Source organism: Equus caballus, chromosome 14 (assembly GCF_041296265.1).
Source record: "Equus caballus isolate H_3958 breed thoroughbred chromosome 14, TB-T2T, whole genome shotgun sequence".
In the NCBI taxonomy this organism is placed as follows: Eukaryota; Metazoa; Chordata; class Mammalia; order Perissodactyla; family Equidae; genus Equus; species Equus caballus.
In genome coordinates, this window is record NC_091697.1 from 88463464 (window position 1) to 88607642 (window position 144179).

The 144179-nt window shown below is 39.8% G+C and overlaps 1 protein-coding gene and 1 long non-coding RNA gene across 2 annotated transcripts; both read left to right on the forward strand.

The window, feature by feature from the left end:
- The first annotated feature begins 35079 nt into the window (after positions 1-35079).
- Positions 35080-109289, forward strand: ELL2 (elongation factor for RNA polymerase II 2). The gene is made up of 12 exons (XM_023617951.2): positions 35080-35564; positions 51628-51675; positions 78356-78477; positions 83263-83426; positions 90329-90588; positions 93847-93971; positions 94380-94467; positions 96287-96857; positions 99411-99477; positions 102872-103043; positions 105259-105303; positions 105395-109289. Exons 1-12 carry the CDS (start codon positions 35418-35420, stop codon positions 105509-105511), a joined length of 1926 nt encoding a protein of 641 aa, XP_023473719.1. The 5' UTR covers positions 35080-35417; the 3' UTR covers positions 105512-109289.
- Positions 109290-113231: 3942 nt separating this feature from the next.
- LOC111767884 (uncharacterized) lies at positions 113232-124367 on the forward strand. Its single transcript, XR_002799790.2, has 3 exons — positions 113232-113321; positions 121867-121967; positions 124149-124367. It is a non-coding gene; the product is annotated as an uncharacterized lncRNA (long non-coding RNA).
- The last annotated feature ends 19812 nt before the right edge of the window (positions 124368-144179 follow it).

Here is a 144179-nt window from a genome sequence, read left to right on the forward strand (position 1 = left end):
CTAAGTTGTATTTTAAAAAGACAAGTGCATGAATCATTGCTCCACTTATATCCCTTGAAAAGATGGTCCTCTTCATTGTCATTTACTATTCCATTATATGGATATACCGCCACTTTCCAGAAGCTCTCTACTCTCCTTATCTTAAGATTCCTACCCTTCCCCACTGCATACCCCCTACAAAAACTCTCTCAAAAGCCCTTAGTACATTTTAGCATATTTGTCCCAGTTCCTCCAGGGACAGCACGGAAACATGGGCCCTTTGGCAGCGACTCATTCACATTTTTATGGAGTCCATGTCTAGCAGGTACCTTGCTCTCAGAATGCTAACAATCTGACAGAAGAGACACAGAGGTTTCACAGAATTAACTGAAATAGAGTTTCCGAGGATGGCAAAAGTTCCTACTGGATGTGAATGGGGGAAAATCGAGGAAGTCTTTCTGTAGGAGGGGTCATCTCAACAACACACTGCACAGCAGTCAGAATTCCCACAGCTGGAAATGAGCAGTATAAGACCTCCTCAACTGGGGCCAGTGGGTGAGTATATCTATTTTGAGTGCTTTGAGCTACACATCTTTGTTCCAGATCTATCTCTTCTCTTGCCAAACCATGTTCACCTGTTGTTAGCTCTGTTATCATACCTAACTACTCAAACTCAGGAAGATAAAGAGCAGAAGCTAGAGAAATAACTTGGCTTTCATCTGAGCCCTGTGATTGTTATCTCCACATCATCAATACATAATTATATCTCAGAAGGTACTATTTCACAAATGCTATTTTTCTCAAATTTTAAGCTCCTCACACCTAGACATAGTGTCAGAGAGGGGAAGGATAGAACAGTGGTAGGAAAGGAAGTCCTGACAGATCACAAGCACTAAAGCTCTGGAAAGACACCTTCTTTGGTGATAAACACATCAGACATATGGGTACAATTTCCCCTGATACATATGTGAATAAATATGTGATAAATCACTATGTGGTATCTTATGTTTGACCATGCATGGAAAATGAATCCTGGCTTTGGTTGAGAAATCCACTGAACCAGAAGTTTGACCCTGAAGTAGAGAACCTGTTGAATGACTGTACAGAAAAATATTACTCAATTTGCTTCTTTGGTTCCAAAGCATTCTCAGATTTTTGAGCACTTGTATATGTAAAATGTCATTGTTTTCAATATTTCTGTCCGTTACTGTTTATCATGTGATGAACAAATTCAGCCATTAAACAAATACTTATAGAGTACCTACCATGTACCAGGCACTGGACTAACATTGAGGAATGAGGATTAATAAGCATGAAAGATGTGTAAGGAGCTCAAGTATAGTCCAATGTTTAAAAAAGTATGGTCTATGGACCATCTGTATCTGAATCACCTGAAAAGTTATTAAAAATGAATCAGAATCTCTGTAGGTAGGGCCCAGGAACACACATCTTAAAAAGCTTCACAGGTGATTTTTTTATGTACACTAAAGTCTGAGAATCATTGCTGTGCTGAGGCCTCGAGAGGACTCACATCACAAACAATTGTAACACAGTAGAATAATTGATGTCTCCATTAGGTTCTGATAATTATGTGCCAGAGTGCCCTCAGATAATATTCTCGGTACTGAAAATTTTTATATATGAGCTTGTTTCTAGAATAAAGAGTATCCAAAGAAACCACTATAAAACTATCAATATCATGAAAATAATTATCAATGTTAAAGGAGGGCACAAAGGAGGACGGGATTGACTTACCAGAGGCAGGAAAATTATCATAGAAAAAACACTTGAGTTGAGTCTTAAAGTTAGAGCTTTAAGCTGGGTCAGCCAGCGTTGAGGCTTTCTGTCAGTAACACACTCAAGAAGTGGATGAATCAAGTTGCTGCCACCACTGATCCTAAATAGGGTTGGCTTCCGCCATCCATTCTAGAGCCAGCAATGTGATGCTTTGTGACCAGCCTGTTTCCTCCCATAGGTCACTTCTGAGTCAAGGTCTTTCTTGGTGCATCAAACTGGTCACATATCTGGACACTAGCTACAGGGGAGACTTGGAAACATAGATTTTTGTTTTTGTTTTTGTTTTTATGCTACTTTGGAAAGCTGAAATTCACAATGCAGGGAACCATCAAAACATGACGTGGATGGTCAAGAAATTTTGAGCTGCTATGATGTCATATGTCTACCACAAAGTCTATCTCCAGAACCTAGACTTTTAGCCACTCTGCTATACTGCTTCTTACAGTGGTCAGGGGTAAGCCGTACTCTCATTGCCCAGATCCGGGTCATGCACAGAATGTACGTGGTTGTCTTTGTCTTTCGGGCTGCTATAATAAAAATATCATAAACCAAGTAGCTTATAAATGGCAGAAATTTTATCTCTCACAGTTCTGGAAGTTTAGAAGTCCAAGGTCAGGCATTAGCAGATTTGGCGTCTAATGAGAGCCTGCTTCCTGGTTCACAGACTCTCTTTTCACTGTATCCTCACATGCTCACATGGCTGATGGATCTCTCTGTGGTCTCTTTTAAAAGGGCACTAATACCATTCATGAAGGCTCTCCCTCATGACCTAATCACGTCCCAAAGGCCCTGCCTCCTACTACCATCATTTTGGGGATTAGGATTTCAACATATGAACTTGGGGGAGACATATACATTCAGTCCACTGCAGAGGTATTTGGAATTGGAATGGGAAGGGATGAGCACTTCAGAGAGCATAGTCTAACCCCCAAAGGGATCTAATATAACTGTTTCCAAAGCCTCCTCCTCTTCAACCACAGCCATACTTAATTAAACAGCATGAACTGGATCCTGGCACAGCAGATGGGAATGCAAGAATCCTCCTCTCTGCTAAGGACCTGAGACCACAACATGTAACTGAATCTGTTGATCAGTTGCTTCAGAAATCAATAACAATCCAGTATCAAGTATCCTATGACCCAAATCTTCATTTTCCACATAACAAATCTCAGCAACACTCAGATAGAAAATAGTAAATAATTCAATAGGTAAACTAATGTAATTAGCCGAGGCTATGTCTTAAAGATAACTTGGTAGGTTTATCAGGCTACAGACCAACTCAAATCAAAACACTGTACACGATCCATATTAAAGTTTTATAGTAGAAGCAGGTAACTATTGAATGAAATAGCCTTATCAATGGAATTTGTCTTCTCTCCATGTAATATAAAAATTAGGGATTCAACAGAATGCTCGTCTAAATATTTAAACAGATAAAATCCCTTGCTGGGGGGATGAGTTCCACTTGGGGCAGGGTATTTGATTCTTATAAAAATATCAACATCTACAAGCTTCATTTTTAGATAACACCTCAGTCCTTCTCCAAAGACTTCAACCACACCTTTGTTCTTGAGCTCACATCAATTGTCTTGGTCAGGTTACTGACTGAAAAGCTGCTCCAAGCAGTAGAACAATGAGAAGCTATGTCCTTTACCCTTGCTCCTAGAAAAAAAATGGTTTATCCATGGTCAGTGTAAGAGTCAAGCATATGAAGAATACTTCCAACTTTTTTCAGTCCTTTAGAAAATATCGCCCAGTGTGGTATTTAATGTTCTTAAGAGAAAATTCTCATGGAAAATCACTCTTTCCTGCTTATAAAAATGTATCATCTTCAGACAGGCAAATATTCTTCCATTTATGGTACAATGAAAAGTATATACCAAATGCAGTTTTTATTTTTGTATTACCTACCAGGAACCTTGAAGCTAAATTTAGAGCTCAATTATAATAATTACCTTTAACTGTTTTTTAGGAATAGTTAACTCTTCTCCTTTATTATTTGGTTCATATTCATTTAATAGTGTGTTATTAATTTCAAAGTCTCAAATTCTTTTTTCAATTTATATTTATATTGGTTAAATTTAACATAAAAGTCACTCACTTTAAATGTAGAGTTTGATGAGTTTTCATAATTGTATATAATCCTGTAACTATCAGCACAATCAAGTTACAGAATATTTCTATCACCTTGAAAAATGTCCTCTTTGCAATTGATCCCCTCCCTTGATACCCAGCCTCAGGTAACCATTGATCTGCTTTCTGTCACCATAGTTTTACCTTTTCTAGAATTTTATATGAATATAATCATACAGAACATAATTTTGTGATTTCTTTCACTTAGTATAAGGTTTTTGAAATTCATCCATGTTGTTGAATATCAGTATTTTGTTCCTTCTTTATGGCCAAATAGAATTCCATAGTATGGTTATACCACAACTTGTTTATCCATTAATCAGTTGATGGATAATTGGATTGTTTCATTTGAGGCTATTATGAACAATGTGGTTGAAACATTCATATACAAGTGTCTGTATGGACATATGTTTTCATTTCTCTTGAGTAAATACCTGTGAAGTAGAAATGCTGGGTCCTATAGGTATATGCTAATCGTATAAGACAGTGCTAAGCCATTTTTCAAAGTAGCTGAACCATTTTGCAATCCCACCAGCAATATATGAGAGGTCCAGTTGCTCCACACCTTTGTCAACACTTGATGGTGCCAAGCTTTTTAAACTTAGCCATTCTACTCAGTGTGTAGTGGTATCTCATTATGATTTTAATTTTTATTTCCCTGAAGACTAGTGATGTTGAGCATCTTTTCATGTGCTTATTGGTCATATTTATAGGTTCTTTTTTGAAGTGTCTGTTCAAATTCTTTGCCAATATTTTTATTAGGCTTTTTGTTTTCTTATTATTGATTGTAAGAGTTCTTTATATATTCTGAATCTGAGCCTTTTGTCAGATATATGTTTTGTAAATACTTTCTCCAAGTCTTTGGTGCCTTTTTATTTTCTTAACTGTCTTTCAGAAACAGAAAAGTTTTAAATTTTCAGTAAGTTCATTTTGTTACTTGTTTTCTTTTACGACTCATGATTTTTGTGATCTATTTAAGAAGTCTTTGATTAACCCAGTCTTTCTTAACCTCTGTACTATTGACATTTTGGATTGGATAATTTTTTGTTGTAGGGAGCTGACCTATACATTGTAGGATGTTTATCAGTATGCTCGGCATCTATGCATTAGATTTCAACAGGATGCTCCCCACCCCAGTGTAACAATTAAAAAATGTCTCCAGACAGTGCCAATGTCCCTTGAAGGACAAAACTGCTCCCAGTTGAGAAGCACTAGCCTAACCCAAAGCCACAAAGATTTTCTCTCTATTTTTTTTTTTAGAAGTTTTATAGCTTTAGCTCTTACATTTAAGTCTACAATCCATGTTGAGTTCATTTCTGTGTAAGGTTCAGGTAAGGATCAAAGTTCATTTTTTCCATACAGATATTCAGTTGTTCTAGCACCATTTGTTGAAAAGACTATCCTTTCCTCCATTAGATTACCTTGGTACTTTATCAGAAAATCAATTGATCATATAAATGGTGATCTGTTACTGAGCCCTCTATTCTGTTCTATTTCCATATGTCTATCCTTATGCCAATACCAACAGTCTTGATTATTGTAGCTTTATAATAAGTCACGAAATTAGGTAGTCTAAATAGCTCATTCTTCTTTTTCAAAATTGTTTTGGCTATTTTAGGTCGTTTGCCTTTCCGTATATTTTAGAATAACCTTGTTGATTTCTTTAATAAACTTTTTATTTTGGAATAATTTTAGATTTGAAGAAAAGTTGCAAAGATAGTATCAAGAGTTTACAGAAATGGTGCAAAGACAGTATGAAGAGTTGACATATACCCCTCATCCAATTTCTGTTTCCCTTAATGTTACCATCTTACGTTACCATGGTACATCTGTCAAAACTAAGAAACCAGCATTGGTACATTGCTATTAACTAAATTGAAGACTTCATTTGGATTTCACTAGTTTTTCCATGAATCCTCTTTCTGTTCCAGGATCCAATCTAGAATACCACATTGCATTTAGTCATCTTATCTCCCCTCTCTCTTCTGATCTGTGACAGTTCTCAGACTTGCCTTGTTTTTCATGCATGACCTTAATGGTCCTGAGGAATACTGGTCAAGTATTTTGTAAAACGTCCCCTAACTTGGTTTATTTGATGTTTTTCTCATGATTAGACTGGGATCATGGGTTTTCTGAAAGAATGCCATAGAGGTTAAGTGCACTTCTCATCATATAATATCAGCTATCCACATGGCATCACTAATGATGTTAACCTTGAAGTCAAATTCCTTTGTAAAAGCCCACTAGGGGGGCTGGCCCCATGGCCAAGTGGTTATGTTCACGCGCTTTGTTTTGGTGGCCCAGGGTTTCGCCAGTTCAAATCCTGGGCACGGACATGGCACAGGTCATCAGGCCATGCTGAGGCAGGAGAAAAAGGAAAAATAAAATCTTAAAAAAAAAAAAAAAGCCTGCTAGGATTGTAATTGGGGTTGCAATAACTCCATGTGTCAATTTTAGGAGGATTGCCATCTTAATAACACGGAGTTTTCTCACCTATAAACAAGGTTTATCTCTCTACCTATTTAAGTCTTCAATTTCCCTTACCTCCTCGAAACATGAATTTCTCACCAGGATCTGTCTGCTTCTGTCTACTCTCCTGTACTTTCAAGGAGCTGCTGTTAATTGTTATAAAAATATATACATGTTCTAGAGGCTACAGTTGTTATCTGGAGAAGGTCAGTTTAGTAAGATCTCACTCAGCCATTGCTGAAAGCAGAACCTAACATTGCCTCAAATACTTTTTAAAGGTAGACAGGAAAAAATAGATAGACAAATTTATGTTATTATCCTTAAAATATCCTTAGAGTAGAGTCATAATCACAATCTGTGCTAAGCCAACCTTCAATCTTAAAGTTCACCAACAATTAGTAGACATACAGTCTGTGATCATGAAATAGAGCCTTGCTGTGTGTCAAATGAATTTGACTATATGAAATTAATGGCTTCCTGCTTGCTTAAAATTTCAAATCCTAAAAGATCAAACATGGGAAAATATTAAAATCTTAGTAAAATCATTCAATGCCATCCACGTTGTGGTAAAATGGGCATATTTCTGTAATGTATTTTTAATGGTAATACAGTTAGGTTAACTCCTTTGGAAAGCAAATACACAAAAACCTTAAAATTATTCATATCTTTGACTTAAAAATTCCACTTCTGAGACTCTATCCTACGGAAATAATGCTAAATAGTGTCAGAGGGAAGAGTGACCGTTACGGACAAATATTTTCATTAAAGCATTAGTCATAATATAAAACAATTGATAATACTTAAATGTCCAATAGGAAAATAAGTTATTATATTTACCTAGTCATTTAAAAATGATGTTCATAAAAAGCTTTTAATAACACTATAATATTAAACATATGCGTATGCTGTATGAGCTCAACTCTAATTTTTTTTAAGTGTAGAACAAAAGACAAGAAGTTAATACACTATACTCTTACTGGAGGCTAGATGTTTTCTTTTTCTTCCTACATGCTATTTTTCAACAGTGAGCCAAGAAAACAATAAGATTTTTTTAATCTTATAAAAATTTACCTTACTATTGAATTTCTTTTTTTTTTTTTTTAAGATTGGCACCTGAGCTAACGACTGTTGCCAATCTTTTTTGTTGTTACTGTTTTTCTTTTCTGCTTTTTCTCCCCAAATCCCCCCAGTATTATTGAATTTCTGAGCTGGAAAAAAATTTTTAAAACTAGTTTACACTCTGTACTTGATTGATACGGAAACTTCCTTATCAAATGGAGGCACAGAGAGTTGAAAATATTTGTCTAAGTCCACAAAATGAGTTGGTAGTACTCTAAAACTGCTATCTCCTGACTCTTTGGACATGACACCACATTCTGGTCATTTTTGTTCTGTTCCAATCTCCATTTCTAGGGTTAAGGGAATGGGCATGGTTCACATGAGCAATATTTAATTAAAAATAATTTTTAAATTATTAAATAAAACACTTCAAACAATTTTAATATGAACGCTCTACTGGAAAATGGAAGAAATTTTAGAGTTGTGCTTCCAATGAATATTTCAAATGCTGAATAAAAGTGGAGTTTTATTCTAGAAAGCTTTCCAGTTTTGAGATTTAAGATAGCTAATAAAGAACTTATATTACATTTTATTTATTAAAAGCTCATTGTTCCCTTATTAGAGTTATTACTGTTTGCTTGCAGTTGCACAAACAGAAATGACAGGGTACAGTGTGATCTTATAAATCAGGACTTTCTGTTATGAACTGGTCTACCTTTACTGTTCAAGTCTCATGAGCTAACGATACAGTAAGTACTCTATCAGCATGGCTGATAATTACTAATCATACACTAGACATAATGACCTTTAACTGGGTTTCAAATATCCCAAACAATTTTTCCTGAAGTCTTTTTGAATAGAAAAAAACATTTTTAGTTTAACATTTCATACCACTGGATGACAATTCAAAGGGAATGCTTAAGGTTAGTAGAGTGTTTATCTTATCAAAAGTGGTCTGGTCTGTTTGGGTTACTGCTTAGATTCCAGGTTATCAGGCCTATTTACTAGTTTAAGAACTTTCAGCAATTAACAGTGTTCAAACAGCACCAATCTGCTATGTTATTTCAGCTGGGACAACAGCTATATGAACCAATACAGCTTCCTTACTAAACATAAATGATAGCACTTTCCACTCACTGGGGAGTTAGTTTTTAGGTATGTCACACTGTCACACTGCATAGCAAAACAAAAGAGTGTGAAATGTCTAAAGAATAAAAAACCCAAAAGACATAGCATGTTTTTGCATTTAAAAAAATAATAAAGTAACCTTGCCAACAAAAACATCATTGCAGGAAGACAAAACAAATATAAAGTAAATTTAAGCAGTAGGTTGTGGTCCCTTTTCCATCAAGAACAACTATTTTCCTTGTTTTTGAGACTGCTCAGTTATATTAGCAATTTTCAGCACACAGTAGCTCAAATCAACAATACATTTGCTCTTCAGACTTTGACACTTCCCCAGCTGCTAGGCCTGTGCTTAACTAAACAAGTACAGTAGTGCAAGTGGAACATTTATGTAACACAGAAACTATAAATGTTCTCTGAGAAACAGAGGTCTACTCATTCTAGACGATGTGAGAAAAGGACAAGAGCGTTCTATTTTAAATCTCCTGTGAGGAATATATATATCCTATACATGTTGTAGTTAAAAGTATAGCCTCATTTGTTTACTGACAATGAAATATCATTTTTTTCTCTAAATAATTTTTAAAAATTCATTGAGTATCTATCTGGCATTAGACACTATACTAAGGACTTTACAAGTATCTTTTCACTAATCCTTTCAACAATCCTATGAGATGTAGATATTAACATTTATCTTCATTTTGCAGATGGAGAAACTGAGACTTAGAAAGGTTAAGCAACCTGCCCAAGGTCACTCAGTAAATACTGGAGCATGGTTTGAACGCAGGAGGTCTGACTTCAGAGCCTTCGCGCTTCCCCACTACGGGCAAATCAAAATGACACTGAAGAATTTTTAGAATAGAAGAGATATCAAACTACCTGAAATAAACATTATTGATAATAAAATAATAAAACACATACTATCTATGGTCTTTCTTTTCCCACTGACAGATATTTAGTGACTTCCCTTACCAATGCTAGCTCTTTCTTCCCCCTTTTGCCCCTTCCTCTTCCACTTTCCAGCAAACACACACACACACCCCAGAAGCTTCACTCACAGTGCCTGTGGTGCTAAAAAAATAGGGCAGGAAGGGGCCAGCCCTGTGGCCTAGGGGTTAAGTACAGTGCACCCTGCTTTGGCAGCCCAGGTTCAGTTCCCACACACAAACCTACACCACTCATTGGCATCCATGCTGTAGTGATGACCCACATACAAAATAGAGGAAGACTGGCACAGATGTTAGCTCAGGGTGAATCTTCCTCAGCAAAAAAAAAGAAAAGAAAAAAATAGAGCAGGAAAAAGTTAATGTTCTACTTCAAAAAATGAACTAAATAGTAAGTGTGGCCTCAGAACTTGTAGGGTGGGGAGGAGGGGAAGAGAGATCAGTATCTGAACAATCGATTGGCCGTTCCCAGTTGTTTGTTTACTTCTAGGTAAACTCATTTACAGGTATATAGGAACAAGGAAAAAAAGGCTCCACGGAAGAGGTGGTTCCTGGATTTCCTTCACTTCTCTTCCCAAGCCAAAAAGTCTGTTGTTTACCTGACAGAAACAAACGTAGTGGGTTTTCCAGAACAGAGTTAAAAGTGAATTTTCTCTGAATAAAATTAGCCCTTACTGAAGCAGATTCTTATATACTAGCGTTTTCCAGCCAATAGAACTTTCTGTAATGAAGGAAATGTTTAATGTCTCTGCTGTTCAATGTGTAGCCACTAGACACACATGGCTGCTGAGCACTTGAAATGTGGCTAGTGGGACTTGGGAACAAAAGTTTTAATTTTATTTCATTTTACACAGTCACATATGACTAAGGGTTATCATTTGGACAAAACAGCTGTAGAATAATAAGTACTATTCACTAAGTATCTACTATGTGCTACATAGCTACCTTTGAGGAAGGTATAATTTTGTCCTCATTTTACAGAAAAGGAAACTGAGGCTCAGAGAGATTAAGTGACTTGCTCATGGATTTACAACTAATAAGTGGTAAATTCTGGATTTTACACCCACATCTAACCCTCTCAAGGCCTGATACTTTCACTACCAGTGGTTCTCAACACTGGCTGCATATTAGCTAGTGTGCTTTTCCTATCTACTCTTCCCACGGTCCCACTCCCCAGACATTTTTATTTAATTGGTCTGGGGAAGAGCCTAGGCACATGCATATCCCTGAAACTTTGACTGTGCAACACCACCAGTGTGACCAAGGCCCCCTGGTAGTGGACAACCATTTCCAAAAGGGAACTGGGATAATGTTCTACCTCTACCTCTTGTCTTAAGCATGGCTAACAGTTTAATGCTAAAAAGAGTCCCACTCCTTCCTTCTGCAGATCAGAGTAAATGACCAACAGCAGCTACTCCTAGCTAGGGTGAGGTCACATAGCTGGTATTTTGATAGAGCTGAGACCAGGGCCCAGGTGAAAGTTATATGTAAATGCTCCAGCTTCTGGAACTGTGGGGACAGCAAACAAGCTAAGGTCAGGAAAGCTCAGCTCAGAATTTAAAACCCTATGCAGCAACTCAGAAACCCAAGGGCAGACAAAGGCTGGCATGTATAGTATCTGACTATTTCCAGAGGTGGGAATGCTCAGCTCTCCCAGGCTTGTCAACTTCAACTTTTCCATCCCCTCTTTCTGCCACTCCAAAGGTCCTTAGGTGGGGTCCAAGGGCCTCTGTGCAGCGTTTTTCACTCTGCCAAGATTACTTCTTTTTTTTTAAATTGAGATATAATTAACATATAACATTATAGTTTCAGGGTAAAACATAATGACTCAGTATTTGTATATACTGCAAAATGATCACCACAGTAAGTGTAGTTAACATCCCTCACCACACTTAGTTACAAATTTATTTTTTTCTTGTGATGAGCTGCCAAGATTACTTCTAATGGATGTAACCCTACCCTGGCACTTAGTCGGTGCTTAAAATTAGGATTGTGAAATGAATGAAAGCAGATTTTGGACTTCAAGAAACTGAAATTACAGCTTCTACACAGGTTCAGATTCTGAGTATGTACTTGGCAAATAACTTTTAAAAAATCAAATCCAAAAGTCCCTTCAGAACCTTTGCACTTGCCTCACAAAAGTGGTTAGAGAAGAAGACATCAGCCTCCAGGACAGGACTATATTTTGTTTCAGGGGCTGAAAAGACTTGAAAGTGGTGAAATAAGAAGAGAAAATGAGAATACTGACAAAAAGTTAAACATAGGAATTTATACCGTACATATAGGTATTCCAACTGTCCTGTTAAACACAGGCAACATTGTCTTGGCTTAGGAGACCACTAAATGGTTCTGGGGTGAGAAAGAAAGTCAACAATGCAAGAGCTTGAAGGAAACTGCCACAAAAATAGAAAATGCTGCCGTAAACATTACCCCTCAGACTGGCCAAGTATGTCTTTCTCTCCTACAATAAACGAGTAAAAATAAAAATAATTTGTGTTTTAGATTATCCTTAGGAATGGTGTGTGGCTATAAAATGCCCTGTGGAAATCATCTCTCCATTCAGGAACTCAGCACAGCTGCTCCAGTAAGGAGGCTGTGTATGTTCTGAAGCTAAATGAACTTGTGTTCTAAGAAGCTTCCTTTAGAAGTAACAGCTCTAAAAGCCATGAGCAAAGTATCTGGAGGATGACTGTAGCAAATGGCTTCAAATAGAAGCATCTAGTCTGCTGGCAAGCGCCCTTCAGAAAGCAGGACTTAAATTCTCTTGAAACGAAATCACCAATCATTCTTACGGCCTGCTGCTTACAAAAGCAGGGGAAACATGAGTTTTTCGAGTTACTACAGCTGCACCAAAAATTAGTTTGCACCAGTAGATTTTGCTTTAGCAATGTAAAAAGTAAAACACCCCAAACAAAGTAGAAAGAGTTAGCTAAGGGTGTTTAGAGATGTGAAAGAAGATAATGGAAGAAGAAGCCACTTACATATTTCCAAGACTCAAATTTCTAGCCATGGTTTCTTTTGAATCTTATCTGTCTGCTGCACGCCCCCCACCCCCACCTCAGGCCTTTTTTTCTCTTACTTAATAGTAATACATGCCCAAGGTTTAAAAATAACACTGAGGTATGTAAAACAGAAACTTAAAGTCTTCTAACCCCTATCTACTCTCAATCCTATTCCAAATGCCTAGAATTTTTTTTTTAATCATTGTCTAGTTCTTAAAAGTTTAAAGAAATACTGTCTCCGATTTGTAAGTGTCCTAATGAAGTCTGTTTTTCTGGCCTCGAATCTTCCATAAGGGGGCAGGTGTGTAAGCTAGAAAACAGAAGACAGAATCAAAAGATGGAAGCTCTACTCCTCACTTCTTCCCAACCATGTTTGTGCCTTTGAGCAAAGCACTGACTCCCATGGAATTCTTTTTCCTGTCTGGAAAGCAAGGGAGGTGAAAATGCAGATTCTTGGTTCATTTCTAATTCAAACCTTCTATACCGGCACTGTCTAACAGAAACGTAAGTGAGCTACAAATGTGAGCCACATTGATAATTTTAAATTTTTTAATTAAAAAAAATAAAAAGAAACAAGTGAAGTTAATTTTCGCAATACTTTTTTCATCTCAATATATTCGAAATATTATCATTTCAATATGTAATCATAATAAAATACTATGAATATTTTAATAATATTGTTTTCCTTCCATCTGTCAAACTAAGTCTTCAAAATCTACTGTGCATTTGACACAAGACATCTCAATTCAGACTAGCAACATTTCAAGTGCTCAGTAGCCACATGTGGATAATTCCTACTGTTCTAAGCAACACAGTTTCATACCAGTGCTAGACATTATCCCAGAAACGCTCTGTTTCGGCAAGTAGCTCACTTCTGTATTTATATACCTGATTGCCTCTGCTGCCAACAAAACATTATTATTGATTATCATTTGTTGGCAAATATCTAATTATCAGCAACGAAGTATTGAATCTACTTAGATTACTCATAGAGTTTCAGTATCAGAGCTTTGATTAAGACTAGTGCTGTTTCCCTATAATATATTTAGTCTTCAAGTGAATTTTTCTTGTCTGGCTGAGTCATTCCTGTTGAATTTTAGATCATTTACCCTGAGCTTCACAGCACAATTAGGATATAGTATCACTGTTAATTAACAATTTGAAAAGTATCCTATGCTCTTAAAAAGAAGACTAAATCACCCACTTGCATCCTATCAATCATGTTCTGTACCTCTCAACACTCTCACTAAAAAAGTACCTAACATATTACAAAACATAAAGCATCAACAAGCAGTGAAATTTTAATAGGTGAACTATCACTTTAAACACTGTACTGTTTTCCAATAAATTCAACACATAACTCTTGAGGGGGCCAGCCCTGTGGCTGAGTGGTTAAGTTCGCGCACTCCACTTCGGCAGCCCAGGGTTTCGTGGGTTCCAATCCTGGGTGCGGACCTAGCACTGCCCATCAGGCCATGCTGGGGCGGCGTCCCACACTACACAACCAGAAGGACCTACAACTAGAATATACAACTATGTAGTGGGGGGATTTGGGGAAGAAGAAGAAGAAAAGTAAAAAAAATAAAATAAAAAATAGGTCTTAAATAACTTCCATAGGCGAGGACCTGTGCTTGGTTTTGAACATTCCTGCCTTGGTTTAATTTCAAAGATTCCATCAGAATAGCCCATTATCAGAAGCTTTGACATGTGTGTTTTGGGGCAGGGGTATAGGTTTGTATTCTAGGGTATCTTTTCCAGTAGATCAGCCTTCTCCCCAAATCGGACACATTTTCAAGTAGACCTTTTTCTATCCCTCCAAGTATATTCTGCCTATCAAACAAAATACGCTGAAATACTGTACACTATATCCCACCTTAGGCATGTGCTATAAATTTAAAGGTAGTACATGTTTAATGTAAAAGAAAATATTCAAATGTATCAGAAGTATATTAAGTAAAAAGTGAAAGTTCTCCTCTCACTTACTGCATTATCCTCAGGTGCACCCCTAAGAAGTTACCACTGTTAAGAGTTTTACAAGTATCATCCCAGAATTCTGCAAGCATATGTAAATATCTATACACAATATACACATACATATACACATATGTATACATATGCAAATTTTGAGAAAGTATTTTTAAAGTAACACGTGATTATGAAGAAAATTCAAATACAGAGGCATGTAAAAATGGAATAATCTATATTCACATCAACATTTGAGGGGATATTTTAAAACAAAGCAACACATGATTATGGAGAAAACACAAATTATGGTAAAAGGCAAAAAGAAATTTTCCCTACTCGGCATTCCCACTATCCAAAGGTAATAACAAATGCCTATAGTTCTTTCTTTTTGTGTGTATGTATCCTTTGTGAAACTGTTTATGAACACACAGGAATATACAAATACACACACATAAATATATATACATTTATATGCCTAATATATATATGAATATATACATGCTTAATGCAGTTATGAAATATGGTTTTTATTGTGAAATCTAATCTGTATACACATAGATAAGTGTCCAAAACAACAAAGTGAACCCCCTTCAATCACCACCCAGAGTGAAAAGTAAAGCATTGCCAGCACCCTGGAAGCCCTCCTCCTGACTCCTCCTAATCACTCCCACCCCCACCCTCCCTCTTTAAAGGTTCCACTATCCTGACTTTTAGAGTCATCAATTCCTTGTTCTTCTTTTGAATTTTACTGCCTAAGCACACATCATTAAGCACTATAACTTTTCCTATTTTGGTTTTAAGTAGAGTATTATCATATGTATTCTTTTGTGTACGGCTTCTATTATTTGAATATTTATTTGTTTATTTTTAGGTTCAAACATCTTGGGCATCTTAGACAATATATATGGATTCACCTCATCTTTTTAATTCCATGGTTGAGAACTGAATCAATGGCCTGATAACCAAATTATTTTCACTCTTTTGGGGCATTATGAATAACATTGTAAAGAACATCTTGGGCATTCATTTTCGTAAATCAATTTTTTTAACTTAAAAGGTAACCCTACTGCTAATGTAAAATGAGGTGGCATGTTAATTATTTTAGAATTCTTGAAGAAATGTCAGTTCCAATACAATGAAAGTTTAACAAGGGATGTTCCCATCTTCTAAATTCTAGACCCCCTTCCAAAACTTCTATTTTGCTTAGAGGCAGGGAGCCATCTTTAGAGCACACTGGTGCTGTATTTTCAAAGTATAGTCCCTAGACTGCTGGCATCACAGTTGCTGGAGGATCTTATTAAAATGTGTATGTCCCAGCATTTAACACCTTTGCAGATGGGTCTGATCAATTAGTTAGGACACAATCTAAACTGCTATAACCAAGAGACTCCAAATTATAGTGGCACCAACAAGATAAAAGTTTACTTCCTTCTTATTCAACAGTCCACTACCATGCAGGTAGGCCAATGTGGAAAAGGTAGCTCTGCCCCATAAAGTTGTCCAGGGAATCAAATTAAAGCTGTCTTGTTGCTCTGCCAATCCTCAGGGTATGGCCTTGCTTACAGAGTAGAAGCTGGTCCCCCACAACGTCAATGGGCTATCACATTCTCAGTAAAGAGAAAGGGAAAGCAAGGAAGTAGAAGACAAGCAAATTGTCAGGAAGTGCAGAAGTTGTACACATTCCATTGGCAGAAAACATGGCCACAGCTATTTACAAGGCAGCCTGGAAACGTGATTTCTGGCTCTATTGGCCATGCGCCCTCCTAAAAACTGGCAAGAGGCAGGGTTCAATTACTAAAAGGAAGAAGATAGGGATGGGGGATAATTAGTAGTCTCTGCAGCACATGGGAATCTTGTTAGGCGCTCCAACTCCTTTATCCTCAAGGTGTGACCAGCCACTGGGCTGGAGAGAAGCTCTTTTATATTTGGTTTAATGTCACTTCTCCCAAGTACCCCTGGAACTCTGTGGGCTAGCTACACTTACGGGGAAAACCAGGAATCAATAAAAAAAAAATAACAGTTAACATCAATAAAGTGTTAATTATATGCCAAGCACCTTACATGATTTCATTGACTCCTCACAACAAGTTTATGAGGTCAGTACTGTTACTAACCCCTTGATTATAGATAAGGAAACTACTACTTAGGGAAGTTCCCTATCCAAGCTGTATATTTAGTCTGGGACTTGAACCCAGAGCCTGTGAGCTTAACCTTAGTCTGTACAGTGAAGGATTACAGTTAAAAGAATCTCTATCCTTAAAAATCTATACATGCTTAATATAAAAGTTGTTGAGATCAATAGTTTGGACATAAAGAAGCAAAATATGGAGCAATTGTTAGTAGAAGGCACCAAGGAGGGCCCAGTCCTAATATTAATGATACTATTAATTGCCACTGAGCATCTACAATCTGCAAGGCACTGTTCTATGTGCTTTACATGTGCAACAACCCTACGAGTTACGTCCTATAATCATCTTCCGTTTACAGATAAGGAAACGGGGATAGAGATGTTAAGTCACTTGGCCAAAGTCACACAGCTGATAAGAGTAATGTGCTTAACCACTAGGTGATACCACCAAAATACAAAGATAGGCAGGCATAGTCCCAAGAGAGGTTGATAATTATGAGTCATATTTACCAAAGTTCTGATACACATTGCCTTTTTACAGGGCATTTCTTAGATAACAAGTCTTATGTGTGAAGTTTGGAGGCCGTCTGATGCACAGATAAAGCAATTAGCAAGCCCTCTGAACATTATGATGACAAACATCTTACTTCATCATTATCAATTAATATTTATCAATTTCCCTACTGAGTCCTGGAGATCTACTAGGTGTATCTGGTTCTTATTTTCATCATGGCTCTGTTAAGTAAAATGATTCCCCCAAATTTCCATTTGACTTTGGCGCACCCCAGGATGAGCAGATGGCACTTGGACAAGGGCTACTATATTTCCCTCCAGGAATCAGGGTTATTTTTGCCCCCAAGCTTATTCTCACCTCATTGCTTTAGTGCACTTCAAACTGCCAAGCTCATGGTTTGCTGCATTCTAGAGACAATTCTCACTGTGAGGAAAGAGTAGGTATTGTTATTATATGAATTATTCAGAATTCCCAATGCATCGTGTACATCCTTAGGGGACATGAATTAAAGGGGTAGCATGAGGAAGTTCCTCTGTAGTGAGAGAATAGTTCCATATCTTGATTGTGGTGGTAGTTACACAAATCTATACACGGGATGAAATTACATACAACTATACACACACACACATATATGCAAGTAAAAAATGCTGAAAATGGAATCGGGTCTGTAGTCTAGGTAACAGTGTTGTATCAATATCAATTTCCTGGTTTTGATATTATATTACAGTCATATTAGTTAGTGAATTGTATTACATATAAAATGTCACCATTGCAAGTTGGGTGAAGGGTACATGAAAGTCTATGTACTATTTTTGCAATTTTTTGTGCTCTATAATTACTTCGAAATAAAATGTTTTTAAGGGGTGTGGGGGTAGGGGAGGTGTGGAAGGGTGGTTCCCACACCAGCTTTGGCATCAGCTGGGAACTTGTTAGAAATACAGAATCTCAGGCCCCACTCCAGACCTACTAAATTAGAATTCTGCATTTTAACAAGAATCTTAGATGATTCATATGCACATTAAAGTTTAGAAGTATTGCTGTACAAGAAATAAAAATGATATTCAAGTATTTATTGTCCTTTCAAAAAAGTTCCTTCATTTCAGTGTCAGAAAGGTTATTCCAGAGGCCCAGGGCCTGCTTCATTGGTATGCAGCTGGTTCAGTCACACAGGGTACTGGCTAGAAAGACTTTCCTCCTCCATGAGGTTTAATACTCTGTCTTCAAATTCTTAATAATTTTATCTATGCCTTTGTGTTTTATAAGTGAAGTCCTATGAGATCACAGAGCATGCACCAGGAGCTGGAGCTTCAGTTTACCCACCTGCCCACTTTCCTGCCTCGCTGGTAGGGGTTCTCAGCTGCCCTGGAACTTTGGGACCCCTCACCGTCCTCCTCCTGGTCCTCACTCAGCTACTGCTGCTGACCTCCAGCCCCAACAGCGCTATGGACACAGACAGAAGGGTTGTGTTGCTCCTTGAGACATCCCAGGACAAGGCATAGTGGCAGCCATTCCTGTCCCAGAATGGCAGCGCCATGCGGTGTTCACAGGCAACTGATGGGTGGAAAAGAGCCTCCTACCCACCTCCAATCCAGGTACCAAGCATGTTCCAGCACGGAGGTTGCACTACCCTCGGAGGTACCCCATCCACTGTGGGTTCCCACAGGCAGTAGGCCCAGGGAAAGGGGAGAGGCCTGGCATGACTTCTCTGCCTCCTGCCAAGACACGAGTCTATCCAGTGGCTGGTAGAAGTAGGAACCCAGCAGCCGGTGGGTGGTATGTGTGCTTAGTCACAGGATGCAGTGATGTGAGAATCTGCATTTGCTGGGCAAGCATCCCCATGCCTGAAGATGGGAAACATTAAAGAGCAAATAAAAATGCCATTTCAGATTGAGAGCATGGACATTAATAAAAGAAACCTTAACTAAAGCAGAGTTGGGAAAAGCTGTAGGGGGAGCTCTCGTGCCCTATCATACCTTATCAATTACACCAAACAGGAAGAGCTGGTAGGCTTGCATCTTCCACAGGAAGTAAAACTACTTTACTACTGAAGGAAGATTTCTCTCCCCACCCAATGAGAAATACCTCGGGTCAGTCAATGAGAAGCTGTTGCTGCCCTGAACTGTTGTTCCCCGCAATGGACTTTCCTTTAGAAAAGCCTCTCCCTACTCCCCTTTTTGCTCTATAAAAGCAAGCTCCCCTTCTTTGTTTTCTGGATTTGTCTATGGTTCACCATAGCTGGCACATCCCAAATTACAATTCTTTGGGCAATAAACTCATTCTGAGGACAAAATAACAGGCAAATTTTATTTTTAAGTTGACAAGAGAAAGACTGTAGAAGAAAGGAAAACAGTTTTATATTTTAACTTCTTTGCTTTTTGAACAAGGCTCTCCACATTTTCATTTTATACTTGGCCTGGCAAATTACATAGTCAGTGCTGCAGAGGCCTTTGGGAATCAAAAGATAGACTTCCAGGACCTGTATGGCAAGTTCATGGGCCTAATGGTGAACTCCAACGGGTACCAAAGGCAGCCTTCATTACAAGATGGCTACAGGAATCCTTCAGCAACATAAGGTTTGCTTGTCCCTCTCAAGGGAGACTTTCCACCATGGAAAATATAAGCCAGCACCAAGAATTGTAAGCACAGATCTCCCAATTCTTTGTGTCTATACCTACTGGTACCCAGGTGTGCTTCCATATTTTCTACATTTTTTAAAAAAGAAGATATAATCAGCAGTAACTCTTCTCTCACTTTTAAAAATTAAAATTCCTAAGTGGCAGAATATAGTGGAAAAAACTGGGATTTTGGAATAAGTCTGGGAAGAGAGAAAAGATTTAAGGTTTTAGGGACTATATTTATATTCCAATATGTTTAGTTCTTCCTTAATTCATTCATAAAATAAGTACTCATTGAGCCACTCCCTAAAAGATCACTAGTGAACTTCAACCAATTCTCTCTGAAGCATTTTTGAGATCCTGTACTTTTTCCATAAATAATTTTAAATCTCTGCATTTTTCAACTCTTCCTCATAAATAGTCATGTGCTGCATAACGACATTTCAGTCAGCGATGGACTGCATATACGACAGCGGTCCCATAAAATTAGTACCAAATAGCCTAGGTGTATAGTAGGCTATACCCTCTAGGTTTCTGTAAGTATATTCTGTGATGTTCGCACAACGAAATTGCCCAGTGACTCATTTCTCAGAACATATCCCCATCGATAAGCGACATGTGACTGTAATTTATTGATGAATAAAAAAGTGATATTCAGAAATAACACACATTATTTATTCTTCATTGTCTTGGCTGCCCTGGGTATTGTCAATCTTTCTTTTATTTACATCCTTTATCTTGAATTTATAATATTATTATTTAGCATCTCTCATGTATAACTGAGAAGAAAACAAAAGCTTAAAAGTTATTTTGTCTTGCAACGTGCTCTCAGTGACTTCAATAAGATAAATGCAAAATTTTTTCTGTAGTATGACCCCAATGTTAATCTCATTAATGTATGTAATTGTGGCTGGGAGGAGCTGGTATATAAAGTTTTTAGTAATCATTGTTTTAGAGTATGGAATTACAGGTGATTTTTAGTTTTCTTCTTTCTATTTCTCTGTATTTCCCCAGTTTGCCTGCAGTGAATATTACAGGAGACATTCGAAGCATTACCAGATAGGGCCCTAATGCCTCTTGATACTCATTATTCTTTAATGAGAACTACTTGGATTTTTTTCAGAAATGTACTTTGATCTTTTGGATACTGCCACCAGTTCACTGACAGGAATGATGAAACTAAGTGTGAATTTCCCACATTTTAAGGGGTGTTAATTCATTCAATAGCCCAATTAAGTCACCACCTGATAATCCAATTCGTTACAACATACCAGACACCAAACACCCAATTAATTTAACTTCTGTTCTACATGAGCATACATATACTGACTTTTTTAACTGAATCATGAAGGCTTTTTTTAAACCAGTGATTTCCAGACAGTGAGTTGAAGCAGCCTAAAACTCCTTATTATTTTTAATTGAAAAATTGCTTGACTTAGAATCATGGGGAAGCTATCATAATAAAGTATATCCAGTAAGTACATACTAAATAATTGTAACTGTTAATCTGTCCTTCTTTCAACAGCTTTCAAATAACTTCTGTCTTCCCATAGTACTTTCTGGACAGAACTTAAACTATAAAATGAAAGGACAGGAAGCATAGGCACGAAAGCCCATACCACTGCTAATTAGGGTAGACTTTGAGAATCATCTAGTTCAGTGGTTCTCAATCCTCACTCCACATTAGAGTCACCTAGGGAGCTTCTTACATACACAGATGCATGAGCCCCACCCTAGATTAATTTAATCAGAATCTTGGGGTGGGGCTTGGGCATGGTATCTATTTTATGTACTAGTCATCATTCTGAGTGCTTTTACATGTGTTAAATCATTTAATAAGACACCTTCTGACATAGGTACTATCATCATCTCTATTTTACTTGTAAGGAATTGAGGCTTATCGAGGTAAATTGAACTAAGTGGCAGGTCCAGGATCACACCAGGCTGTAACATAGCCCGTATTTTGCTAAACAATCTCACAATCCTTCAAACCATCTTCTTAGAGCCTTGAGTGCTGCCATACAATTCTTGATACTGCAGAATTCTATTGGACAAGATATAACCAGAAATGAGTAAATGCAGAAAATGCAGACTGATTTTAGGAAGAACTAAAGGCAGCAGTGCAAATAGGGGAGATGACAGGAATCTTGCACAAGACATCCTGAAACAGTTAAAATTAAGACAACACAGTCTGGCTGGTGGTGCTCAGGATCATGCTATCATTTACAGAAAAGAAAACTGAGGCACAGAAAGGTTAAGTAACTTGTCCAGAGTCACAAAACTAGTGGGTGACAGGGCAAGGATCTGAATTGAGGAGATGTGGCAGCCAAACCCATGCAACTGGAAAATAGGGAATGACAAAAGACATCTGCCAACTTAATGATCAAATTCACAAATATTTAGGCCAACCACACAAAATGAAGCCTTCTTGCTCAAGAAGGTGCATTTGATTATTAATGTAATCTCATGGTGATTAAAAATGTATATGAGTAAGATAGAAACCTCTCCCGTAAGAAGCTGTCAATTAAGTGGGAGAGTTAAAGTAGAAGCAAAATGAGATTCAAAAATTAGGTAAGAGATGGGATTCGATGTTCCAACTCTGGAAATTTCTATGAATCTCTTGGCCTTGTCAAAGTTTTCCCTTGAAAAGTTTCATCAGGTACATAGAAGAACAAAAGCATAGGTCTTCCAAGGGGAAGAAATAACCTCTGGCTTGGGTATTCTAATTCTGCAAGCTGCAGAACTTTGAACACCAGGTCAGCAAATTTCCTTCCCTTTGTTATGTACAGGGAGAACCAATTTATATCATATCGTATTCATTTGTGCAGTTGCTTTGAGTCCAGAAACTAGAAATGTTCCATCTTACCTAAGTATCAACAAAGAGAGGGAAAAACCCTGTCCAAAATATATTTAAGCTGTTGATGTGGGAAGATAGAAACAATTCAGCGCTAAGACTACAGAATACCTGATGGAGAACCTAGATTTTGATTGCTTGTGTTTGATAGGCTTTTCAAATTACTTTTAAAAGTAGGTCATAAGTGCCTGCCTGAATTAGAGGAGAACTCTCTAGGGACTCTTGCTGTGTTTTAAGAAATCTACTTTGGAGCACATGTGCCTTGTCCCCAGAAAGGAAAGTGTCCTTGAAGATCACAGGCAACAATTTCTATCTTGTCTCCAACAGGACCAGAATGGGGTGGAGCCACAGGATTTGACACCCCCTGGCTTTTGAGAAGGGACCAATTACTATATTCACAGCTAACCTAATGGGATCCTGAGAAACATCATTAACAGCACAGCAGGCAATAAATGATTATAAAGAACCTCATGAAATTCCCTAGGTATTTATGCCTGGTCTACCTCGCTTATCTAATACCATCTGTGGATGCGCAGATGACCTGGAAATGGAAATTGTGTAACTAATAACTTCTAATTGAAAGAAATCTAACTTAAGTCTCCGCATACTGCTCACTGCATGTTATATCTTAGTTCACACCTGGGGGATCTTAACTAGTTACTGCTAACCTCTTTGGAACTCCGAAGCTCAATCATCGTTAGGTTTCATAACACCCACTTGTACTAAGTGAAATAGTATTTTAAAAATTCAGTTGAGGGACAATAGTTTTTGTTAGGAGGATTTTGCAACTTCTTGAGAGATGACTCAGAGTGCTAAACGGAGTGAGGTTGTTGTTAAAATGCAGATTCTTAGCCACTCCTCAGATCTGCTAAATCCAAACCTTTGAGGGCTGGAGCCCAGGGACCTAAATTTTAACAAGTTCCCCAGGGGATTCTTATGTACTTTAAAGTCTGAGAACTTCTGCCCTAAGGTATCACCAATCCAAAGCTAAAAATCACTTGTTACTACCAAATGTTATAAAATGTTGAACTTCTAACACAGCTTTAGTTGGCTATAGGAAACCAGCACTTCTTAATATTAGAAAAATTCCAGCCACAGTTTGACTTTCTCATATTTAGAGGCATGATTCAGCATGTAGCAAAGACTATACAGCATCTCTATAGAAATCTGGCCCATCCTGTACAAGGCTGCTGGCAACAGGCTCCTCTCTCCCCCATGCACACGGCTGGTTCCAGGATCGGTATGTCCTGAACTTAATCACTATCTTTCTCCTTCATCGTCATGCTCTCTCATCTTCTCTAAAGTAAGGACGATGTTAATTTGGGGTAACTAATAAAAATCAGTATGCTTTTCTCTTACCAGCGTTTTATAATTTATTTTTCTTATATTGTTCTTTTCAAGGTATTTACTGACTGGCACAAAAACTTGTCCATATGATTGCAAACTTCTTCAACCTCCTAACAAATATTCTGCTTTAAATAATATTTGTAAGTCTATCTGAGCTAACAAAATGACCGAAAAAAAAATGGCGATGAAATTGGCTTCAGCAGTCCCAGAGAAAGGCCATGTCCTCAAGGGATGTGACACTATCTCCACAGGCACTGGAAACTTCTTTCACCAAATCCAAAACATACAGGTCATATCTTGAGCAGAGAATTTTTTGCCTTTTGGCGAATATCAGAAGCCTGAAAGCTTGTAAAACTATTAAAGAATTGGTAACACAACAACCTTTTTTACAGAAATTTCCATGCTTGTTTGTTTTTTTCAGGAAGAAATAACAGCCAATACAAACACTTGATGAAAACAACATTTATCTATCTAACTGAGCTCACACAGAAACTGGAAATCAGAATGTACCTGTTAAAGAATAAAAAGTTCTATTGCTGAGGCACTAGAAATCAAACGTCTTTCAGAAATAAAATTCTCCCAATCAGACACCATTCAGCCTGGCTCTATTAGCGTCACTTCTCAAAAGGCAGAAATCTTAAATGGGATGAATTATAACAGCTGCTTTTCACCAACCACCACTCCACCAGACAGGAAGCTGGTTGTCAATGGGTGGTAGGGTGTCACCACAACCCAAGCAGCTCGGGCTGGGTGGTGGGGGGGCCTGTAAGACGAGGGGAAGACCATCAAGGAAACTTCAGCAGATAGTGGCTTAGTATTCTTTTGCAAATTTTTGCATTTTGACTGTGATGCAGAGAAAGCTCTACTTAAATGCTACAGTCCACAGGGGTCTTTTTCTATCCAGGGAAGACACATAAGAAGAATGGCTATAGCCCATGTTTATAATCAATATATAAACTGAATGAAGACAGAAGACATTAAAATTGTTGAGAAATAATTCATTTTGCTTGGATAAGAAGATTGAAAAGGAAATTGACTAGAGTCCTACAGAAAACTTGTTTCTTTCTAGCAGAGATGTTTAAATTTAATTTTACTATAAAGCTACAATAATCATGTCAATGCGTGGTATTGGCAAAAGGATAGACACATGGGTCAATAAAGAATAGAGAGTCCAGAAATAGATCCACATAAATATTATGGTCAATTGATTTTTGACGTAGGTGCAAAGGCAAGTCAATGGAGAAAAGACTGTCTTTTTAACAAATGGTGCAAATCTATAAGCAAAAAAATGAACCTAGTCACATACCTCACACTTTATATGGAGATTAACTCAAAATAAACAACAGACTTAAATGTAAATATAAAACTATAAAAGATTTAGGGAAAACATACGGGAAAAGTTTTGTGACTTTGAGCTAAGCAGAGAGTCCTTAGATATAACACCAAAAGCACTGTCCACAAAAAATGGATAAATTGGACTTCATCAAAATTAAAAACTTTTTTTGCTCTATAAAATGACACAGTTTGCTCTGCAAAAGACACATTAAGAGAATTACAAAACAAGCTGCAGACTGGGGGAAAATATTTACAAATCACATATCTGACAAAAAATTTGTATCCAGATTATATAAAGAATTTTCAAACCTCAACAATATCAAAACAAACAACCCAATTTTAAAAATGAACAAAAGATCTGAAAAGACACTTAAAAAACGAAGATACAAGGATGGCAAACAAGCACATGAAAAGATACTCTATATCACTGGTCATTAGGGAAATTCAAATTAAAAGCACAATGAGAAAATGAACTCTCAAATGAAAAATGGTACAGCCACTTTGTAAAGAGTTTGGCAGTTAATTATAAAGTTAAATATACACTTACTATATGCAGTTAATCCTACTCTTAGGTATTTGCCCAATAGAGATGAAGACTTATGTTCACATAAAAACCATGTGTGAATGTTTATAGCAGCTTTATTCAGAGTCACCAAAAATTGGATATAATGCAAATGTCCTTCAACTGGTGACTAAAGAAACTGTGGAGCATCCACACAATGAAATACTATTCAACAATAAAAAGGAACAAACTACAGATACATGCAACAACATGGATGAATCTCAAATGCATCATGCTAAGTGGAAGAAACCAGCCTGAAAAGGTTACATGCTGTATAATTCCATTTATATGGCATTCTGGAAAAGCAGAACTATAGGGATGGAGAACAGATCAGTGGTTGCTAGGGGTTAAGAGTCGGAGGCAGACAGTCTGACTACAAAGGAACAGCACAAGGGAGTTTCTGGGGGTCGATAAAACTGTTCTGTGTGTCAAATGTATAAAACAAAAAGAGTAAATTTTACTGTATGCAAACTAAAAATAAATTTTAAATAGTTTATTCTGAGCTAATACTTAATTTTACAGTACACTTTCTGGAATAATTGTCATTGCAAACCAAAAAATGCTTTTGAATTCTCTATATAAAGTAAATTTCCAACGCCATAGTTCCGTTTTGGAAAATATTCAAAAATAACATTCAATCAATCTATTCAAACCTATATGCTTAGGACGAGTATGTAAAAAACAGGTTAGTTTTAAAACCACAAGATAGAAACATTTTTCCGTAAAGATTCAGGAAACTAAAATTGAAGCAAAGACACTGACCAAACCAAAATCTACATAGGACAGAGCTATTCCTCCATGCAAAATACAAGATTTGTCAACATTGGACAAAGCTAAATCATGCTGCTTGGCTTTCTATACTATTGAAGTTTAATACAATCTGCTGACTCCAGGACCATTTTTTCACCAGGGGTCAGAGTCACAATAGATCATTAACATTCTGAACTGTTGTTTTCAATGACTATAAATATCCCTGTTAGAGGATAATACTCTTTTCTTTTAATTGAGACATAATTGACATATAACATTGTGTAAGTTTAAGGTGTACAACATTTTGATTTGATACATTTATACAGCAATATGAGACTAATACTTTTTTGCAGGTAAATCAAATCATACTTTATACTTTTTATATTTTTTATGTTGGCTCAGTTGAAAAATATTGAAGAGAAATATCACAATTCAAATAACTAGAGTATTTAAATCGCCTCAAATCGTTTTACACGAAAGAGAAGTGATTTATTCAAGGCAAGGATTAGAGGGACCGAATCAGAAACAGACAAGCAGCTCTCCTTATTCTCAGTTAATGGCCCTGCTTCCAAAATCAAATTACAGATTACCAAACACATATCTGTTGATTAGTCATTGTTAAAATTAATTTGCTATAACAATTTGAAGGCAGCATTACTGCTCTGAGTAACAATAACAGCCCTTGGAGACAAATGTATTCTTTTCCTTTTCCAGTTGTTAATATTCCCTATCATTGAACTGAACTTTCGATGCATTTAGGATGGACAATATTCAATGTACACCCAGCAAACTTTACTCAGTAAGTATGTGACTACTACCAGTAGCAATGATCTCTTACTCTTAAATGCTTTTTGCACATAACCAGTTATTGAAGAACAGCTCCACACCGTTCATTATTTCCACTGATAGTACCCTCTTTCGAACTTCTAAATGATACAGAGCCTCCTCTGATCATTGGTCTCCCTGCTTACTCTCTTCTCAATAATCTCTTGTTCCTCGCACAATTCAGAATAAGGTGTCTTCAGGCACCCCATTACTGCCTACAATACCTACTTTCTGTCATAACACACCCAATGGATGAGGTATGCAAGTCAACACCTCTCCGTGGGTGTGCACTGAATAAGTGCAATGCCTAAGAAGCAGCGTTAATTCCACTCCCCTCTTCTCCCACTCCAAAACACACAACTGAATGCAAGTGACTGAGCATGATGTCACTTTTGGGAAAATCTTGGAAATATATACAGGGACACACAAACACAGATACCCCCTGTGAGTAGTGTGGCCCACCATAGCCGTGATTCTAAATGGGAAGGAGGTGTACAGCCTTTACGGAGGGCATGGATTGGGAACACCTCCCAGTTCTTTCTCTTCTCTTCCTCTTTCCTCATAACCTCCCTCAGAAAACCTGTCCAGTTCCATAACTACTATTATCTCAATGGGATGGACTCTGAGGCCCAAGACTCACATTTCCAAAAGACTGCCAAACATTTCCATTCATATATTCTACCGCTACCTCTAACCTAAACCAGCTCCTACTCCTGATTTCCTTATTTCTTTTCATATCAATACTATCTTCTAATAAACCAAACTTGAAGCTAGTAGTTATTTTCGGTTCCTCATGCTCACTCACCTCTCGTACCCAAATAAAGCTGCCAAAATTAGTCAAGTCTACCTTCACAGAGCCTTTCACATCCTCCTCCTCTTCTTCATTCCCATTATGAAGACCCTCGCACAGGCCTGATTACGTTTTGCCTCCTAATTCAGCTTCCTTTTTCCAGTATCCCTCCATGCCAATCCATTGCTCATACTGCTATCACCTGGACAGTCCTAACATATGGATGAGATTATGCTACTTTCTGGTCAGAAGACTCCAAAAGTTCCCCACTGTTCACAGATAAAACTCCATAGTCCTTAACCAATACTGAAAGCTCTCTTCACAATCTGTCTCCAACCCATCTTTCTGGCCCCATCTGTCATAACCACCTTCACGTGCCCCCTATGCCAGTTAAGCCAGATCATTATCTTTCCCTCAAAACACCTCACGATAACAAACCACTGCTTATAAGATTCCTACACTTAGAATGTTTCAAGACTCCGGAGCATTATCACAGCTACAAACTTTTGATATTCCAATGCTAACTCTTCTACGAAGTTTTCCCCAATGCTCTGAGCTGAATATGTTCTAGCAATCCAGAACTCCTAAATCAATGAATTAGCGCCTGTATGGCATTTCTCATCTAATATCTCTTATCCTCATATCTTACATCCCTTATTAGGCTATACTGCCATGTTTCTAATTGTGTAAATATTCTAACCTATAAGGGTCATGTTGGCTTTTAAATTTCCAAAATCCAAAGCAACAGCAAAAGCTCCCAAATAGTACACCATAACACATCAAAAGCTCAAAGAAGATAAATACGATGCTTGAATAAAAGGCTGATTGAAAACAAAATGGGATCAGGAAGACTGCAATTCTAATTCTCTGAGTAGAAACAGAAAAGTCTTCTGTGTTCACATGTGTGATGTATTTATTCTCTACTTTTTGCCATAATATGTTCTGGAAACCACATTATAAAGTAAGTGCTATTTTCCCATGGGAACAAGTGATACCACTGGAGATTGTGCTTTTGACCAATGATTCATTATCAAATAAATCATAGATATGAACAAGACACAATAATAGCAAAGATGTAAACTGTAAATCCTTATAATTTAAAATTATAACACGAACATTTTCAAATGGGCACCTATGCACTGTGCTTGTTATACCAAGAGTTCTAACATATCACAAATTATCTATGCCACACATAAAAAGAGAATTAGCTTTCATAAATCTCACTAAAGTCAATACGCTAGCTATAATAAACCAAAGCTGAATAGATCATTTTATTTGCCTTCTTACTATTTAATAGGATATTTGCTGTTTGCATAGAGGGAGTGATTCAAATGACTTAAGCCTTGCTTTCAATACCAACAACAAAACCAACTCCCAAGCTGCCCAAAAAGGTAGAATCAACCAGTTCCTCTTTATTAATTTTACTGAGACAACTTGACATATTCAGTATAATTCCTCAAACTTTAGAGTCATGTTCATAGACAGAAGTGTTAGATTTGGAAAAGGAAATCTTAGGTTCTGACCAGGCTCTGTCACTTACTGACTGGGTGAAACACAGCCTCTCTAAGCCTCAGTTACCTCAAAGGTAAAATGAATATAAAACAACGGCTACCTCACAGGGTAGAGAGAAAATTCAAAAAGACAATGTAACAATTGCTTTTAAACTGCAAAGCCCCATCAAGAATAAGCTATTATTATTATTTATTTATTTTTGCTGAGGAAGAGTCTCCCTGAGCTAACATCTGTTGCCACACCCAGGAACTGAACCCAGGCCACCCAAGTGGAGTGTGCTGAACTTAACCACTAGGCCACCGGGGCCCACCTAAGAATAAGCTATTATTAATTATCAATATTGCTCTTGATGTTGACGGTATTTGGCCCACTATTAGCATGTTTGAAACTGAAAAGTTGAACAGGCATTTTGCCCCCTCTAGTCTTCCTACCTTCTCAGTTTATTCAGAAATACACATGCTCCTTTTCAATACAAAACAGCACAGAAACAGTAAGAGTTGTGAGGTCACTCTTTACTACCTTCTCATTCTCAGTGCTTTTCTGACAGCTTTCAGGCACTTTGCACTATGCTGAAAAACCATAGAAACAATTATCATGTGAGAGAAAGAGACACTTTGGCCACTATATCATGCAATTCTGTGGACAGAACATTTTTCTCAATCAGTACAGAAGGGAGTTTTCTTGGTGTGCAGGAGAATTGAACCTGAGTCTTTTTGCTTACAAAGGACACACAACTTCCTAGAGATAAATTTTCAATTGGAGAAACACAAGGAACAGAGAAGGAAAGAAGGCCAGAAAAATGCTAGTGAAGATTGAGTATCTGAGTCTTAGGAAGCTAGAGTTGTGTTTTCCATATATCTGAATGAATGAGAGATAGCCCTGCTCACCTAGCCTTCTACTCAGCCCCACCAAAAATTAAGAAAGGATTGGAACTGGAGAAAAGGATATCAGGGAGGTGGGGAGCACTTTCCTTACTCCCAGATCACAATTTTTAAAAGAATCAGACTGTCCTAGGAGGAGGAAAGAACTTTGGAGACTAAGAAAACACAGAGGTGAAAGTCTAGAGCTGGGCTAACTTTCCACAAGATTGGGAAGGGGCAGAGGCTGCCAATCCCAGGACAGGCACAGCCCAAGTCCACTGTCCTTTCAGCTCCCCAGAAAAGTGCACATCTGCTGCCAGTCTCAGCAAAGTTCCCAGAGGAGCTCTACCTCTCAGGAAATGAGGTAGACCATCATCATAAATGTTTTGGTGCCAAGCAGTAGCTAGGAAGAGGTTCAGCCTCTCGTCTCATAATTCCCATCAGTGCCACTCCCAAACCCATTGCCAAATAAATATACAATCTAAATAAAATTAGTATGTTTGCTACATGAACCCAGTTTCAATTCAGATCCCCTAGGTTCCTTCCATCCAGACTGCACCCAATCCCAAACCCTTCCTAAAGGGAAATTCTTGAGCTTCTATTGAATACCAGCAGTGATGGAAACAGACCAGAGAGCCCTCCCTATACATTCTGGGACCTTTCCCAGACCTGTGGATTTATTGTACTACCGCACAGTGAGATGGGGAACTCAGAGCCTGATTTGTCAATAATGATGACAAAAAATAACGCAATGTGACATTTCTTACACTTAAATGGAATAAAAAATAATCACACATGATACAATAATTGTTCATCTTAAAATCTGTGTTTAGGCAACAAATACTTATGTCCTTCCTGTAAGTATTTCACTTTTATTCTCTAAAAATATTTAGTGACGTTCTCTCAAAATCACCAAGCTCCTACTTCAGTTGTCTCTGAGGAAAGGAGGAGATTTTTGCACAGGACTGGGCAAAGTCTTGAAAGGAGAGCTGTGTAATGATGCGGGGTCAAACACCATAGGGGCAGGAGGCTTTAAGGAGAGGGAATTCCAAGAGGAAAGAATTCCCCTTGGAAATTCTTCTTCCAGAGAGTTTCTCTGCTATAACTCTGTAAGGTTCTGTGTTCTCTTCATAACAGAAGACGTTGTCTTGTATTAAGACATTAGTAGGAACTTTTTCACAGGTGGCTTTAAGAAATAAATCACAAAACTAGTAAGACAGGTATAAGATAATGGCCTTCTGCACTGGAAATCACTAAAACAGAGGTTGAAAACTAGAAAGCTGTGGGTTAACTCAGGCCCAAAGACTTATTTAATGTCCACAAAATGTTTACTGAAAATCTTAGTTAAGTGCCAACCAATCAAAGTCAGAAAGCCTATGTAAAAATCTGCGATTTCCAGTTTTTCTTGAAAAATTAGAAGACTGGACAACACTGGGCCCCAGCATGTTCACCTGGCAACAGTCAGCTGGACCAGGAAATCACTGAGCCCTTTAAATACCCCAAGTTCACCACAGTCCAGCACCTTCAGTCCATGTGGCATTGTATTTGGCCTGCTTCACTCATTTTGAGTACCCAATGGTCCCTGAAGTCATCTGAATTGGTGAGCTCAGCTCCAAAGGAGAAGTGAGAAATGGTCATTAAATATATGGCAAGCAGGAATGAGGGGTGGCCCGGCATTTGAAGGCCAGTGAAGGCCTTGACGTTCACACGTCCTCTGCCTGCACTGTACACAAGGCATCAGAAATAGAGCGGGCTCTGCAACAGGTTACTTCCTTTTCGCCTTTTCCTTGCACTGAACTGTCATATAAAACAGATTTCTTCTCAGTTATTAAATCCAAACAATAGCTACTCAGTGTATATAGTGTCTAGATAGACACTTAAAAGAGCTGATTCAGACCCTATCTCTCCTGGTTGTAACAGGCTAGGCAGGTTGCTTTTAAATTAACGGTGTTTCAGTTTCCTCATTCATAAAATGAATGGGTTCAGCTAGAATGATCACTGAGATAATTTTTAGTTGGCCTCTCCCCATCTATGCCACCCCCACTTATCTAGAATCTACTCAGCCCTCAAGAGATATTCAAGTTCCACCACCTCCACAAAACCTCTCTAGACTTCTCCTTTCTCTGAATTTTTGAGCTTATCACTACCACCCCCCAAATTAGCATTTAATTCTCTAATTGCTCTGCTTTGAGTGTTGGTTCATTGGCCATATTTAAAGAGAAAATTCCTTTAAATAAGAGATTATACCGTTTAATTTTTAAATCCCCCACAACACTTTACACTTAATTCGCATTCAATAATTACTTGTTAATTATTTAAACCGAATAATGATACAGAAAATATCTATAAAATGGCAAACTTCCCAAAGAGCAGCTTTCATCAGCCTCTTCAAAATGAATTACACTTATCAGCATCACAACTTGCTCATCTGATTCAGGCAGGCATAATGTGTACCACGCAATGAAGAGACCCACTATTAGATTACCATATTATTTTGTACATGGTCACCGCTTCCTTCCATAGCCAAAAAGCTCAAAAGGGGAAAGACACAAACAATAACTCACTACAATAATATATTATCCACTGAAAGATTATTTTACCCACGAAAATAGGGCATGAGAAAAATTTTCCTACCACAATTAAAAAAAGAAAATCAATTACTAGTAAAGGGCCGCAGGTCAAACATTTGAAAACTACAGTAAAAACCACCCTTGCTACTCCCCCACCCCTTGGATGTCATCAGAAGTTCTGAGTAACAAGAGGCCAAATTAAGATGCCATGTGGGCGGGGATTTACCCACCTTCACCGGAAAAGCAGTGGGATACAGGTTTTACTTGTTTTGGTCAAACTTCCCCACACACACCTCCCGAATAATTAAGCCTTTAGATATGTGGTCAGTTCTTCCCCATCAAAGCAAAGCAAACACAAGAAAAGAATAATTCAAGCACAAAATTATTTTTTTAATATTTTTGTGATTGCCTTAGTTTCTCTATTCAAGATAACTAAGATAATTAACACTCGAAACTAAATTAACAAGTGTTAATCATGTTTTAACAGCTAGCCAATTCTAGTGGATTGAAATTAAGTCAATTTAAAAAACGCTCTCCTGCGATGGAACAACACTTAATACGGGTGTTTTCACTTAACCCATACTCTATGGAAGGAGAATTAGTTCTGTAACTCACATTACACCCATAAAAGGCTTGAGGGTCTGAATCAAGAGGTAGTGTACCTCTAGGCTGGGGAAGGGATTTATGCAAGCGCAGGGACGATGAATCATGAAAAACTCCCACCTGGACCTTTCTGGAAAATCATAACCCCATCCAATGAAAAAGGATGGGGAATACTGACTAAATGCCTATAATTTTTTCCGGGGAATCCCTGTAAAACACCACAAGGTTTTACAACCTGAGGGGAACAACAAGGGTCTCAAACTTCAAAAAACAGAAAAAAGTAATATTTTTAAACAGCCTTTCAGCAGCTCCAAGCCTTTCAATGGTTTGTTATTATCTGACGTTTCTGATCGCCCAGTTAATTCCTCCTCTCTGACGCGAAGCCCATCTGTCAATCTATGCACACACAGCCTGAAGAGGGCTTTTGATTAGGCGCCCTCCTCTAGCCACGCCTACACACGGAGCATCGCGAGGAACGGAAAGCATGCCCGGCCTCCGCACACCGGCATCTCCGCCGCTCAGTAGCTTAAACCCTTGCTAGGTTTTTCCCACATCCCTGTGAAATAAAATGGACAGACCTCAAACAGAGCCGGAGAACGAGAGTGGCGATGTCTCTTTTAATTTAGGTCAAGGCCAGTTCTACTCTTCTACGGTCCTTTGAAAGGAGATACCACGCCAACCAAGAGTGCCTCTCCACGTCCTATACAAAGGCACAACCCTGCCCCTCTGGCGAACCCCAGTGGAACGGAATATGTTCCTCTGGGATCACAAGCGGGCATGGCGTGGGCAAGACCTTGAAGTTCAATTCTCTATAATACTATGCCCACCAAAGGCGTTTCAGCCTTAGGCTTGGTGTGGAACTTAAGATGCTCCACACAATCCAGTACAACTCCGAAAGCCCAGGGTCGACTCTGTAATGTCAAGTTTAAGGCGAAAGGACGAAGAAAAAGGTCCTCCTCCATTCCATCTGCTCCACAACAGCGCTAAACTGAGTTTTGAGGAGAAGCTCTCCAGTGACTCCACCTACTGCGTCTTCCCTCACACGCACACACTCAGCTCCACAAGCTTCTGCAGCCGTCGGGGGATGAAGTCCTTACTTGGCCACACATGTGAGGCGGGGGTCCTCCTCTCTGAGGACCACCAGCGCAGCAAGAGACTCTCCCCTACTCTCCCGACTCTCCACTACTACCCCCCACAGCGCCGGGGCTCCGACTCCAGGTAGTCAGAACAGGCAACCTGGACACCCAATTAGCAGGGGATCCCCCAGGCAAGCCTGGCCAATCGCAGCCAGCGATCCAAGACGACCAGACGTGACGTCAGATGCGATTAAGTTGGCGCGTCACCTCGACGTCAGCCTCTCACCTCTCGGACGTCCCGTCCCGGGAGCAAAACTCCAGCGACTTTGGGCCCCGCCTCCGTGAGAGTGAAAGGCGGCCAATGAGGGCGGTGCTGGGAGGGAAAGGGGCCAATGAGAAGAGCCCGGGGCGGGGCGCGGGGCCGGAGGGTGGGGCGGGTGGCGGCGGTGGCAGCCCGAGGTCTGGCTGCGCGCAGTATATGACAGTACGTCAGCAGCGGGATGGCCGTAGCTGTGGCGGCGGCTGCAGAAGCCCGAGCAGCCGCGGCCGCAGTGGAGGCTAGAGCCGGAGCGGCGTCGGCGGCGGCACCCCGGGGAGTTTAAGATGGCGGCAGGGGGGGCGGCGGGCCTGCGGGAGGAGCAGCGCTATGGGCTGTCGTGCGGACGGCTGGGGCAGGACAACATCACCGTACTGCATGTGAAGCTCACCGAGACGGCTATCCGAGCGCTCGAGACCTACCAGAGCCACAAGGTGAGGGGGCCGACCAGCCGGGCTCGGGGAGGGAGAGGGTTCCCCTCGCCGCCCGGCCGCGCCTCCCTGGGTCCCGGGCACCCGGCGGGGGGCCGGTGGAGCCGTGGCTCGCTGCCGCTGCCGTCAGCGCCCGCGGCTCCGAGCTGGGCAGGGCCGGGCAGGGTCGCTGACGCCGCGGTCCCGAGCCGGCCGGGCGCCCGGACGTTGGGAGGCGGGCGGGCGGGCGGCCCCTGGTGGTGGGGCCGAGGCAGCCGCAGCCCTGGCTCGGCTGCGCTGCCGCTGCGGGGCTTTCCGACGGCGCCCGCGGGTTTCCTGGCTTTTTCTGTGCCAGTGAGGGAGAGGCACCAGGGCGACAAGTGAGATGACCACGCTCTCCACGGCGGGGGCGGGGGGCGCGCGCGGCGACAGGGTAACGCACCCGGGAGGACCTGCGGACACAAGCCTTCTGTGTTGAGGGGGGTAACATATAGTCACCGTGGACCCGCAAAGACAGGGACACCAGCGCTCCGCGTCTGGAAGTGGGGCACACCTTATACTCGCAGGGACTTGGGGACACAGGCACTCCGCATATGGGGCAGGCACACCGTGTACTCGCAAAAGCTGGGACACAGGCGCTCCGTGTACGAGGGGGGAAGAGGACACACCTTGCAATCCCAGGGACTCTGGGACACAGGCGCTTCGTGTTCCCAGAGACGCAGCAGCACCGCGTACCGAGGAGCCACACACACCCAGCGCTCACCGGCAACAAGACATTGGTTACGGAGGAGAGAGATTCACAGAGGCTCCTCGTACCCGAAAGACGCGCCGCGTCTCGGGCGAACTTACGGATAGGGAGACCTAGGGAGACGTGGAGTAAAGGGGAGAACACACTGCGTCCCGGGCAGAGACTCCCGTTGCTTACCCCGCACCGCCTTCCGGCGAGAGACCTAGGGGGACACAGCTCGAGTGCAGCGAAGGGTCGTACGGACGCACATGCACCACAATTGGAGTACAAACCCAGGAACGCATTTTCACGTTGAAAAAAGGAGAGAGAGGCACACAGAGGAGACGCCGCAACCCGGGTGCATGAGGAAGCCGTTTATGGACATGCAGTGCGGTGTGTGGATGAGGGAGACAGGAGTGGACACATTGCAGAAGGAGAGAGATATATACCATATGAGGACGGGTAACATTTACTCTGAAAGGAGAGAGGGTCGGAGGGAGATAGAACCCATGGGGCATCCTGACAAATCGCCCAGTCCATACCGAGGAAACATGCTCCAATTAACTGATCTCATAAAACAGACACAGAGGGCCAGAGGGATACCCAGATACAGACTCACATAGTTATTCAGATAAAAGTGAAGAAAAGAATTAACATCTGTTGAGCTCCCACTAGTGCCAGGCACTTTAAATGCATAAAAGGAAGAGACAGAGTTGGAGGCAGAGCCACAGGAGAGGTGTGAACCCTGGTTCACTAAGGGCGTGTGAACCTGGGGCAAGGGAGACATGCCCCAAGGAGACTCAGTTCAGAGAAACCCCCTGCATATGTGTGCACACAGGAGGAGGCACAGCTTGGGAAGTACATGAACTCACATGATAATGTACGTGTAAACAGCAGGCTCTCATGGAGGTGAGCATGCTCACAGGGGGCCACTCACAGAATTGAGTGGACACATGGATGTACACTCCAGGACACATATGTTACCCACCAGAGAAGCATATGGTAAGAAACACTCAGATTTGAGAGGAGAGGGAGGACTGCATACACAGGGAGAAAGACACTTTCCTGCATACCATGAAATCCCAGGGAAAAAGAGTCTCATGTATGCTGGGAGGTCAGTGTACACCCAGCAATAGGAATGGAAGGAGATCTAAGAAATAGAAAAGTGTGTGTATCAGTAAATACTCTCAGACAGGTGCACCTGCGGGGAAGAGAGCAGCGCCAGCATGGAGTGGGAGGCCCATATGGGAGAAGCCAGATAGGCAGGCAGAGGGCACTGGAGAGGAACTCAGCCCTGCAAGATGGAGAGATAAGCCTGCCTGTTCCAAGGGGAGGTTGTGGGAAGGAATGACAGTGGGAAGAAGGTAGGTCAGGGAATGTAAAGAGGAAAAAACACAGAGGCCAGAGAGGAAGAAGCCAGCAGAGGAGGCCAACTTTCAGTCGGAAACAGACCCAGGGAGCAGAGAAAGGCTGACACACAGAGGATGGGAAGAGGCATCTCTGGGGACAGTAGGTCAGCCAGCCACCTTGGGGGAACAAGAGGCAAACTGTAGTTGATTACAGCCAGATTGACAGACGCTGTACACTTGGCAGGGAAGAGGTGGGTGAGGAGGCCCACACAAGGAAGGGATAGTACCCAGGGAGAGTTAGGTGACAGAGAGGCTCCCTGGGCTCACTGATCTGCATGACGGCTGAGGCCCAGGAAGGGAGTACTGTTTGTTTTCCTACCTTCATTTCTACCACCTACACTTTAGTGTTTACATGTTTGGGATTAAGGTTGGAGTGCTTTGACTCCAAAAGCTCCCACATTTATATACCCGTGTCTTCCAGGAGACAGGAAATCAAAAATTCTTTCTCTCCTAACTCACCTCTTAGTTCTTGATTTTTTATTTTATTTTATTTTATTTCATAGTCGAAGGTACCGAACTCAATGCCTTTCTTTGCTCCTAACTACTTCTGTTACCTATTAATATCATTACTATCTTTTTCCATCTCTGTGCATGCCAATTAATGGGTCTGGTCAGTATGTACAGAGACAGAGAAGGGAAAGGAAAGATGACTTTTCCAAGTCCCTCCACCTTTCTGAGTGTGGAGCCAGGTAAACTGAGTTAATCCTAGGATTCCTTTTCTATTGAAAAGCTGGTAGTAGAAGCAGTGCCATACAGGGAGAGGAGGAAGAAATAAGCTGACTTGGCCTTTGCAATTGGACACTGCCTTGTTTCTGACTCAACCATCTCCTGCCCCCAGGCATCACTGTCACTTCAGCCACGGAAACACTTTTTAAAGGGGCTTGGAAAAGCAGGAATTGGGGTAAAACTGTTACTCCAAGATGGGTGAAAAGTGGGAAGAGACTGAAGAAAAAGAAATGAGGGATCCTTAGGGTGATCGTACACACTGTTGGTACTTACTACAGGATCCTCTCGCATGTTCGGTTAAGCCTCCCACGAATGAATGTGTCCTCAGTGCCCCTCCTCCTGGCTCAGGCCGGACCAGGGCTCCCCCATCAGCACAGTAACAGCTGCCAGCAGTAGGCATCTGGCTGAGCTTTTATCCTCTAGTAGAAGGATACTTGTTTGGTCTTTTACACCTTCCACTCTTATCAGAAGTAGAGCTTGTGGCTTTAAATTGTAGCTGCTCTTTGGAAATATGTTGGCATGTGTTGACTAATTGGGAAGAAGTTTCTGATGATCACGCCTATTCTCTCTGGAAAGAAAATGCCTTTAATTTCTCACATAAAACTGCCTTGCCATTTCTTTGCTTGGATAGGAAGGTGCTTGATGCTTAACAAGTGGCCTCCGAGTGGCTTTGGCCTGTGCAAGGTTATGACTGTTATTCCTCATCTCCTAATGACTTTCTAAGCCAGAAGTTTCAACAGGTTAATTCTCCAAATTAAGCATCAGAGAGCTATTATCCAGGTTATTTTGTCTGTTGTATTTACTCATCTAAATTAATCCACTTGACGTAAGGCTTTAGGGAGGTAAATTTAGGAATTTTAGGAAAGTTTGGTTTAGGCAGAATGCAGTTCTTTAGGTATAATTGAGCAAGTATACAAAATTATTAGGGTTCATGGAAACAGAATCTTTAATTGGAAACAGTTCCTCACTGTTTCAGATGACAGGCAATTCAAGTTTTCTATTTTTAGAGAAGAAATGAAGAATGCTAACTTGGGAACCTTTCTAAACAGGGACTGGGATGGGGAAGAGAGACATTGTGAGTCTAGGAATGGGAGCTGTGGTTGGAGTAAATATCTCCTAAAAGTTGTTTTCTGCTCAATTTCAAATGGATTAGTATAAAAAAGTGTTAACTGGGAAGTTATTTTCATAGTTTGCAGAATAAATTTAGACATACTAATTCAGATATCTAGGACATATTGCAAAGCTACTTTTTTTTTTACTGTAGATAAATTATTTTGAATGAAGGGACAAGTTACTAAATAAATAAAATCACAAATTACAACTTTATAGTCATTCTAAATTGATGTCTTTTATTAGGTGGTCTGTATAAACTGTACATATTTTAAAGGAGCATATGTTACTGTAATTATGTATTTCTCCCAAATGTATGCTAAAACTATATTTAAAATTAAAACCCAAAATTGTAAAATATATTTTACCTAATTTCTTCAGTAATGTAGCTGGCTTTATTTTGATATCTGAGTAACTCATTTGTAGTAGTCGGCCCTTGCTGTCAGTGACTCCGTGGATCAAAAGGCCTACGACGGTTGTGTCTGTACTGAACATGTACAGACCTTTTTTTCTTGTCATTATTCCCTAAACAATACTGTATAACAACGATTTACATATCATTTACATTGTATTAGATATTATAAGTAATCTAGAGATGATTTAAATATGCAAATATGCCATTTTATATAAGGGACTTGAGCATCCTAGGATTTTGGTATCCTGGGGGGTCCTGGAACCAATCCCCCATGGATACCAAGGGACACTTTAACAAAAATCGTATCAAAATATTGTTTTCAGATTCTGTCATTGCTGAGCCTGTCAATTTATTTTTTTTAAATGTTTACTCAAAGTTTCAAAGGTGGTGGCTCGAATAATATTATCAAGTTTATCCAACACTTATATAAAAAGTCTTGCATATATGCCTTTGAGGTCAGGGGTCATTTATTCTCTATGCCTGAAGACCGGAAAGCAGATTCCTTTAAGAAGGATTCTCATAACACATTCTCTAGTCAACTCTAATTATTGGCTTTAAGTAAATTTTCCTGCCTTGATTACTGTCTTCTAGGAAAATGATAGTGTTTTGAAAATTTGTAAAAATATGCTTACACTTAATTTTACATGAAGAATTCAGTCTCTCTCAGTATTATCAGAGACTGTTATTTCCAATCAAAGCATAAAGTCTTATTTAAACCTCCAAAGTTACTGTCCTTCATGATAGCTCCTTTTATAGTGTTCCTTGATCTTTTAAAATCACTGATCCCACAGGTCATGGGGTAGGTGATTTCCTCTCCTTTGCCTGTCTGTCTACCAGGTGAACTTTTCAACATTTGATTCTTTGTGGTTTAAAGCACAGAAAAGTCTCAAACTTTACTTTATTTCTTGTCTCTTCTTTCTCTGCCTGCCTTCAAAGAATTTTGAGTGTGTGTGTGTCCAGTAATCTGCCTTATAAATACAGACCCTTTTCTCCTTAAAGTACCACTCAAGTGTCCAGACCTGCCAGCACAGAGCTGCCACTGCTAGCAAACATGTTTAAGTAATACAATGAGGTTTGCATTAGCACATTCCTTTTGTTGTACTTTTTAAATGTAGCCAGGTTTAATATAAATAAGTTAATGTTACTAACTTTTAACTTAGACCAATCTTCAGGCTGAACTTGACCTTAAATGCTTTTTATCAAGTCAAGTTTGTGCCCCATGTTGCAGTAAGTGTTTGAAGTTTATTCAAATGATCAGATGCTCAGTGCAAAGAAGGGTGCTCCTCCTAGTGAAAAGAAGTAGCCAGATTGCCTAAAAAGATAGACAGGGAACCTTGGCACCAGAATTGGGAGGAGAAAGAAAGAACATATGTGAAGGATTGGAACATGTTCAAGAAAAGAATTTAAAAGGAAAGGGGCGTAGAATTCTTGGAATGATTTACAGGAAAGCTTACTGAGGACAATCACCAGATCCAGCTGCTCCATTTGCACTTGTAAAAAACGATGGAAGCTGTGCTCATACTGCTTATTATGTAATTTGTGATAAAGCCAGCAGAGGGAGGAAAATGAGAATTTCAGCTGAACCATTTCTGGGTCATTTGTAGCACTTTGCAGTGACCACAGAGAAGCTTAGGAGCCTGGCACCAGAGTCCAGCCCACTTATTTGCCAGTTTGGGCCAAATGTATTTGGTGTGTTTGAGAAGATGGCATCTAAATTGTGCTTTGGATATTTCTGTATTTAAGATGAGCTAAGTTTTGGAATAAAGACAACAGCATGTATATAGCCCCAGGTTTGCCTCTCCTGTATACCTCAGCTCCATACAGCGTTTCCCATGACTTACGTAAATATCTAGAAAAGCAAGTCTGGAGTAGAATACAGTAAATTAATGGCCGTGTCTCCATAGCCAAATTGAAGCCGAAAAACATGGCATAACTCACATGAGATTTCAGGAAGAGTTGCTCTTTCTTTTCTTTCCCTCCCTCCCTTTCTCTCTTCCAGTTTATTTATCTATCTATGATTTCTGTTGTGGCATTATGGCTCTTGAGAACCCTGTTAAACCTTTAGGAAAAACTGGTTTAAGGGCCTAATACTTTGCCAGCAAAGGCCAAACCTAGCATTTCCCAATTTAAGATAGGATATAAGAAGAGAGAATCTTATTAATTAGGCTATATATTCTCCTTAAAGATTCCTAAATCAACTTAGCACCTTGAATTGAACTCAACAGACAAGAACATTTGGCTACTAGTTTCCTAGTAACTAGATTGGTAGTAAAATGGCATAAGTTTCTTGTCTTATTGGGGATCGTATACATTATTGTTCTAAAAAACCTAAAGATCCTTCGGTCTTAAAGGATTTTGGCAAGATTTTAGTAGGCAGAGACTGGATGGGGGACCACATCTCTAACAGAAGGAATGGCACAAGCAAGGAAAAGACAGCAGTGGAAAAGCTAGGGCAGGCTCTGAGAGTTGAAAGGAAGACCTTGTTCCACTTAACCTGGAGTGCAGGAGAAAAGTATAGTTGGATTTAAGAGAAGGAAGGCAGATTGGAGCAGGTTGGATTTTATTCTGTCAACACTAAGGAGAAACTGAGTAGAAATCTAAGGTGATTTGAGCTATGCTTTAGGATTATTCTGGCCTTGGTGTACATGATGAACATAAGGTGAATCTGGAAGGAAGTAGACAAGTTGGGAAGAAGTATGTGGTCCAGGCCAGAGATGATTGAGGTCTAAATCAGGGTGCTTGTGGGAGACATTAGAGGTGAATAGAATCTATAAAATTTAGCAACAGGTTTTAAACGATTGAATCGAGATTTCTAGCCATCAGCACTAGGAGAGGTACCCTTAGTAGAAAAAGGGAAATCAGAAGTAGTTGGGAGAGTGGAGTGGGGAGATAATGTTGAGTACTATTTTAGTGAATATTCACTCAGTCTTTTGTATGGTGACCAAGAAACTTAGGTTTGATTAGATGTTTTATATTTGAGGAGTATATTTGGGGGTCTGAGGCTAGACTAGAACAATGCTATATTGTTTACATGTCCTATATGAACTCTTTTCTGTTTGGATGGAAATTTGGGGGATTGGTGATGTTTTGGGGGAAATCGAAATTATTAGGTGGAGGAATTTTGGTTTTGAGCATGGATTTTATTTTGTTTGTATTTTTGTGGACTTCCTTTATTCAATAACTTTCTATATAAATTGGACTTAAGACCATCATAGAGCTCAGATAATATGAAAATCAAATTTGATTTTAACAAGAAGATCAGACCTTCTGTGGTTTCTGTCTCTAATGATTATTGAAATGTTAAGCAATTCTGTAATGTGCCTGGATTAACATTTCAAGCATCATTTTTAAGTGGTTCCTAAAGGCCTCGAAAAGGTCAGTGTTTTCACTTCTTCCAGATTACCTCCATTTCTGTTTTGGTGTTTTGATTCTCCTCTTTTTGTTTGACAGTTTCGTTATGAAAAACAAAACAAAAAACAATCATGAGTACATAAAGCTTTTGTTCTATGTGTACATTGTCATGAAGTAGGTATGGGCACTTGGTTCATGGTCCATGGAGATAACCTTGGCTAGAAGACTTTTCCACTGAACAGTGAGCTTTCTTAAGAGTGGAGCCGGGCTTGAACTTTCTAATAAGATTCATTGAAATACTTTAGGATCTAAACATGTTTACCAGGAAACGTAAATGTCAGAATATTTTAAAATAACATTTACTTATAATCATTGCTTTTGGTTTCCATTATTGGAAACCATTGTGTCTCAGAACTAGAAAGCATATCCATGTAGTAAAATCTCAGGTGAGTGTCCTGAGATGTTTTTTCTTTTTTGTTTTTTTTTCTCCCCAAAGTCCCAGTACGTAGTTGTATATCCCAGTTGTAAATCATTCTAGTTATTCTGTGTGGGATGCTGCCACAGCATGGCTTGATGAATTGTGTGTAGGTCTGCACCCAGCATCCAAACTGATGAACCCCGGGCTGCCAAAGTGGAGCACTCGAAGTTAACCATTGGGCCACGGAGCCAGCCCCTGTTTTTTTCTTTAATAAAAGATTAAGAAATAGGAGTCAGAATTATAACTAACAAATATTCATTTAGCACACGTTTATTAATCTTCTGACATGTGCCAGGCATAGAACTATGCTTTGGAAATATAAAGCTGAATAAGTCGCGGATGGTCCTTGCCATCAAGAAAGTGCTTGTGCTTTAGTAGAAACAGGCAGATGTGTGAAAAAATAAACGCAATAAAGCCTGTGTTCAAGGGAGACTCCTAAAGAGAGAAGGATTATGTGTGAGGATGTATCTGAGAAACAGTGTCTGCTTTTTCAACTCCCATTCTCTGCTCAGCCCATTCCCATTGGGTTATCTTTACCACACCCCTGAGATTGCACCTGACTGGGTCCCTTGTTGTCAAGTCCAGTGGTCCTCTCTCTGTTCCTGTCTTACCTGACCTCAGCAGCATTCCATCCTGTTGACCACTCCTTCCTGTTAGAAACACACTTCTAATTTCCCTCCTGCCTCCTTGCCCATTCTTTTTCAGTCTCCTCTCCTGACTATCCTCTGCTTGACTGGCCTCTGAATGTTGGAAAGCCTCTCTCCTTTCTCTTTATCTATTCCCTCTCCCTAGGTGAGCTCATCTAGTCTTTTGGATTTGAGTGCCATCTGCATGTTAGTGACTTCCAAATATTTATCTCCAGCTCTGACGTTCCTCCAACTCCAGACACTTATTCCAACACCTTATCTCCTTATCAAGTTTAATAGGTATCTCAAACTTAACAGATTCGAACACAATTCTTAATTTCACTCCTCAAACCTGTATCTTCCTGAGTGTTCCCCATCTTAGTAACTGGCAGTACTCTTCACCAGTTGCCTAGTAATTGACTAGTCATCCATGATTTGTCTCCTCTTTTCTTGACTTATTTATTCCAGCATCAAGTCTTGTCAGTCTTCAAACATCTGAAATCTAATCCCATCTATCACTACTGCTCTAGTCTCAGCCACCATCATCTCTCTTGAGGACTACTGCCATGGACGTCCAGCTAGCCTCCAAGCTTCCACTCTTCCCCCCATAATGCATTCTCCACACAGCAGTCAGTGTGATCTTTTTAAAACTTTAAATATGATCATGTAATTTCTCAGTTTCAAGCCTTCTAATATCTTCCTTTGTCAAAGTATTTTAGATGCTTCATTTTATCAGTTTCTAGTATTTTAAAAATAATCTTATCTTCCAATGCAAGTTTATTTTACTGCTTGTTATACTTCTACTCTAGAGATCATGATCCCAAAGAACAAATCTTTGTTTGCATTTATAGTCAGATTTGACATGTAAGCTTGTTATACAGTTATAAAGTCCACATAAGCTCTATCTTGGAAAAAATGATGAGATATTATGCTTCAAGTGTTGTTGGTTTAAAGACTAGTTCATAGTAACCAACTTTTTGGCTGGTTGTTCAGTTTAGATTTTTGCTTTCTTTGTTCTTTTAAGAGCTTTCTTTGAAATGGTAAGATTAAAGAAAATAATTTTTTTAAAAATTTGACCTGCATCAGATAGCTACAGTTTTCCAGAAGCTATCTTTCAAAACAAAAATTGTGTTAAATAGATTAGGTTTTTAATCTTCTCACTACTGTTTTGGTAATCACTTTTATATTTCACTCTATTCTATGCTATAATGACTAGAAAGAAATTATTCTTTAGAATAAGAAATTATTCTTTATTCCTTATGTTCTTTAATCTGGTTCTTCTAAATCTGCAGAGGGGGAGTTTCCCCTACTTATAGGGTTGGATTGACTCACAAAGCAAAGTACTAGATTTTTTGAAGTGGTGGGTAAGAGCACAGTTCTTAAAGTGAGACAGGCCAAGGTTTGAGTCCCCCGTCACTTATTAGCTGTGTAACCTTAGGTAATTCATAGGACTTACCTGAGAAGTGGAAATCAGTCTCTACCCCATAAGGGTGTTCTGAGGATTCCCGGCGGTGATGGTAAAAATGATTATAGAGCCTGACACATTCTAAGCTCCCAATAAATGGTAACTAGGTAACCATAATTATTTCTTAAAACAATCACACTTAAAGCAATCACCTGACCCATCACCATTTATAGAAAGTTTTCTGGTTTTGGCAAAGTTCCAAAATTATATTTGACTGGAATTTTTTTTGTACTATCATTATCATGACTTATAATGCAGCTTAAGTACTCAGAGAAATACCAAGTATTTAATAAATGCCTTCTGGTTGATTTTAAAGAATTCTTGAATGAAATAATTCACGAGTTAACTTTGGGTTAAGTTGAAGTTCCATGATGAGTTCAGAAGGGAAGCTGAAGCTGTTTCACGTACATCTCTAACCTTAGGGAATAAAGTTAGAAAGATTTCTATAATGCACTTCTTAGAGAAATTACTCTTTTCTGGGCCCAGAATGCTATTTCTTATATTTGTGTATTGACCAAACCAATGGTGGTTGATAGAGTAAAAGTAACCATAGATTTAATTTGTCTACATGGATAAGCAATATGTAAATAATCAAGAAATGGTTATAACAACTTTTATAGGATAAGTAACTTTCTTTTATTAAACTCCAAAGAAACTTGAGCTTTATTCCTTCTCTCCCATCCTGAAAGAATCATGTCAGAAATTAATATTACTTGGTAAAATTAAGATTACTTAGTAAAATTAATTAGTAAATTACATATTACTTTTATAGTCCTGATATATTGTGAAGAATAATCCCTGGAAATAAGTGGACATAGATTTCTTTGGTCCTAGAGGAATTTTTGTTGTAATAGAATTGGTTTGTAAGGGCAGATGTCAAGAATATAAACAAACTTTTGAGCATTTTAGTGTTGCCTACCCTTTTATTCTTTGCTTAAGAATGCCCCACATTCCCAGAGATATAGAGGGTTAATTCAGGAGCTCTAAAAACAGTGGATTGACTGAAGTTTAACAGACCCATCATTTTTATCAGGTTGTTGAAGCATTTGTCAAAAGTAGTTTCCCTAGCCAGTCCCAGTCTGCACTGTGTTTCTTGGCTGGATGAAGATACAAGATCGCCATCTTACTTATAGCTCAACTACTATTCAGTTAAACCCTCGAGTTACCTGATTTTCAAAAGAGCTACTTGGTGTGCATATATTTAATTAGAGCTAAAAATCAAAAGTTGAAGCCCTGTTGAAACTCATTTTTAATTGAAATTCACTTAAGTTAAATATTATATTAATACATGCTATATCATATTTGGCCACCTGTAATTACATTATCCTTTTAAATTGAATTGCATTTGAAAAAATATACAAGTTGAGGTCATGTTTGTGCAATTAACTTAGGGTAAAAAACATTTAGACGACAAACTAAGATGCTTGAGACATTTGCTTATAATGGTATTGACTTTTAGAACTTATTCCTGTGGCTGTGCCCTGAACACAGTGGTCAGATGCATAATAAGTGGTATGGGGTTCTAGCTATCTCCTCCTGTTGCATTTTTTACAACATTCAAGAACTATAGCCTGGTAACATCTTCTTCTAAAATTGGGATTAAAATCAATAAAGCATTTGAGTTTCTCTCATGTATTTTTCTCTTCTGGGTGGTCAGATATCTTAAAGGAATTTTTCAGTAGTGGTGATCTTAGTTTGTCCTGTTTGGATAAGCACCCACAACTATCCCGTAGATCAGGGTTTTGTTACTTTTTAAATGAGAAATGATAACACAAATGTTTATATATGTTCCTTTCTTATATTTGGTCCTTATAGCAAAGAACTATTACTTTTTAGTTTGTATTTAATCAGAAACTGAACTTTGGAAATTGTTATGAAATTCATTTTCCTTGGGGAAAAAATGCCAGAAGAACTAAATGAACATTTAAGAGCTTTTAAATGTTCAGCACTAGGAGGTAACCTGTTACAGAGGCAAGAGAAGGAGAGGGGTCTGTTTTTGGAATTAAGAGGCCTGGATTTGAGGTCTAGCTCTGCTCTTCACAAGCTTGGTGATTTTGAGCAATGCACTTGCACTTTACCTGTTGGAGACTCATTTCTCTCTCTCTGAAACCGGGGATAATGATGCCTTCCTACCACCAAGGGCTGGTTTTAGGAAGCTCACTTGAGACGATAGATATAAAATGCTCTGTACATTACAACACTATGTAAGTGATCATTTTTCTTTGAGGTATCAAGCAATAAAGATAGAACCACAAGCATATCAGGAGGTTAGGTTCTAAATTCAGGTGATGAGGCAAAAAATTGGGTGAAGTCAAAATTACTCTGGAAAGTTCCTAAATTGATGTAAAGAATAGTTGTATTGTTGGGTCTATACAACCCTGACTAGTAATTGGTAAAGTGTATAATGTTTATAGTAGTGTACTGCCTATATAAAGAGAACATGGCCAAGGTGATTTTACGATATTTCTTTTTTTAAGCTGAGCATAATGTAGGTAAATACTTGTAAGTTAAATATGTATTAGACTCCTCTGTATCATAACAACTAGGAGTAGGACAACATATGAAAAAATACAGTGCCACTGTAGTGGAATCATAGACACAGGCTTCTGGAAAAACACCAGCTAACATGAGTTAACTCAAAGTGGGCATAGTTTAGAGTTAGCAAAATGGTGGCAGCAGTGTTTTATTTGGCTAGAAAAAGGTCTGTCGTTTTTAAATTTGAATCCTTTCTCAGTTGGACATTCATTCTCCAGGTACTCTCCACTCCTTTACAACTGGTCTCTTGCACATTTACCTGCCTTGGGTCCTTAAACACAGTGAGTCTTTTGATTCCTGATTTATCCAAGGGAAGGCCTTGCTGAGGAAATAATCTTGAACTTGAATGTTAAGTAAGTGATTGGTATGGATTAGCAAATTAGTGTTTTTCAGAAGGTATTCCAGGTTGAAGGAACAGGAAGAAGGTAGAAATAGAGAGGAAAATGTTTACAAAAGAAAAAAAAACAAAGGTTAACACAGCTGAGCCACAGTTGGGAGGAAGTGGAAGATGAAACTGGTTGGTCCTGTAGTTGGAGGGTCTGTTTTACATATGGAGGAGTTTGCTTTGCTTCCATAGAACTCAGTGGGAGGAGACCCACTGCCGGCTGTGTGACATGCCATGTGGTGTCTGAGAGAACTTCCACTGGCCGTTTGAATGATGAACAGCATTTGGAAGGAATTGAAGGAAGAGAGGAAGGCCTTTATCTGGGTGTTTGGTGATAGGGCCTGAAACAGCCCAGGGGCTTTCAAAGTAGAGACTAAGAGCTTATTTGATGGAGTCTAGGGCTTTATTTTTCTTTGGTACCTGATATTCAAGCTTTCAGCACATTTTATCACTCTTCCTTGAGAATGTCTGCTCATTCCATCATCTTATGTTTGCTCCAGATGAAGTCATACTAATTTAGGCCTTTATCAACAGACTATTTCTAAATAAAGCATCCCTTGGAGCTGATCTCTAATCCTTTTCTCTAGCCCCAGTCCATCTCTTTCCATCTTTCTCACACATGACTGAAAGAGCTGCCTTCCTGAAACACTTCTTTCAGCAACTCACTTTCATATTCCAAAAATTAGAAGAGCCTGCAATTGTTTATCATGTCAAAGGCAAGACTTAAAGGCCATCTTGAGGGGGTAATGGAGGGGATATGGGCAGGGTTATGTTACAAGGTGATAAACGTTTTGAAATCCTGAGGCCTGAAATTTAAATTAGTCTTGTTTATTCTGTAGTGGATAGAAGCTGAAACTGAAGACAAATTTTGAGGTCAAGGAAAGATTAGGCAGGGATAGCAAGGTCCAGTTCTCATCTTTTGTGTTGTATTTCAGCTGTGAAAGAACTCTGTACACACCCAGAGACCTGTCCTCTGCCCACACAGCACCCTTTTCTGCCTCCCTTCTTTTTTGCTCAGGGCACACCCTCTCCCTGGAGTTTGTCTTTTCAAAATTGCTGCTCAAGATCTATCTTTTCCATAAGTCCTTTGGCTTTTCTGGTATCTCTTCTAACCCATACTCTTCTCTCCTTTTTGAGAATTCTTGCTGCACCTCCCAGTAGTACCTGGCCTAGTAGTTAATCATTCTGAAATGTTCCCCAGCTAAGATGTGAACTCTCTGGCATGAAGAACTAGGCCCCCCACTCTTAAATCTCCCATAGTAGGTGTGTGTGGAGCACAAGGTGGTAGAAGAAAAGCAGCATGGCACAATAGGAGGATTGAGTCCTGGGTTCTGGCCCCAGCTTAGTTAGTAATGGGTCACAGGGCCTGTGGGGGGTGGGCATCAACTATATTATCTCTGGATTTGGAATTCTGTGATTCTGGCAGTGTGTAATTGCCAAATAGAATATGGTGTGCAGAGGGGGAGAAGAGACTATAAATTAAATTTAAGGTGTGAGCCTGGAGAACTGAAAAGAAATATCCTTGCCAGAAAAGTGGGAAAGAGGTGCCAGTTTGGTTGGGGGATGTGGGGGGTCAGGCAGAGGAGTTCGTTTAGTGTTAGCTAGTTTTGCTGTCGTTGACAGTTTCTAATGCAAAATGTCCTCAGCAGTGATAAGTAGCAGGTTGTAGAGAGATGCAAGTTGAGGAATAGAGATGTTCAGAGTCATCACCATAAAGGCAAGGTGAGCCTCCAGGAGGGAGTGAATCTAGAAAGAGGAAAGGGAAGGGCACTGACTTTGGAAATGGAGGCGTGATCAAAGAGCTAGGACGACCAGGTGTCTCTGAGTGTAAGGAAGTTGTGATATCCAGTGGAGAAGTGAGCAATTTGAAATGAGAAAAGTTAGCATTTTTTTGACTAAAAAGAATTGATAAACTTGATAGAGAATTTCAGAGTCAGGTGGTGAGCTGAAGACAGCCTCTGGGTTGCAAGGAGTCAGGGAGGAAAGTGTAACCAGCCTCAGAGGAGATATTCAGTGTTTGTGATTTGAAGGGAGAGTCGGGAGGCAGGGCTGGTTGAAATATTGCAAAAGCTGGAACCTGGATCTGTGTTACCTAAATTGTAGGGCCACCTTAACTTCCACTGTATGAGGGGCTCCTCAGGGCTTCTGTAGGCCCGCTGCCATTACTTCAGGAAGAGGTTTAGCTATGGAAGGTAGGTTTGGGTGGGGTTTTCTCCTTCTAAGGAAATTCACATTAGCATTAATCTATATTTTATATTTTCATGAAACACCATGAATTAGAATGAATCACTACTAAAAATTATTTTAGAGTTTCCAGCATTACCTTTTTATCCTTCCCTTTTTAAAAACCCACTTCTCCCACACCAAGGAATGAATTTGTCATCAGTAGTACTTTGATTCTGCTGATATGTCTAAAATTACATGGTCTTTTTATGGTGGTAGAACAATGATAATAGTATCTATTATAATATTTTTCCAAGAAGATGTTTATCCATTTTTTGAATAATAATAGAATATAGATTAATGCTAACTTGAATTTCCTTAGAAGGAGGAAACCCCACCAAAACCTGCCTTCCATTCTAAAGGTATCTTTTGGCAATGTAGCTAATCAGGTTTTTGAAGAAGACTGACATGATTTGGCAAAAAATGATTAGTCTACTAATACCTTGGTTGTGTAATTCAGAGAAGTGTCAACAGTGTGATATTGTTCCTTAAGGCGACTTAATATATAAAACATAAGTATATAATGAAAAGATTTTTTCACAGACTAAAGCACTAAATGCACAGATTTAAAGTTTATTTAGTTCCGTGTCACGGTAACCAAGGTTGATCTGTTTATTTCTTATGTTTCTTTTGATAGAATTTAATTCCTTTTCGGCCTTCGATTCAGTTCCAAGGGCTCCAAGGGGTGAGTACTCTTACTGATTTAGCAAGAAAATCTAATAGTCTTCTTACAAACTGTTATATTTTAACTCTTAAAATTTGTTTTCACTTGTGCCACTTACTATAATGTCACTCATATTTTGTGAACTTTGTGACTTTGTGAACTTTGTAAATTTCTGACAACTTTAAGACACTTGAATTATCTTCTTTTCTTGATTTATTTAAAAAATAATTCAGATGTACTTATTGAGAATAGTTTTTCCCCAAATCATGGATATTCCATTTTTTTAACCTTTTTATGGAAGTATATAACATACATCAAAGTATTATGAGAATGTGTTTTGTTTACCAAAATTAAGCAAATGTAAGGAATTATTAATTTCAGGCAAGTTGTGATTATGTGATTGTTGTTACTATTAACAAATTTTTGCTGTCTATAGGCTTAATTTCTTTGTACATAGTAGGAAATGAAATGTATAAATAGAAAATTGAATTTTTCCAGTATACAGAATAAACAAAGTGTGGTGTCTATTTTATTGCAGCATTTAAAAGCATAATAAGTGATAACTCATAAAATGTACCTATGAATTTTGTTTGTAATAGATGATAAACTTTACAGAAGTAGTGTCAGTATTATTTTTTAATTATTAATTTTTTTTTAAGATTTTATTTTTCCTTTTTCTCCCCAAAGCCCCCCGGTACCTAGTTGTTTATTTTTAGCTGTGGGTTCTTCTAGTTGTGGCATGTGGGATGCCGCCTCAGCATGGCTTGATGAGCAGTACCATGTTGGCGCCCAGGATCCAAACCAGCGAAACCCTGGGCCACCGCACCGGAGCATGCGAACTTAACCGCTCGGCCATGGGGCCGGGCACCTAATTATTACTATTAATATTTAATATTAATTAGACTCAGTCATTTCTTCACTTAAATTAATATGCATTTCTGAATTTGTCTCTATATACTGGCTATAGTATGGAGAATTAGAATATCTGTAAATGGATTTTAGAGCTATTTATAAAAGGCAAGCTGAAGGGGGACAGTCCTGTTCCTGCTTATTGTAAATCTGCATACTTGTGAATTTTTGTTTATTATGTCACAAAATGCAAAAATTCAATGTAAATAAATACAGTCTTTCTAAACTTTATAAATTGAAAACATATCAAGAGTCAAGAGACTAATTATATCATTCAGTACCAACTAAGAGTTCTTCTAAATCTTGTGTCATGCTAACTTGAAGGAGATGTTTATGTGTGGATGTCAGAGCTTTGCTTCTACATGATAGCTTTACAATGAAGACCTTTTTTTTCCTCCCTCAGTAACTGAGTGTTCTTGAATGAGATCCTAATATGAACAAGCATTCTTCTGAATTCTGTTTTAAAGCTTTTTAGGTAGTCTTTTAGCTCATGCTGATTCTATTTTTGAGGTATTGATTTGGGGCCATTTATTTAAATTTAGTAGCGAATTTTAGTAGCATCAATAATATCTGAAGGGATGTTCCAGAGGCAGGCCTGAGTCCCTGAACCCTGAAGGGCTCCATGGATTTTCAGTGAGGTGTATCAGGGAGGAGAGGGCAAGAGCTAGGAGAAGAGAGTAAGGTTTGAACTGCTTTTCCCTCTCTAGCAGCTGTGACCTTGTTTGGGATGTGCTTCTTTTAATTCTCTCATTCTCACAGTCGAGACATGGAGGCCAGGGAAATGCTGGTGAAGGACATTTTTCTTAGGAGGCATCAGGTTAGACTGAATAATGAGAATGAGGAACCAACATGTACTGGCTTTCAAAGTCTTGATTCAGACCTTTGCAGCTTTTAGTAGTCTTCGAAGGAATATGGTTTTCTTTGGCATACCCATTGCTTCTAGGCCCTAGGCACCCTTGCAAAGCAGACAGTTATATTTGAGACCTTGGACCTCCTTTTCTGAATTCTCCTACCTACCTCCCCCCACAAGCTTTCCTGTCTGTTGTGTCCAAGTATCCTCAGTTTATCTTTGCAAGCTTCATTCTCTCTTCCTACCCCATTACTTGCCTGAGTAGTACAGTTCACTGATAAAAGTAACTTAGATGTAAATGACTGATAGGTTTAAATCTTAATGGGTGTTTGAGTTTTAACAGATAAGCTTTTTAACCCAAATGAATGGTTATTGGATTTGGTAGAGTAGAAATCGGGGGTGGGGGGAGGAGGCTGCAGACAGATCTGTGGGATACTTGGCCCTACCTTACTTACTCTGGGTTCTGTCTCCGTGACCCCACCCCCACTGCAGTCCCCTTTTTATTATTCTAACTGGGAACAAAATATATGGACTCAGCATTGTTTCAGAGCCTGCAGCTGCATTCCATCCACCCTTCCCCCTTCTCTTTGCAGAGCTCTCACCAGCCCTTTGGGACTTAGTAAAAACAAAGAGTCATTACAGGGGAGAGAGTGGGTTGGCACAGCCCACAGGGAATACGCAGAACCACAAATGTGAGGGTCTTCTCTACAGTGCTCCTCTGTTTTTCTCGAGAGCCATGATAATTTAACATTGCCTGTGCTGATTGCTTTAAAAACTGAAGAGGTCAGCGTACAGAGTTTTCCTATGTGGAAAACATTTAGGACTTTGAGTTGGAAGGTTTAAATTTAGATTTCCCACAAAAGATACTTTTTTCTTAATGAGAAATTTTAGTCATGTTTTAATACAGTGTTTCAGAAACTTTGAAAGTTTTCCTAGAAAGAATTTGGCAAATCTAACAAATTTACAGTCTTTTTACTTCAAACCTGATTAAAAATACACAATAACTATCATGATAGTGTCATATATAGGCATATTTGAAGCATAACTGAAGTATTGTTAAAATATCATTTTAGAAGTGAACATTTAGTGTTAAGATTATATTTTGTTTCCCTGATGCTAAGCACTGCAGGGTTATGCTGTTTCTTGTTACTAATTATAGGATACTTTTTTCTCCTCAGTAATGTCTTTAGAAGGTCAGAATTTGGGTCTTGGCAGGTTAGGTCTTAAGCGTATTTACTTTTGTGCCTGAACATGTTCTCTTAAGTTGAAGTTTTCTTCTAAATAAATGCAAATTGGAACATTAAACAAAGTACAGCAGTATGCTGTTAAAGAGTGAAAATTTTGAGAATCATTGATTACCTGGATTTTTATCATCACAGTTGGGCAGCAGCTTTTATAACATAAAAAATGTAAATTGTGTCTTTTACAATTCATCTCACCCCTTTCCCTTAGTGGAAGAGGGTGCTCAGGAAATTGATGGCATTTTCTGGATTCAGAAAGACAAGGCAAAATGAGAACAGTTCATTTTGATTTTTAGAGCATGAATCTCAGGAGCTGAATAAATCAGCCAAAAAAGCCTTTTGATTCTAAGGAATATAGGTCAACCAATTATCCTCTAATTCATACCTAGGATACTCATAACTAAAGGTTTACTAGGATTATAAATTTGTTTAGACCATTCTATTTGAATGGAAAATGTAGCTGATAAAATTCACATGGGCTACAGTATTGAGGTGTTCAAGTTACAACATTCAAAGGGGTGTGTTGGTATATAATGCACCCAGTTTCCAAAATCTACATATTTATTGTCAGGTAAGCTTTATACAAATCAGGACAGTTCTGTCTCTTATATTTTAACTGGATACTGAAAATGTGGCAGGTAAAAATTTTCTGAAACTCTGTGTCCTGGTGAAGTTTTAAAAACTCAACTCTGTATTTTTATGTTTGAAAGTTTCTTGTCTAAAGACACACCGCTTATGGAGGCAGCGCTGTAACTAAAGTCTTGGTCTTCACACTGCCAGGGACAAGTTCTCCCCACTGGGCTGCACGGCTTTAAAAGGAGAGGTGCTGGAAGCAAGTTAACTCAGTATTTTCAAGTAATGGCAGTTGTTACTGATGTAGTTTTCTACTAACGTAATTATTCTTCACAGTAAACTATAAATAGGTGCCTAATCAGTGGGTGTACTAATAGATTTGTCGTTCTTTTTTTCTTTTTTTTTTGTCACACAAAGGTTCTTTCAGCCCTTGCGGGTGCCAAGTGCTTTGCTAAGTGCTTAGTGTGCAGAGATATGGGGATGGGTAAGACATGGGCTCTGCCCTCTGGGAACTCAGAGTCTGACAAACATGTACAGAGTAATATTCAGGAAAGAATAACGTAGGACTTATCCAGAACCTTCCACTCAGAACTTCTATAGAAATGGGGCTGTCAGGAACAAGGCTTATGTGTGTATTTTTGATTGGTATGAATCAGCGTTTTAAACAAAGCTTTCAGTAGATGCAAAATGTTATATCCTGGTGAGAGGTATGTAAAATTCCAGAAGGCCTGTTAAAATCTGTGTACACACACATACACAAAAAGGTAAATCTGTGGTATGTTTATAATTCAGATAAAATCTGAAATGGCAAAGTTTTCAACAGCAAATAATGGCCACATCTGATGGCGTGTGGTGGCCTTGCAGAGTGGATTTGCCTGTGGCCTAAAGGACTCAAGTCCTGGGAACACTTGCCCCAGGGCAATAAGAAATAATGTTCACTTTGTCATAGTAAAGGGGATTCCAGGCCCCAGTATTAACTCCATATTTGTTGTAAGAATGTTGTTGCAAAATTCTTTCCAATTTAATTGCTTATTTGAGACTTAGCAGTCCCAGAGACTTTAGAAAATAAGTTAGTTTTGCATATATAATTTAGAAATTATTTTTAAGAAAAAGACTGAAAATAGAAAATATTTTCTATAAGTACCATGCAGTGTCTCCTGTAAAATAGAGTCACACACTTTTCCAAGAATGCACGAGGAATAGCCAGCCAAACAAATTTTAAATGTATGCCTTTCAAAAAGGCACAGTGACCTTCTGAAGATTAAATCAGCATTTAACTGCAAACTTTAAAGACTTGATTAATGCTATAAAACTCTTACAGTAGCATCATTAAAGAACAGAGGCTTGGATTTTTCCTTTCTTTTTTTTTAACTTCCAAACTTAGCAAAGCATTCAGAAATATTTTGTTAATTATTTATTTTCCTTTGAGGGGCTTGGGAGAAGATTGGGTTTGAAAAACCAAATTATACAGTATTGAAATTAGTAGGCAATTTCAACCCACCTGCAGATGCTTCCTGCAGACTACCCTTCTCTAACCTACTTGATACCTGGGAAGCAAAGATAACTATCAGCTTGAAACAGCAGCAGAGATAAAAATAAATCCCCAACACTGCCATTCCTGCTTAGATGATATGCCTGCAGCCTGACTGCTTTCCCCTGCTGTTTTTGCTTTGGCTAGCCAACTGGTTTTGCCAACAGTTGTGTTTAGTCAGTCTGCTCAAAGGTTGCTGACTAACAGCTACCTTTATATACTCATCTCTGAACATAATTAATACCAGAAGGATGTTAAAATTATATCCTTTTGTAATGGCAGTTCTGTTTTAATTTTTTTAATATTAGCGTGGTTGACATGTGTAGATAACATTTCAGTATTCATATTGAAGTATAACTCTTTAACCGCATGTTAGTTTACTAAGGTAATACAATAGTAAATTACCTAATTTGAAAGAAATCTTTAACTTTGATATATATCAAAGATTGTATTATATATAGTATAATTTTATGTATAATGTAATTTTATGTGTAATATATAACATATATAATTATATATATGTAAAATCTTATATTTGGCCAGGGGTATGGGCTGACATTCTGGAAACTTATGTCATCTCAAACAATAACTAGAATCATAGTTTGAAGCTATTGTAAATTGACCAACTTCTCTATTTTATGTTGCCGCACACCTCTGCCTTCCTGTTCTTTCTGGATAAGAAATAGCTGTGGGGTTTCTAAATAAGGAGAGCAGTGAGCTAAATTCGCCATCCATGTCTTTACACCGAGGCCAGGTACCACTACAGGCACTAGAGATGTAAAGGGGACCCAGCCCACCCCCTACCCTGGAAGAATGCAGAATTGTGGAGGGTGGGAGGTTGACTTTGTGTGTTGGTGGTGCCTGTGGAAACTTTCACAAAGTCCTCACTGACCACTGCCTCACACAGGCTCCAGTGTGGGCTGCAGCAGGTTAAGCTTCCCAAAACGTGATCATGAACAAGAGTTGAAGGCAAAACCATCCTGCTGTGTCCTTCACCAAACTGCATCACTTTGGAAAGCAGAGATTGGCACTATAATTGAAATCTGAAGCTGCTGCAGATAACATCAGTTGCATTCTTAGCAGTGAGTCAAGCTTACTGTCTTCATTCAACAAACATTTCTGAATACTCACTGTGTACCAGGCACCACGGTAGACACTGTGTAGACAGAGGTAAACAGGACCTTGAATTGCCAGCTCTTGTTCTTAAGTGACATCATCTATTTGTCAAAAAAATCTGCCACTGATGGCTTGCCTTTTTGTTTCCCACCAAACTGAAACTTGTGAAATTGAATCCTCTGTATTACAGACATTGACACTTGAATAGCACTCAACTTGTTTAAGCTTGGAAAATAATAATCTTTTACCATTCTGTAACACCTTTTGGTTCTTATAGCAAAACTACCCCTAAATTTGAACCGTGAGCATTATTTAAATGTATTTTGACCTCTTATTATGTGCAAGGTCCTATCCTAGGCACACAAGATGAGCTTATTATACTTTTATTAAAAAGAAAAGTCAAAATTTAAAGCAGGAAAAACAACTTTGAATGTGTCAAAGCCCCAGATCTTATTTCAAACAATGTTAAACATAAAAAAATACTATGTGTCATTGATTTCAAAGTATGTTTTCTTTTTAAGATTTAGCATCTTTGTAATTGGAATGCATCTCATTATTAATGGCATCTTAGTGTTGTGTCATAGTTTGTCAGCATTTTATATTATGCAGTGAGATACACCATCATGAATAGTCTTACAATTGCTGGCATCTTAGGTTCAATGAACTACAGCAATGCAGTAGAAGTATTTAGAGAGTTCTGTGCTCTGCAATAAGATTTTATCTAAATAGAATCTTTTCAAAAGTTTTCTTTCCTGACCCCACCCTTGACTATCTTGCTTGTTTACTTGATATGTTAGATAATCTGGAGAATTTACAGGAAAGGTATATTTTTATAACCATTCTTGAATTGTGATTTAAACTGGAAGGAACAAGAGTATGAAATAAAAATGTTCTCAAATTTGTTTTTATGTTAAAAACTTTTACTTATAAAAGTGGCTTGTTTTGAAAACAAGTTTAGAAGAAAAGAGTTTTACTGACTTAAAGACTTAAAAAGGTCGGAGACATGCTTTGAGGCTAATGAATTTGCCCTTTTCAGGCTAAGAATTTTCACATCTCTCTAACTAGTCTTATAATTTATACTATATTTAGCATAAATGCACAATTATCTATTCTATTATTTTGTTTATAGGTTCTAATTATTTTTCAATAATTCCAGCTAAAATTTATTGAATATTTATTACATGTTAAGAACCCTATGCTAAGCACTTTACATATATTTTCATTTAATCCTCACAGGAATGCTGTGAAGCAGATACTCCCATTTTGCTGATGTGTAAACTATGGCTCTGAAGTTAAATTACTTTTTGAAGCTCACACAATTAGTGAGTGAGGGGGCCTGCACTCAAATCTACCCATCTGATTCCCAAGCCTGCTCTCATCACTACACTGATCAGCTGCCTAGAGTAAATGTCTGATGAGCATTTATTCATTCTCACACTGACATAAACATTTGTTGAGTACCTCCTCAACTAGGGAAGGGAAGAGGAACAGTCAGGAAGATCTCAGAGGAGAGGTGGTGTTTGAGCTGAGGTGTGAAGGATTACCGGGAGTTGACTGGTCAGAGGAGGACGGTGCCTTTCAGGCCCGTAGTTCTGCACAAACAAAGTGGTAAACAGTTGTGGCAAATGTTCCCACCTTCTTAAGGAGTTTGAATTTCTAGTGATCAGTGCCTCTTATCTATCAAATCTCCCTGGGGGGCTGTAATGAGGTCTGGAAATCTGGACTTTAAAATTTTTTCCCCTAGATTTTCTTATGATAGCCAGGTTCATTATGATTAAGAATGTGATAAGAATATGCATACGTGTGGGTATGTATGCATTCTCAGGAGAAGGTGCACGAATTTCATCATTTTCTGAGTGAGACCTCTGACCTCCCAATGGGAGAAAACTACTGCAGTCGATGTTTCAAACACATTTAGAAACAATTCCCAGTAAGAAAATCATTTTACCTTGTGACCCCTTACTCATATAGGTGTACACATTCACACAGCTAAAACAAAAGTTTCACAGCACAGTATTTATCCTTCATATTGTACTCTGATATTTTCTATTCTATTTCATTTTAAAAGAATCCTGATCACAATCCACTAAATTAATGTCATGACCTTCCAATGGGTCACAATCTGTGGTTTAAAAAACACTGCAGGTTATCATCTATTTAAAAACTTTTAGCCAGGGAGCCATGTGGTCAGATTTGCATATTAACATGCTTATCCAGTAGTTACCTTGACTTAGTTATTCCTTATGTATGGGAAGGAAGAAAAGGGAGGAGTCAAGGATAGCTCCATATTTATGATGGTGTGGCCCTTATTAAAGATCTGAAACACAGGAAAGAACAGATTGAGGTAGGAGACATGGGGTGTGTTTGGTTTGGGACGTGCTGTATATGAGGTGTTCAGGTAATACTCATCACCTCATTCTATGAAGATGGAGCTGCCCAGGAGGCATTGTCGTTTGTGGATTTGGAACAACATGATTTTAAAGAAGAAACTCCAAAGGACATTTTATAGGATTGAATTATACATGGAAGTCTAGTAGTGAGAAGAAAAAAAGGTGTATTTACTCATGGCCTTCTTGTATAAAGCTATATTTTAAGTTATTTTTTTCAACTGTTAAGATAACTGATTTACTTATGAATACTTATGAGTCTTGGTACTTTTAATTGCTAACATTTAAGGAATTTGAAGCTCGTTTTGCCAAATTTTGTTCACACTAATTAAGAACAGTGGCAGGCTAATAGAGAGAAACTGTGATGTATTGATTCAGTGGAAGAGTACACAACAGTGAAAGGCTGTGACTTAGATCTGTACAACATGGCAGTAAAGACTCTTAAGTGGGCAGAAGACTACATATGGTATGTCACTGATTTTATAAAGTTTAATTACAGGCAAAATCAAACAATATGTTGTGTAGGTATACACACATGATAAATTATGAAAAACAATAAAAAGAGGGGCCAACCCGTTGGCATAGTCGTTAATTTTACACACTCTACTTCAGTGTCCCAGGGTTCACAGGTTGGGATCCCAGGCTCAGACCTACACGCTGCTCATCGAGCCATGCTGTGATGGCATCCCACATACAAAACAGAGGAAGATTGGCAACAGATGTTGGCTCAGAGCCAATCTTCCTCACCAAAAAAACAATTAAAATTAAGAACAAAATGAATGATAATCACAAAAGTTAGAATAGTTGTTCTCTCTGGCAGCTAATAGGGAAAGGCAGGCAGAAGGGATAGGAGAGAAGCAGATGGGTAGATATATTATTGCTAATGTTCTATTTCTTAAGTTGGGCAGTGAGTTTACAGGTGTTCATTATATCATCAAGCTTCATAACTATCAAGCTGTATTTACTTTCTAGAAACAAATATTACATAAAGTTTGTTCTCATTATCACTAAGTTTAAATATAATCTGTCATTTTCATGGGTTAAATGAGAAAAATCAGAATGTATTTCAGTAGATGCCAAAAAGGCATTTGGTCCTTAACATGATGAAAAATATCTTTGTCAAACTTATAGCCAGTTACCATACTTAGTGATAAGACAATAGAAATATCCTTATTAATGTTAACAATAAAATACACATGCCTGCTATCATCTCTGTAGTTTAACATTGTTCTGAGAATGCTCAGTAATGTAATAGAAAAGAAAATGTAATAAAAACTATAGATAAGAGGGGGCAATTTCCCAGTATCTGCAGTTAATCCAAGTACAAGTAAAAAACTATAAGAAATTTTAGGATTTTCTTCAGTAAGGTAGTCAGTTCAGAAATAACTGTTTAAAAATCACTGGTCCAATAGTGGGAGGGTGGAGTGAAGAGAAGTTTCTTTTAAATTGGGAGAAATAGCAGAATGTTTATAAAGTGAATGATCCAGTAGAAAGCAAAAGTTGATGATGTAGGAGAGAGAAGTCGTCTTGCTGGAGTAGTGTCCTTGCTTGAATAGGTTAAAGAGATGGAGTCTAGCATTCGGAGGAGAGATTGACTTTAGATAGCAGCAAAGAAAGTTCGTGTTGGTAGCTAGTGGGAAGGCATGTATATGGGTGCAGATTTTGAAATGCCTCTTGTTTGTTAGACCATTTCTTTAGCCATATCTCCAATCTAAAGTCAAAAGACATAGGCCAAAGTCTTATAATGTTAGAACCTAGCAAAGTGTTTGGCACATAGCAAGTACCCAATAAATGATAAACATAATTTTAAAAAATCACTGACCTCCCTAAGCTCTAGCAATTAAGAATTTCAGTGTAAAAATTATCTCATTTATGGTAGCAACAAAAAATTATAAAGTACCAAAGATGAGGTATATTCCCGTTATTCTAGACCTATCTAAAGAGCTATTATACTTTACTGATGGGTATAAGAGAATACGTAAGTGGTAAATGGCAAGACTCTCCATGTATTTAGGTTGGAAACTTTTGAAGTTATTAATTTCTTCTAATTAATCAATAAGTAATAAGACATTATACATACCATTATACTAACTTTTTAAAAGTTAAATACGCAAACACAAACATAAACCTACAAAGAAAATGTTAAATGCCACAACTGAAATGTCATTGCTGGTGATTTACTAATGAGATATATTTTATATATATATGTGTGTGTGTATATAAACATATTTATATATGCTTATATATATATGTTTATATTTCCTAATCGTTCTATAAACATAAAGGTTTTGAGATGTCAAGTTTAAATATGTCAAGAATGGAGGAGAAAGGCTGAAAATTCAAGGTTTAAAAAACGGGTTGACAAGGAACATAGAAAAGGCAGATCTTGAGAAGTTATCTATAGCTAGACACCAGCTAAATATCTTGCTGGTCAACTACTTGATAGAGTTGCTTTGTCATCTATCAGTGAAGAAAGCAAGTTTTCTCCCCGTCTGTGATCTTTCTCCCCAGTGGAAGGAAGGTACCGGCAGAGCTGCTGGCGTTATCAAGGGTGTGGAAGGAGAGGCTGCTTTCCTTTCTGAGTTAACACTTGGCGCTTTGAAGCAGTGGCATTGTGAACTTTCCTAGGAATGGGTCCAGTCTAGAAAGGACAGGTTATGGGAATGAAAAGTAGTAGTTAGTTGAATTTAAAAAGATAAGATTCTTAGGGAGCTTCAGGTCATAAAACTCAGAATGCAGTAGAGAACTGATTAAGGATAACTGTGTTGGGCCCACAATAGTAGAGGGTTGGTACTTAAGCAGCCATGGGAAAAGTGCAGTCTTTTATAATACTTTAAGCTTAGAGTGTTGAATAACCACTCAATACGTTATGTTGAGGATATCTTATTTTAGAATGAGAATATAAGGCATAGCCATATTTATGAATGTAGTAATACTCTACTAATCAATACTAAGAAATTCATTCTTATGACTAATCTGGATGCTTTTTAGTGTTCTCTTTTTTTTTTTTTTTTTTTGAGGAAGATTAGCCCTGAGCTAACATCTGCTGCCAGTTCTCCTCTTTTTACTGAGGCAGACTGGCCCTGAGCTAACACCCATGCCCATCTTCCTCTGCTTTACATGTGGGATGCCTGCCACAGCATGGCTTGCCAAGCGTTGCCATGTCTGCACCCAGGATCCAAACCAGTGATCCCTGGGCCGCCTGAAGAGCAACGTGCGAACTTAACGCTGCGCCACCAGGCTGGCCCCTAGTGTTCTCTTAATCTAGTTGTGTTGGTAATTCATTAAAGTCGGTCTTTACAGACTAGGTAGGATGTTACTTAGGTGTTCCATTTCTTCTGAACAGTAAGATGTTGCTGATATATTTCCATAGCTGTTTAAAAAGTTTAAAAGCTTAAAAAGCTTTAAAAAGTTTAAAAAGTTTAAAAAGTTTAAAAGCTTAAAAAGTTTAAAAGCTGTTTAAAAAGTTTTTTGTGTGTTGTTTTTTTTTTAAGATTTTATTTTTCCTTTTTCTCCCAAAGTCCCCCAGTACATAGTGTGTGTTTTTAGTTGGGTCCTTCTAGTTGTGGCGTGTGGGATGCCGCCTCAGTGTGGCTTGATGAGTGGTGCTGTGTCTACGCCCAGGATTCAAACTGGCGAAACCCTGGGCTACAGAAGCAGAGCGCAAAAGCTTAACCACTCGGCATCGGGGCCGGCTCCTAAAAGTTTTTTATGTGGCTGTAAAGAAAAACTTTCTCCTATGGATGCTTGCAATTTTGTTTTGTTTTTTAAGGAAGATAATGTTCTCTTCCTTCCTTAGAGAACTTGAAGAATACAATAATTATGAGTCCAGGATTAATTTTGGATAAAGTCTTAAATCTCACAATTTCTGATTCTGTAAAAAAAAAAAAAAACAACTCTCATTTATTTGAGGTGATTCAGTCACGAAGGGCAAATGTCATAGTGATAACTTAAAATCTAATTATTATTTTTTAAAGAAGGCTTTATTGTTTTTCTGATTGAAAAACAAATGAATCCACATTTTAGAATTGTGTAAAGTACATACAAGGATAAAGATGAAAAAGTGTCCCCAACAGTGAAAACCAGTTTAGTGTTGTTGGATTTCTTCTTATCTTTTTTTCATATCCACACACACATTCTTAAAAGTTGTAGTCACAGTGTGTTTAGTGCTTTTTTATATCCTTTTTATTTATTTTTTTTTTTTGAGGAGGATTAGCCCTGAGCTAACTACTGCCAGTCCTCCTCTTTTTGCTGAGGAAGACTGGCCCTGAGCTAACATCCTTGCCCATCTTCCTCTACTTTATATGTGGGATGCCTACCACAGCATGGCATGCCAAGAGGTGCCGTCTCTGCACCTGGGATCCGAACCGGTGAACCCCCGGCCGTCGAGAAGCGGAACATGCGCACTTAACCGCTGTGCCACTGGGCCAGCCCCTATATCCTGCTTTTTACATTTAAAATGTATCGTGATCATTTTCCTATGTCATTAAATAGTAAACGTTAGTTTTAAGTATTTACCTAACGTTTCATTTTATAAATACACTAGCATTTCTTTAGCCATTCTCCTGTTAACTTATATAGTAATGGTATAATGAACATCCTTATGTGTTAATTCTTTATTGCCATTTCTAACTGTTTCTTCAGGCCAGTTTCCTAGGTGTGGAATGACTTTTAAAGTTTCTGATAACGGTCACCAAATTCCCCCACCCACAACACCAGCCACCGCCCCCCGAAAGCTGCTGCTGCTGTTGCCACAGCTGTTTGAAAGTGCCTGCCACAAGGTGTTTCCCCTGGCCGATGTTGAATACATGTTTTTTAAATTTCAAAATTAATCAATTTGATAAAGTTTAAAAACTGTTTCACAGTGTGATTTGCTTGATAATATCTGGCACAGGTAAAATATTATGCTATTTTAGGACATCATGAAGTAAACAAATGTTTTACTGTCTCCATCTGATATTGCTAGGAGTGGTTTTGAGTTTCTATTTCTTTATATTATTTGTTTCTCCCAATATAGTGGGGAGAAGTTTTTATTTTAGTAATTAGTGGACTTTCTTTGAAATAATTACTCTATTTCTCTAACTTTATAAAATAATTACTCTATTTCTCTACCTTTCCATATATTTTACTATGTTGCCATTTCTCTTTACCCTTATTTATGCTCCTAATAATTTAGTGCTTTTGAGTTTCTGCCCTGATCTTTAGATGCTTGTCTTCTTTAAAAGAACATCACAAACTTCTCATGAAGCCTAGTGATATGGGTACCATTTTTGTGGGGCAATGCAGTAAATTATTGGCAAGGGGATAAAATGTTTTGCTACCTCAGATAGTTTCATTGTTCTAGAGGGACCTGTGGTGTGTGGTTCTGCCTCCTAGCAGAATCAAATAACCACCTAGAAGATAATCAAGCAACAGTTTTGTGATATGAATTATCCAGATACAGTAATTACCTTAGTTGTCCATATGTAAATCTTTGCCATATCTCTTTCTCTCCTTTTTGGCATAGGTTTGATGGCTTTGCCAACAGCCCAAGCATACCATCCTTAAAAATGAATCTTTTCAGATGATTATGATTTCTTAAATCATAAATTAGTTCATCTAAGAGATTGACAGCCCCTCTTATTTACATCAAACTTACCAAGTCTCTTAGAAATCAGAACTGAGTTTCTAATTTAGCTCTTGAGGCACTGGGCATATCAATAACTTTATACATGTAAAATCAGAAACAATTTTATTACTTCCTTTATAGGCTTGAAGGAAATTAGCAAGTGAATTTGACTTAGGAAAACTGAATAGAAATAAATTTTATGAAATGGACCCTGCCTCAGGAATGTATTTTCAGGGAAGATGTTGGAAAAAGATCTATAAAACTTAAAATACTATAGACTATTCATTTTTAGAGCTACCTATATCTTTGACACAAAAAACCCACAAACTCTAAAATATTGCTTGCATTTATGAAGATTGAATGCTTTAAAGTCACAGAGTTGTGGTTCCCATGAGAACCCTTAATTCTATTTTCTTTGTTTCTTTGTTGTGCTGTAGCTGGTATCTGGGGCTCTCTTGGGCTCTGAAGGCGGCATATTTTTTATGGATAGGACACTTGGGAAGCAGCGTTTGTTCCCCTTCTACAGCAACAGCAGGCATCTGTAGTTTTTCAGCTTTCCATGTACACCTGTTGTGGCTGATTCGTTCTTGCACCTTATCTCTCTGTCCTTTGAGTTTGCAACAGTTAGAAATATTGCTAGTCCTTTTGGTTGTTTGTTTTCCCAGATAGCTTTTATTTAAGCTAACACTTAAGTGTTGTCCTTGAAGGTTCCTAGCCCCTTACTTTTGTAAAGACTGAGAATTCAGAGTAAGTATTGTGAACTTTTGATTATCCACAGGACACTTATTACCAATCCATTACTATTTGAAAATTACATTAAAAATCAAACATACCATTTTGCTAAGGCAGGCATGGGTTCGCTTGAATCAAACAGGTGAAATCAGAGTGGAAGTTCCACAATGTTGTCTTTACATCGTCAGAGCAAACGTTTTTGGGCACATACGAACGTTGTGCCAAGCACCTTAGATGGGTTATCTCTTTAAACGTAACAACAATCGTATGAGGTGAATGATATCATTATCCGCATTTTACTGATGTGGAAACTGAGGATTAATGAGGTTATGTTACTTGCCCAAGGTAACACAGATGGTAGATTCTGGAGCTAAAGTTGGAAACTGGGCAGTTTGCTCCAGGGCCTGTAATCCAGCACTAAATGTGGTCTGTGCGTGCTGCTCCCTTTTCATCTGTGTGTAAAAGAGAAGTTCTCACTTTTTTCTTCTCAAGCTATTGGGGGAGACCCAACTTAGAACTGGAAATGCAAAGAGATACGATAGTAAAGAAAGCATTTTAAAGAAGAAAGAGAACAAAGCAACAGGACACCATTTCCTTTCTTTGGTATCCTTCAATTAGTTGGCATTAATCCTCATCCAAAAATGGCACGTAAGAGTTCATATTCTATACACACTCTTTTGTAATTGTCATTTAAGATGTGATTAAAATGTAATTAATAAAATTGTATCTCCCAACTATTGTACGTCTTGTTGCTGTTACTCTTTCCTTAGTGTAGAGTCATGGCTTTGTGTCTTTGGTCCCCAGAGCCTGAGGATTCTGTGATGTTACCACAGTGGCTGCCTCAGCAATCCCAGTCCCTCATCATCCCTTTCCTCAACTAGAGCAGCTTTAACTCTATTTGTAATACATAGTGGGTTTCCCATAAGATTTATTGTGAAAAAAGTGTTCTATAGCTTAAAAAAAATAGTTTGAGTATTGTTGATATTGAAGAACAGAGAATTGAGTTGAATATACTTCCAAATCTATATGAAAATATTCTTAAGACTTAAGTATTGTTTATGTTATTGAACTTATAAGTTTTCATGGTAACATTGATTAGGTTGGGGTGAAACCATGTATTTCGCAAAATCTAGGGCCTAGGCCACTTTTAGCAACTTATGTTAATCTTGAAGAGTCACATCTATTAAGTACAAGTCTCCCCCCGTAGATTTACACAATTGTTGCTGACTGCCATGCATGAATTCTCTGCCCGCTCATGTTTACCAGCGTTTCCTCCTGGTATGACGCAGAAAGAGCAGTCCTCAAGACTCCAGGAGAGCAAGAAGGAGAGAAGATTGGCAATGGATTTGGAAATTGACATTCTTATTTAAGATTTTTTTTCCATGTAGAATTCTGGTTTGGGCTCTGTTTCTGAGAAACAAATAATTTTTTTAACACAAAATTCTGCTTCCAACATGACCAGGAGAATTACTAAATTTAGAATTATTTAGTGTGGTCTCCCTGAGTCCTTTAAAATGCAAAGTGGTTTTAAAGATACTAGATCTTTTTTTCAATTGGAATTTGGTGAGGCCAGAGTATTCTGTGAATATTTTAATAAAGATAAAGATACTTTTAAAAAAGAAAAATGTGTAATATAAATTTAAGTTCCACAAACCTAGGCATCCACTTGGCCTAGGTTTGGCGGCTAAACATAGCACAGGAGAGGTCAGAAAATTTCTCATCTGACGTTTGTACCACACAGCTGGTAGCTGTGTGGGATTTTTTTTTTCTTCCTTTCATTTGGTTATCTATTTTTGCCTGCTCTGGGGAGCCTTGGTTTTCCACAGACTCCTAAGTGATCTATTTCAGATACATCTCTAATTTTTTAGTATCCCTGGCATGAAGCTTCTCCTGAGTGAATTTAATCTAGTCCCAAGTTTCTTTAGATGAATCCAACAAATATTTATTAGGTATCTGCTGTGTTCCAGATAAATGAAGTGAGACCATGGTCCTTGCCCCCAGAGAACTCACAGTCTGGTGGAGGAGGAAGGCATATAAACAAGTACTTAGCATGTAGTACAGTGCAGGCAGCAGTAGAGTTGAGCCCAAGGGTCTGTGGGGACCCAGAAAAGAGGCTTCTAAACTTACTTCACTGGGAAAGGCAAGGTTCCCTCAGGGAAAGGCTGCTGAGCTGAATCTTACATAAAGGATAAGCTATCACAAGCCAAGACAAGAATTGGAGACATTAAATTCAACGTGGAGAGTTAAAGCCCAGGTCTATTGGGAAGGAACCACATATGTCCTATTAAGGAGCTTAGACTCTACAGTAGTTAAGTGGTAGGCAACCATAAAGAAATAAATGACTCTTGGAACTGACATGGTCAGATTGGCATTTTATGAAACTAGTTTTGGCAACTGAATGATTAGAGGATTGGATTGAGAACAGACAAAAGTAGAGGCTGAAAGACAAGTTGTCCAAGCAAAAGGTCATATTGAGCCAAAACAGAGGAGGGAGATGAGATACATTTGAGAGATAATTTAGGAAATAACAGTAGGACTTGGAGCCAGCCTGGTGGCATAGTAGTTAGGTTCACACATTCCCCTTTGGTGGCCCGGGGTTTGCCGGTTCAGATGCCAGGCATGGACCTGCATGCCAGTCATCCAGCCGTGCTGTGGCAGTGTCCCACATACAAAGTGGAGGAAGATTGGCACAGATGTTGGCTCTGGGGCAGTCTTCTTCTGGCAAAAAGAGGAAGACTAGCAACACATGATGTTAGTTCAGGGCCAACCTTCCTCAGAGAAAAAAACAAACAAACAGTAGGACTTGTGATTATCTGGATGTTGAGGGGGTGTGGGGTGCTGTGAGAGAGAGAGGAGTCAAGGTTGACTCCCCAGGATACCAATAACCTCAGTAACTAGGTGAATTGTGGTTTACTATAGATAGTGTGGGAGGATGGGCAGATTTAGGGATACGATGAGAATTTTTTTCTATATAAGCATTGATTCTATGGAATATATTTAAATTTCGGAGAGGACTGGTTAATAAAATGAAAATGAAAAGCAGTTTTATGATAAGAGTTATGGAATTGAATGGGAGGTTTTAGTTTTTGCCACCAAAGAAAGACTTGTGGATTTTTCTAGCCATGAAGTTTGAACAAACTTCTCAGATTCTCTTGGTGGCCCTGTCACTTTTCTTCTAAAAGCTACTTTGGCATTTAGCTCAATTTTGCAGTCATTTTTTTTTTTCTGCTTTATTTTCCCAACCTCCCCCCCCCCCCCCAGACACAGCTGTGTATCTTAGTTGCAGGTCCTTCTAGTTGAGGAATGTGGGACGCCGCCTCAACGTGGCCTGACGAGCGGTGCCATGTCCACGCCCAGAATCCGAACCCTGGGCCGCTGCAGCAGAGCACGCGAACTTAACCGCTCGGCCATGGAGCCGGCCCCTGCAGTCATTTTTAAATACAAATTTTCTATTTTGTCATGCCCCATAGTCTGAATACCTTTTTCCTGATACAGTATCTCTAGTATCTGCTATTTGCATCTTTCCCCTGCCGATAACTGTCATCCCCCCTTTTTTCCTGGAAATACCCAGCTACCAACCAGCTACACCCAGCCACCTGGTCTCTTTTAAATAATTTTTAGCTATGAAGCTACAAAATGAGTCATAACAAAAGTTACTTTGAAGCTCCTTTTTAGCTGGTGAAACCGGCATTGGTCAATTGTATTTTCGTATACTTAGCTTGTATGGATTCAGTTACAGTAAGGTACTCATCATCATATCCAAGATACTATATGTATGTATGTGTACATGTATATATATGTACACAGATGTGTGTATGTATATGTAAATGTGTGTATACATGTGTGTGTGTGTGTGTGTGTGTAGACACATACACTCAACTCCATTCTTCCTTTGGGGAAAACACCTTGGTGTCATTCTTGATTTCTCTCTTTCATTCCTCACATTAGTTTGTCTAGGAATTCTGTTGCATCTACCTGCAAAAATATATCCCAAATCCTCCGTTTCTCCCCATCTCCTGGTCCAAGCTACTATCATCTCACTCCTGGATTTCTATATATATAAATGTGCCACCAGGGCAGGGATCTTTGTCGATTTTCTTCATTCGTGTGTCACAGAAACCTAGAACAGTTCCTGACACAGTAGGTACTCAGTTAATATTTGTGGAATAAATGAATTAAATGAATGAATCAATCAGTGTCATCTTACTGGGCAACCGACATTGAGAAGGCGAGTTTCATATTAAGAGAAACCATATTAAGAGAGCCAAAAATTACTCAAAGCAGTTTTTTTCAGTTTCAGTTATATAGCAACTTGGGTATATCTGACTTTTAAAAATTAGCGCTTTACTTCTGGAGATGTTATTGCTTACTTGTAAACAATTAAAATTCGTTTTGAAATGTTACCATCAATGATGTGTTCCCCAAAATGGCCATAAACTTAAAAGGATACATTAGGGATGAAAATGCAATTCTCAGGAATGATTTTTCTAATAAGACTATATCCTGTGGAAGTAACAGAACCAAGAAAGCTCGGTATTGGCCTGCTCTTCTCTTTCATGGAGAACTTTTTAAGAAACTCTAATACTGGGTCTAAAGGATCTATATGGAGAATAATAGGGAAAGCTACTCTACTTTACTTTTTTCTTAATATACGTCTTGCTAAAGAGGAAGAATGCAGGGAAATAAATAAGCTTATTTTGTCCTGAATTATTCATATTAATTGCTACACGGCCTGAATTTTTTTGGATAACTGCCAATATATCTTTGTTCTAGATAAATTTAGCATTTTGTGCTACTCTTCTCAGTAAAGTATCTATCATGTGGAAATTTCAGATGTTTCTAATATATGTGGGATCTTTTCCACCTGCTGCCAGTCTTTATCAAAAGGAATATTTACCCCTTACTGGTTTCTCTAATACTTAACTTTTTCTATTGCCAGTGAAAGATGGCCTCCCCTCCCTCCACCCCCACACCCACCCGGCATTGCTTTGCACATCTGGGCTGATCTGAGAGGCTTTTTTTTTCTTACCTAAACTCATGATGTTAATCCTCAAGTCTGAAAAATAGGACTTGTGGCTTTCAGGTTGAGGTTTCTATTTTCTGTTCTGATTCTACATTATTTATTTTGCCCCTAAACTCTAGACCCTGAACAGTACCTGCAAATACATTTTTCTAACTAAACTGAATTTTCTAGATTATTAGGAAATCACAGAATCATTAAGAGTTAGGAAAGGATTTGAGAAAAAAAGAATTCTAATGCTTAAATATTTGTTGCAATTTTTCTATCTAAGCTAAGATATATTGTTTATATATAGCAAAATAATATATTAGTCAAATAATATTAAGAGACAGGTTGGCCTCCTGAGACACTGGAGGAATAGAGGAGGTGGGTTCTGAGGTCTTAGGAATTGGAAAACTACTATTCAGTATGAAAGGACCTACAGCAAAGAAATCCGTTTTGTTTCACCTGGCATTTCCCAAATTTATTTGAGGATAGAACCCCTTTTTTCATATACAGAAACTTTTCAACACGCTTTGGAAATATTGGTGGAAAGAAAGCAGACACTTCAGTTCTAGAGCTGGCTCAAGCATTAATCAACATTTTCATTCATTCAGCAAATGTGTGGAGTGACTCCTTTGTGCCACATACACACTGTTTGAGATACTGGCGATATATTCAGGGAAGAAACCAGACAAAAGCCTATGTCCTTCCAAGGACTATATTCTAGTCAGGGGAGAAAGACAGTAAACATAATCTGTAAGTAGTATGGGTGCTACATGTTTTAGACAAACTTGGAGTAAGGTCAGGGAGTCGGAGTACCGGAGTTGCAGTTTTAAATAGAGTTGTAACCTTGAGCAAGTCACTGAGACTCTCTCTGTTCCTAATCTGTAAAATGAAGAAATTCGATTAGATGATCTCAAAAGCCCTGCCAGCTCTATGAGTCTGCTTTAAGGACTGAGAGTTGTCATATCAAACTGTAATACTACTGAGTCATGAGCATCCCATTGAGTGCTTACAATCAGCTTAGCAGGAAAGGTTGGCTAACTCATAGGGTTACTGTCAAAGAAAAGCTTCTATAAGTTTAAATAATTTGTAATACCCACAAAAGAATAAAGCTTTCATTTTAAATAAATGAAAAAAGAAACCTTGGATGATCCTGTTTTAATCTAGCCTGTACCTCAATCCAGTATTGAGTAGAAAGTATTTAAGGGTGGGAAACCTCTGCAGCAAAGATACCAGTGGCTTCTAGGCAGATGTTAGCATGCCCATATGAGAAATTTGCAGCAGTGTGCACATTTTGCTTCTACCCCACATCCTTATGTAAATAGGAGGTCAGTAACTTGATGTGGAAATACTTTTCAGACAGTATTCCACTGCCACATGCCTGAGCTTGTGTCTCAGAATAATTAGAAGCTTTGACTTGCACATCTTGGTATACAGGGTTTATGTTAATTATAAATGTCTGAAAGTTTCCTGAAACTTTTTCTTCATAGCTTTATATCGAAGACAGTCTAGAATTTGGGGGGAGGATTGTGGACTGTGGTCCTAAGCCTTTGATTTCCAGTCTCTCATTTTTGGAATGCAAATTAAAATCTGCTTTTCCAGTTGCCCAGAAAATGGTGGTATATTTTTATTTTCTTCATCTTGAATAAGAAACTGTTTGGAATCTTAGCCTTTCATACTTTTTAAATAACATCTCATTCTTAAGGCATTTAGCTAAAAATTTCAAGTAGACCCTGAGTCCCTAAATATAAAGGTTTTTCCATTGACCTATAGGAAAAGCTTAAAATACTATAATTAAAATTGAGAAGTTCCTGTTACACAAAGGGATGCTCTTCCAAGATTGTTTCTAAATCAGACCTTAGAATTCCTTCTCCTATGGTGGTTAGCCCAGTCCCCAGAGGCTTACCCTACACCTGCAAGTAACAGTCAATTCATTTTCGTCCCCCCTCTTCATATTCCATAAATTCAAAGGCCAGTTTATAAGTAAATGCTTCATAACCATTCTGAAAGAAAGGACTCCTATTTCACTATCTGGACAAGCTGTGGTATAGGCTCCTATATATCAAAGAGAGGAGTGAAGAGTATCCACAAGTTCCTCTGAAAGTCTAGTGTCTGAAATGCTCCAGATTAGACAAGGTCTCAGATCCCACCTTAGCTGTGGCCTTCAACAGTCCCACAGGCTCTGGTCCCCTCTGAGGTCACCAAAGTTTAGTTATGAAGCCCCCACTCCCCTGCTGCTTTGCCTGCCCTAATTGTCACACACAACCTTCTCTTTCCATTAAGTCTCCTGCCCTACTGCCTGTGGGGCCAAACCGTTAAGCAGACTTACCAGCTATAAACATAAGTGATCCTTTGTACATACGTTTCATTCTTAAGAGTATATTTAGGTATTGATACAAATACAATTTGTATCCAATTTGTACCATCTTCTTCAGGAAATTAGATATAGTAAATCCATAGACAATGTAATTCAAGCTTTTGAAATTTTAAAGATATAAAGATTGTTTGGTGCTGTCTTGCTCTTAGGTCTTGTACAGGAAAAGCCTGAGATTAGGTCAGGCTGTACCATCTGCATTGCTGCTGCTCTGAATACTACTGAGGAAAAGTGATGTGGAAACTCAGAACTCCATGTTCCCTCATCATTCTTTAACCTCCAACCCCAAACCCAGCTCCACAGCTGAAAGAAAATACCATGATATGCAACAAGATTCACTCTTGGGTCCCAAAATGAACATGATTTGCCCTGATGTCTGCCCCTGGCCCCATCTGCACACTGTTCACAGGGTCAGACAGTGGGCAGGAGAGATTGTGGAGGAGCCCTGCTGTCATTCTCTGTCATACTACCTTGCTTCCCAACAGTTGAGGACAAAGCTGGCTCGTCGCTGATAGTCAGCAGCCTGAGAACCTTAATCGATACGTGTGGTATGTAAGAAGGAGGGATGGCAGCGATTACCAGGACTCTCCAGTTAATTGTTACTGTGTGGCTTTTTTTTAAGTTGAAAACTACACTAGTCTTTTCTAATTGTTATTGCCAGTGAGGTGTTTGGAACTTACCAAGGGAACAGAATTCTGAGGGACTGTCACTACAAAGCTTCACTTTCTTTATCCTGAAATGATTCTTTCTCATTTGAGAGTTTGTTCTTAGTAAATTAATCTCTCTTCAAGACCTCCTTTTTTTAATTGATATCTAGAGTAGGCATTCCAAAAGAAGTACTTTTTTTATAACTCCTGTTAAGTCATTTGTTTATTTACTGACTTTGTGATGCTTAGGAGAAGTGGCAGAAATTAATTTGCAGTAAGTACTTAATCTTCACATTCTCTCTCCAGCTAAGTATACTTTAAATATAAATATGGCTCAGGTGCATTTAATTGCCTTTCAGTGTCATCTGATGGGAAGTTATAAAACTGGAATAAGTGTTTCAAAGAAGTTAAAATGGCTTCTTTTATTTTATATAAGATGGGTCCTTTATTGCTTTAAAGAAACCATTTTTTCCTCCACTTCATTACTTTTCAGAAGCCAGTGAAGTCAGAATTCTCTGTTTGTGGGGGGTTTTTTGTTTGTTTTTTTGCTGAGGAAGATTTGCCCTGAGCTAACAACTGTGCCAATCTTACTCTATTTTGTATGTGGGTCACCACCACATCTTGGCTGCCGATGAGTGGTGTAGGTCCATGCCTGGGAACTGAAGCAGAGTGCACTGAACTTAACCACTAGGCCACGGGGCCAGCCCCTCTGACTTCTTTTCTAAGGGACTGACCTACTTCTGTTTCTAACCTATAGTTTCTTAGCCTCAGCCCTACTAACATTTTAGACTGAGTGATCCTTTGTTGTGGGGGCTGTCCTGTGCACTGTAGGGTGTTGGGCACTATCTCTAGTCTCCAGTAGATGCCAGTGGCACCCTCCCAGACCAAATGTCCTCTATGGGGCAAAATTGCCCCTTGCTGAGAACTGCTGTTTTAATCTATGTGTAACACGTGCTTCTAAACACTTCAGTGGGTACATAGCATCGGTTGTGTAGGCTTTTTCTTTTTTTAACTTTGTTCCTATTTAACCTGATTTTTTCCTTTTCTGTGTATGATCATATTTTGTAAATGACTAAAGCTTCTTTTTTTTTCTGTTCAAGAGACTTTTAAAGTACAAGAATAGGAAAGCCTTCTGTGCCCACCATCAGGCCAGACTGTAATGCTTTGAGGGGTGTGCACAGTAATTAGTTCAAACAAGGTATTTTTGTTATTGAACCCTCCAAATTTACACAAGACACTGCCTGTGTGTGTGTTTTAAAAAATGAAAAAATGTATAGGAAGATAATTTTTTACCTTGGAAAGTGTAAATGTTACTTAAGAATCACAGTTTAGAGAATGAAAACGGAAAAAAAATCTACATTTAAGTTATATAAATGTTTAAGAGCTTTCCTGAAATGCTGTTTAGTAGATGTCTGAGCTTCAAGATTCCAATAATTAAGTTAAAAGTTTCCAGTGAAGGAATACTGAACATTTGTAGAATATGAGTCCAAACTGTAGTCACTCTTGAAAAATAGAAGAAACTATATGATTCTACTTTTTAAAGTTGCAATTTAGAATCTCCCAAAAGGGACAGTCTTCCATACTCTGATGGGTAAAGTGTTTCTGCATTCCCAGACCTGAGCTGCACAGGAAGGAAGACCGTAGGCCTAAACTGAAGCCAGAGATGAGCCCACAACCACTAGGAGAATCTCCCCAATCAGGTTCTGCAGATCTGCATGAGGGGTTGAGAGGGAAGTGAATGGACATTGAGTGAGTCATGGCTGGGGAAGGAGTTTCATCAAGTGTTCACACCTTCCTCACCTGTCCACCGCCTCTCCTAGGCCTTAAGGAGGCTTTAGGTTACGATGTACATCCCTTCTCTGTCAGTAGAGTCCTGCTATTCTCAGAAAAACTGAGTGCTGTTACACCAGCCTGCGGGCGGACTTTATGTTCTCTGTGTCTCACGCAAGCATTCCTTTGGCTCCTGCTCTCCTCCAGCTCTGTAGGATTAAGAAGTAAAACATTCCAATTTATTTCACCAATGTGTGTTTACCAACTAGGCATTCAGTTTGCACACCCAGTAAGACAACCTAATGAGTACTTATGGACAGAGTAAGTTAAGACTTGTTCACAAAGTTCCAGCTTTTAGGACTAGGGGAAATAAAAGAGTAACTTTAGGGCCCAAAAAAGATATAATTTATAGAGTAAATAATAAATGTAAAAGCTTGTTACTCTAGCAATTGTAACTAATTTAAAATAGGGAGTCAGAGATAGTTTAGATTCATGGCTGAGGGAGGCACTGTGGAGTTATCTAATGCTCAACATCTTTGGTGGAATTTGGCCTTTCAAGCTCTCCATGAGTCTTCTGAATCACCCTTGAAAAGATGTTTTTCTTTGACTTATTTCTTCTCCTTGTTCGTTCATTCCTTCAACAAACATTTATTGCATGTCTACTATGCGCCACACACTATAGATGGTCTCTCTTCTTACCTTCCTTTACTTTTTTAGGGGGAGGGGTGTGGGATGGAATTAGTGGCTCCAAATTCTTTCCTGTAGGTCAAAGGTTAGGAGTCTTTGAGTGAACAAGTCAGAGTTGCAGGGTGTATATATATATATATATATATATATATGGCAGCCAGTTACCTCTGAGTGTTAATCTTCTAATAATGGAAAGGGCAGATTTGGGGGAGAAGAATGAGAATTAGAAAATACTTTCCCCGTTGCAACTTGTCTACTAAGTTGCTAAGACTCTGGGGGCAGCGGTGGGGGGGGTGGAGGGGTAAGGTGCGCATGCTGGAGAGCAGGAGATCATATTTTACCTTCTTGAATGTAAATGAATCTTTTTTATAATTATCACCTAACACTGTGGTGGCCTCTGCAGACCCAAGGGAAGGAAAGTCTTGGGATCTGGGAAGGGTGGAACAGTTGAAAGACTGAGAATTTTCCAGTTCATTTGTTTGCAGACATTTATTGAGCTTCTACTCTGTGCCAGGAAAATGTGTCTGGTAGAGGGGCTCAGTCATCTAGAGCAACCCTATCCCTTCGCTCATGGAGCTTCCCATCTAGTAGAGAAAGCAGACCTTGAGCAAGAGCAAGAAATGTCTGCCTGTTCAGCAGTGTTACCTGGGGCTCAGCCTTGGAGTGCCCTGCAGAATCCTCTTGGTAGGCTGCTGACCCTGTTCTGTGAAGAGGAAGATGAGGAAGGGATTCATAGGGCAGGGAGAAACACCCAGCTGCATTTTGATGTGAATGTAATTATGACATTCACCTTACGCTGCTAGTTGTTCTTCAAAATATTACACAAAGAAGCAAGAATTAATGTGAAACATGTATATAATAAGAGACAAAAGATTTAAATATGGGATGTCTGTCAGAGACTATTTAAATGTCTAGAAGGTATTCAGCAAAGGGTCATGTCAGCTAAAGACAGAACCTGTATTGCTCAAAAAAGGAAGAGATTAAATTCACTAATAACTCTTCCACCTGAATTATAATCATTTACTAGATGAAATGAAGAGGGTTCCTCTTATAAACTAATTACTGACTACTGATACTTAAGGGTAGAAAATGGAAATATGAATGTGGTGAGTTATAGGCATGCTTGCCAGATTACTTGAATGACTTGGTAACTTAAATGTTCAAGAGAGCTTGGGTATAAAATGAATGTCACTTGAAAAACAAAGTCAGTTATCAGATCGTTCTATGGCAAATTTATAATTTGAGGTGTTTCTCTCTTTCCCTCCTTTTAGCTTATCAAAATTCCCAAAAATGATCCCCCCAATGAAGTGCATACCTTTAACTTCTATTTGTCAAATGTGGGTAAAGACAACCCTCAGGGCAGCTTTGACTGCATCCAGCAAACATTCTCCAGGTAAGTACATTTCAAGGTATGCTGGAGGGAAAGTAATTTTTCTTTGAGGGTTCTTAAAAAATTAATAAAATACATAGTAGTCATTCCATAAATATTTATTGAATTGAATTGTGGAGCTTATTTATTTATTTGAGAAATAATGAGCAACTACTATGTGCTAGAAATTATATTTGTCACTGTGGGATACCATTAGAAAAATTTTAAGTTTTTTGCCCTCGAGGGATTTTAAACATCCAGATTTTTTGCCTGTAAAACATGGTTTGTTTGTTTGTTTTAAAGCCAAGATTGAGGTTTTTAAAAAAAGTCTTTATTCAGTGCATTTAAATAAGAGTGCCTTATAGTGTACTCAAGGCTCGCACTCAAGGGCAAAGGAGGAAAAAAATATATATATATATCTTGTATATTTCCTTCCTTCTTCCCTGTGCAAGCCTTGTTGTAAGATAGACTTAAAAATCTTTATTCTGCAGCAGAATGGAAATTAACCCCAGTGTAGCAGTCACTTCTGATTTTGAAAAAAAAAACAAAGGAGGGAGGAAGACAAGAATACACACCCACATCCCAGGGTACCATGGAACCCTTATCTACTTAGGTCCTCTGTAAACAATAAGCTACTTGTTTCACTCTTCTTTGCTGTGGTTGTTTCTGATTAAAGAATGGCCCCCTTGAGTAGGGGGAGTTTGTTCTGCCTGTGGATAAAGACAAGCCCCTAGAGCCCCCAGCTTCCCCGGAGACACTGACGTTGGCCCAAAGTACCCTGGGCCGTGCATCTCTCTCTCTCATCTGCGTGGTACTTGAAACTGTGTAGGCCTTGCTGTGCATTGGAGAGAGAGGAAAGGAACCTAGTTTCAAGTGAGCACAGGAGGCAGGGATACAGAATAAGACACTTCACTGAAAGAGTGCTAAAGTTCTCTTCCCATTTAAGGTGACTAAATAACTGTATGTTTTATCTTAATCTGCCATTTTCCCTAAGTATATGTTAATTTTGCTTTCTAAAAATTGCTCACCCCCAAACTTATATTTTTTGGTATAAATTGCATACATTATAGATTATATTGACTTTTCTGCACTGTCCACTGGCCACACGTGGCTATTTACATTTCAGTTGATAAAAGTGAAATAAAATTAAAAATTTAGTTCTTCACTCACATTAACCACATATTACAGGCTCAGTAGCCACATGGCTAGTGGCTATACAGAACATTTTCAACATTGCGAAAGTTCTGTGGCACAGCATTGCAATAGATTATAGAATCACCAAGTATTAGGGACCTTGGTGATTGTGCAGTTCAAGCGCTTCATTTCACAGATGACTTAGCCACAGTTGCATAGCTGGTTAGTAACTGGGCTAAATGAGTACTGAGTTATACTAACTCCTAGTCCAGTGTTCTTTACATACCACAGGGCACCTGATTTCTCATTGTGGTGCCATCACCTGTAATGCTTGTCTTTAGATAAGAGTTATTTTATTATAGTGAGAACATTTTGACACCAAATTGAACCATGTCCCATTAGGAATTTTATTAAGGAACTTAATCCCCTCTTCAAAACCAGTCATATCATCATAGGTAATATAGTTTCTCCCTTGCCTCATAAAGACCTTGTGTGTTTATTTCTACCTTGCTTGTTTAGAGACGGAATTAAGGTCATTCACAAAAAAACTATACATGATACAGCAAGATAAAAGAAACCATTATTGTGAGAAAATTGGGGTAAATGCATTAGTATGATCCAAGGTGCTGTATTAAATGTGTGGTATGGGTATAAATTGAAATTTGCCACTATAAAAACAAAAGCACTCAAACTTTCAGTTCTCATCCTAGCAAGCAAACCTTTTCATAATCTGGCCTCACTTTTTCTATGTAATTGAATTTTATTTTTCCCGTAGATCTTGTCTCTCCTGCAGTAGTACAAGCTCCTCAACGGCAAGGGCTTTCTGACACCCTTTTTCTAGTCTTAGAACTCATACTAGATGCTCAATAAACAGATGTTCAGAAACATTTTAACTAGTCTCCTTTCTTATCTTTCTTTTTAAATCTCCTTGTACCTCACTTTTCTCATATGTAAAATGGAGGAAATCCCAAAATCAAAATTACCTTTTAAAAATTCCTTAAATCTGCCCATTCACAGACCTAGTGAAAATATATCCAGCCCTCTACAGTAATACACACTCAAATGTGAGGAACTGTGAGCGAGGCTAGAGAAAGACTACAGGAATGTTTATATTCATATGTCAAAGTATTTAAACTTTTAAGGTGACTCAGTTGAGGATGAGTAGAGAATTCAAGAGAGTACCTTCTTGCCGGGTTTAGCTCTATTTTGTTTTCATGTAAAGATCTCTTTCTTGACCTTGAATAGTATAAGCTGTATACTTGTATAAGCTGTAACTTCATCCGTGATTGGTAATAGCTTCAGCTTATTCTCACTATGTAAATTACTTGGTAAATAATAGAGGGAGATGTTGAAATTCAAACTTCCTGCACAGACCTTCATACTGTAGTCTCTTCTCTACTACAATCTTTTCTTTCCATTCTTTCTCCTCCAACCCTCTTCCCCTGAGGGTTAAACCTTCCTTCCTCCCTCACTTCCTCCTTCCCCTCGGATCAGTGGCTTTTCAGCATTCATACGTGCTCAACTCTTATTAAAAAATAAAAACAAAAACAACTTCCCTTGCACTGTCTTTTGGGGCTGAAGTCTGACTTTAGTCTCCATCATTGCACTGAAACTGCTCCCCCAAGGGGCCCTTGACCTCCTTGCTCTTGAAGCATCCAGTAGATGCTTATTGGTTCTTTATTATTCTGGACTGTTCCCACCATTTCATACTGTTGACTGCTCTGATTCCAGTGGCTTCCCTGACACACTGCTCTTCTGATTTCCCTCTACCTCTTTGGCTGTGTCTTTTAAGTCTCCTGTGGTCTTCTTTTCCCCGTGCTATTGCTTATTTTAAATATTAGTGTTCTTCACAGTTGGTTCCGTCCTGAGACCTCTCTTCATTTCTTCAAAATCACTGTGTACAACACTGAATTCTTTTTCTCTCTTCCAACCCTACCCCAGTGTCTCAATAAATGGCAGCTCCACCTGCCTAATACCCTAGGCACAATCGTTAACTTCATCCCCTTTTTCTCCCCCTGTGGCTAATTACTGACCAAATCCTGTCAATTCTGCCTCCTCCCTATCTCTGGAATCTGTCTACTGTTCTGCATTCACAGTGCCCTACACTGGTTCAAGCCATCACTTCTTGCCTATAATCCTTCAGCATCCTCCTAACTGGTCTCCTGCTTTTACTCTTGTGTCCCCCTTCCTCCCAATTCATTCTCCATCCAAATTGATCTTTCTCCAATACAGGTGAGTATTTTTCTCTCCCTTGTTTTCAGCATCCATTATTCTTGGGATAAAGTCCAAAATCCATGGCCTCCAAAGCCCTGTGTGATGTACTTCTCATGCCCTCTTCAGCCTCATCTCTAATTGTCCCTTCCAACTCTCTTTCGCCAAACTGAAAACCCCCTCCTTGCTCCGCCTGGGCCTGCACAGGTTGGTTATCCCCCTAGAACACTTCTATCCTTCTTCCCTCTTGTCTGGTCATCCTTCTAAATCAGCTCGGGCATCACTTCCTCTAGGATGCCTTTGCTTCACCCACAAGTCCAGGTGAAGTACCTTCCTGGGGGTTCCCTTCCCCTGTGGCATTCGTCACACTCGGTTATAATTTCCAGTTTGCTCATCCTTCTCACCCGGTAGGCAGAGAGCTCATTGAAGGAGGGACCACATCTGTCTTAGTCCTTGTCACACCCTGTATACCTCACGCATTGCCTGGCATGCAGTTCTTGCCCAATGAATATTTATGAAATGAATGAAGTGATCTTTTAAAAACAGCATTTGTACAGACAGTTTCTAGTAAGTTACCAAAGTTTTATCAACTCTTATTTTTTAGCGTCATAACAAAGCTATTTCGAATTAAGTTTGGAAATAGAAATATCAGAGCTGCAATGGCATTTTCATTACTTTTATATTCTAGTCTGTTTTAAGGCCATAGTAATCACTTTTTAAAATATGAGTATAACTGTTACCATCATCCCCTCATCTTAGCGTTAATACTTTGAAACAGAGCCATCTTTTGGGCTAATGTTATATTCGTGATTATTTAAATAAAAGTTTCTTTTAATATTTCTGCAAAAATCTGTCTAGTATTTTCTTAAATATTTGCTATATAAATAGGTCATCTTACATAGAGATTTAACAAAGTGGTAAATGTAAATTCTACAAATGTTTAGGATCTTTGGGCTAATAATAATAAAGTAAGTTTTAATGTTTGGCAGTATTTTAGCATTAAAATTAGTATCTTTTTAAAAATTTTGGCAGGTCTGTTTCATCTAGTCAGTTCTAAAACATGCATATTATGGTTCCACTAAAAGTAAACTTTTAACATTTCTTGTATCAGTGGTACATAATTCTTAGAAATAGTTGACTATTAAATGAAAGTAGAATTACAGTGCCCATCGAGACTCTTTACTCCAGATACTGATTTTTTTCAAAATTTTGTAGATTGGGTCTCTTAAGAACTCATTTCACCTGTTCTATTCAGAATATGAAAAAAAGTGTGCTATGAAATGAAGAGGAGGAACTTAAATGTTTTAAATAATCTTTACATTTAAAAATTAATAATAATATCAGTTATTTTAGGATTACAAAGCTATTATTTGGGCTGCTGATTTTAGGATTACACAGTTCTTGCTTGCCTTTATTGTGCAAAATGAGGGGCATCTCTAACAAAGCCACCATCTTACTTGTCAGCTCTGGAGCCTCCCAGCTCAATTGCCTGGGATTTATACAAGATAAAATTACAGTGTGTGCAACAAACGACTCGTATCAGATGACACGAGAAAGAATGACCCAGGCAGAGGAGGAATCTCGCAACCGAAGCACAAAAGTTATCAAACCCGGTGGACCATATGTAGGTTTGTATAGATACCTTTCTCCTTCTCGCTGATTGATGGGAATAATTCAAGATCACTATCGGTAAATACTGGTAATATTAACTCAATGAGAAAACAGAAATTAGTTTTCAGAACATTTTGGATAATATGGTCAGAAGTCATTTATTTTCTTCAGACTGCTGATTAATTAAAGAACAGATTTAAAACTTTTACTTCTTTTATAAATCATGAATCCTCTGTTGGCTATTTGTTATTATTTTATAATCTTGGGATCTGGTCAAGTTACTTTACTTGTGAGGTTGTAATAGTGGTACCATTGTGTTTTTTGTCACTGGATGATGTAATTTCAATGATGGACAGTATGGTTCTTGTTTTGCACTTTCGTAGGGTTATTTTTACAATAAAGTCTGAGTAGAATTTATGAGTTGATAACCTTGCAGGTTTTGCTTACGTTTTCAGAGGAACTTTATACAACAAGGAATTTTTATTGCAAAACTATAAACTGTGCTTATAGCAAAGCATTAGAGTGATGCTTCTTCGGTACCTCAATTATGATGTCGTTTATGGATCCTCATCCTCATCTATTCATTAATTAAGAGCCTGCCCCACCCGCTACATCTTTATCATCAGCTCACTCAAATATCCATCAGATTGAAGGGAAGTAAGATCAGACTAGCAAGATGAGTCTCTCCTTTATGAGCAGTGACCCTATCCATTTTAGGGTCGATTCACAGTGGCTAACAGTACAGTCATGTGTCGCTTATCAACGAGGAGGCAGTCTGAGAAATGCATCCCTAGGTGCTTTTGTCATTGTGCAAACATCACGGAGTGTACTTACACAAACTTAGATGGTATAGCCTACTACACACCTAGGCTGTGTGGTACTAATCTTATGGGACCATCTTATGCGGTTTGTCATTGACCAAAACATTGTTATGCAGAGCATGACTATAATAGAATTACAAGAGTGCAAATGAGCTTTTTGAGGCCTTAGTCAGTTTAATAATACAAGTCACTGGATAATAAATGATGAAAGAATACTTATTTGGAAACATAAATTCTCACAAACAGTCTCTTGAAGAACCAAATCCCTTAACATCTTTCTGTGGTTTGGTATAATTCTACTTCTCTATTTTCCCATTGTTGACCCAGCTACCATACATTCAGCTTTGAGAAGCTCCACTAGTATCCTTAATAAGTATTTCTTTGGAACAAAGCCAATGCTCCTGGGACTTGGTGGCTTAGCTTAGATACATTTAGTTTGGTTTAACAACAATTCATGGCTTCCCCAGGCATCTGTACCCACAGGGCCCAGTTCCCAGTAAGTTACCAGCAGTGAGGATTTTTCACTTTCCTGCTCAGTGAGGTAACAACTTCCAACCTCCTTCCTTTCTCCTCACAAGTAACTTAATTAACTTTCTCTGCCTAAATCTTAAACTGTTTTTAAAATGCACAGGATCTGCCACATTTAAATTTAAGTACCAACTATGAATTTGCTGTCCTTGTTGCTTGAAAGTGTTTTTTTCCCTCTGTCCTGTACCACCATTTTATAAAGAGTGAGACAGACTGGTTTATTTGACAAAGGAATAGAAGACTCAAGCCATCAAAATGATTTTTTTTTCCTCCCAATATAAATAGCTGAAACCACTTACCTTGATTTATTCCAAAGCTTGAAAATCAGCCATGATTATTGTACTTTTCCATTGAGTGATCCTTGGGTGTCCTCTCTGTTCACATATTTTTGTTTGTTTTGATAGGGTCAGGTACAGCTCATTCACAGCTTGTACAGCAGACTTTTCAGCACCCAGAATCCCATAGACTATACACTCCCTAGTGGCACAGGAATTTTAGAACTTGCAGGGTTTCTATAGGTACTACAAACAATTTATATACATTTTGGGGAGTGACCACATAAAATTTGGGGTTATCTGTTTAAATCTGACCCATGTTATATCTACACCATTCTAAGAAGAGCTGGCTGCCCTCTCCGCACACGTTTCTTCCTGCCTCGAGACCTTGCAGTGATCTCTACTAGCCCTCGTCTCTGTTTAGCCTTTTCCTCTGTGCTGTGTCATCAGTGCCCCGGCTGCTTACCATCACAGCACAGTGTTCTTCTCTGGTCTTAAATCTTGTCGTTAACCTCCTCAGCCTTTATTCTCTAGGTCAAATAACCCCAGCTCCTTTTAACTTTTCTTAATATGGCCTGTATCCCAACCCTTTAATTATTTTTATTACTCCCCTCTGGACTGCCTCTAATTCTTCACCTCAAAATTCAAAACTGGACATGCTACTCTTAGGAGAAGTCTGATCAATTCTGAATACAGGGGAGCAAAAGACTAGTATCCTGATTGGCTTTTATGTTTGTGTTTGATTTTTCCTCCTCTTTGTTATGACACATTTTGATCTTTTTCTTTTAACCTTATCTATTGCCAGTCCTTTACCATGTTTCTTTCCTTCTGAGCATCTCAGTGTGTACTTTCTGCCTTTTTTCAGTATCTCAAAACTATCTGACTCATTCAGTTCTTTAAAATGCTAGTCAGTCACTCTTCAGTTCTAATATTACCCAGCAGTTATTGACTGCTTGCCATGCATGAGGCACTGGTTAGCACTTTACCTGTAGTTACTCACCTAAATCTCACAGTCACTGTATGAGATAGGTTATGAGTACCTCTCCATTTTACATAGCAAGTTGTTGGTATCAGAAATAGCAAATGATATGGGTTTGGCCTCAATAACAAGTTGTATTTTCTTAAGACAATAGGAGATACCTCTTTAGTTCATTATTTTAATATAACATATAAAATAATACCAAAAGCACACCAGCTTAGAGGTTTCTACAGAACAAGGTTTCTTTCAACAGTGTCAGCCTGGGCAGAGGACAAATGGGAATAATGCTGTCCCACTGTGGGGCTCTGGTGGCATAACGCCAGGCCAGGCCACTGTCAGCCGAGTTAGAGCACAGGCCAAGTTTAGGAGGGTGGAGACTGCTCCTAGGGTTCACCTGGCCTAGTCCGCTGGGAATGTGAGCTGCTGCAGTCCTCCTGTGGGCTGAAAAACAAACAAAGCCTGTTCTGCCTGGAGAGGAGCCAGAGAGGCTTTAACCCAGAAAACATTATTATCATTTTTTCAGTAATTTTTCCACTTCTAGTTGTGGCGTTTATATCAGTGGTAATAAGCATTATTGGCTTGTTGTAATCCTTCCCTTTCATTAAAAAAAAAAGTCACTAATCACCACTGCTTCCAGTTTCCCTCACTGACTCCTACCTAAATTCCAGAATTTTGTTGAATTGCAAATTTTTATACATGCCAATATTAGGTGTATAAAATAACCCAACCAATCTAATTCTATGTTTCTGTCCCCAATTTTCCCACCTTCTGCCTCCATCGTCCTTATTTCTGAGGAGTTAGTACAAGTTTGAGTGACCTTGGACTTTGCATCTGCAGGCCTTAATTTTCTCAAATATTAAATAAGGGGTGTTTGAACTGGATAACATCTAAAGTCCTTTGTAGTTCTAACATTTTGTGACTGTTTTTGACAGTAAATTATATATTTTGATAGTAAATCCTTTGAAGAAGTGATCACAAACGCCAGACAGTGGAGATGGAGTCCGCTGCAATGGATTATGTATTTAAACCATGATGGAGTCACACCATCATCAAGGTCCTGACAGTATTTTAAAGCCTTGGGTCAGTGTTGCCAGGGCTTCTTGGTCAGGTTCCACAGAACAGAAGAACAACTGGAGAAGACAGCTGCAGTGCCTGCTCTGTCTGCTGTACTGTTTTAACACCTTCCTTTCAGATTGTTTACCGAGAGCCATTAGACAGATGGACAGTACTTTTACCACCTCATATTAATTGGAGAAGCTAGAAGTGGACTCCTTGTTAGGAAACAACGGTTCAGATATAGTCCCAGATTACCCATCCCTGCCGGACCCACTGCTGCTGTTTATATAAAGAGCCCAGGGAATTGATTAGCAGTTGGGTCTGGGAGGAGAATTAGGTTCTCCCACAGGCTTTATTAAAAGGGCTTTTCTGAGACAAATGTAAAAAGTAACAATAAAGCCTTTCTTCTGCCAACTTTGAACCTGACATTTTCCTGCTTTACTTTTTTTCTTTAGCATCTCAATTCAGTAACCACTCATAGAGCACTGATGTTTTCTTCATCTTTAAGCTGACTTACTTTAAACCAGAGGACTCCTTCCTGGTTGAATAGGCACAAATTGCTGGGGAGACAGTGAGCAAGTGATCTTTGCATAAAACTCAGTGGCTCAGTGTGGCCGGATTGTTCTTTCATCATTTGAAAGAAATGGGTTACCCCATGACTGGCTGTTTAAAAGAAAAATGAGGTAAAGGGAAGTGAGTTTTGGGGGTAGGAGATTCAGGGACTGATGGCAGCCTAGCGTTAGGCCCCAGGTAAGGCTCCAGTCATATCCCTGACCAGATGCTAGTTTCTTGTCAAGCATCATATTTACACCTCTCTTAAGGGTGAAGTGAGCCTCCGTTATTTGTCTGCCCTATGCCTACTTCAGGGATGGGTGGGGGTAAACTCAGGAGACCTTGGGGCTCTCCTGAGACTGAGGATCAGAGGTGGGTCAGACAGAAGAGGTAGGGCAGCCTGGAACACAGTGATAATACTGTCCCTTTCTAGTTTTGTTTTTATTTGCCTTCCTTGCTTGCTTGAATCCTAAATGAGCTATCATCGTGTGTGTGAGTTTAGCTAAAAAAATTCTCTGCCCATCCCACTTCCCAGAGAGTGAATGGAGGAAGGGCTCCACAGTCAGCTTGGTTGGGGAAGAGTAAGTTAAACAGGTTTCAAAAGGGAGAAGGACGTGGAATTTATAGCATTTCCTAAACTTTTGTGACCCTGACTCTATTTTTTTCCTCACAAATTCCTATTAAAATTTCAAGGAATAGTACTGTTTGTTAACACTATGGCAACTGAGAAATGATGGATAGGAAGGTGTGCATTTGCCATGTTAGAAATTTCAATGTGTCTTCAGACTCTGGCAGCCTAGCAACGTGAGAAAATACGGGCTGCATTGATTCTGGCTCCTCTGCTGTCTACTTACTCTCTTGCTGTTAATCACTCTGACTCTTTGCTAGTCATCACATACTGATTCCAGGTCTGCTGATGGGCAAAGCAGCCACAGCCCTAACCACAGGGAGCTTGCAGCCTACCATGAAGCAATAGTGGACATAGGCGTTTGTTCATAAAGCCTGTCCCACAAAGTACTACAAGTAGGAAAACTTGGATATTAATCACAGAACTTTCCAAATGCTAAACCTTACCATTTAGCGTATCTCATCGAAAGCCCCAATTTTCTCATTTGTGAAACAGGACCGATGCCCACCTCATCAGGTTACTGTGAGACTTGGTGTGTATAAAAGCTATTAGCACAGTGCCCCCCTCAACACATAATTGGTGCTGATAAATATTCGTTACCTGCCCATCTGACATTGATCTAGCTGTGTCTAAGAAAAATACAGAAACCAGATCTAAACCTCTAAAACTAATTGTACCTTAGTTTTGTAGCTTTTCTTATCATTGGGCAGGCTCTTTCATGTTGAGTTCGTTTGTTGTGCAATATTTTGATCTGATATTTGCAATTAGTTATGTCCAGATAGTAAGGAAGTATAAGAGCCAGTGAGATCATTCATCCTTTCTCCTTTACTCTAGGTAGGATGGTGTCAAACAGCCCTTCTGGCCAGGCCTCAGGAGCCCAGCAGGGACAGAATTACTATTCAGTAAAGCTCCCCCCATTAAGCTCTTTTTACCCCAGACCACAGCACTAAAGAGATGACTCTTACCGTTGTTTCCAGTTTTGAGTTTTGTCCCCAGTGCAGTTGCCCCACATTGTATGTCATTACCAGTTCTTCCCCCTCTTTAACCAGAGGGCATAGAGTTAAGGGCTTAGAGTGTACTAAATGAGCTATAAGATTCCACCTCAGAGATCATGAAATGAGGGTCTTACACAGTTTTATTCTAATTTCCGTTTCTTCAATAAGGAATTGTTATTAGGTGTTGTCAGTGACCAGCCGTGTCCTGGTGGTTTCGCACATCCACATAATATCTAGGTCACTTCAGCCCACAATGTTTTCTGGAAGTAGCCACTTGCCAAACACTTGTCAGTATTAAGTCTAAGCAGAAAGTGGTTAATTATGTGAATGGCACTGGTCTGTATGGGAATGGTGTGAGGGCCTTTTTGCCTTCCCCATTCCTGTAACTCATCTGTGTGGTCTGAGGACCAAGAGGATCTGCTTGTCTGGCCCTCTGAGATGGTTTTGTTGGTTCGTTGGTTTTGTCTCTTTTTGCTGTTTTGACTCCTAAAATTCATTATGGCCTGTTGAAAAGGAATCTCTCTCATGGATACCCTTGTAGATGTTGACTCCCCTCTCTGTGGCTTCTGAATCTGAAATTATTAAGGCAGTGGCCCAGCTAAGCCAGGAGTGTGTTTTTAGTGAGGAACAACAGGTGTTGCTCACATTCCACTTGTTCGCTATATTCATGTCTGCCAAAGAAATGACATGTAGTATGTGCATTTAAGTTCTGTAAATAGCACAGGTGAGCATGGAAATCAGTTTATTTCCATTTAACCTCAAATACCTACAACCTTAAAATTTCCAGTCTGTTCCTATGGTGTGTGTCACTATTATTATCCATGTGTAGTTAATTCGCCAAAATACTTCTATAATACATATTTATTCCAATAAATGATTCCATCAAAAAATTGCTAATTCATATTTTAGGCCATTTATTCAGACCGCTTTCTGTTTGCCTATCTCTTTAAAGTAAAAACTGAAACAAAGTGATGTTTATTCCCTTCAGAAATGAAGAGGTACCTAAATCAGAGTTGTGGAAACTGAGATGCTCATTATATTATTACCCACAAATGTGTAACAGTGTCATTTCCACTGGACTTTAGGGAAGAGAGTGCAAATTCGGAAAGCGCCTCAAGCTGTTTCAGATGCAGTGCCTGAGAGGAAAAGGTCAACCCCTATGAACCCTGCAAATACGATTCGAAAGACACACGGCAGCAGCAGTGTTTCTCAGCGGCCATATAGGGACAGAGTGATTCACTTGCTGGCACTGAAGGCCTACAAGAAACCTGAGCTGCTGGCTCGACTGCAGAAAGATGGTGTCAATCAAAAAGACAAGAACTCCCTCGGAGCAATTCTGCAGCAGGTGAGGACAGCTGGAGAGAGTTCCTTCCGGTTACCTTCTTGTTGAGAAGTTCATTAAGAAGGCTTGTTGTTGTTATCATTCTTATTGGGGTAGAGAAATTTCAGGATCATTTTGATCAATTATATATGAAATATAACTACTGAATGTTAAGTTAAATCAACTTGCTTTAAACATTTAATAAGAACTAAATATGATCATTTATACTAGGTTTTATAAGTCAGAGGCTTTTGAATTAATTAAAAAAATTAAAATTTTGAGTCATTATTTTCATTTGGGTTAAACAAATTTTGCCTTGAAATTCCATAAAAAAAAGTAAGCCAGAAGTTTTTGTTGCCTGTTTTTAGTCTTGAATTACCTAAACTAATTTTTGTTGGTGTAGATCGTGAAGTTATGCAGTGTATTTTTATCAGTCTTTGGATAAGCTAGAATATTTTTGCCTGTTAACAGTTTAGAAGGTGTCTTGCCCTGCGTATTCTTTGCTGCCTGTATGACTCTGCCTTTTTCTGCCATTGGGTATGCTGAGATCAGTCACTTCTTGTCATCAAAGGACATGAATGTGTAAAGCATCAGCTCTGATCAGTTCCTTATAATCGCAAGCTTAAGTATAAAAGTCAGTCATTAATTTTTTAAAATCACTGGTTTGTCAGACTATAACTTCCTGTATTTTTCATACTGATTTTGGGCCGTAAATGTTGATTAGCATTTAAAAACACCATAAGTAGTCCATCTGTTTTCTTTATTTTTTTCTAAAGCAGTAACATTTCCAAAGTTGTTCTTAAATTTCATCATTAAAAAAAAACCCTACAGATTTTCATCTACTATTCAAAGAGTAACACTTGTAAGTCTGTTTTTTCATCCATTCTCTCTTACATTCAAGACATGATACTAAATGTTATGCAAGAGTGAAACCATAATCTCCAGTTCTGGGTTAAACAATCCCCAAGGTATCATGGGCAAGAATTTTATTAAATCATTTGCGCACTTTTTGGAAACAATTTAAGTTCATATGTCACACAGCAATTTTAAGAGCTCAAAAGACAGGATGAAAGAATAAGTGAGGATGAGGGCATGTGTGTTCGTTTTCTTAATTTGGGGAAGGGGGAAGTTCAGGTTACAAATCACAAGATATTTGGCCACTGAATCTCCAGAAAGGTTGTAATTACCTTCTAGGTTAGAGGATGAGAGGGCAAAATGATGGCAGAGGCACTTCACACAGAGGGCTCCTATTGACATATGTCAGTAGTTATGAGACTATGTATATGCAGATATACATACATAGTTTAAAATGTAGGTGTACTTAACTCCTGGGCAAGTGAGACATGAGTGTCTTTAGTGTTGATCATTTGGTAGAATCTAGAGCATAGTCTCATCGTAGCTGTATATTAGAATCCCCTAGGGAGCTTTTAAAAAACGCCAGTGCCTGGACTCCACCCCAGACCAACTAAATGGAGCAATGAATGGATGTTGAGTCATTGACTGAGATTGGGAGGGATGGAAACGGAACAGGTGTATGGAGGGGAATCAGGAATTCTGTCTTTCATACATTCTGTTTGGAAGATGTCTATCAGACGTACCCAAGTGGACATAGATGTTCGGTAGGTAGCTACGTATATAAAAGTCTGGTGTTCAGAGGACAGTGGAACTGGAGTTATAATTTAGGAGATAGCACATAGTTTGGGTATTGAAAACCTTAGAGCTGAATGAAGTAGTCTTAGGAGATGGGGATAATGAAGAAAATAAGATAGTAGACAGGTCCTGAGCACTTCAACATAAAGAGGAGTGAGCAAAGGAGACTTGAGGAAAAAAGATCCTGAAGGGAGGAAGAGGAAACCAGGAAGCGGTCCAATTACAGAAGCCTAGAGAAGGGGTGGGGTGGGGTTAGTGTGTGTGGTGCCGCGGATGACAGGGAATCTAAGGATTGTTGTATTTATTTCACTCTGAGAAATCTGGTGGTTATCTCATGTTAACTTATTTGCAAATTCGAATTTTTGGATAAGCCTACCATTTTCTACTTTCTAACAACATTAACCTTAAATTAGTATTCAGCTGAGCTGTGAGAAAAGCATAAGCTATCATAATGTGTTTGATAGTACTTTTAAAAGACACAGAAAGAACTTGAGTTATTGAAAAGACCATTCCAGGGGCCGGCCCGGTTAAGTGCGCACGTTCCACTTTGGCGGCCCAGGGTTCACCGGTTCACATCCCGCATGCGTACATAGCACTGCTTGGCAAGCCATGCTGTGGTAGGCATCCCACATATAAAGTAGAGAAAGGTGGGCACGTATGTTAGCTCAGGGCCAGTCTTCCTCAGCAAAAAGAGGAGGACTGGCAGCAGTTAGCACAGGGCCAATCTTCCTCAAAAAAAAAAAAGAAAGAAAGAAAGAAAAAGAAAAGACCATTCCAGTAGGAAATGACTGGAGGAATACCTTTCTGCTGGCTTTAAAAATGACTGTTGGTTTGGCACGTGAATCCGTACATTTGTGTTGTTAATGGAATCTAGGCCTGGACGCTCTAGGAATTATAGTGAAGGGATAACAAAAGATTACATTTGGGAATAAACTGGCTGACTAATAACAGTAATTTGGAGGTTATTTTGGTTTATGGATCAGTTTATTGGTTTTTGGGAATTTCAAGGACTTTGAATAAGTGGTTCTTCAGGAGAGCTGGCAGCTGCAAGGAGCAAGTTTAGCAAGCCAAGAAAATGGCACACGGTTATCAGAATTGATACTGTTTATGGAGATCATTTCTTTTGATTACTGAAGGGAAAGTTTATAACCCAACATTTGGGCACTGTTTGGTTTCTACTTAATACAACTAATCAAGAATTTTTATGGTGACTCAAAAGTGGTGGAGTTATTGGCCAGAAGTATATAATGAAGTTGTTAGCATAAAAGGGTTTTGGACTCCTTTGACTAGAAAAAATTGATTTAAAAAAAATCTTCCTTACTTTTTGCCTAATGTGGGCTTACAATTTGCCTAATTGATTTAAAAAGAATCTTCCTCACTTTTTGCCTAATGTGGGCCATATTTGATTAGAAATATGACAAATGCAGTGGATATTCAGGGAAAAAAATACTCATCTGTGTATATAAAGTTTTAATTCCCCAAATGAAATCAAACAGCATTTATTAAGATCTGGCATATACAAAACTAGCAGTCCCTTGTTATAGTTATTCTCAGGATAAATCCAAAGGTTGCCTGTTTTAGGTTAGGAAATAGCAAAAAGATCTAATGCTTGGTTTTCATGCCATGTACCAGGTAGCCAATCTGAATCCTAAAGACCTCTCGTATACCTTAAAGGATTATGTTTTTAAAGAGCTTCAAAGAGACTGGCCTGGATACAATGAAATAGACAGACGGTCATTAGAGTCAGTGCTCTCTAGGTAAGTTCTTTTTTTATTTCTTTTTGTTTAAAAAATGATGCAAATAGGGGCTGGCCCCGTGGCCGAGTGGTTAAGTTTGCGCGCTCCGCTGCAGGCGGCCCAGTGTTTCGTTGGTTCGAATCCTGGGCGTGGACATGGCACTGCTCATCAGACCACGCTGAGGCGGCGTCCCACATGCCACAACTAGAAGGACCCACAACGAAGACTACACAACTATGTACTAGGGGGCTTTGGGGAGAAAAAGGAAAAAAATAAAAATCTTTAAAAAAAAAAAAATGATGCAAATAAGTAATTATTTTAGTCATCGTTATTTTAGTGTTGAGCTGGGAAAAGAGAAGCAAGGGTAAGCTTTCTATCATGAACATTTAAAAATTCTCTCCATAACTGGAACATGTGTATCCTTTACAGAAAACTAAATCCATCTCAGAATGCTGCCAGCACCAGCCGTTCAGAATCTCCAGTATGTTCTAGTAGAGACACTGCATCTTCTCCTCAGGTATTTCATAAAATTATATAAGGCCCTGAAACGGACCTGAGGGGCCATCTAGATCGGGTCCTCTGATTTACACATGAGAGAAATGAGGCCCAGTGAAGCCGCACAGCTTGCCTCCCCAAAGTCATATACCTAGTCCATGGCAGAGCTCAGTCTAAAATTCAGGTCCTGGAAGCCCAGAACCATTTTCCACCAGGGCACTGCTTGTCAAAATACTTGATGTCTATCTTGCTGTTCCATTTTTAAAGTCTGCATTTTGTTATAAGGTTGATCTACTTTTCCATTTGGTCACTAACTAGAAGACTTAACCAGTCCTATATCCAGTCTTAGATTATATAGAAAATTGAAGATGTTTAATTTTATCTGAAGTGTATTCCAGTAAAATATTCTTGGGGAAACATGTTTTTATAATAAGCAAATAAAAAACTCTGCTATTTTCATACATGTTTTCTTAAAACACTTTTTGATTAGATCTATTAGACTCCATTTGATTAGACTCCATTCTAGCTTAAAGTTTCCCCCAAGAGATTCAACCCTCCTTGGAAAAAGGTGGGGAGATCCTGGGCAGTGTTAGTGTTCCTGTCCACCTGGCTCTCAGATGACCCAGCCAGGCTTGAACTCTCTCGGTTTCCCTGATCTTTGGGACTGACAGTGGGACAGATCTCTCCACCCCAGTGCTGCTGGAGAGCGCTCCTCTCTCTAAACACTCCTCCCAAGGATTAGGAAGACCCAACAGATGTGTGAACAGTAAGCCTGCCCTGGGCAAAAGGCTATTCACACATCAGAAAATGTTAGAAACCTATTGTGAGGAACAAAATAAAAGCAATTCTATCCTTGCATGTGCATTGTCTATAGAAGCCTCCCTCTCAATCCCAGCTACTAGGAAGCTGCTTCTACTCTGATCTGATTATATACTGGGTGCCAAATCGACGGCACTAAATTGAAAATAGAATAAATTAATGGAACGATTAACTATTAGTTTTCTTTCAAGCTGAAGTTTAAGCCACAGTATTCTATTGGGTGGATGCTTTGTACTTTTCAACTGTCTGAATTTCCTTTTTAATTTGAATATTATTGTTGCTGTTGCTGGATTGGGCTAATATTAGCATGATTTTTTGAATTTTTGAAACAGGAATTCCATATCAGTTTTATTGACCAGTTATTAAGATTTATTTTCCAATCCGGTAAAGAGATATCTGTTAAGGTGGGGGGAGGAAATTGAATAGCATTTCAGCAATGATAGAGATATTTAGAGAAATTACTCTGAAGTTGCTGGCTATTCCCATCTTAAGACAGGTGAAATAATAAACGACAGCCAAAGTATTCATAACTGGAGCATCTTAGCACATGAGAGGAGATTAAATAAATGTAGGCTTATAGCCCTTTACCTGCCCGTGTTAGTTCTGACCAAGTGAAATGGTACAAACTGCTTCCTCCTCTCACTATAACTAGGTCAGCCGTGGCCAGCAGAGGAAGGACGCCACTTCTACTGAATACTCTCCTGAATGGCATAATCCACATAAATTGGCATAGTCTCTCAAGGAACTTCGGGTGGGGCTGTATGATCAGAAAGTATAAGTACACCAGGAAACATTATTTGCCAGATTCTGCTTTTTCACATTAGACATGAAAATTTATTTCACTTTTGTTTCTGTGGATTGTTTTTCCTTTTTACTTAAGCTTGAAGAAAGGTTAACACAACACTGGCCATAAACTTAAGTATGAATAAAATTACTTAGTTGTTCATATGGTAACCAGACACACATGTACTGAATTTTAGTGCACACTGGCTCATTTTTTTTCCTGTTTTTTTTCCCTCCAGAAACGGCTTTTAGATTCAGACTTCATTGATCCTTTAATGAATAAAAAAGCTCGAATATCTCACCTAACAAACAGAGTGCCACCAACATTAAATGGTCATTTGAATCCCACCAGTGAAAAGTCGGCCACAGGCCTCCCGCCGCCCCCTGCAGCTGCCGCCATCTCCACCCCTCCACCGCCACCTTCAGCCCACCTGCCCGTCTCCAATCCTCCTCAGACTGTAAACTCGAACTCCAATTCCCCTAGCACTCCAGAAGGCCGGGGGACTCAAGACCTACCCGTTGACAGTTTTAGTCAAAACGGTAGTGTCTATGAGGACCAGCAAGACAAATATACCTCTAGGACTTCTCTGGAAACCTTACCCCCTGGTTCAGTTCTACTAAAGTGTCCAAAGCCTATGGAAGAAAACCATTCAATGTCTCACAAAAAGTCCAAAAAGAAGTCTAAAAAACACAGGGAAAAGGACCAAATAAAAAAGCACGACATTGAGATGATTGAGGAAAAAGAAGAGGACCTTAAAAGAGAAGAGGAAATTGCCAAGCTGAATGACTCCAGTCCGGATTCCAATGAAGGTATTTTATATTTGTAAAAGCCGACTAGATGTGTTAAATGAACAGGAAGAGTGGACAATCATGAGTATGAGATTATGCTGTTTAGAATCAGTAATGCTTCTTTATCAGATAAACTTCCCTTTAGTTATTAATCTTAGTATTGCGCTTTTGAGCAGATTTTTCCTTGCATTTTACATCGGTCATTTTTGGTCTCTTTCTAGCTAGCTATTAAACATGGTTTCTATTTGTTAATAAGATGATGGCATTTGAAAATGACCCTGTCATTGTCCAGAGACCCCCTTTTAGCAGACGAACCTTCTTGCTCTTTCCCCATAATGGTATTGTGCAACCTCAAGATGACCTATTATATGCCATTCTTGAACTGATTTAACCACACACATAATTAGCAATAAAAATATTCATTTCCTTCTTTGTGAAAGAAACAGGGTCACCCTGCTTTAATTAATATTAGCACAGAGGAAATGTCAGAATCTTTATAAAACAGGCAAGGTAAAATTGCATTTACAGATCCATGACACCATCATCATTCAGAATGAAAGCAATTCTTCTTATGCGAGGCTATTGGCGATTAGCTTGATAGATCTTAAGAATGTTTTTCAATTTTGAGAACACTGTTGTAGTAAATTAACATTAATTGTTATTAGTAAAATTAACCATTTCAAGCTTTTGGAAGCTTTAAAAGCCAAATATCTAGAGACCTAAAGAACCTTAAAATAATGCTTTACCTCTAAAGAAAAGCTGATCAGTAGAAAGACTGCTTACTTCAAGTGTAGTGATCTTGAAAACCTAATGACAAAATTAGATTTTTCTTACTTTAAAAAAAATGTCCTCCAAAACTTAGTATTTTGCATGCCAGCACATGGAAGATTCAAGTCTATCATTTAGCATTGCTGCCAATTTTAAACCAGTGTAACTAAGGCAAAATTCCCCAGGAAAATATAACTTTGGAAAAGTTACTTTAATGAATAGAGTTTAAGGAGTGTTGTCTTATGTAATTTGCCTGTAACACTGAAAGTCTATAATCCTTAGATTTAACTGACCATTTTTATCATATGAGAGAAGCTTTGATTGTAGAGTGGTATGATACAGTGCCTTTATTGACGTGGATTGAGTGTATTGCATGTCAAAGCATATCTGTTGAAATATTTAGATCGGTATGGTACTGTAGTGGCCCAAGAGGTAGTGTAAGCTCTTTCCCTCAAACACTATCGTACTTGAATTTACCAGGTCAGGAAAAGGCAAGAGGCAATAAAACCTCAAGTTCAGAGTTAGTAAGTCGGGTTCCTGGGAATGCCCCACTTTCCACACTTCCCACCTTCATCCTGAGTCAGGCTAGTGGAGGACTGAATCCCAGTACGTTGAGACTTGCAGCAGAGTTTGAATGTTCTCAGAGTTGGAGGCCTGGAGAAGCAGACCTTGTCCTTTTGAATCACTCACTCAGGAAGTAGTACCTTTCAAAGCCAGTTGAGATGATCACAAACAGGATAGATCCAGACCCACATCCCCTGCATCTATTGGAACTTATCTGGTGTCTGTGGCAAAGGCAAAGCCAGGTGACCTGTACCTGATGCCTTTTTCTTTAAGACTCAGACTGTTGTTAAAACAAGCTCTTTTCCCCAAGCATGACTTAAATACACACACACACGCGCGCACATGCACATGAACAATAAGCCCATAGAGTCTGCATAATTCATTGTGCGCTTTGTCATTTCAAATACTAAACCAAGGAATTATCAAATAGTCACTTTTGTTTTGCATTGAACATGTATGTTTTGCCAGTAGGCACAATTAAGGTTTGAGTTATAAGTTTAATTCTACTTTGAATGATATAAATGACCCTAATAAAAAGTCTAAACATACCCTCTGGAAATGGTACATTCAAACAAATGGAATACTGAGGGATTTTACACACTTTCATAGCATAGTCCTGAGTGACTGGCACTTTATTTATCTGTTTATTTGTCATTTTAAAAAGCAAATCTGTGTGGTATTATGAGGGTTAGAGATTAGAGGAGTGTAAATTGGCATTCAGTAATAACTTATTTTAAATTACTTTAAACTGATGGGAAAACTTATTCCACTGTGTGCATACAGAAAGAGTAGCAGTAAAAATACAGTGACCAAAGCAGTCTGCTACCTGACTTCATTGTCTCATCTGCCTTGTTTGAATCCTATGAAAAGTAGATGTTGATGTAAAATTTGTATCTCCCATTGTCTGGCTGCATCTGCCACCACAATCTTTGAATTGCTGGGCAGATGCCACAACTGTTGTGGAAAGAATAGAAGATTGACCTTGGGTTAAGATGGAATTCCTTTATTGTGCAGACACTGCAGTAGCCAGGGTGCTTTCAATGCCTGGCGTCGGTTCTGCTGGCGCTGGTCATAGGGCCTCTATTGTTCGTGTTCAATTGTATTCCTTGCTCACTGTTGCTTACTGAGATGGAAGAATAGAATTTGAGGAAAAGTGTTCCAGATGTTTCTGATCTATTTTAGAATTATAGGCATTTTATAACCATACTGTTTGGTGAATGCTTGAATTTTTTTTCATTGTAGGAGTTAAAGAGGGTTGCACTGCCTCCACGGAGCCTTCTTCAACAATTGAACTCCCAGATTATTTGATGTAAGTTCAGATGTCTGCCAATGGGAGAGAAGTGTTTAATTTTAGAAAGTTTGCAAATTCTTTTCCCATAATTTGCAAATCAGAAAAGAAGTTGTTCCAGAAATAGAGTCCTGGAGCCACCCCTGCAATTGAAAGGCTGCCATTAAGCCTGCTTGTCCCAAATCCACCCTTGTCTGCTTGAGCAGGTTGTGCCTCCCCCTGCTCTGAGCTCAGCTCTGCGGCCTTTAAGTATAGAGACGCCTGCCCTTTGTTCCGGGGCCAGGTCCAGCATTTGACTATGGCAGATTTCAGGGATCTGACTCTTCAAAGCTGACAGTCTGTCAATGCACAGACATTTACTTGGGCCCCCCAAAGGGATAGTTTATTACCAATAAAGTGCTTAAACCTCTGCAGTTAATACAAAGTAGAGGTAGATTGATTTTCATTTAAAAAAAGCTCTGACATCAAATTAATTTTAAGAGGAGAGAATAGCACAATTTGATCATTTCACATTAGTACCAGTTATAATGTTTTTCTTGTTATGACAACAAGTTGCTAAATGCTGAGCTGGGGACATTTTTGTAACTGGTTATCACAGAAATTATAACTTGGACACATAATTCTAGCTTTTTTACAGACTCAAAGGCTTCTGTAAGAAGAAAATAATTAAGTTGCAAGAGCCTGGAAAAATGGAGAGTGAAAGAGCAAACAGATCTGACTCTAGCTAGCTTTGAAAATGAACAAATGTGCAAAACAGCTTGGTGTAGAATGGAAAATGGAACTGGGCTATATGGACATTTTTCCTCTGTTAGCAGCATCTCATGGTAGACAAAGTTAAACTATACTGTTTAGCCCTCCACGTCCCATGAAATGCTCATTTCCAGAGTAGAGAACATTTTATACTTCAGATGTGTTACTTTTGCTTAACGGTAGTGTGAAAGCTATACTTATTGGGGAATGATACAGCATGAAACCATAATGCTGATTAACATCTCTTAACTAAAAGGAACCCAAGAAATCCTGCTGAGTACTCTCTCATCTAAGGTAGTGTATGGTTTTAGTTTGCCAGGGGGTGGGGATGGCTTTGAAAAGCAGCCGTCACCAAGTTGGCCCAGGGAGGGTCAGCTGTGGGACGGCGCCTGGCTCCACTGATGAGTGGGTCACCTCTCCAACTGCAAATCCACTTCTCCTTAAAAAGTCTTGTGGAAGGCAGCCCCCTCAAATAAACTGCACTGTCGTGCTCTCATTCTCTTGTGACGGATTTTGAATTCCTCTTTTTTATAATAGTGATGTATACTTGTTACATCTGACAAAATCCTATGGGGAGACTGAAAAATAATTCTGTTTCCCCCTGGATTCAGGGTGTTGCTGTGTTTTGCCAATCAGTTAATTCTGTATTTAAAAGCTCGTTTTCAACCTGCTGATCTAAGGATGCTTGCTGCGTCTGCCTCAGTGCATTTCTGTGTGTTTGTCATGTTTCCAGCTCTTTTAAAAAATCTTGAAAATATGTAACTTATGTGATGGTTTGCTTAATTTAAGTAAAAGCAGTTTATTTTAACCAAAAATTGTCGTATATAAATACAGTAAATTTTCTAAAGATCACCAAACATACAGAACTTAAACTTAAGTTGCTTCATAAGAAAACCAAAAGGACATATTATAAAACCTTAATGATCAGCCTCTGAATAATTCATACTTAACCACAGTATTCCTAACTTTTATATAATAAGAATACTTCTGTTACTTGTGGTTGTGAATTGTCCAAACTGTTTAAAATTTCATTCCATCACTTCATTAAGAGCCAACTGTAGAACCATAACAATTTTTGTTAAAAATAGTGAATGATTTTCGTTAAAATGCCAGTATAAACAATCTTCTCTAATAGCAACACGACTGTTGGCGCATTTGGTGTTTTTCCCTAAAGAAATTATTAAATAAAATACTGAGGGTGTGGCCCCGGGTGTGATTTGGAGAAAGCAGGGTGAGTATTTCATGTAACAAATTGAACCTGAGTTTCATGATCCGTTTAGCCATTTCGCTTACGTCTGCTTATCCCGAGAACCTCTTTCTCCCCTGGGCTCCCTCTGCTCTGCAGTCAGGACGCCCCGAGTCTGGAAAGGGCTGCCTCACGGCTTGGCTGGCAGTGCTCCTTTTGCAGCAAAGACTCCAGCAAGGCAGCTTACTACTATTGTCCCAATTACAGTTAGAAAATTAAACCTCTGCACTAACTCAAAGTGAATAAAAATATTAATGCAGACAGTAAGGTTGCTCACTGCATCACTTTCTCACATGCCAACAAGGCATCTGTGCTATCACGTTTTATATAAAACTGGTAAGGTTATCTCAAACCATTTTGGAGGGGACTGAATTCCAGGTTTTCCTGCAGTGAAGTGTGTATGTGTACCCTCAGGGGCATTCTGAAGCTTCTGCCACTTGCCTGAAATTGCTTTGAAATCTCTCATTTTTATCTCAAAAAGTCAAGGGAATTTTACATTCCGTGACAGAAGCACAGAGTGCAAAGACCCAGGCCAGGCCCTGCTGTGATCCCCGTTCCCTGATCCACAAATAATAGTAACTCTGTTTTAATATGAAAATGCTGTTTTAATTTACCACGGAATAAACTGACACTCTGGAAAATGGCCTTTACTCACCAGGTCCCTAGAAGTATTCACACCCCAAAGTAAAACAGATTTGTGGCATTTTTATTAAGCAAGTAAATTAGACCAGTACTCCAGCACTGCCTTCCCATTACACATAGTATGACATTTAGGTGCTTGAAAAGAACTAAAGCAATATACCTTTTTTCTTTTTTTTTCTGCTCTCATTTTAAAAAATGATAAACAGTTTCCCCTTTGTATTTTATGTATTTGCCTAATCAGAACTGGGAGGAGAGGGATAGAGGAAAGGGGCCTGAGGCATCTTGCTGTCAGCAGGTGGGAAAAGCCAAAAGACAGACTCCTCTCAGGAAGCAGCAGGTCCGGAGAGAGCGGGACTTCAGCGCTTAGTGACTGTATGACAGCCTCCTGGTTTCTCATTACCAATCGAGGTCTCCATGTGACTCATAACAGATGGGTTGGCCTCTGCCACCATTGTGATAATTATTTTGGGTAGAGAAAGGTTTAGGGAGCCACGTATGCGTGACTGTTTTCTTTTTACACTGTTGCACTTTAATTCCGTTGCCACCCTGTCTTTTTCACATTTACTCTCCTTCGTTGAAGCGCCTAAGCTCTCCTGTGGAATAATTTCACCTGGAAGGTCTTTGAAAAACATGGCAGCAAACAATGGCAGAGCAGCATTCAATCCAGGGAAACATGCATGGATATAGTTTCTAAAGCTTTGGTTTAAATCTGAGACTAGTACATTATGTTTATTCTGTAGCTACTCTCCATTTCTCTTTTGCTTTTTTTCTTATTAGTAAATATATTGCTATCGTCTCCTATGAGCAACGCCAGAATTACAAGGATGACTTCAATGCGGAGTACGATGAGTACAGAGCCTTGCATGCCAGAATGGAGACTGTAGCTAGAAGATTTATCAAACTGGATGCGCAACGAAAGCGCCTTTCTCCAGGCTCGAAAGAGTATCAGGTAAACGCGTTTGTTCCTAGGTGGACTGATTTTCATATTTTACCTTCTTTCTTTCTCTGCCCTGCACATCCCCAGGCATCCTGCTAGCCTTCAGAGCAAGTCCTCTCTCAGACTGACCTCTCTTCATTTAAAATTAGCTAGGAAACTGAATATTTGAAATAGTTCTTGAAAATAAGTAAACACAGTGAACCTGTATTTCTTGCCAGTGGAAAAAATAACTATATTTTTTATATAATATAATATGTATAAAATATGTAATATATACTTATATATTTACTATAATATGATATATAGTATATTGAGAAAAGTACCAAACACAATTAAATAGGAAAAAAATACTGAATTTGATTCATTGAAGTATTTGATTGCATTGCCAACTGAACTCAGACGACAGTTCCTAGATCTAGTGCTATCTCCTAAAACTGGTATTTCAAGTAAATGTATTTTTTTTAAAAACCTCAGTCTGGCATAGAATAGAGAAGATATAGAATATAAAGGGGACTTAATACCAGAGAGGTTTGATGTTTAAGTGAAGAAAAGCTTGGTGCCTCCAGCTATTCAACAATTGACATTTGTTAACAGGTATTAATCTGTTTTTACTTCCCTATTTTAATTGGTAGTATTGCTACAGCTGATAAAGAGCAGTGGAACCTGACCTGTGTACTGAATGTTCTCATAACTCTTAGCAAAAGGATTGATAAAAGGAATCTTTCCCTCTTTATATAGGCCAGATAACTTTGTCACACTTCACAGCCATAGATGGTGCTTCCAGCCTGGCCACTACCGTTGTTCTGACAGGAACCTATGTGAGATGATGGATGGCTTTTCCCACAATGGGGAACACAGCCTGAGAGTGTCTGCGCCCTAGAGATTCATCATGTCTTCTATTAGTGGCCCTAAATCTTTTAAACAAGGTGCCTAGAGTTATAGAAGACTTTGCCAGAGGAGTTGATGTTTGTGGGTGCAAGAGGTCCGTGATTTGGTGGTTTGGGATTTTTTTCCTACATAGTTATTTACCAGTGTACTATGATTGTATTTAAACTAAACTGTAATTCCAAGGATTGCTTAGTGATCAGGAGCAGGCTCCGGAGCCCGATTCCCTGGGTTTGGTTCCCAGCTCGACTGTTTAGTACTTGTATGATGTTGGGCGACTTACTTAACTTGCCTCAAAATCTTCAGAAATCCCCATCCATAAAATGAGGTGATTATAGAGTTGTGCAGAATAAATGTAAGCATTTGGAAACTCCTTAGATCCATAGTACATCAGATTATATGGTACACAAGGGTTAGCCATTTTCCTCAGCCACCCGGTTTCCCTCTCTAGAGACAATCAAGTAGTACTGGTTTCCAGTGTATTCTTTCAGAGATCTGGGGGGGGGGGGGGGGGGGGGGGGGGGTGTTTATAAGACATATATACACAAACAAATTCACAGATATACCATATTTAAGTGAATCTGAGAGTCATCAATTTATAAGATGCACCATTGTCTTATGTTCCAGCAAGTTAAACTATGATACCTTATTATCTGATTTCATTAAAATGAGAAGAAATGTGCATCTTAGAAGTAATGAAATTCTTAGACTATAATTATTCCTTCCCCCTTTAAAGAAATGATATCAAATTATATAAATCATTCTGCACTTTGCTTTTTGTTTTGCATTATAATGTCTTTTTTAAATTATTTTTTTATTGAGGTCATATTGGCTTTTAACATTATTATAAATTTCAGGTGTATATTATTATATGTCAGTTTCTGTATAGATTGCATCGGGTTCACCACAAATAGTCTAGTTTTTATCTGATCACTTTGCTTTTTTCACTATATAATGCATCTTAGAGGATTTTTTATATAAGTTCATAAAGCACTTCCTCCTTTTCTAATGGTTTCTTAGTATTCCTTTGTGTGGTTTGATGGCCATTTAGATTTTGTTTACTGTCTTTTGCCTTACAAACAGTGCTGTAGCAAGTAACCTTGTACACGCGTCATTTCACTCGGGCACAAGTAAATCTGAAAGAGAAGTGTAAGTGCTGAGTCAGTTTTCCATCTTCTATTTTGATAGCAGTTGCAAAATTGCCTTCCTTAAAGATTGTACCAATTTACATTCCCATCGTCAATATTTCCCACACCCTTGCCGAATGTGTGTATTAGCTGTTTATATTGCCAAAAAAAAAAAACAGTTGTTCTCTTCTGATTTCTAATTTTCAATTTTCTAGAATGTTCATGAAGAAGTCTTACAAGAATATCAGAAGATCAAGCAGGTACTTATCATCACTGTTGGTTTTCTGACCCGTAGTTGGGAAGTTTTATAAATTCTTCAACCTAATTCCTCACTATTTTTTTCATCCACAGTCTAGTCCCAATTACCATGAAGAAAAATACAGATGCGAGTATCTTCATAACAAGCTGGCTCACATCAAAAGACTAATAGGTGAATTTGACCAACAGCAAGCAGAGTCATGGCACTAGAGCCCTGCTTGGACCAGAAGATGTGAATAAACTTAAGCTTATTTATTTAAAATCCCAAATGAGTTGCTCTAAGATTCTAAAAAGATGAAACTTTGCCTGTTGAAAGTTTCAGTATTAGTAAACTTGAGTTGCTTTCTTTTTTTCCATTTTACTTTGCTTCCCTGCATTTTTGAAGCTGCTTTTTTCCCTCAAGACTTGTGTTTGTCAATAGAAATAACTATTTTTTAGATATTGGGGATCCAGTGTCTATACTTCAAATCAATTTTTCTTTTCCTTAAAAACTTGTGTTTGTCATTAGAAATGATTTTTTTAGATATTGGGGATCCAGTGTCCACACCTCAAAGTTATGTGTGTTTAAAAAAAAAACAGTAATGTACAAGGTGAAATGCTTTTGGATAAACATAAGCCTATTTTCTGACCTTTCTTAATGCAAACTCTTTGCCTTAAATGGTAGAATCTTTAGAAATTTGCACAAAATACAAAAAAAATTTAAAACATTGTTTTGGAGGGTTAAGAAATAGAAAGGTGTATGAGCCCGTGTATGTGTGTAGATATACATACGTGTATGTATATACAGGCTGACTTGATCTAGAACAGTAAATCCGCCCTGCAAGTTAACCCCCCATTGCAATGGTTGCCTTAAGGTGTTTGCTAGTTGTGTACATAGTGTGGTTAATCATTAGCTACACTGCTTCCCAATTGAGTACAGCAGTGGGAAGCACACTGTGGCCTACCAGCGTCTGAACGCGTGTGCTCGACCTGTCTGTGTGCAGAGGTGGTGTGGATGTGAGCGTGCATGAAGGAAAAAAAGCTGCTACTCTCCGTAGGCCAAACGCTCAGGTTCAACAACTGACGAGTGTTACTGTAGGTTTTTTGTTTGTTTGTTTTTTCTGTCAAATTGCTACTTCTATTGTGGAAGACAAAAGCATTTCCATTTCAACAGTTTGTCAGCTTTATTAATGTTGGGCGAAATCGATATGTTTTGAAAATGAAACAGATCTATAGTTTTGGGACAAAATTATAAAATTAAATGTGTAGGTAAACCTATTTATATTCTGCTATAAAGTATTTTTTGAAGAGAGATATGCAAAGAAGCTATTACCTACATGAAATGTATATTTAAAGATTTTTTTTTTCATCCTGGATGCCAGGAATATAAAAAAGAGCAGATATATTTAACCATAACATACTGTGATTCATCAAACAGCACAAACTTTCATTTCATGGAGTTTATCTGTTGACGTTGGTTTAAACTATCACTTGTTTTATCATGTGGGAACATAAGTTATGTGGTCAAAATATAAGGATTTTGAACTAATGTTGATTCAAGTTGTGTTGTCTTATCGTATTGTCGTTTCAAAGTGCTGCCAGTTGAAAAGGGAAGCATTATGTTTACAAATCTGTTTTGAAATGTTTGCCAAAATTTTGGTAGTATCTTTAATAAAGATGTTTGTCTCCAGCATCCAAAAAAAATAAATAAATAACTTTGTTGTTTATCGTTGTAAACCAGAAAATGTTGGTGTCTAGAAAACCTGAGAGAGCATGTAGATGAACTTTTCTCTTTGGAGTTCTTCTAAAACATTAACTGGAAAGTAGATAATAAAGTAAAAGTGTACAAACTATACAAAGAATGCAACAAGACCCTGTGCGCTATAACTCTGTAACATTACTGCGGAAATTTGATTTCTGTGTAGTATGGACCTCCTAGGGAATTCGATTTCTTTTAGCATTGAGATCCCTGGTGCTCTTCCTTTTACCTCAGAATTGGTACAATCATTTTTAAATGTTCATTGATTTCAAACTTTCAGTTGAAAAAACATAGGAAAGGAAACCTAATTGGGGATAAATTTGATCCTCATTTTATGGTGGAGTCTCCTGAGGGATTTGTCTGTAGGTAATGACCTCATTGGTGTCATTTCTTGGACATCTTGGCCTTTTAATCAAAGATTGTGTGCTGCTATTTGCTAGGAGCGGTGTTTCTCAAAAGCAAGGTGCTTGGACCACTTCCATCGCCCGAATTAGAATCGCTGGGTATAGGGCCCATGTATCTGCATTTTCATACGTATCCTCCAGGTGACTTTTGCAAGCTAAAATGGGAGAACCATTGGCTTGGATGTAGCACTAAATCTTTAGGTTTCTAAATCTCCAAGTCTTGAACTGAAGTTCAACTACCAGCTTTTTTAAAAACCTGTCCCTATCAGCAGGCGCAAATCATTTTTCCCCTCTACATGATGTGAGGCACCCTCTCAATTGTTTCACTGCCAACTCTTATTTCAGAACTTGTTTACAAACAAGCCTTTCAGTTGGTTAATTGTCAGTCCTTGGAGCTCCTACCCACCTACATCAGCACATCTTCTGGTTTACAAATAGGGTAAAATGGAGGCTGGAGATGCTTTATGAAAATCCAGCATTGCACACCCATACACTTGACCACTTACCTATAAAAGCCTTAATTTAGATGTTTGTTGTGTACAGTGGGCAGATCTTGCAAAATGTCTATCAGTCACAAATTTGGGAGTCATAAATCTCTGAATCTGCTATTACCTGCAGCTGCATCCCTTTTGAAGCTGGGCATGAGCCTATTAAAATATTTATAATCATTCTTCATCTCCTACTGTAAGATTTTTGGATTCTCTCAAATAATTGCTGCAGGAATGGGTGGCCACTTAGTATCAGTTACTGTGGTGGAAGAATTTATTTAGGTTTTTTTTTTTTTGAGATAGAGAAACAGTAAAAGTATAAAACAGCATTGTCAGGATGAGAGAATGAGTTGTGTTATTTTTCCATCACATTTCATCTAAAATAATTTGAAGCATTCTTGAAGATTTTTACCAACACCCATAAGTTAACTCCAGATTGCACGAACAGCTGATTTAATACAAACCAAAAAGAACATTAACTAGATGTGGTTTTGTTTTTTACGTGGGGATTTCATTTCCTATCTCGTTGGTTATTTATTTCCCTTGGAATAATTCAGAGGGGTTAACTTCAGCTCTGAGTAGTCATAGATGTTCAGTACTTGCTCTCCAAAAAGTAATTGGTGTAGTCAGTTTATATCATTGCTCTATGCATTGACTGTAAAAATTCAGTATTAATTTTCCTTCATCTCTGATTGATCTTTTAACCTTTATAGGAATTTTCTTTTCCCTTAAAGTATTTCACCTTATTATGCAAACCAAACACATACTTGCATGTTGGAAGCAAGATGTTGAAATGAGGTTTAGACACCACTGGTCCATCAGTTCCGACACTGCTTGGTTGCCTTACCCCTTCCATTAGCACAGTCTTTGCTTCTGGAACTTGGCTGAAACTCTTTAGCCAGGTCATTGTCTTTCTGGCAGTGTGAGTGTTGAGCCCATATGCTTGGTATATGCCTTTACTACTTTTGAAGTTCTTACAGTTTATTACTTGCCTAAGTGTTAACTAAATCCTTTTCTTACGTGTACTGGACGGGGGAAAAACTATAGCCGGCACTTGGAGAGGAACTTTTTGGGAAAGGATATTAACTGACACTACTAAACGAAGGCAACAGAAGATGTTATCAATGTACTTTGTAACCTGAAAACTGAGCAAGGCTGTGAGGCTCATTTCAAAATATTTTGAAGTGTTAAAAATATATCTATATTTACGCTGTTTCTCAGTTGTTCCACCCCAAACATGTCAGGGTTCTCAAAGGTAAAATGTCACCGGGAGTTCTCAGTTGTTACGAGCTCAGCAGCTGTGGTGGCCCCTGTTGTTCGACAACAATTTCAGTTCAATAAAAATGTTAACTTTGCAATTCTGGTACTTGTTTTTACTTGTCTCATTTCAAGGCTCTTAACTTTGTCTTTAAAAAAAAAGAGAAAAACCCTGCAAGAAAGTGCTCTCTGGTGCCCTCATGTAAGACATCCTCCTGGGACAGAGAGGTTATCGCTGGTGACTCTAGAAAGCGAGAGCAGCGTACTTGCTCCGGGACCTGCCTGTGTTATAAGGACGTGTCCTCTAGAGGTGACATCTACTAGGGGGATAATAATCACAATTACCATCTATTGAGGGTTTCCTCTGGGTTACACCCTTTTTGCATGCCTTGTCCTGTTTCTCCTCACCACAAACCTGTTATCCCCATTTTATAGGTGAGTAAACTGAGGCTTAGAGAAATTAAGGAGCTTGCCCATCACACAGCTAGTGAACGGTGGAGCCTCAGAAGCCTGGCCCCAGTGTCTGTTCCTAACCACTTCTCCATACCACCCCTCATTTGTTGGGACCTATTTAGGGTTAGTGTAATCTTCACAAATTCCAGTAATACCACACAGGCTGACAAATGCTTTTGATTCAAAGGAGCCTAGAATCTGGGGGTCAGGGTGATGTCTAGTGGATTATTCTCAGCGAGTTTATTTTGTCAGAAATGATAAACTCGGAGGCCAAAGTACTTTTTGAGAAAAGCTATGTGTGCAGTTTGAAGGAGATTGGGGCAGTGCAGGTGGAGATAGGAGGCAGGGGTGCGCTCTTAGAATCTTGCTGTCTTCATATTAAAAGGCTGCCTCAGGAACAGACTCCAGCTGTAGAGGGTATCCATCTGAATTAGACATCAGGACATTCTCTTAGCTGGATCCTTAACCTCCAGTTTCTACAAGTTTTCTGTAGGAACAATGGAGGAGGAAAGGAAGAAAGCCTCAATTAAGCATTGGTACTAAAACCTAGAATGATCAGTGCCAACAATGATTCTGGGGAGGTTTACGAGGAGCCTCAAGGATGACTGAGGTTCCTAATGTTATAATTGTGTCAGTAGCCCTCCCCTGCCACCCCCAGACATTTGACATTGTTCTTGTCTTTTACCTTAACTCCTTTCCTCAGCTGTAAATTGGAAATATTCCTTCTTACTGGGGTTTGGAAGAGGTTTAATTACTGTTTATAAAGCTCTTTGTAGTTCATGAAAAACAGGTGTCTAAATTAACGGATTAGCTGCTGAAGGCAGTAGCGAGAATTGGATCATTATTTTCCAGGTGAGAAGGAGTCCATTTTGACTGATTGCAAAGGGGCCAAAGGCAGAGAGAGGCATGAGGTTTCAAGGTGGGGTGTTTGGGGTTTGTTTTACTGAATGCTGGACCCACATGTACCTGCTCCACTGGTTTTACCTTTCGAGACGAGACCGGAGGCTGGCAGTGGCAGTAGGTGGCTCTGATATTTTTATGATACTTAATTCTCAAGTTGGGGTCAGATGATTCTGCTGTGTGTGATGGTGATGTGTCATTTTCAACTCCTGCTTGCTTAATTCAACTGGCCAACCAGGCTGGTTTGTCTTACTGTGATTAGATACTTGGTACTGTGAGGGCATTTGTAGATGGATGATAAGAATTCCCCATCTGGGTCTATGAGATGTGGGAGACTGCTTCCTAAAGATGAGCCCACAAAGCTAGCCACCATATTTAAGTTCTAAAGGTGCGGCTTCTAAAGGAATGGCCAACTGCCTTTCTCTACTTCATGGATTCCAGCGGGCTTACAAAATTCCACTGTGGTGTAGATGGGCAACATGATCTACCTTGCCAGTCTCCTCCTGTTGCTCCTCCTATCTCAAGGCCTTTCTTGTCTCCTTGGTGGCATTTATCACAATTATAACCAAATGCTAATTGTATTGTTAAATAAGTTCCATGAGAGACTGTCTTGTTCACTAGGGTGTCCCCAGCTCCTAGCCTAGTGCCTGGCATATAGAAGGTACTCAAAAATAATTTATTGCAAGGTTGAATGAAGCAGACCATTCATACGTGTGTAAAATTCATGTGGCCAGAGGATTTGGATTACTCAGAAGTCCACTGTATCATTCAGGTTTGTGTGCTTTGCCACTTCATCTTCCCAAGGTCATGATTTAGGAATTAGTTACCTATGGCAGACTGACTTGACTTTACTGACTAATCCCTTTGCCATGATTAACTAACTAGACACCTTCAAAGGGGACATCTCTTTGCAACATTGGCATTCACCCCTCTAGTCACCTCTGGGATATGAGCATCTATATTGGTCTGTAATGGTTTGGAATATAAAATGAAATGGTTTAAAAAGTTACTTTTTTATTATAACTGACAGTTTCTGATTTCATTTCCTAAGGTATTTTTTCAGTAGCTTTTTTCTCACTTCTCAAGGACATGGTAGAGGACAGCAGTCTAAAGACAGTGTTGTATATCAGTTTTGCATCTTCATTAAAGCATCTCTATGGGACTCCATGTTCCTTTCTTTAAATTCGACATGTGCTTTTATTGACATTTATTTTCTGCCCAGCACCTCTGTAACCTTCCAAACCATAGACATTTTGACAATAATCAAAGGACTTTGTGATTCTTGTAATGATTGAGCTAGCAGAGCCCATCGACAGCATCCAGAACAAATGCCTTCATTTCACAGATGATGAAATGAAGATGTTTAAATGCTAGCCCACAGCAGAGCAGGATTGAGACCCCAAGAGCTTACACACTCTTCCGGGGGGGGGGGGGGGCTGAGAACATCCTACCAGCCACTGCTGGAAGAGGGTACAAAGACAGAGAGTGGCCAAATGCCAAACAAGATGTGCCAAACACAAGTGGTTTAGAGCACAGAGTCAAGCCAGACAGCCTGGCTTGGAGTCCTATCCTGCCCTCAAAAGTTACAGCAGTGGGCAAGTTTATAAAATCCTATAGCCTCAGTTTCCCACCTTGCATGGGACAGTACCTACCTCGGAGGGTTGTTGTGATAACGTATATGTAGAGTGGTGCATGGCCCTAGTAAGTTTTCTATATGTAATTTTGTTGTTTATTTTCTAATTATTTCTTTCCATCTTTTATTTCTTTTGTGGCAATATACCAGACAAACAGGCAGCCAGCAAGAACTGAAAACCCTTTTGGGTTAATTTAGATTTTTGCGTAATAGTGATGGAGCTCCTATGGGAGATAGACACAACCCAGAACATTTTAAAGTCTCTGTTCCCAGTTGCTCTATGAAATAAATTTTCTGTGTGAATCTTTTCAGGTACCACATTAACTTCCTAACATCATGGCTACCAGTAACTTAGGTATAGTGCTGATGCATTTGTTCCAAACTTGAGCTTAGCTTTTCATATTCGATTAATTCTCTTTTCCAGTTGTCTTCATAGTGGAGAGTTTTTAAAAAGCCTTGTTGTCTGTAAACTTAAGTGCTTCTTGCCACCTAGTTACTAGGGGGGGTTGTCACGGTTCATTTCAGGTAAGATGTTTTGGGGAAAAGTCTGCTATGAAAATAACTCTCTCTTGCCACCTGTAAGCTTTTCCTTCTCTCAAGGATAGAGTTTATTTAAGTCAGCCTTGCCAAAGGAGTGCCAAGAGGGTCTCCAGGGGTCTCATGGCCACCTGAGCTACAGAACTCTGCAGCTGAGAACAGCTGTAAGGAGGCACTGGGGAGTGTTGGCAAAGCTGCCTCCTATCTACCCTCACGCTCCCTTCCCCTCTCTCTGCCCCTGTTAACAAGTCTTTATTGCTGTGGTAGCCAATTATCACCAGCCCACCTGCTCCTCCCTTCTTTTAACTCACTATTCTCACCTGAATGAACTATGATGGCTCCTCCTGTGAAGGTGCACATCTTATATTTTTCCTGTCTCTTTGATTAAAGATGACTTGGCTTATAGGTAGTGAGATGACTAGGTCAGAACCAGGAACCTGCAAGCAAGACATAAGAAGTTTGAGAAGTAAAGTTGAAAATGCTTTGTGATGTAGAGACCAAAGAATGGAACACGGAGTCCTACACTTGGCTCTGAGTCCTCCTGAGATTTACCAACCTCTGACCCGGGGCTATTTGCCTAAACCCCTGGATCTTCCTTTCATCATCTCTGGTAAATTAGGATGATACCTACATACCATGGTTATGTGAGGATTAAATAGAGATTGTTGCATTCAACCACAGGGAGTGGGTGGGGCAATCATAAAGCCAGGGCCCGCTATTTGTTCTTGTGTGTGCCCCTGCAAACCCACTGTAGTGGCTGCCCTCAGCGATGATGTCTTTGGCACGTCTTATAATTCCTCCAGGACAGCTACTCCTAGATGATAAGTCCTGAGGTCACTTTTAGCACAGGTCTCATTTCAGCAACTAGTAAGTCTAGTCTCGTATAATAGCCAAAACTCTGAAATACATTTAAAATTAAAACTTCTCCCCTCTTTCAGCTTAGGCCTGCTTTAGGCTAGAAGCCAAGTGCTTCTTGCCATTCTCCCTCCTCCTCCCACCCCTCAGCATCCCCCAGGGTCGAAGGAGCAGAAGGTAGGGAGGAGAAATAAGGGGCAGGAGAGGTCTTATTTCCCAGCACCTCTGAAATCTGGCCTTGGCTTCCTCTGGGCATTGTCAGAGCCCGTGCTGGGCGCCTTGGACAGTGCCCTGCTGAGCTGCTCTGGCCTCTCGGGATGTTGCAGGCCTCTCCTTTGGCCAGCCCTCCAATAGCACACCCCCCACCTCTTCAGGCAGGAAGCTAGTAGCTTAAGGCCCCTTTCTAAAGGACTATGCCAACATGCCATCTAGAGGTGTTATATCTGGTCTCTCATCCGCCCTCCAACCCCAGCCATTAACAGAAATGAGCACTTTGGGCCTGCTACCTGTGAGAGTGTAGTGACTTCCTAAATGCATCCTCAACTCTGTTGTAGGGGTTTTTTTTTCCTCAGGCATGAATCAGATACCAACCCTCTGTGTCCCCAAAGCTTGAGGAGTCACAAATCAGGTTTTCTTTTCTTTAAAAAAAAAAAACATTTTATTCAGGTATGATTGACATGTAAAAAGCTGTACATATTTAATGTATACAATTTAATAAATTTGTTGATAAGTATATATCCATGAAACCATCACCACCATCAAGGCCACAAATATATCCATCACCTCCCAAGGTTTTCCTCTTGCCTCTTTATTATTTGTGTGCATGTGTGATAAGAATACTTAAGATCTACCCTATTAGCAAATTTTAAGTATGCAATACCATATTGTTAGCTATAGGCACCATGCTGTATTATGCATCTCCAGAACTTACTCATCCTGCATAACTACATTGTACCCTTTGATCATCATCTCCCCATGTCCCCTTCCCCAGCCCCTGGGGCTCACCATTCTACCCTGCTTCTATGAGTCTATTTTAGATTCCACACAAGTGAGAAAATACAGTATTTGTCGTTCCCTGGCTTATTTCATTTAGCATAATATCCTCCGGGTCTATTCATGTTGCAAATGGCAGGATTTCTTTTTTAGGCTGAATAATAGCCCGTTGTGTATCTATATACCACATTTTCTCGAGCCATTCATCCATCAGTGGACATCTAGGTTGTTTCCATATTTTGGCTATTGTGAATAGTTTTGCAGTGAACATGGGAGTGCAGTATTCAGAAGTGGCCTTGCTGGGTCATATGGTAGTTCTATTTATGATTTTTTAAGGAACTCCCATACTGTTTCCCATGGTAGCTGCACCAGTTTACATTTCCACCAACAGTGCACCCGTTTCCGTTTTCTTCACATCCTCACCGACATCTCAGTGGTCTTCATGAAGCCCCTCCCATTCGCCTGTGGTAAGGGGAAACACACTCTCAACTCTCTTGAAACACTCCTCTGCAAGTCCTGCGTGTGTGGTCTGGCATCTTGCATTACATCGTAGGGGTAGACAGCATCTATTGTCTTGTGACTCTAACTAAAGCTGTCAGAAAGAGTTGTGTGTTCAACCCTGTTATATATGTTTGTGAATTTTCAGTGCTAGCATCTGTGCATTGATCCAACAATATTTATGTGCACCCAGACATTGTGCTGGGTGGTGAGAATACACCGTTGAACAAGGCAAATGCGAATTACACAAATTATTTGATTCCAATTGTGGTGAATGCTGCAAAATAAAATGGTAGCCATGAGACTGAATAAGGGGACATACGACAGTAAGGGAACAGGGCAAGGCTTCCCTGGGAAAGTGGCATGGAAGCTGATATTTGACGGATGAGTAGGAGTTGGATGAGACAAGAATGTACCAGAAAAAGAACATGTTGGAGAGGCCATGGGAAGAAGGCCTTTAGCTCTCACTGCATGTTTATCCAAATCACTTTTCATTAACAAAAGCCACTTAGGATCTTCCTTTTTTGTTGTTGAACTTCTTCGCTCCATTGCTCCTTTACCCTTACAAAGCATTCTGGGGAGACGAAGCCCAGACATGATTCCCTCCTGGGCTCCAGGCACTTCAGGTTATTGCCTTATCAGAGGCGTTTCAGTACTTGAGCTTGTTATCTGGTGGCCTTCTCATGTTGCTAATAAGTTCCGAGGAAAGTTTCCAAAATAGAGAGGTATCGGTTTAGTGGCCTGTGGCTCAAACAGTCTGTGAGCTTTCACGTGGAAAACCTGAGCTGGGGAGGAACAGTGACTGCTTTTCCCAGGAATTGGCGAGCCCGCCATCTTCTCTGAGGTCTGGTGCAGAATGAGTGCACAGAAAGCCAAGATTGGCAGGTGCCCTCCACTGGCAAAGGTTTCTGGAGTTATAGCAAGAAGTCTTGGCCACAGTGATAGAGCCCTATCAGAGGCTGTTTCCCTAAGAAAAAAAGAAAGAACATCTGTACTATTAAAGCTGCTGACCAGTTCTCTCCCGTCAGCAGCCAGGCAAACCACCTGTGTGGTGTGACTCTAAACAAGGTAATTGGTGGACAAGCAGGAAACTGAAACAAGAAGGGAGGGAGAAAGATGCCCAAAGGTCAGAGAAGCTGAAAAGAGCACTTCTGGGCAAATGAGCACAAGCAGGCAAGTGAAGTGGATATTTTTGTATAGACCACTTTACAACCCACAATGCTTTGGGCCTTTTCCAAGCATTTTCGCCGACGTGCTCAAGCGAGCCGCGCTTTAAACCCTTTTTAGCATGAGGTGGGACATCCCACCAGAAACAGGCCCAGAGGGATCACATGATATCAGCACTAGGACAAGAAGACAAATCTCGAAGCTCTGCTGTACCCGGCTTTCTGCCAGCCTGCCTCAGGAGCCTGCCCTCTCAGACTTGGTGCTGATCCCCAAGATGCACCTGGTACCTGAGGGACCAGCAAGGTCTCCTCACAGCCCACTCATGTTCTGCCTCCTTGAAATTTAGTTTTTCCTCTAAGAATGTTGAAATAAACCCCTATTTACAGGAGGTAAAATTTCTATACCCCGCCTGTGCTCTCTGGGCCAGGTGTTCCTCACTGCCCTGGCTTCTTCAACCGGGTAAACACCTCCATTGGCTATAAAAATGCCTCCCTTTCTGCCAGCACCACACTTGAGTGTGGCCAATCCACGGATCACTGACGGCCTTCCCAGGCTCCCATCCACCATTGGAGCCACTCCCTCCTTTTGTATTCTGCCCGGAGGTGGGATGCGCTCCATCACAACCAGACTGAGCTTCCACCTAGCAGTGGGGACAGAATCTTAAAGGATGCTCCTAAGCGAATCATTTTCACCAGATTATCTTTATAGAACTACCTGACCATGACTGTTATGGTCATCCAAAATTAGTTTGTTCTCAGTCTTTTTCTTAATCTGTTGTTAAAAAAAAAGTCATTTCTGCTCTTTGCAAAAATTTCAAATATTACATAGTAAATAAAATAAAAAGCAGAAGCCCCCTGTTCTCACTCACCTACCTCAGGCTCCAGAGGTAGCCACTCACAGTGCACACTTTCCTCTTTTGTTCAAACAGGATATCAAACTATAGATCTGCAACTTAATTTTTTACTTAACAACATTGCTTAAACATCATTCAATGTTAGTCCCTGTTGACTTATTTCATTCTTTTTAACAGCTGTATATTACATTCCTTATATCATGCTTTCATAATTTAACCACTCCTGATTAAGATTCATTTTATTCCTAATAATGAAGAACTGAAATCATCACCAACAATAGTCAGATAAATTTTTTTTTTTTTAAGATTGGCACCTAGGCTAACAACTGTCACCAATCTTCCTTTTTTTTTTTTTAAGGATTGGCACCTGGGCTAACAACTGCTGCCAATCTTTTTGTTTTCTGCTTTATTTCCCAACACCCACCACCCCCCCTGCCCCCCCCCCCGACATAGTCGTATATCTTAGTTGCAGGTCCTTCTAGTTGTGGGATGTGGGACGCCGCCTCAACATGGCCTGACGAGCGGTGCCATGTCCGCACCCAGGATCTGAACCCTGGGCCGCTGCATCGGAGCACGCGAACTTAACCACTCGGCCACGGAGCCGGCCCCAATTCTCTTTTTTAACTAAATGGTTTAACATTTTAGTCACTATCCCTGCTGACAATCTCTGCCTTATCTTGCCTTATTCACCAAATCCTCTTAAAGCCTGGAAAAACCATAAAAATTTAAAGACTGTTGAGAGGATGTTCAGAAATCACTTACAAATGCAAAAATTTAAAGTACATCAATTTCTAGAAGCGATCAAGTACGTTTTGTTTCTTGAATTCAACAACCTTTTGTGGTATGGCTCCATGCTGTGAATAAGGAGAGAAGAAAAAAAAGCTAATTTCCCTACTGACAATTTTGGACTATTAGATTATATATTTATATGTTTAGGACTTACAATAGTTATGCATTCTGCTCTTTGACCATAATTTTGCATGCATTTGGTTTAGTTCTATATTTAAATGGACTCAAGATTCTACCTCAGTCCTTTGACACTAAGCCTTCCCCTTTCTTAAGACTTTATTTTGATTCATCTCATAGTTAACCAGATTTTATTGTCCACTTTTTTCTCTCATTGAATATCTCTGTTGAGAAATCTGAGGTCAACCTGCTCTTTTCCTCCTTTCAGGAAACTTGCTTTTTCTGCCTAGATGCCCATGGATTTCTTATATTGTCCTTAAAGTTCAGTAACGACTTACTATGTTCCTTCACGTTGATTATTCTGTTATCAGGGGTGTTTTTCCCCCAAAGTCTCTTTCAGTCTACAGAATTGGATCATACTTTATTTCACTGGAGTTTTCTTTAATTTTATTTTTGCATTTTTACTTCCTGTTCCATTTGTTCTGTTCTCTACTTCAGGGACACTGTTATCCCACATGCTGACCGACTGTTGGCTGTCTTTAATATTAATAGTTGTCATCTTCTCTCTGCTTAATTTCATTTATTTGGGGTTTTTTTCCCCCTGAAAATGCTATTTTATTCTCTTTAGTCTGACATCTGCATCACTGAATATGTTTTCAACAATGTTTGTTCTAATATGACTTTCGATGATGGTTTTATTATCCTCAGTTTCTTTCATCACTCTTAGCTTACTTTATCTTCTTTTGCCCATTTTTCTTTGAGCTCTTCATTTTACAATTATTTTCACAAAGGCCTTGTTGACTTTTTTAATTTCTTTGAAAGTATAGATAAATATGCATCTGAAATTTTTTGGTTTGCTGGAATAATTCTTCTTAAGAGTATTATTTTTCATCTGCCTTTTGATTGTTGAGTCTCTTTCCTCTGTTCCCATTTTTTGTTTTTACTTGCTTTTAATGTTATTAATATGCCTAAGTCTACATGAAAACAGGGACTCTGCTCTGGAGGGAAGGCAGTTCTCTCCTGGCTTATACTATCTGTTTACAAATTATGGAGAGGAGTCAGGGGGAAAGCTGGGACAGCTAAAGCTTCACGTTGGGTCTGACTGCTCACAATAGTCTTTAGCCATATCTGCCATATTCTCTGACCTCTTGAGTGAGTGGATCGCCAAGCAGGATGTCAGTAAGGATCATGGTGGGTACTCCCAGCTCTCTCATCTTTTGTTTGATTATTTATGTTCATCTGTAGCTGCTTGTTTGAATCTGATCAATCACTGCAAGGCTGGTTGCCATTACCACTTTTTTATCCACCTTGCCTCGCCTCCTAATTAGGAATTCTATTTTGGAAAGAATAAATATGTGTTGCCCAATAACCTCCCTCCATCTGTCTGACCATCCTCTCTTCTCTGCAGTGTAGACCAAATCCCCAGAGGGGTGTTCTGCCTTTCTCCTGTGTTCCATCCACACCCTCAGTCCTTGCTCTGAGGAAAAGAACTTCACCTGGGCCCCTTATATCACTTACTTTCAGAGAAATATGAATCCTAATTGGAACCCAGAAGGTGCGTTTCAACTCTCTACAGCCTCCCTTGCCCAGTCCAGATTCACCATATTTGGTGAATAATGTAATTTGAGAGTTTAGCTATTTCCTATTTTCATTGCAGATGGACTTTTCTTATCAAAATTTCATTCATTTTAATTTCATGCGTTTTGAGGGTTTCATGGAATGGGTAAAGAAAACAACTTTCACCACCATCTTTTAGCTAGATCATTTTTTTTCAAACTCTCTAATTAATAGATTCCCTGAATTATGAGCACTTTGCTTCATTTAGTTTCAGGCAAAAAAATTATTGAGTAGATATTAAATGCAGAACAGTATGTAAGATGCTGCTTAAGATATAAAAATGAATAAGACGAGACCTACTTTCAAGGAACATATAAGATGAGTAAGAAGAGAAATCCATCAGTAACAGGAGTAAGATGCATTAAATGGGGTCAGTGAATGATCATCATCATTATCATGGTGATCATGATGATGAAATGAGCTATGGAGAGTGTGATCACATCCAGTTGAAGGGTTGACAAAAGTCAAAAGGGAAGAGAAGAAATGATGGGCAACATTCATCCTAAGTAACTTGAGACAGGGTGGCATGACGGCAAGACAACGGGCTTTGGAGTTAGACAGTCACAGGCTCACCTCTCAGATCGTACATCACTATGTGCCCTCGGGAACACCACTCCTCTCTGACCATCAGTTTTGCCTTTGGTAAAAGACCTAACACTATCAACCTGTTATAAGGATCAAGTGGAACAATGTGTGTCAAGATCCCTGCACAGTGCCTGGCTCATAGTAGGTGTTTCATAAATGTTTTTTTTTTTTGCCTGAAGTAATTCTATTCATTTATCATGCTTCATCCCTTAGTTGCTGTATATGTTGTATTAACTATTTAATACATAGGAAGATTTTTTTTAGAAAAGATGAGTGTTCTTACCCCTTGTTATTATATTTATAATTCTTTACTATATCATTGCTCTATTAACCTTATCTCTAAAAAATCAAATGAGACAATCATGAAAGTGCTCCACAAACTGTCAGGTAATAACCAGCGTAAGGAAAGGGCATTATGCTAATGTATACCTTATCTTATGTTCCATCCTTTAAAGAGAAATCCCAGCGCCCCACCCCTCACCTTGAATGGGAGACACCTTTGGCAGATTTGAACTCGGTTGTACTCTGGTGTCTATTTAGACAATTTCTCTACTGATTGAAGGCCATTTTTCTGAGAATATTTAGAGTCTGCTTGAGGCTAGCTTGGGAAATTGCCAGTATTTTCCATAGAGGTGCAACATTATACCCATAAAAAGAAAAATAGGTCAGAATCTCCTGTAGTTGTGCTCCCTGGTTCCTCAGCTAAAGGTCATTCTTAATCCTCCTACAGCTCCCAGCACGCTGTGTGCAGCGGTTTTTAAAATGTTCCAGGAAGGAAATGGCTTCTATAAAGAAGGGCAGGGAACAGATTCTTCATGGGAGCAAGGGACCCCAAATGTTTCACAATTCCATTTAAAACTGCAAAGATGCGTCCAGCCTGGTGGCATGGTGGTTAAGTTCACATGCTCTGCATTGGTGGCCCAGGGTTCTCAGGTTCGGATCCCGGGTATGGACCTGATTGCTACTCATCAAGCCATGCTGCACCAGCGTCCCACATACAAAATAGAGGAAGATTGGCATGGATGTTAGCCCAGGGCCAGTCTTCCTCACCAAAAAAAAAAAAAAGATGAATTCTAGGGAAACTTCATGGTAGTAGTTTTCCTATAGTTAAATTTTGAGACTACATCCCTGTGTAGAACCTTGGCTGGGACTTTAACCATTAACCTTCTGTGAAAGAGAATGGAGAATGAGAGGATTCCACAGGCCAGAATCACCACACTTGAGTGCAGAGGATGGTATGAAGCATGGCTGGAGAGTTTCCAGTAAACCCAGTGACCACCAAGCTGGGACCAAAGTAAGACTACATTGCTTCTCAGAAACACAGAACTCAAAAGAAACCCTGGGAGTGCCATGGGGCACACTCAGCCTGCTAGGGAAGACGTGGCATTGAACAACACAGAAAACAGCTAGGCCAAGCTGGAAAGCTGCCCCCGTGCTCCCTGAGCACTGCCACTTCTCATGAGGAACCAAGCTGCTCCCAAATCTCGGCCTTCAGCAGAGGCCACCAAGGCTGTTTCCCTCCATCGCCATGAGTATTGTCCCCCAGCTAGACGACATGCGATTTACCATTTCAGAAAAGCAGTTATTTTCAAAAGAAAATTTGTTGTTCTCTGAATATGATCTCATTTCCACCGTTCCTAAAACGACCACACAACTTGAATTCCCTTTTTTCTATTCATAGCAGTTCCCTCATCCAGTTTCAACTCAACTTTGATCAAAGCATGTGTCGCTCCCTCAGACATTTGTCTGGAAATACTGAGTATGTGACTCAGGAACAAACAAGTAAGTAAACATGAGCACGCAGTGTCATCCCTTTGGTTTACTATCCTTTATTTTACAAAAGTGATGCTAATAAATAATAATAATAATAAAGTGATACCTTTATCCAAGTATTAGCTACTAACACATAGAAAAACAAAACTGTACATGTACACATATATATACATATGTGCATAGATAATACATATTTTATATGCACACCTAAATATGTATGTAAATTTATGTATTACGTATATAAATTTTGAGACTACATCCCTGGTTCTATGGAGGGAGGTAGTCTCAAAATTTAACTATAGGAAAATTACCACCATACCTAAATATGTATGTCTATAAAATTTGGTGGATACTAATATAATTTACTGCAAAAGTTGTACATATTAAAAGAAAAACATCATAGCAACATCTAAAAAATGATGCTGAAATTAAAAACCATGTCACTGAAAAGGTTAAATGCAGCATATTATCGCTAAGATTCAAGCCTGTTACTTCCTTGAACACACATGCTATACGGATATTGCCTAACTGTGGACAGAAGTACATTCTTTGCTTCCTTCTAGCCCCTAAAATAAAACCAGTTCCTCCAAACCAAAAAATGGTAGGTGTCTCAGTTACTACTGGTAGGTAACTCAGTAAGACTACTCATGTGGTATCTCAGTTCATGCTGGGAAAGTGATGGCAAATGTACTCACTGTGAAATTGGTAAAAATGCCTTGTTTGGCCCACATTCTGTGGCTGCTCCAGGCCTGGGGCTGGGGGATGAACTTCTGCAAAACTCTGCCCACCCTGGGCTCCTTCCGACGCCTGAGCCCAAACATTTCTTGCCCCTTCCTGCTCCCACTCTCATCTCACATCATAATGTGGGCCTTAGCTTACCTCCATCTGGCTATTAGCCCACTTTTGTAGCCTTCTCAGCTTCCCTAAGAGGCCTGGAAGCCCTGAAATAAAGTCAAGATGACTTTAGCAGTTTATTTTCAAACGTACTCTAAAACCTTGGCTACATATTGTAGGGATATCTGGTTACCTTAGCAAAAACACAAAACAAGCATACGTTGACTCTTGTTCCCAAATGAATTTTGCCTTCATTTCTTGTCATTAAACAGAAGTATGCCATTTGGAGATGAGCTGTGAAAACTGGGTTTTATAAATAGATACCAAGAAGATACAAATAATCCTATTCTTCTTAATCCATGTGGCTATCCTTTGGGCCAGTAGCAAAGAAGCCACTCTGGCAAGGGGCTTACCCTGGGGTCTACAGATGCCCAAGGGGCTCTTGGGTAGAATTCTAGAGGTCTATAAGTTTGGATGGGGAAAAGACCCATTTATTTATTTTCATTAACCTGTAACTGAAATTTAGCATTTCTTTCAATTATGAAGATAGGTAACAAACTATAAGTTACCTATGACTTTGTCACCATTAGTTGTTTCCAATACCTTGAAATATCATTAACATTCATCACTACTTTTAAGATACAATACTTACTAAACCCATCAGTAGATCTTATTTAATGTGTTAATAAAGAAGCATCAATGTTACATATCACATATTTTTTAAAATGTGTTTGATAACTATGCTTCAATATAATTGGTTTCCTTAGTATCCTACGTATTTTGTTTTATATTTTAAGAACATCATTCTGAGAAGCAGTCTATAAGCTCTAACCAGACTTCCAAAGGGGGCTATGGCTCAAAATCAAAGATTGGGGATCCTCGCACTAGGGTTTTATAAGATGAGCTTGAATTGTTGCTTTATGAATACATCAATCACAATAGAAACATAGCAGATGATAATGACCAATGCTTAAGGAATTTGCTTTAAGCATGGGCTTCTAACAGGTGTTCAATCCTCCTGGGACAAGAAACTTCAATGAAAGGGTGGAGAGACAAAGGACCTATTGTCAGCAAGCTTTCGGAACTGCAAGGCAAGCCACTGCACAACCATAGGCTTGATTCACTGGTTGGCCTCCTTTCTTCGGCTTGCTGAGATTATGATATTCTTGTCTTCAAGGATGATTATAGGTTACTAGGCCTACAGGTTCAAAACTGCCCTCTGCAGCTATTTGTAAATTCCTCTGACTATTTATTACCTGTTGACTTCCCTGGTTCTTTGCCGTAGAAGTTCCAGCTTATTACTTTGACTTAGGGTTTCATTAGAACTTTACCAGAAAAGTTCCTTGTCTCCAACAGAAGTTAACTCCATAGAATGATCTCCTACTGGACCTGAGATGATTCTTCCCTCAATTTCAACTGATTCATATCCTTCCTCAACGGCTGACTCAGAGTCATGACTCAATAATGACGACATCATTTTAAGCTTATAAAATTTGAAGAGAACCATGGACAGAAATAGAAGGGGAAAACATGAAAAATGAATGATAGGAATAAAAAGAAAACATACCAAATGAATGACTACAGTGTTCTTTTGTCTTGGAATAAAATAGAAACTTTACTAATGGTAACATAATTTACATTTGAGTAGTCCTTTTATGGTCATTATTTTTGTCCGGTGCCCTTAACAACTCTGTCAGCAGTCACAAAAGCTGAATCTCAGACAACCTAAAGGACCAGCCCGAGGCCCTAGATTAGAAAGTGGGGCACCAGCCAGAGCTGGGGGGCTAGGCCTTCTGCTCTGGGGGCGTGGGCTACTCCTCAACACAAAATCTGAGAAGCCCAGAGCCCTTGAGGGTACTGCTCTAGGAAAACTAAGTAAACAAAAGAAACAAACACTGTGTGCTGATTGAAAACTAAATAAGACTCAGGAGAAAATAGTAAACATAGGCACAATTCCCAGGTTTTCTGAGAGAGAAAGTTCCTGATGTTTATAACACTCACTGAAGATAGAAAAGAACAGAGAAGCATTATTGGCCATTCTAAGCAAAAGAAAAAAATGATAATACACATAGAAGATAGCATCTAGCAAAAGAAACTGGAGTCAAAAACAAGTGAGAATTTACTTTAGGTTATATTTTAATTTTTAACAAGTTTATTGCTGATCTATTCATAAGTTTGGTATATTTTGATATATATATTGAAATATTATATATATATATTGCATTACCTATATGATCTATATATGATCTATAATATGAACAATAATATCTTAAATTGTTTTAAAATATATTTCTTAGTTTTCTGAGTAATATCCAACAAAAAATATTATGTAACACTCTTTGGTTTTATTCAAAAATGAATAAATAACCTTTGGTTATTTTTGTTTTGTTTTTTAAGGATCTCTTTCCCAACTACGGGGAAAGCTTAGTGCTCATAAAAAGAAAAGGAAAAAAAACAAGGAGGACGGAGGGCCCTGGCTAGTCTCTAAGCACCGAATGTGTAAGCGGTTGCTACACAAGTTTCCAGATCCTGACTTCAATCTCAGGGGCCAGAGCTGTGTGTGCTCCACAAAAGGCCCTTTGAAACTCCTTCCCCTTCCTGGTGTGACAAAGCCCTGGGTGACTGACCTTTGAGGGACACACACATTGGTTTGGCTTGGCCTCTGATCTCCCATGAAGGACTGTGAGCCATGCTCATCTGTCTGGGATCTGCTGCCTACTTCTCCATTATATTTAGCTCTTTGGTTATTTTCCTAATGAGCTGTCTGTTTGCCTCCAGCCTTCCAGCCAGAAGATGAATGTGTGCAAATCATAAACTAAGTATCCAGTGCTTGGCACCTACAAGGAGCTGTTCTATACATTTTGCAATCCAGACATCTAGAGATGCTGCTGGGGCTGTCTCTTTACTCTGTTGGCCCCGCGGCTGGGCAGGAGCACATCCCTGTAGCTAGAGCTGACCCTAGCCTTGCACTCACATTCTCTCAATGACTACCTTGACAGCTGCCCTTCCCCACCTCTTCCCACCTTGCTAGCTTTGCTAAGGCAGCTAACAGGCAGACCACGCACATGCTTAGGGCAGCGGCAATTCAGAGAGAAAAGAAAAACTGAAAATATTTTAATCAACCAGGTAGTTACCATGGGAGAATTTTTTACATTTATGTTGTGGCTTTGAATAGTCTATTTTGAAATATATATGGCGGGCTGGGGGAAAAGGAATCAATATTTTTGCTTCATGGGGACTCTAGGGTTCATATCAGGCCCTGCTTTCTAGTGTCCTACAGATTGGTTTTTGCCCCTCCCTGCTCCCCAGGGCATCTTGCACCCAACGTGGACGTGACTCAGAGTTCAATCCTGCTGGAAATCTGGGGCTTGTTGAGCCTCAATCTACCTTAACAAGCACTTTTTAGCTCATGTGGTTCCACCCTTGCACAACCCCAATTACCTAAGGAAATTGTAGAAACCCAGTATTTTCCGTCTTTAGAGCCAAATGATATGTTGGTAGTAGTTTGGAATCTTTATTTTCATGGAGTTGATGAACACCAAAATATATACAGCTATCTTTTCACACATATAGAGTATTGCATGACCCCCACCTTTCTTGTCTTCTAAAACACTTACATGCATATTTTAACTAGGTCACACAAGATTCACTATATAAAATGGACATGATTATTTTTTATTTTAAGGCCTAGGACGTGCTATGTAACCAAGTTCTCCATAACTGTGAGAAGCAATTTGTACGCCATGGTAGAAAAGCCCACCATTGATGTCCATGAGAGTCAACCTGGATGGGCACGCGGCTGCTGTGCCTAAGTGGTTTTCTGTACAAGGCAACACCAAAGGATAAAGGAACCCAGAGAAGCTTTGGGGTTGATTTAGCAGCTGTTTGATATCATCAAATACTGTATGAGGGCTTGATTTCAAAAAACTTTGATATATTAAAAAATATACAAATTTGCACAAAAAATAAACCAGGTAGACAGTGTACATCTTTTTTTTTATGAGGAAGATTGGCCATGAGCTAACATCTGTTACCAATCTTCCTCCTTCTGCTTGAAGAAGATTGTCCTTGAGCTAACATCTGTGCCAATCTTCCTATTTTGTATGTGGGACACTGCCACCGCATAGCTTGATGAACAGTGTAGGTCAGCACCACAATCTGAACCTGCAAACCCTGGGCTGCCGAAGCAAAATGTGCAAACCTAACCACTTTGCCACCGGGCCAGCTCCTAGAGAGTGTACATCTTTTAGAGGACTCAGAACAGCACTTCTTAGGAAAAAAAAAACTACATTGCCCAGATATAGTGTAGGCTTTTAAATTTAATTTATATATGACTTTTAGAAACAGTTTTGGAAAAAATAAAAGTATATGCAGAAGATCTATTCATTTGATTGGGAGTGAGAACTTTTAAATTATACTTTCTGAGCTCAAACAGCCAGTACATCCCCTCACCGCCAGCACTCTCCCCATGCCTTTTCTTTCCCTGGTAACTTTGTGCTGGGCAGGAACGAAGGGGCCGAAGTTGCAAGGTCTACTTGTCATTGTGTGCCTCCCTCTCCTCCTCCTGCCCTGACAGGAAGAAACCACGGGACCTGGGATTTTGTAAACAGGAGGTTCTTGCTCAATGCTCTAGGGAAGGTAAACCCAAGCCTTGGCAAAGGGGAAAACGCCTCCCAGTTTCCAAAACTGGACAGTCAGGCCTGGTTTGAACCATGTGATCCAGCTGCACCGGAGTAAGTCTGGGTGGCCACTGTGGCCACATTAAAGAAAACACACAGCAACTTGAGGACATTTCCCCTGAAGTTTTGGATGGAAATGCAAGTGGGAGGAGAAGCTGTGACGGGCCCCAACCTCTTACCCTCCAGGTCCCTGGTCGCCTTAGGACCTCCAGGACACACTGCTCCCACTGTGGTTTGGAATTTGCTTGTTGAGACAAAGAGTTTGTTGAGCCTTACACATGAATGAAGAGCATGTGGAGAAGTCAGCTCGCTGACCACTGCTTCCCCCAGCGATTTCTCTCCCACAGCCCTCACCGAAAGCCCTCCGTGGAAAAATCAATCTCCTGGCTTTATATCTGCCCTCTGGCCTAGTCAGAGGTTGCCAAGCGCAAAGCACTACGGGGGACTCCTGTCGCAAAGCAAACAGGGTCTGAGCGGCCGGAAGGAGAGAGCTGCTCTTTAAAAGCTTTTAACTGCTGTTATATTTTAAAAACCACTTACCGAGGAGGTGAATTATTTTCTACTCCTCCTTCCCCAGAAGCACAGCCATTAAGGTTACCTAGAAACCTGTCCAGGAAGCATGTGGCAAATAGCAACCGTGCAATAGAAACATCCGGATCTGTCATCTAATAGGAGATGGTATTGGCAAGGTCATATTTGGGTAGAGGCGGAATAGGAAACTTAATGAGTTTGCACGTCCTGGCTATTTTGGGGGCTAATGACCTGTGGTTTAGAAGGGGGCTTTTTTCTTAACTCGTCTGGGAGGGCGCTTGGTTGGTATAAGTTGGAAATGAGAGAGATTTGAGATTGGATGCTACTTGTCCTGGAGACTACCCCGTGGAAGGACAAAGCACAGGGAGAATTCAAAGGCTCAGAAGGCGTGGCCTCTACTCTGGGAGAACTTCCGTCTATTGGGGATGTGATGGACACAGAGGATGACCTGAGAACAATTCTCTTTTTAAGTTTCAGAAGCAAAATAATAGACCATGAAGGAATATCTACTAGGGAGACGAGATTTCAAGGTGAAGGTGATTTTCAATAAGGTCTTGAGAGACACTGAGGACAGCGAAGAAGATGGGAGAAAAGCCGAGGGGGGCAACTGGCATGGCACGTCAGCCAGGTGCCTGTGCTGAGGACGTGAAACAAAATAACCAGAAGATGTGTTGACAGAATGAGAAAAGTACAGTGATATTTGGATGTTTTAATTTTCATGATTGTACGGGTGAAAAGGGGAGATAACTCCTGTTTCTTCATACCTCTAGCTCCAGACTTTTGGAAAAAAGCCTCCACATTATGAAACCTGTTTTTTGCTTTGTTTCTGTTTGGTTTTGTTTTGTTTTGTTGTTTTTTTTTTTTTTTTTTTTTTTTTTTTGCTGTTTCTAAAGAGCTTATTTCTAATGCGTATTTCATTTCCAACCAACACCCTTTCTATGTCAGATGAGGTGATAAAATTTGTAATTATAGAGAAGCAGCAAAACCCTGACTCAGCCACTTCACCGCGTAGCCAGGCCACAGACACAGGGCGTCGGGAGAGCCAGCCGCTGTGGAAAAGGCAGCAGGGAGAGGGGACCACCAAAACAACGGCGTAGGAATATTTGCTGCTCCGGTTCCTTTTTGCTTTACCCCAGAATATATCTTTTTTCCAATTCAGCATGAAGAAGGGTAACTAATGAAACTGTAATTCTGGAGGGTAAGCTATCTACAAAACTTGTGAAAAATCAGCTGAAAGCCGTAAGGCGAGCTATGGGACAATTCCTGGACTTTCCACGCTGACTGCTTTCTGTTCAAAAGTCGTCACTTCTACCAGGGCATCTGCGTGAGTCAGTAAAACACGGCCACAGAGGCTTGAGCAACCACGGAGAATTAGACGCTAAAAACACAGACAGGAAATCTCCATAACGCAAACAATTCTCAGGAAGGGAAGAGGAGTTCATGATAAAAGCCTGGCTGACATACCACACTCCTCTCAAATTACAGAAAACCCACGCTGTCAACCTGAGACGATTGAGCAACCGTCTAGCCAGTCTCGCGGGCTGCCTGCGTGCTTGCCGAGAGAGCGCTGGCGTCAGCAGGCAGGGAGCGCTCACCTGAGGCCTTGGCCAGCCTTCTCCGATGGTAGGAGGCACCTGCCCTCAGCTCCTCTGAAAACGGATGAGGCTCTTACACACCTGCACCTGGTCTCCCCAGTGCCCTTGCGAAGGAGAGGAGGCAGGAGTTCCAAGGCTTGAATTGGAAGTCGAAAGGCTTAGTTGCACCTCTGACGTACCGTGGTCTCAGGAAATTCACTTGAGGCCCCTGTAAGACTCAGTCCCCCCATCGTCAAAAGGATGTGAATCCCCCTTACCTATTCTACAAAGGTCAGGTATTAAAAATGCCATACCAAAGCATGGTTCTTTATGGGTGCGAATGTGTGTATGTGTGTCTAGGGATAATAGGTTTTTGGGTTCTTTTGGCTTTACTGTTTCCTATTACCCTGATGCCTCGGAGTCAGTCATAATCTATTACTTAGCAAAGTTTCAGTTTGCATGTTTCCTCTCTCATATAAAACACATACAAACACACGCAAAGAATCAGAATTCTTTCCTTTTCTTCAACCCCAGTATGTCTCTTGACTGAGGAAGAAAAGGATGGAATTTACATTACAAGCCAAGAATTACTCATAACGTTGCATACGCTCATGAGAACATATTACACAAGCGAGCATCATTCTTCCTGTGTGCCCTGAGGGGTGGGGATGGGGGTGAGGTTAGTTCGACAAAGCTAAACTCTGCGGGACTTGGTTTTCACAGTGTTTGGGGTTGTTTCTTTGCTTGCTCACTCCGTTGAAACATCCATATCCTTGTGTCCGAAAGGTGCTCAGTCCGGGTAGTCACGCCCCTCCGGTCAGCCCCACCCAATTCCACTAAAGCGAGAAATCAGCCAGGCACCCGGAGAGCCCCTCCCCCACCCGGCGAGGCCTGGAAGGAAAAGGGAGCTCGGGAGAGGCCACAGACGGTGTCCTACTTTCTCGGGTCCCCAAGGATCCTTTTTCTTAGTAAAAACCTGAAAGGACCAAAAACTATATATCTCAAATAAAAGCACAAGAAATTCAACCAGCCGTAGAGATTTTTGTAGGAGAACTTTTAGGGGACAACAGAATTTGAGATTTCACTAGGTGAGAAGTGGGATTGGATTTCAGTAGAAAAAAATCCCGAGGGAACCATTAGCGGAAACTAAGAATGGGGATGTATTCCCCTCTAAATGCAGTAGAGAAGAGTCAGGAGAGCTGGAAAGAGGCAGGTAAGAGAATCACCTTTGCATGGCCTGGGGACGCTACCTGCTGTACCTTCAAGTTCGGGCCAGCAGCAGTTCCCTTCGCTGTCCTGCAGATGAAAAGCTTTCCCTGCCGCTCCTCCTCTCAAGTTAATTCTCTTCAGGTGCTTCTCTGATGTAAATCCGGGGTATTACTCGGGCTCCTTCTTGTTCCCTTCACCCTTTCACCACCACCTCCCCCCCGTCCTGCCCTGGCCTGTTGTTTCTCTCCAGTTCTAACTCCATCTTATCTCTTTCCCCCAATTTCAAAATTCTGCCATAATCCTCAGAACAGATCGACTCTAGTAGTTCACGTTTTTTTTTCCAGGCGCAAAAAAAAAAAAAAGTTCTGGGTGGATCTGCCAGTTCATGGCCGCCTCACCTGCGTTTCAATCATTGTCTCTGTGAACAAGCCCCTCTTGGGTTTCCTGCCAGAAAAATATTTGGCAAGTTTCGCTTGAATTTATACAGGACACACTTTTGAACATGTAAACAATATACAAGGCCAACTTGTTTTGGGAGCTACGAATGACAAAAGTCTCGAAATCCAAATCTGTGCCAAGTTAGTTTTGCCCTTAAAAAAAAAGTGCTTATGAAATACTCGAATCTCTTCAGTTAGCACAAATACAATGGGTGACCTAAAAGTTCAAGTAATGGCCCAGAGTGAGGGGAAGTGTATGTAATGTTGACTCCGGTTTACAGAAAGTGAATCTGAGTCATGACAAGATCCTGAAATTCTGCACGATCTCATTCTGCCTGTAAATGCCCTGGACTCAATGGTAAGCAAACGTGAACTCTGGCCAGGCAGGCAGAAGCACTTTGTTTTCCATTGTGTGGCGACACCAGCCTCCCATTGCTTCTGACAAAGGCCTTCGTCAAGCCGGTGTGTCATCGTTTGCGTTTGCCACGGCCGCAGCTCGCCGGCTGCGCGCGAAGACCCGCTCCCCGACTTGCCAGTAACTCTGGTCTCCCCGGGCGCGAGGCCAGGCCGGCCGGTCCACGCGGGATGCAGCGCCACCTGCTGGAAGCCGAGTGATAGAGCCGCAGACGGGACTAGACCGCGGAGACCAAAAAGACCAGCGCTGGGTGCCCTGTTGGCTTCGGGGCGACAGCCAGGCCTGACTGGAAGGAGAACAAAAACAGTAGCAGAAATACGCACCGTTTATCCAAACCAATCCTCCAGGCTACATGCCATCCTTTCCTCTCTGCGGAGTGTGGTGTGGTGTGTGTCCACGCGCCCCTGTCGGGAGCTATATCATGGTTGGACATTTGGGTGTGTCTGTCTGTGATCTCCTCCTCCTCCTCCTCCTTGCTGGATTTGAAGGAATTCTACAGCTGACAGAAGCCTCTCCATCAATTATCCCATTTAATCTCCACTATTCTGTACACGTAGATAAAACAGTCAGCCTAATAAACTGCCAGCACCCTGGCTCTCCTCGTAGAATTACTCATACCCTAACCACGTTGCAGGATGACAGCTAACTAATGAGCTTTCCCCTTTTCAAAAGACTTCGCCCACATGGAAACAAAGACTGTCCCAATCCCCCAGCCGGGGAGGACCGGCTGGCAGCAGGAGGCGATCAAGGCTGACTCGGAGATGAAGTCAATTCCAGCCGGCCGTGGGGTGGAGCGGTCTGATGTCAAGCGTCAACCCTTCCACGCGGCCGGGGGTGGGTATGTCAGAAAACTCAGCGCGTCGGCATGTGTGGGCTTCTGCCAGAATCTCGTTGGCTCTTTAGAGATTTGCTGGCGGATGCCACAATCACCAGGCGACTGTCCCAGCCTAAGAGGTCACTGACTGAAAACCATGCGCATCTGTTAAAGCAGAAGGCCGGAAAGACAAAGCAAGGAAGGGTGCTGCTGCTTTGGCAATGTAGAAGTGTTTGCTGACAGTCCTAGGAACGCCAGTGACCCAGGCGATGGAGTCTTCTGGATTTTCCTGGCGACTGAATAATAAATACTACAATATCCTGAGGACTCTTTTATGCCAGGCAGTAGGCTAAGCACTTTACCTTTGGGGTTTTTTTTTTTTCCTGTAATCCTCACAACTGCCCTATAAGATAAGCACTATGATCAACCCTGCTTTACAGATGAGGAAACTGAGGCCCAGAGAGGTTAAATGGCCTGTCTAAGGTTACACAGCTCAGAAGAGTAGAGGCAGGAGTCCAGGCCCGGTCTCGCTGGCCCAAAGACTATGCTGCTGGTGTTTACTCTGCTGCTTCCCAGCTGTGAGGGCCCTATAGGCCTTGAACTGTGCTGCGGTTTACTGTTTATTTCAGGGCCAAAATGACTCAGCAGCCACATGACCACACCACTCGTTTTCCTGACCCCCTGCATATGAAAGCAGGGCTTGAGGAAAGGGCTTTCGTCCACTTTGTTTTGAGCCAGGGCAACAGACTGGAAATGGTTGGAACAAAGAGTTCTGGGTCAGAGGTCAAGGGCAGTCTGGACTGTGACAGCAAAAACAAACAGGGCCTCTCACGGCGGCCGTCAGTGCCATGTGGGGACCCGCAGGCTGGGCCTTGCACACACGTCTCCGAATGGAATGGACCGGGTCTGAAGGGCAGCCTGGCCTGTTCTTAGGTTGTGGGGGCAGGTGGGGAAAGCACTGTCCTGGATTCGACTTCCAGTTCCACCACATTCCTCATGCCGCATTCTGTGGAACTTGTGGGACAGATGCAAGGAGCAGCATATGGCAGCAGCATCTCTGAGAACTTCAGAGATTCCAAGGCTTCTCAATATAAAGCGGCAATAATGGCACCCACCACACTGAATTGTGGGGTAATGTGAGCCAAAGTATGAGAAAGTGTGGTTATGCTCCAGGGCTCTGTAGAAACAGTTTTATGGTTATCAGTTCCCCAGCAAAAAAAAAAAAAGTACTATTGTTCTCATTAATTCTGGCATGCACTTGAATGAGAAATGGCAGAGGGATATTATCCTGGCAGTCTTTGCCCTCTGGTGAAAGCTTTCTGGACAGAGGTACATAGTTTGAAGTTTCCGGGAGGTAGTTTGACCTGGCTGGGTAATCAGACGGACGTGTCCATCAAAACCTAAGTTCACTTCCACCACAGGCAGTGCTATCTTCTCCATTAAGCCAACCAGTCCTAAGGGCAAAAGAAAATGGTGCCAGGTTTACGTCTAAAGGCTCTGAGGGGCACTGGATGGATGAGAGGGAGAGAGAAGGGAATGCTGAAGCCCGGTCCTCCCCGTGGGAGCAGGGAAGCTGAATATGCCAGCCTCTCCCCTTCCTGGGTTCCAGGGGAGCCCCATTCCCTGGGGGAAACTGGCACTCTCTAGCTGGCTCAGGCCTCAGGCCTTCAGACAAAAGCCTCTTGTCTGGGAGGGCTGGGGGATGCCACACAGCCACTTCTTCCTAACGTGATGTTTGTTCTGAATGTTATCTAGGTCCTGAAAAGCGATTTCCCTGAACTGACTTTAAAATATCCTATATGATAAGTGGACAGTTGTCAGCAGCATGTGCGTCTCCCATTAGGGGAATGGTTAAGGAGAGGCTGGCATATTCTACGCTGTTTATGAGAGTTTATCAACAGGTGGAGGAGGAGCGCCATAACGTAAAGGAAGGCTTGCGTTAGGCTCTGACGTGAAAATCAGAGAAAAATGCTGCCTGCAGAAGCGTATCATGGTAGGAACTGACATACGAAAGATAACTGGTAAACCTAATTGTCACAATCTGTCATGGTGAACACGGGATCTCATGCATTTGTGAAAACCCATGGAACTGAATGACACAAAGATAAAACTTAATGTAAATGATGGACTTGAGTTAATAACAGTGTTTCAATATTGGTTCATCAATTTAACAACTGTACCACCTAATGCAGGATATTAATGCTAAGGGAACCGTGTGTGGGGAAGGCTATAGGAAAAATATTTGTACTATCTGCTCAATTTTTCTGTAAACCTAAAAGTCTTCTAAAAAATGAAATCTATTACTTTTGTTAACAAACTAAAAATAAATGAAAAACTAGATGGAAATAAATCAAAATGCTTAATAGTACTGTTTCTAGATGATGAAATTATGACCAATTTTTTTATTTTTACTTTTTGTATTTTCTACATTCTAATTTTGTCTATATTTATGTGTCACTTTATCAATCAGGTAAAACAAATTGTACAGTTTTAAAATCTTGTCTGAGGGCCTGTTCTCTGAGGCAGAAACTGTATTTGCTCAAAGTGATCTGTTGTCTAGTTCTCTCTACACAGTAGGAACTTAATACATTTTGCTAATAAAACATAAGCACCTTTGTGTTTTTGGTTTTTTTTGAGAAAGATTAGCCCTGAGCTAACTACTGCCAATCATCCTCTTTTTGCTGAGGAAGACTGGCCCTGAGCTAACATCATGCCCATCTTCCTCTACTTTATATGTGGGACACCTACCACAGAATGGCTTGCCAAGTGATGCCGTGTCCGCACCCAGGATCCCAACGGGCGGACCCTGGATCGCCAAAGCGGAACGTGTGCACTTAACCGCTGCACCACCGGGCCGGCCCCATAAGCACTTTTAAATATGTCCTCAACTCTGTGAGCCTCGTAGCCTGAAAGTTTGTTGCCTCATGGCTCAGAAGAGGGCATCAGATTAAAGTAATAATTGTGAGAGGAAGGAATCAGATGTTAAGTAATTTGCCCAAAGTCAAGAGAGAATTCACACCTGGGGGGAGGGGTCAGAGCCCACACTCCCAACCCTGTTCTCAACCGCCAAGCACAGATCTAAAACCAATTATTGATGTAGTTGCTTATTTAAAACAATTTGTTATTAAAATAATATTTATAAATTTTATTTTTTCATTTCAACTGAGTTAAATGAATAAATATTAATTCAAACAGTACTATGATTAGTATTATGTGTGATTAGTATTATGACTAGTTAAATGCTAGGTTTAACTTGAGACCTGACTTTAAACTTTGTGAACTACTTTGTAAATGTTGGATATTTCGTGGAGAAAATAAGAGGATGTAGTTGCCTCTTAATTTTTACATCTTCTGTTTTCATAGGAACCAAGTTAGTCTCTCGCATACTTTATACTAACATCATCCGGAAGGCGTGAGTGGGAGTCCCCTTTTGAAAAGACTTTCTCATTCTCGTCCCCTCCACCCACCATAGTCTCACCTGTTCCATCACTTTAAAACTTCACACGAGGAATATTTGCTAATTGGAAATTAATTGCACGTGTTTGCCCATCTATCCCTTTCCTTGCATCTTCAGACCCTTTGAAGGTTGTCACCTTAAACCCCTTGAAAAATGAAATGTCCCCTGGAGTTAGAGAGGAACAGTGACATGCTGTGAAACCTGTGACCACTGTCTTCTCATTATTTGGGGAGATTTAATTTTTAGAAATAGACAATATATGAGAAATCTGATGACTAAGAAAGTTGAGTGAGCTGTATAATGCAGTGTTTAGTTCCCAAAGGAGTGCAACCCAAAGTAACATCACCAGTAAAAGTGATACAAAGGCAATTCCAAAAGAGTCCCCAAATTGCCTTGACTGATGACAGTGCTATTGGAATAAACTCATTGCCTCCCAAGACCATTACTTCAATGATGATTATTAGGTGTCTATGTGTTAGCATGTTTGTTGTAAAACTCAGTGTGACACAGCATGAGTGGTACCTCACACGTACATTGAATTCGAACATACAGACAACCACACGGCTTCCCTTCTTGCCGACTCTATGGATTACAAACCTAAATACAAGCTGCGGAAGAAGATTTCACTAGAAGAAAGAGTTCCATGGCCAAGAAAACATTAAGCACAGGGCTAGAGTATCTTTGAGCCTGTTCACAACACAAAGATTCCAAGATTTAGTATTTCAGAAGAGCTTCCGGCAGCTTGAATTATTTTTCAGCAGTGAGTTTTCACTGAATCAACTACTTCTTTCTCCTTTAAATGGTGATAATCATTTATAGGCTGGTATTAAGAATGTCATCACTGAGAACTCTTTCCTGTGACTCATTGGCACTGAGCTCCTGAACTGAATTAATTTGCCCAGAAAGTACCTTCAAATACCACTTATCCAGAATGCAAATAACCAGAGAGCTCAAAGAACCAGATTTATTTTCTGCACTCAGCTTTTCTAGAAGGAAGAGGAAAACAACAATATTATGACTACAGCAACTACTACTATTACCAGTAATAATAATACTGGCTGCTATGCATTGGTAAGTACTATTAAGGACTTTATAGTTTAATTTTTTTAATTGAATAGGTAACACATTACTTGCCAGAATCAAAAAGGTATAAAAGAAACATAGATACAACAAATTACATATATACAGATTTTTTTCTTTCCATTCCTTTCCCCATTCCCTTGGTTCCTCTCTCCAGAGGCCGCCACAATTATTAGTTTATTAGGTATCCTTCCAGGGTAACAAAACAAGCATATATTGTTATATTGTAAATCATATATATGTGTGTGTGTATATATACATATATATATCTCCTAATGCATTTCTCACATAAATTTTAGCACTCTATTTATACTGCTGTACATCCTACTTCTTTCTTTTAATATCTCTGAGTCAGTTCTATATATAAGCTTCTTTCTTTCTAATGGGTACACGGTATATTATTTCTGGATGTATCAAATTTTTTTAAAATAGAAACTTAAATGGAACGGAAAGTTTCTTACAGATTTTTTTCAATCTCCTACATTTATTGCACTCTATAATAATAACTAGTGTTCATTATGATGACACTGGCATGTCTTTGGAATATTAAGAAAAGACTAAAATTTTTGTTCAGTATAATTTTGCTTTAAAGCATATTTTCATTGGAATTGTATTTGGAGATCAAAGCTTCCTATCCATCCATTGAAAGAGTCCTGTCATTCATCACACACAGTATTCTTTGCTGCCACTAGGTGGTAGTCCAACCATAATGTTGTTACCTGAGCCTCAGGAACCTGTTCCCTACACACAGGTCCTAGCTTAGGCTCCATACTGGACAAAGCCAGTCTTGAATGAAATCGCACCGTGTGAAGTATGTTTCCAAGCCCACTAAAGTTTACACAGAACCATGGAGTGAGGATGACAGAGGTAAAGCACTCTATTCAGGAAGCAAAACTCTACCCACAATGGTACGGAGATGACTAAGGCTGGTAGGGCATGAGTGATAGCCCCTCCTGGTGATGCCTTCAATAGTAACTTCTCCCACTCCAGGGATGGCCCAGTGATGCTGAAAGCTGACGCAGATATCTTCCATGACCTTCCAACTACCACAGCCTGCCCAATATGTGCACTGGGGAAAGGAAGTCTGAGAGAGAAGCAATGTGGCGGCCTTAGGTCTGTGCTGGTCCTGCTTTGGCCTGGGATGTGCCCTGGGCTAGCAGTTCAGCTTCTGCCAGCACAGGCGATTTGCCTCAGGAGGCAAAGATCCAGATTTCCCCTGTCTGTGAACAAAGCTTTTCTCCCCATTTCCTGGAGTTCCTTCAGTTACATTCAGTTTCCCAAGTAAGTTCTGAGCCACTTCCCAAAAGAAATACATGGACCTGCCAGCCTTAACGGAAGCCAAATCTCCACATCTAGGTCAGTTTGCAAACATGCCGAGTGCGTGGTATACTCACAAATGCTACAGTGACACAGAAAAAGAAGCACTCTGTGTGAGCCAGGGGACTAGAAAGGTTTCATGAAAGAGGTGGCACTGAGAATGAGAACTGTAGTGCTTGGAGCTGGAAAGGGCTGTGGCGAACATCTGGGCAGGGTGTTTCATAGAGTCCCCCAGGATCCTAGGGGTGCAAGGAGGTACCTCAGGAACCATCCTGGGGGCCGAGCAAGGAGGAGTCCCAACAGTCAACCCCCACTTCAGCCTAAACAGCTCCAGTTTTGGGGGTTCAGCACAAGCTATGTTTGGACAAAGAATCCCACTGTTTTTTGTTTTTGGTTTTGGTGAGGGAGATTAGCCCTGAGCTAACATTTGTTGCCAATCTTCCTATTTTTGCTTGAGGAAGATTGTCACTGAGATAACATCCATGCCAACCTTCCTCTATTTTGTATGTGGGATGCCTCCACAGCACGGCTTGATGAGCAGTGTGTAGGTCTGTGCCCAGGATCCAAACCTGTGAACCCTGGGCCACCAAAGGGGAGCAGGTAAACTTAACCACTATGCCACCGAGCCAGCCCCTCTTCTTTCTATTTTAAGTTGGAATCACTGATCTAGTCCAAACTGCTCATTTTACAGATGAGAACATTGAAGCACACTGGGGACCTGCCTAAAGTCACACACGGTGGAGAACATTTTGGATATGCTGAAGAAGGGAGAACACATGGGAACAAGAAAGAACCACATCTCATTTGATCCACACATTAGAAAAGCAAGTTTGTCCAACCATAGGAACCTAAAGGCAGTTTGTATTTACCTCCTAGGTTCTAAGAAATCCATTTTCTCTGACCAGAGACACAGACATTGAGCCTCAGATGCAACACATATTTAATACTTACTAAACCCCAAACCTATGTCCACAGAACTTGAAAAGTAATAGAATACATGTCCATGGTCCACATGAGTTTTTTCTCTTTTCCGTCTTTTCACTTACTGTCTTAAAGCTATTTACTACTCTGTCAAATTACAATTAAGAAAAAGGCAGCTCTCCCTCCTGGGGCTACGTCGCTGACCGTCACTGACTCTGAGCCAGGCTTAGCAGTAAATACGCTGGTAGACGTTTGGCAAAAAATCCTCTTATTGTAAAATATTTCCTCTTTCTCACCAACTTGTGTTTCCCCTTATTTTACAAAATGTGGAATTAATTTCAGACTAAATTCAAGAGCTGGGGTCAAGACATAAATTGGGAAAACCAAGAGTCAGCACGAAAAGATTAACTTGAAAAGTGGTGGGAAATCTATAATTCAGGTCACAAGGAAAAGGACCCTCTTGCTTTTCTACTCTGCTGATGAAGAGAAAACAGAAGGTGTCCCCTCAGTTTCCTGCTGTATTCAGGTGAAAGAAGCCCAGCTCAAACCAAATTAAGCAAAAAAAGAGAATTTACAAGCCCAGGAGTTGGGAAAGTGCAGGGGTGGAGCATGCTTAAGGTGGCAGGTGCTCACATGGTGTCATCAGGCATCTATTTCTCCCTCTCTTGCCTCTGCTTTATTCTGATTGACTTCATCCTCATTCAGGCTCTCCTGGAGGGAAGGCAAAACTCCGACAGTTGTAGGCATGCAAACTCAAAGCCCTCCAGGAAGAGAGCACCTGTGTCCCAATAGCTCTAGGTATGGGAAGTTGCATCTCATTGGATTGGATTGTATGATATGCCCCTCATTGAAGATATTGGTGTGATTCTGATTGGTCATCCTGTGTCACATGCCCACCCTTGGCCCTGGGAACTGAGAACTTACCAGAGGTCACATCTTGTTAGAAGTGAGTCTTAAAAGACGGAACCCAAACCAAATGCTAAGAGTAGGGGAGGGGCAGTTCCCCAAAAGGAAAAGATAGGTTCTGTTGCTGGAAGAAGGGATGTTGAACAGGCGAAAACCACAGCTGTGTACTCCCTTCATCTACCCAGCTCTCCTGCTCTCTGTGCTCATCAGATAATGCATACCTGATGCCTTTGGAGGGCTGGGGAGTAGCTAAATAACAGGAACTATTAGCTAAGCTAGCCAGCCCACTCAATTCTTTGTTCATTAAACAAATGTCTGTTTGTAGTAAGCCATGCACATGGATTGAGCACATGCAGGGAGTGTTACCAGGTAAACTGGCTTCCAGGAGAGTGTCAGGAAAAAACCACAGGGCGAGTCCCTAGGGCCGTATTTTGAGCCTTGGCTGGTTGTCAACTATCTTTTCTTTCTTCCTGCAGGCCCCAGGGTACCAGCCTTTTTGCTTTTTCTATCTACTCTGTTTCCTGGGAGTTTTTCTCTGATCATAACTTCGACTCGGCCTAGGACATGTCTTTCCATCTACCTTTGACACTCTAGAAAACAAGGATCAAGATTTTCTTCTTCATTAGAACTAGAAATACACTGAGGACTGGGAAAATTTCAAAGATTCAGAAGTCTTACAGTTTTCTAATGGTCATTGTTCCTGATCATCATCCTTTTCAGGTTCCCAAGGTTAGGGGGGTTCCTAAACCGTCATGACATTTCTATCTCCTCTTCCGTGCATGCAATGGAACTCCCAGAATCTCTCTCCCACTCCTGTGTATCAGCAGTCTCAGCTGCCACTTACCGAGCCTCACATTGGACTGGGCACTATGGGAAATTCTTCAGTGTATTATCTCATGTCATCCTCACCTCGCCTCTGAGGGAGGTTCCAATACCATCCAATCTAATACCATTCACCAAAGAGGAATCTGGGGCTTGGAGAGGTGAAGTCACTTGCCTGAATTCACATGACCAGTCTGTGGCAGCCAAAGAACTAGGTCTGCCTGACCTTGGAGCCATGCTCTTGACCACTACACACTGTCCTCTTTGGACCTCTGCTTCAGGAAGCCCTTCTCCAGCATGGAAGCCTGAACACACAGAATGACAAGAACAAACAAGGGTGTACTGGAAGACCACTCAGGAGCCCCCAAAGACTCAGAAAGGCAAATGACACCTCTGATGACCACAGGGCTGAGTGATTTCAATCTCAGTGTCTGACAATGCACCCTCTCCAACCAACATACACAGAAGAGGTTATAGCAGGGGTTTTCTTCATGCATTACCCCAGTTGGTACCTACCAGAATCACCTCTATTTTATGTAGTTGAATGTTTCTCAACCTTGTTTCATCAAAGTGCCCTTCTGATAAGTGCAAAATTCTTACTACCACCATCCCAAATTCTGGTATGGTCTCCAGTAGTCTCTTCCTTCCCATTCTATCTTCTGCATTTCCCCATCTCACCAGCCAAAGGATTTTCCCAAACTTCACTTCCTGTAGTTTGAATTACAAAAGAAATACCCTTTCTTCTTTTCTGTTTCTGTAAAACAAAATTATTCTATAATGTTGAATATGATTTTCAGAATACACCCAGACATATTTAAAATATTTACCACCTTTGTGGCATGGTCCCAAACCAATCAGAACTGCTGCTAGTCCCTACAGCATACCGGTGAAGACCAGCAGAACATCAGTCCTGCGTACACCCCAGCCAGGAGTCCTGCAGTACTTCCTGAGGGGACCTCCCCCACCACCGCAACTGAAAACAAGTCATTGAAGTAGGTCCTAGTGTTTCTGCTAGGTTGCCACAGAACTCCACTAGGTGAGGAACAAACAAAAATGGAGATTGCATAATTCTCTTTCTCTTTTCTTTTACATAAACCTTCCTTCTTAACCAGTTTCTTCGTGTACAACGGATGGAATTACCACAGATGAGTAACAACAGCCAGGTGTGTTACCATGTGTCAGAATGAGGCCCTGCAGTCCATTAAGTGGCTACCAGGCAGACTTACCCTATGGCTCATCTCAATATTGAACTATTAGGAAACTCAGCAGGTGTCTACACAGCAGCCAACCACTTATTCCTCACAAAGGAATTTATATTTGCTTTTCAGTTCATGAGGGGGTGAGGCACTTGGTTTCATAATCCTTGAACACTGACCCAGTCCTGGAAGAAGCCAACATCCAAACTTGAATATTTCTGCTCTTGCCTGTGCTAGAAGAGGAGCCTGGTGACACCCAGGGAACTCAAAGGACCTGTGCTCCTCTGACATGAGGCGCACAGCGCAGAGCCTTCAGGGGGATGTCAAAAGTGAGGAATACTGCTCGACCTGCCAAAACAGCAAGAGGGCCCCAAAGAGATGGAGCCAGAGTCAGGAGGACGGTGAAAAGTATCAGGGCCTTCAGGTAGTCGCTGAAACGACTTACATATGTGAAAAAGCCTCTGTTGATTCCCAAAAATAATGGGAAGGTCTCTTTTGCTAGGGCTGCAGAGACAAAAAAGTTCTCCCCTGGAAGATCCAAAGGGAAACAAAACGACAACACTGAAACAGATGCTACATTTTTGTTCACAAAAAAATAAGATATATTCAGTTCAATCAAATTTTGTGGAGGGCCTGTGGGTAGGTGTGGCAGGTGATGTAAGGGTGAATTTCCCCCTGAGACTCTCCTGCAAGCACATCACGGAGGTTAGTCAAGCTATTTCTGGGCTTCTGAGGAGCGAGAAAGTGAACGATGAGCCCTCGAGATCTCTTTAGGGTCACCTCAAATCTCCAGTCCTGGGCTGAGGAAGCCCAAAATCCCCCACTATGGATACTTCCCTGGGATTTCATCTGTCTCAGTCCTCTGACTTCAAGCTCCTGAGTCCCCTCCAGCTATCCGTGCAACACCCTGGCTCTCCTCCTGTCTGAGTTCCCAGAAAGGACACACTCCCACAACCAGGAAATTCACTGTAGCGTTACTGTAGACCAAAACGACCCAACCCCAGCAAGAGGAAACTAGTTAAATGTCCTATGGAACATTCATAAAATAAAATACTAAGTAGCATTGTAACAATGAGTTGAGCCACATATACTCTAGATAAATTGTCACGTGACCAAAACAAGGGTAGAACAGGGGGCAGAGGGGCTACTGTTTAAGAAAAAATACATGAACAACCATCACTGGAAACAAGAGCTGGGTACCTGGGCAATCAGGTAACCACGGTAGCATTTGGAGAGAGGAACTTGAGGCTAGGAGTCAGGAAAAGATGAAGTATGTCTTTTTATATGATTTTTTGGTAATGATGAGCAAGAGTTAATTTAAAACCTTTCTAATGAGGAAGGGGGAGGAGACGCCGCCCGCACAGAAGCATTAGGGAATGTTTCCACTTCACAGAAGATGTCCTAGAGGGCCAGAGGAGGGCTTGACATCCACAGGCCACAGGAAACTGCAGAGATTTCAGGTCCCCAAGTCCCTTTTTGAACGCCTGCTACTAAGGAGCTCCTCTGCCAGCCCCTCCCCATCACACCTTGGGGCTCCACTGGCTCTTTTCACGCCTTCTCCACTCTCCACACAGCAAACTTCAATTCTCCCCCTTCTTTAAAGCTGGACAGAAATTCCCTTCCTCAATGATCTACCGACAAACCTCTGTGCGTGATGGGGAGCCCTCCACTATCCTAGAGCATAAGAATTGCCTCGTTTCTTAATTTCTCTAAAGAAAATGTAATCTGGCTCGGTCTCCAGCCACCCTGCCCCTGCCCCCTCCTTTGGGATCATCAAAGAACTCAAGAATTCTAAAGTTTCCAGGATCCAGGAACATTGGGCAGGGGCCTCGGGTGCATCGTGGCAGCCAGCGAGCTGCTCATCATCTGGCCTTCGGCTCTACCTGCAAGCTCCTCCACCACCTCCAGGCCAGGCCAGGCCCAGAGCACTCACCCTTGGCCCCCAGGTCCTGAGACTCCGTGCTCACCCTCAGTCTCCACAGCCTCGTTCACTCAATTCGCCCCAAGTGTATCACAGCACGGGGTGCTG

Excerpts from the sequence above, each read along its gene's own strand:
- ELL2 (XM_023617951.2), top strand. The coding sequence starts at position 35,418 with ATGGCGGCAGGGGGGGCGGCGGGCCTGCGGGAGGAGCAGCGCTATGGG. Across the intron at positions 90,589-93,846 it reads TCGGAGCAATTCTGCAGCAG|GTAGCCAATCTGAATCCTAA; the intron begins GTGAGGACAGCT and ends GCCATGTACCAG. Across the intron at positions 94,468-96,286 it reads ACACTGCATCTTCTCCTCAG|AAACGGCTTTTAGATTCAGA; the intron begins GTATTTCATAAA and ends TTTTCCCTCCAG.